This window comes from Muntiacus reevesi, chromosome 5 (genome assembly GCF_963930625.1).
Source record: "Muntiacus reevesi chromosome 5, mMunRee1.1, whole genome shotgun sequence".
Taxonomy (NCBI): Eukaryota; Metazoa; Chordata; class Mammalia; order Artiodactyla; family Cervidae; genus Muntiacus; species Muntiacus reevesi.
The window spans coordinates 95,379,749-95,505,823 of NC_089253.1; the positions used below are offsets into that span (position 1 = coordinate 95,379,749).

A 126,075-nucleotide genomic window follows, 5' to 3' on the forward strand; every position below is an offset into this window, starting at 1 on the left:
GGCACCTGCATTCACACAATGCTTTTTAAATAAGTAGAACCAGGCAGTGTGCATACTCCATGTCCAGGATAAAGCCCTGGTCTGGAGGGCCACTGCTAGCCAGTCAGGGGTGGAGCTGGCTCTGGGGCTCCATTCCCGACTGGGCTCCGAGCCACTGAGGACAGCAGACACCCTACCCCTCCCACCCCCCCTTCTGGTGCCTCCTACCCCCACCCAGTGCCCTCCTCTGAAGAGCCTGGGGACTGAACACAGGAAATGGCACTTGAACCCCCAGGACTGAGAGCCTGGCTTTAGAGTGGACCTGAGTGGTCACAGTCTGCTGCTTCCTAACTTCCCAGGGCTGGGGGTGGGGTGGGGATTATGGCAAGGGAAAGAACCCAAAGAGTGGTTAGGGCTCTGTCCGCATCAGCCCCTGGTCTGGGGGTCTTGCACTTCCCCATGACTTAGAGACAGGAGGGCTCAGATGATGACTGACTAACCCTGGGGAACCATGCAGAGTGAGGGACAGACAGGTGTCAGGCAAGTACCAGGTGATGTCTCATCTTACACAGGAGTCAGGCTTCCCAGCATCCCTGCTGCCTCATCCCCTTGCCCACGACTCCTGTGGTCCTGCTTCTGGCTCAGAAGGCTCCCTGAAGACAGGACCAGCCAATCGGCCCCATCACCCTGGGGGGTGCAGATGCTGTCTCTCCCAGCCCGCTGACTCCTTGAGCTGCCCATAGAGGCCAGGACCCCCTCCACCGGCCTCAGCACTGTGAGGACAGGAGGGCCCCTCCCACACAGAACATGGCCTCCCAGGGAGCAGGGTGGGGCCAAGGCTGCAGCTAGCTGTTTACCCATCCCTGCATGGGGGAGCAAGTGACCCACCCCTACCTACTGTGGATCCCACCTGGTTGGCCCCTTTCTTAGCCCATCTTGTTTACACAGACGTTGAGAACGAAAGTTTAAAAAAAGAAAAGGCTCACCCACATGTAAAAAAAGGGCATCATTTTATCAAATATTGACAATTCCCAGTAGTCTGAGGAACCTGTGTCCATGTCTATGCTCAGGGGGGCCACTGGAGGAAGGGCATTGTGGCCAGAGGTGTTGGCATGAGGCTGGCTGCAGGCCATCCACCCGAAGTTTCCTTGCCTCCCGGGAGGGACCAGTCTTCCCAATTCCAGTGAAACTTGCGATTTTGTTTGGGGCAGGAAATGGGAGGTGGCTGCAGTGGGCTTTACACCAGTGGTCAAGGGTGCAAGGGGCAGACCGACCCTCAAGACCAGCAGAGGGAAAAGTCTCGGGCGGAGATGTAGTCTGGAGACTGGACTGGAGAACAGACGTGTTAGGGACAAGCACCGAGCCCCCCATCCCTACCCAGAGCCAGAGACATCAAAAAATACTTTTTGGCAGTTGTCAGTAGAGCCCCCAGGAAGGAGAGGGAGGGAAGGTGAGCCCTCCAGAGGACGGACCCTGGATGCACATCCTCAGCACAACTCCGGGGGGCCTCCCCACTTCACCGGCGCAGCCCAGGGGTCCTGCCTCCCAGGCCAGTTGGTGACTGGGAGGCAGCAGCCATCCAGTGAGGCGTCCCGGGCCGCCAGGCCGGAGACTCCACCCTCTCCGCTCTCCGTGTCGGTAGGTAGCACCGGGGCAGGGGGTCCGACCTTGTCCTCCCCACTCAGTTGGCCTCGCTCTCCGTGAACTCCTCTTTGATGGACTGTTTGCGGGACTTGCAGTCCGGGAGGTCGAAGCCGAAGTCGGCCCACTCGTCGGGCCCCGCACCCCCGGCCGGGCCCCCGCGGTTGGGGATGGTGATGGTGTGGCGCACGCGGAAGTGAACGGCCTCCATGACCCGCTGGCGCTGCAGCTCCCCCGAGCCCCCGATGGCGATGGTGGCTGCGTTGCTGCTGGAGCGAATCAGCTGCTGGGTGCTGTAGTCGTGGCTTTGCTTCAGGTCCTGGAGCCCCCTCCAGATGGTCATGCGGTACTGGTCGGGGATCTTCAGGGCCCCCAGGTCCTGCAGGAGCAGCCGTCAGGCTCTGCCCTCCCCCCACCAGGAACATCACCTGCCCTGCATAGCCAATGGGGGACCAGGAGGGGGGGACGAGCCCCCACTGAGGGGGAAGGGACGAGGGCACAGAAGTAGACAGTGCCAGATAGCCCTGTGCCTGGTGGTCTGGCCACACTCAATTCTGCCCTGGACAGTACAGGAGAGACAAGAAATGACATGGGGTGGGAGTGGGGCACTGAGGTCATGTGGCCGCATAGGGCCTGAGGCCCTGACCACAGTCAGAGTAACAGATGGAGCCACCCCCACACCGGGTGCTGGAGGACCCCTGCCTCCCAACCTCAGGGCCGGTTCCCCCTCTTCAGGACAGAACAGAGCCTCAGGTTCCTGTCACCCCACCTCCACCCCACCAAGCAACGCATCAACTGATGAGGAAGGGTTAGGCCCTGAGCTATTCCAGTGGGGCCACCAGGGGCAGGTCAGAGAGGGCAGTGGACAGAGGACAAGGCTGCCCTCTGAGCCACTGGCCCTGCTTCCTCTGGCAAACCCACATCCCTTGGCCGGGGAGGAGGCCTCTGTCCCAGGGTCGACTGTGGAGCAGGTCCAACAGAGGCTCCAGGTCACTTGAGTTGGAGCCCTGGGATCCGGCCCACTTGACACCTGTGTCTCTCAGCCTCCAGCTAACAGTCATTACACTCAAGACAACTTCAGGCTGTACACTGTGCTAAATCGCTTCAGTCGTGTCTGACTCTTTGCAACCCCATGGACCGTAGCCCTCCAGGCTCCTCTGTCCATGGGATTCTCCAGGCAAGAATACTGGAGTGGGTTGCCATTCCCTCCTCCAGGGGATCTTCCTGACCCAGAGACTGAACCCGTGTCTCTTACATCTCCTGCATTGGCAGATGGATTCTTTACCACTAGAGTCACCTGGGAAGCCCTATGAGCGCTCGTTGCTGGGACTCTGGTTTAACCCAAAGACCAGCCCGAGCTGTGGGTCAGGGGTCAGGATGCCAAGGGTGGGGCGCTTCTAGCCCTGCACACCCTAGACCGGACATTCAGTTGCTGTGGGTGCACAGCAAGGGGTTTGGGCCTCAGTCCCACCCCATGTAAATGGTGCTGAGCTAAAGCAGCACCCGGTCCCTTCTGGACTTCCCCTTCTGGAATTCATCATGGCTTGGAGACAGCCCACTCTCAGATCAAAGGCCACAGGACAGAGACTCAAGTCCAGATGAGGGACTTGGGGCAAGTCCTGTCCAGCCACGTGATGCTGGGTGTAAGCAAGTAGACTTGGCTACTTGCAGGAAGAAGGGTTTTCCAAACTCCCCAGCCCCCCTCACACGGGAAGACGGGAAATGGAGGGACTGCACCGCAAGAGGAGAAAGTTCCCTGGCCTGCAGACAGGGCCCACTCTGGTTTGGGGGTGGGTTCCCCATGCCTGCCCTACTGGGCAGTTACCTCTATCGTCAGGTTTTGCAGATGGTAAATGTTCTGTAAGCCCTGGGAGGTGAAATACTCGATGCAATTTGGACACCCCAATCCTGTTAGAAAACTGCAGAGAATTGGGGAAACAGAGCAGCATTAACTTGTAAAAACCTGGCTGTATGGCCCATCTGAGCAGGAACCGGCCACCCCCAGGTCTCCCCCGCCGGCCCAATGTGGCCACAGCTTCTGGCCCACGCTCACCTGGGTGCAGCCTCCCGGGAGTCCCTGGCTTTCTGTGCCCGCCTCCCGAACACCTGCTGGAGGCTCACTCCCCCACTCCCTCTATCTGCTCTCCAGACAGCTGAGCAGGGACAGCACCAGCTGCAAGGGGCAGCAGGCAGAGACCCCCACCTCGGGCTTGGGGCGAGGCGGCCAGGAGCTACCAGGGCTGAGATTACTAGGTTCCTGGCAGCACCCAGCAGCGGCCCACGTACCTGACCAGGCTGGGGTCAGCATGGTAGGGGGGTGGTGGGGTACAGTGGGACCCCGAGACCATGGACTGGGAGCTGGGGCCACCATTCATCTCCCCGTTGGCCGGCAGGGTGTGGCCGTGGTTGTTGAGTATCCCGGGGCCTGAGCAGAAAGCAGGTGGGACAGTCAGAGGGGGGCGGGCCAGGCCAGGTGTTCCAGGCTGCGTGGGGGAGGCTCGTAAGGCTTGGCCCTCCCCAAGACCTGGAGTGGATAGAGGGGACTGTGCCTTATGCTCTTGGGCCAGAATTGCAGGAGGGCCCAACCATCAAGAGCCCCGAGCGGTCCTGAGCTGGGCAGGAGGGTCTGGAGCCAGGCTCTCCCACCCCCTACCCCAGCCACCCTGCCCGAGCCACTCACCCATGGGTCCCAGGTTGGGCCCAGCCGCTGAGCCGTGTGGGGGAGGCTGACCCACCAGCTGGTTGACTGAGGGCAGCTTGTTGACGGCCCCATGCGCTTTGCTCATGGGCGAGAGGACAGGCCCGTAGGATGCAGGCTGAAGGTGGCTCCTGCTCAGAAGGGACAGCAACTCCAAGTGAAGCCCCCTACTGCAGGGGCCTGGAGACCCCACCCACACCGGGGTCAGAGCGCCTGCCTCCAGCCCAGCCTCCCTGCCTGACAGCGGCCACACTCGCCACAGGCCTGCTCAAAGGCAGGACCTGGGCAATGGGTAGAAGCCAGAGGGGGGCCATTCTTGACCCTGGAACCAGACCTATTCTTGGTGGGTCAGTGTCACCCCAACCACCCCTTCCTGGCCCCCACTCAGCAGACTTCTAGACTGAAATGCTGCAGTTCAGGGAGGCTTCCTGGAGGAGGGGTACTGCTTGGTGCTGCTGTGTTTTCCCTGCTGGGTTATCCAGCCCCATCTTTCCCCACATCAGACAGGTGGGTAAGACCGGGAGGACTGGAGTTGGAGGCAGGGTAGAGGGGCTGCACTCACGGCCTCTGCAGGAGCTGCTGCTGCTGCTGCCGGTAGGAGTCCACCAGCTGCTGGGGCACCAGCTCCATCAGCTCCAGGCTCTCCTTGACCTTCATCAGGATCTCAAAGTTCTCCCGGCCCCGCACCTGAGCACAGACAAGCGGACCCTCTGCCTGCCCAGGACATGTAGACAACGCCTGGCCCCAGACCCCTCCCCCCACCTCCTGGTGCAGGGGAGTGCCTCTCCTTTCTCAGGGCTCCCCAGCCCCTGCAGCCAGAGGGTCCCCTGGTCCTGCTCTCCTCTCCAGAAGTAGGTCTGAGCGAAGCTGGTGGGCTGGCTCCTGTCCATGCAAACCACACCCACTCCTTACTACCTCTGCGTCTTTGCCACACTGTCTCCTCCCTCTTTTCAGAGCTCAGCAGACCTGAGGTACTGGGGTGGGGGTGGGGGCCCTGGACAAACATGGGGCTTCTAGAACAAGGAACTTATTCTTGAAGGACTCAAGACAAGTCCTTGAAGGACAAAAAACAAGCTCACATCATGGAGACCAGTCCTAGCAAAGCAGGTGGGGGTTAATCTGTGCTGGGGTGGCCGCATCACAGGGCAGCCTATACTCCCAGCTCAGTGATGTGCTGGGGCCCAGCAGGCTGTGGGATTCCTCCCACCTGCTCCCTTGGGTGGGGGACTGCATCGCCCTGTACACTGTATCACTGTATCCATGACACGCCCTCCTGCTCTGGGAGCTCCACCAGTGAACCTGTTCCCCTTGTGGCTAGTCCAGCTCCCTGGGCCCTGGTTCTCCTTTCTGGGATCCACAGAGCTTGGGGTCTCAGCTGTCAGGGCATGCTGGATGGCACCTGCCACCCCCAGGGCCCTGGGTCTCCCCCTAGCACCACCATGTCCTGGCCTGGGCTCCGCAGCCGCGGGACTCACATGCATGTAGTACACGTCATCGTCACCATGCCGCCTCTTCTTCACATTGGTGCCCAGGGCAGGAACGGTAGGGGGGCTCTGCTTGAAGGCTAGCAGGGGTCAGGGGCTTTGTGAGCAGGCGGGGAGGAGGCGGGGCACATGCAGCTGAGCCAAGCCAACCCCCTCACCCCGCCCCGCCACCCGGCCTGAGCCGACCTCCCTGAGGTGTCCCTCGTGGACAGGCCTGGAGACCAGTCACCCACTTGGATGAGCAAACTCGAGCAGCCACCCAGACTGGACAGAGTGGACTGGGGGAGCAGCCACATGGCCGGGGCTCACTCTGTCCCCTGGACACAGGCTTGCATGTTTCCCAAAAGTCTCCAGACTGGTCCAGCTCGTCCCAAGGGTGGCCTGGCTTTGACAGTCCGGAGTTGCCCTCCGCCCTTGCCCCTGCCCCGAGCCCTGCTCACCACGCTTGCTGGCGGCCCCACTCTTGGCAGCACTCTCATTGAGGGCCTGCTGCTCGCGGTAGTGGTCTTCATCTGCTTTGCGGTCTCGGCCAGGACAGGCACAGATGCGGCCCTCAAAGGACCGGCGGCCCAGCACCTGTCCACTGTCCAGGGCACAGCCAGAACCGTGAACTCTAGGGGCCCACTTTCCCCACCCGCCTCGAACCCCACGGGACTGGCCTTGATGGGCCCAGGGCTCAGGGCTGAGAGCACAGCTGCTCCAGGACAGCAGGTCTCCTGCCTCGCTCCCAGGGTGGTGCCTGCCCCTGCAGCCCCTCCCAGCACAGGGCCTGCAGGGCCCCTCCCCAAACTTGCCTCCAAGGCCAGCACCCCTCCTTGGTCATGGCTGTCTCCCCAGCAAGACCCCCAGCAGCACTGGCCCAAATCCCTGCCCACCCACCCCCCCAATCCCACCTCCAGCAGACTCACTCCCGTGTCTCCAGGGTGATGATGATGAGGATGGGCCGCCGGTTCATGCCCCCAACACAGCTGCTGTTGCACATGAAGTTGTATAGGATGGTGGTGAACTCTGTCCCCACCTGCACACAGGGAGGCAGGGAGGCTGTGGTGTCAGCAGGTGGCCTCAACCCACAGGCGTGGGGCTCATGGACTTCCAAGCACCCATCCCTCACATCTCCAGTGCGCAAGAGGCTGCTGGGCCCTCTGGTTCTCTGCCATCTATCCTACCCATTCACCATGCATCTACCTCCATCTACCCATTCTTCCACCATCCATCTATCCATCTACCTCCATCCACCCATCCTCCCATCCATCATTCATCATCCATCCATTTATCTATTCACCATCTGTCTGTCATCCATGCAAGTATCCATCCACACATCTCCCTATCCATCTCTCAGCCCCCATCCATCCACCATCCATCCATCTATCCATCTACCTTCATCCACCCATCCTTCCATCCATCCACCAACCATCCATTTATCCACCCACCATCTGTCCATCATCCATGCCCCCAGGCATGTTTCCACCACACATCCATCCATCCCCCATGCCCCATCCACGCACGCATCCACTTGTCTGTCTACAACCTATCCATTCAAGCACTACACTGACTGCCATGTGTTGTGCTGGCTGTGGGAACCAAGAGAGCCATGGTGGTTGCCCCCACCACCTCCTCACCCTGACACAGGCTGGAGGTCGCCCCAGCAGCTGGGTATGAGCGCAGGCCCCTGTGGGCACAGGTGTGTGTTTTGCAGTGTGGGCTCTTCTGGGCACTGCTCTGGCGGAGGGAGGGGCCAGAGCTGTCCGAGTGGGGTCCACATACACTGGTTCCTGGGAGTTTATGGACCCAGGACTCGTGACCCCAGGGCATCCTAGGACCACAAAATGGGCAGGTGTCGAGGTCTCCCTGGGTCTAGAGGATGGCTTAGGAAACCTGGCCTTTCACAGAACTCCTAGCACATGGCCGCCACCAGGGGGCAGGAGAGCCCTGCTTTCCTGGCCAGTCCTAGAGGCGATAGAGGGGCTGGATGCTGAGGGCTGGGGGAGGGAAGCCAGGGTGGAAACCCCTCCCAGGGCCCTGGTCCCACTGACAGAAGGGCTGTTCCTTAGGGAAGCACGGGGGCTTCTGGGGAACCAGGTACAGGAGTGAGGCCTGGAATGGGAATGCCTAGAGGACTGGGTACAGCACTGGGGGAGGTGTCTCCGATCTAGGGTGAGGGTGAAGTAGCGCTGTGTCCCCAACTGCAGGTCTGTCCTCTTCTCCTCGGGGGCCCCCCACAACCCATTCCACCCGGCTGACTCCCCCTGGCCTGAGTCCCTCCCCAGCACCCAGAACCAGGAAGGGGGACGAAGGGCTGGGATGAGGCTCAGGGGTCACCAGGCCCACCTCATGTGGTAGGACTGGGGGTGCAGATGGCCAGAGAAGGTTGGAGGGGCTGCCTCCAAGCTGGGGGTCAGGCTGGGAGGGACTGATGGACCGATGGACGTGAAGATGAGGGAGGAGCCCCACAGTTGGACTTAACTCTGGACACTACGGAAATGACTTGTGTGGCCTCTGACCCGCCCCCACCTGGCTTCCTACCTGCGGGGGCTCGTAGGGCACCATGACGCTCTGCCGGCCCGTGACCGGGTCGTCCACGTACTGCGAGAGGTTGTTGCCCTCCACGCGGATCAGGTGGCTGGCGGGAGCGGACTGTCCTGCCAAGAGGAGGAGGCTGCTTCAGAGAGGTGTCAGCCAGGGGCTGCACCCCTGTGCTGGGCACATCACAGCTGCCTCGGGGCCTCCCAAGGGGACACAGGTGGCAGGCAGCTCTCACGCCCCGGGCATCTGACCCAGCAGCCCTATCCCACCCTCGCCACCCTTCCCCGCCCCCCGCCCCCTACCCCACCCGACACCCAAGGCCCTGGGGCAGAGCTGGCAGGACACAGGACTGGTGAGGTGGATGCTGAGCCCACTTGTCAGTGCCCTCCCGTTGGACCTGCTGCCTCCAGGTAGGAGGATGGGCCAGCCCTCCCCTTCCCTCCAGGGTGCTGAGAAGCAGAGGAGGGGGCAGGGACACTCACCTTCATTGAAGTCCCGCCCGAGTTCATGGTTGGGGCAGCGCTTCACGACCTCAGTCACGTGCTCCGCCTTCTTATAGACGGGCATGGCACGGATGGCGGTGCCTGGGGGCGGCGGGGTGGACACCTTGATCTGGATGGGGCACGTCTTGGCGATTTGGCAGTAAAGCTTCTTCAGCAGCGGGGAGTACTGTAGGATTGGGGATCGGGGTGAGGCTGGTGAGCCCAGCGCCACACCCCTGCCACACGTTGTGCCCTGCCAGGAGTCCCCGCCCCAAGCCTTGGGATGACAGCCCTCACTGGACACCTCTGGGCATCCTTCCCTCCAAGCTTCTCCCTAGCCCCACTCAGCAGGTGCCCTGAGTGCCCTGTGCGGCCGGGAGGATGTGCTTTCTGTCTGGATCTCACTGGTTGGAAAAGGAGGTGCCATTAGGTCTATTTTATGGATGAGAATTGGACCATAAAGAAAACTGAGTGCTGAAGAATTGATGCTTTCAAATTGTGGTGCTGGAAAAGACTCTTGAGAGTCCCTTGGACTGCAGGATCAAACCAGTCAATCCTAAAGGAAATCAACTCTGAATGTTCACTGGAAGGACTGAGGCTGAAGCAGAAGGTCCAATAATTTGGCCACCTGATGTGAAGAGATGACTCACTGGAAAAGACCCTGATGCTGGGAAAGACTGAAGGCAAAAGGAGGAAGTGGCAGAGGATGAGAAGGTTAGATAGCATCACCGACTCAATGGACGTGAGTTTGAACAAACTGGGAGATAGTGAAGGACAGGAAAGGTTGGCATGCTGCAGTCCATGGGGTCTCAAAGAGCTGGACACGACTGAGCGACTAAACAACAACAACAATGGATGAGGACAGGAAAGTGAGAAGGAGCTGCTGGAGAGCGGGGCTGGGAGCCAGGTCTGGCGCCTCAAGCCTGTGGACCTGGAGCCTCCAGACCGTAGTGGTTTGAGGGGGGAGGTTCAGCATCCCGTGTCAGATTTAAAAGCCTGGAGTCAGGTCTTCCGGCATTCATGCAGAGGAGACAGGCCCAGGGACTCCCCGGACCATCCTCGGAGGGGCCAGCCCTGCGGGTGGGTTCTGGCCACTGCAAGTGGGGGGCTTTGACCACAGAGCCCCAGGACCCCTAACAGAAGCCCCTGACCCGGGGAGGATGGGAGGATGCTCCCGCCACCTGCAGGGACCTCCAGGGCCAGTGCCCAGGGGTCCAGGTGGTCCACCTGAAGACCCAGGCTGGCTCTCACGAGTCCAAAGTGACCTTGATGGAAGGGCCCCTTGGAAACAGGGGTGTCCACCCCTTTCTAAGTTGGCTGTCCTCCTGTGACTGGCTCCTGGGGGCCCATCGGGGGCTCCTCACGGCCCCGTCTGTTCCCAGGGACAGTGGGGAACATCGAGCTCTAAGAGTCACAGGATGCTTCCTGTTCCCATGCCACACCCCTGGGTCCCCCCACAAGCCGGGGGACTTGGAGTTGCCCCAGACACAAGGCCCTGGGAAGCCCCCAGCACACCCCACCATGGTATGTGGGGTCAGGCTGGAGACAGGGCTGCTGCAGTCCAGAGGATGAGCAGGTCTGAGCCCACCTTTGCCAAGGAAGCTGGCGCCTGACACCCTGACCCATAGATGAAGGCCACTCTGGCCACTTGTGCTGCCTCTCTGGCCACCAAGGGACACAATGGACCCTCAGGGCCTCCTAACCTCAGCCACTCCAAGTCCAGGAAGAGCAAGGAAGATGGAGCTCACCCTGAGCCCAGCCCTCGGCTCTGAGCAACACAGCTGTCCTTCCTCCGATGAACTGAAACCCAGCCAGAAACGCTGCCCTGTCCCTGCGGTGGGTCTGGGGTGCTTGGGGAACAAGAGGGAGGGTCTCCCTAGTGGTGTCCTGGGGGATAGGGTCCGTGCCCAACTCCCTTGGCGCTGGCTGCAGTTCGAGCACCCTTGTACCCCTGTCATGGAAGGGATTGGATGCCCACGGGGCTTGTCCCCTCCCAGGTGCCCTGTCCACATGTGCCTGCAACCCCGCTGCTGCAGGCAGGCACACCCCCTATGGATGCAGGTGGGCCCTCAGCTGCCAGACAGCAGGCTCAGAGGCAACACAGGGCAGGGGGCAGCTTCCATCCCAGGGAGGTGACCGCTGACCTCCTGTGCCCCCATCAGGATAAATGCTGCTCCTTTACCAGTTTGGGAGATCAGCTGAGTGCCCTGTCTCGAGATCTGTGCCCAGGCAGTGGTAGCCCAGCCCAAAGCAAACTCCAGGTGCCAGCAGAGGGCCCAGGTCTCTTGTCCGCCCACGTACGAGGCTTCAGGACCCATCCCTGACATGAGACAAGTGTGCATTTAGTCTCAGGATGAAACTGCCTGGTCACCGTCATGGAGGAGCTCCAGGGTGCTACCCAGGGGGTCTTCCTGGTGGAGGAGGGCCCCACAGGGAATGGCAGGCCTCAGTTGGGCTGCAGGGACCTGAACACAAGCAGTGATAGAGGAAGAAGCTGGGATGCCGGGAGCCATCCACTCGGCGGGCCTTTGTTGAATGCCTAGTGTTTGCCCGGCTCTTGGCTCACTAAGGGAAAGAGCCGAGAGCCCTTCCACCCCCAGAAAAATCTACTTAGCCGAGGCTCACCGCTCATGCCCAAAGGCCACGCAGCCTCATGGCCTCCTGCTGCGGCTGTTGGATCCCAGAGGAGGCTTCCTCCCCTGCAGGCGACCCGTCTGCCTTCAGAAGGCCCAGGGAATGAGGTGACCCAGAACTGGGAGGGGCATGTGGGGGACTGCAGAGAGCTGGCCTGGACTACTGGGGGTGGTCTGCAAGGGGAGACGGCCTGAGGTCTGGCCGCAGTGTCCCAGTTTCAGCACTGGGCTGGACAGCTGGGACGACTTAACCACTGGACAGACCTTTCTGTGGCGTGACTGTCGGCTATGCAGGTCCCCCTCTGGGAGTCCCATTCGCTCTCTAACTTGTGCTCCCGCCCAAGCCCTGAGATGGGTCTTCAGGTCCACCAAGACCAGGCGTTCCTGGCAGCCCCACTGAGGAGGGAATGGAGCCAACAGGGCGGAGCCAGGCTCCAGGCGCAGCCTCGGGAGGTGCAAAACTGCTGCCCCCCACCCCATCCCCCCAAGCTCCCTGATCACCCCCTGGCTTCAGAACCCCCGCCCCACCCACGCAGCCTTTCCCCCTGGGCTGCCTGCCCCAGCCCCACCAACCACCTCCGCCGGAGCTGCGGACGCCCCACCCCCTGGGAGGAGCTGCTGGGAGCTGTCCCTGGTACCGCCGGGCAGCGGCAGCCCGACCGCCCAGGTGAAAGCCAAAAGCCAGCTTGGCTGGAAGCACACCGCCACCTGGGGCGCCTCACCAGGCCAGCGATGAGGTTGGAGAGGACACTCCTCCCTCTGTGGTCCTAGCAAGGCCAGTCACTGGCTCTCCACCGCTCCCCATAGGGGTGCTCCCCACTTAGTGCTGCCCTCCCTACCGGCAGCTCTTGTGGCCTCCGGGCACACACACAGGTCAGCCCCCACTCCAGTAGGGGGTGGATCCACAGATGCCCAGCCTGGCCGGAGTCTGGTAGCATCAGGGTGTGAGACCTGAGGTCTCTGCAGCCTGGTGGCATCAGTGGTGACACCTGTGGTCGCTGGTCTGCAGGGCAGGAGGGAAGCCTGGGACGGGAGGGGGCAGGCCGAAGGGGCAGGGGGCAAACCAGTGCAGGGTGGGACTTGGAGGGAATGAAGGAGCCCCCTACCCCTCCTCCAACTCCTCCCCTTCCTCCCAGAGCTCCGGGGCCTCAGGCCATCCTGGGCACTGGGCAGGGAGAAGGAGGGCTCCTGGATCCTCCTCGGTTCTGTAGAAAAGATCACGTGGAGACAGTTCCTCTTTCCCTCCCGCCTGCCTCTCCTTCCCTAGGACCGCTAGATGGATGTGTTTCAACAGATTCCGAGCTGATAAAATCTTATTTATCTTCGGCTGTTGACACGGAGCCGTCAGGACTTGCCTGTTCGGGGATGCGTGTGTTCCTTCGTGTTTGCAGGAAATGGTTCGCCCAAACACTGGTGTGTGCCCATCCTGCCCCCACCAGCTCCTCTCCTCAGACCCACGCCTCCCCGTCCCCCGCCCAGCTCATGATGGGCCCGGCCTGGCTGGAAGCCGCGGGCCTGGCAGGGCTGGTGCGGGGGTGATGGGGGAGAGGGCGGCGGGTGGCGGGCGCGGCATGGTGGCTGTTAATTTCCTCGCGCCTGCTCCCCGGCAGCTGGGTGCCCGGCATGGGCAGGTTTGGGCAGGAGCAGAGTGGAGAGGTGATAATAACTTGTCTGTCATTTTCCAGGGACGTGTAGCGTCTTGCAAACCGCAAATACCGTTAACCAGCTTGGGTGAATCTGTTACAACAGATTCTGGGAGATGGGGCCCGCAGTGGGGGCTTTATTTTTTTTAATGATTTTTTTTATAGACCACTTTTTATCTGCTTTCTGTGTGTGTGTGCACGGATGCGCTAGTGCTCACACCCACGTTTCTCTCCGCTCTTGGGTTACAGACCCTTTGAGGACCTCCTCAAGATGGCAGATCCTCACACCCTAGAAAAGCTCCTGAGTAGATCAGCAGAGCACTTGGCAAGAAGCTTCATGGGGTCCCAGGCTGCCACCAAAGCTCATAGGAACCCCTGGTTCAGCCTCCTTTCTCCCCCAAGGGGAGGAGGGCTCCCAGGGTGACAAACCACGGGAACACTGCCCCCTACTCCTGGACACCCCCCACCCTCACTGGCACAGATCCACTCCCACACTCCTGTCTTCACTCAGCCAAGAGGGACTGAGGACACGGGGGGGTCTGATAGACGTCAGCGAGGTGACCAGCCTGGGGGCTGCGGGGGCACCTATGACCATCACCCCAGCCTGCTTCAGGGCACCAAAGCTCAGAAGGCAGCAAAGGTCCACGCACAAGGAAACCCCTGGCCAACACCCCACCTTGGATGTGGGCCTGGTGGCTGGAGGGTCCAGGGAACCTGGGATGCCCAGGGCAGGAGCTGGTGCCTGGCCGGCAGAGAAGGAAGGCTGTTGTGATTCCTCAACAGCTCGCAGCTTGGGATGGGGTGGTATGGGAGATGCTTCTGCTGACACCCCCATGAAGCTGGATGGCCCGGGCTCCCCTTGCCGGGAACCCAGGGGACCTAGAGGTGGAAACAGGCTATGCTGGTGCTGAGAGACCCTGACTACTGTCTGGGGGAGGCCCTGGGGGCTGTGGACTAGAAGCTGTCCCCGGGAGAGAGACAGGGGCCTGGGGCTTGCAGGGACACCCTCAGTGAGTGCACCCCCTTCAGCTGCACCCCCAGACCAGCCCACTCCTCATCCCACTAAAGGCTGTGGACTGGCAGGGGAAGTGGCTTCTGTCCTGGGCTAAGATCAGGGGTGAGGTGGATGCGCTGAGCTGACCCAGGAGAGAGGCTTCAGCGGGCACTGGGCCTGCTGTGCAGGGTGGCCAGCGGGGCAGGAGCTGAGGGCCCATCCAAAGCCTGGCCAGACAGGGGGACAGACCAGGCGGGTCTGGGGAGGCCATGTCTGCTGGTGTCGAGGCTGGGAGGCCTGCGAGTGGGTGCAGTCACCCTGCACTCTCAACAGGGCTCCCGAGACTAGCTGCATGGCCACTGTTTACCGACATCTTCTCTGTGCTGGGTCCACTTGCACACAACCTCCCCCTCGAGGTCACCCTCTCACCCTGTTTTAGCGACGCAGAGCTCTGCTTCCAAAAGCTGGGGTGGCGCAGCCCTGGGCCCCTGGGCTCCATCTCCAGACCCCTTGTCACCACTTGGCTTGACTTGGGGCCGTGAAGAGCACGTAGCTCAAAGAGGCAGGTGGACAAGGCCACAGGGCCAGCTATGATGCCCTTCATCCCAGTTGGGTTGAGCTCCAGCCTCTCGGGACAAGGGGACAAACAGGTGGGAGCCTGACCTGCCCCTTCTTGCTGTAGGGAGGGGGGTTTCTCCCTCAACCACAGAAGGAGCATAAGATAGCCTCCTGGTGCAGTGAGGGGTGTCCCGGTGGGGATTGTTGGGGGGCAGCTAGCCGGGTGGGGGGAGGCAGCTGGCCTGGATGCTCCAGCCCCCACTTTTCTGTTGAGATGTTGTGTGGTGAGTCTCAGTTCCGACCCTGAAGGGCCTTGTCGAGTCACTGGCTCCCCCGGGAACAGTGCTTGGGGGGTCCTGGCACACAGGGGTCCTACCATCACCTCTGTCACTCTGGTCCCTCCAAGAGGAAGGAGCTGCCCAGAGGCTGGCCATGCCCTTGGCCCCAGTGACACCCTCAGGCACAGGTGGGGACCCTGGGCTCCATCTGGTCCTTGTTCAGTGACCCAGACACAACATGTGGCCAGCCCGGACCCCGAGGAGGGGGTGAGCAGGACATGCCCCCACCCCTTACTCCCAGGGCACAAGCAGCATCACCATCCAAAATACCAAACTTTGGTTCCGCCGGGTCCAAACTCGGTTCCTCTGCCCACAAACTTGGCTCTGACTTTGCCAGCCTGCCTGTGCTGGCCTCCTTTAAAGTCCGGTGTCCCTGCCTGCACTAGGCATCCCCCCCTGGCTGGCCTCATGGAGAGTGCGCTCTGGCCAGAGCCCAGCTAGCAGGGCCATGGCCAGGCCTCGGAACTGCCCGACATGAGGCAGTGTGAGAAGGCTGCCTACCAGCCTAGCTCTGATCCAGTGCTGGGAGGGCCCCCGGGATGGCCGGGGGAGGAGGCCCCCACTATGCTCACCCTACCTCCCTTGTGCCTTTTTGAGTTGTGGCCTTGTCGGCATGGTGAAGGCAAGAGTCAGTGGCCAGCTTCCACTCACATAACAGTCCCAGAGCCTCTGCCTGTGGGCACGCCATTCTGGACACTGGGCTGTTCAGTGTGGGCAGTCCTTTCCCCAGCTTCCTGCAGCTTCCAGATGGCCTGGGGGCATCGGGGCTCGAGCTGAACCAGCTGCAGGAGGCTGAGGGGACGCAGGGAGGGGAGGTGGCCACAGCAGTGGCAGACACTCAAGGTGGCCTCCTGGAGGGCTGTCACGTTGATCCCAGCAGGAGCCCCAGGGAAGCACCCTCCTGCCTCTGACCTTCCTGCCATTGCTGCCACAGGTAAGCCCCCAGGTGGGAACCACAGTTAAAGCCATACCCTCCAGCCAGGAAGCAGTGAGAGCGTTTCTTCACTAAATAAATCCCGCTCCCGGCCAGCAGGAGAGAAGCCCCGGGACCGGCATGCCTTGGACCCGGGGGGCTGACCATTTCTCAGCTTTTAGTCCAGACGGCTGCAATCGAAGTTTTCGCTGGAACTTGTAACTACCCAGTGAAGGGTCCAAAGCAGGGAGTACTGACTTCTGAACATCTGATCCCATGCAGCGCAGCATGAGGCCACTCCCATTACATCAGCACCACCTGGGCTCATCCTCCCTGGGTACTAGAGGCACTGGCTGCTCCCCTCCCCAACACCAAGACGCCACGAGGAAGGGGGCCTCGCCCAGATATGCCTGCGATCCTGAGGACTCTGCCTCCAGGCTACTGAGTGGTTTTCCCAACAGCCTCTGATCATCTACTTCACCCAACCCTGTGTACCTTTCACGGGGGCTTTCCTGCCCTAGAAATTCTGAGGGATCCATGAACTCGAGCTTGGCTTCCAAGTTTGGGATCTGAGAAAACCCCAAAGCAGATTTCCCTGACAACCAACCAGGGGGACCCACTTGACTCACTGCTCAGCTGTGACCTTCATCCCGAGTTCCGCATGGCCAAGGTCCAGGGCACTCAGGCCCCTGCCGCTGCAGCAGTGGTTCTAGGAGAAACCGAGGTGGGGTCTCCCCTTCCATCCTCACTTTCCCACCCAGAAAGGGGGCTAAGGGTGAGCTGAGGATGGCGGGCCTGGCTGAGGTGTGGTCAGAGAGGCAGAGGGGCTGGCCCCATGCCCAGCTCCCCTGACCCCCAGGCTCTCCCGGCCTGTGGCTACTTTTACTTTTGAGCCTGGTCAGACCTGACTGTTCTAATTATAAAATGCTCTTGAGGAGTTTTCATTGGTCAGTAAGAAGCAGGCAGACTCCACCTGCCCAAGGGCAGCTGTCACTCACTCACTCGCTGACAAACAGTGATCATAGGCTTGCTGGGTGCTCCCTGCCACAGCCATCGGCAGGCCCTGGACCTGTGAGGGGTCGGTCCCCTTACCACTGGACCCCTGGGTCCTGGGGGTGTCTACAGACCCAGCCCTCGGAGCTGGGAGAAGGCTACTCCTTAGATGTGCCCCACAGAGGTGCGCAGGCTGTGCCTAGGAGCTGAGGAGTGAAAGCCAGGGGTCAGGCTGCTGGGTACCAACCCTTCTCTCCCTTTGCTGACGGGTGACCTCGAGCAGGGACCTGGCCACTCGAGCCTTATCAGTAAAGTGGGGAGACCCTGAAAGCCTACAGCATGTACCGGGGTGCTCCTGGTGGGGCCTGCCCACAGGGGGACCCTGCAGGGGCACTGTTGATCCACAAACCAGTCACTACAAAATCCACAGAGCTGTGTCCAGCTCAGAAAACAGTCCCAGGAGGTGAGAAATGACATGGATCACATAGTGCTTCATCCACAGCCCCACACTTCCAGGATGGACCCCCAAACCCGGGGGCTCCTCTACAAGAACCTTGGGGTGGGGAGTGGCAGCTGCCCTGGGAGCACCACCTCAGCAGCAGGGACTCAAGGCTCCTCTCAGGGCCCCCAAGCTGAGCTCTCTGACCTCCAGGCGCAGGGCTGCCTGGCTGCTTGAGGGGATGGAAGAAGAGGTGACCCTACATCAGGCCGCGAGCCAGGCACTGATGACCCAAGTCCAGCCACAGGAAGCCCTGCCCCCGAGCTTGACGCAGGGTGAGGTTTGCTGCAGACCCTCCCTGAGTGTGGTGCACCCGATTCCCCTAAATAACCCGCATTTCATCTCCACAATGTACATTGTTAGGACTCTTCCTTCAGTTTCAAATACGTATAATTGCTTCTGGTGCCAGTAAAAGGTATTAATTCCACTTATGCATTCCATAAACTTTTAGGATAACGCAATTGATACCGCGATCATGTTGGGACACCTCCACTATTATTTTCCTGCTTGCAAACCTCCAAGGGGCTGGAAAGTTTTCTCCCAAATCCATTAGTGTTGACTCAGCCCTGTTCTACCCAGGAATCCCATGAAGGGCCTTTGTGTTTCCTGGCCCCCCACCATGTGCTTCTAGGGGGTGGGACAGGAGGGCATCACTTGACCCTCGTGGGCCAGCTAGCTCCCAAGACAGACCGATGGACACACTCCCCACTGAATCTGAGGGCAGCTGGAGGTCACTGAGGGGTTCTGTCCGGGCAGGCAGGCTGTTCAGAGGTCCCCCAGGGGCTGGCTATGCCCTCACACTCCCGCATACCTGCACTGTCTCCCCTCACGGCAGCCTGGCCTATGGGTCATCGGCAGTGCCACCCAGTCTGCCCAAGGTTACCACAGACACCCAGCCAGGCCAGAGTTCTGGCCACAGCAAGTCACCCTTCTGCCCTTGGAACCCCCTCCCCAAACCTCCAGAACACCGAGGATAGCCCTTCCCTGGCTCCCAGGTTCAGCCTGGGAGTAGGGGGAGGCCAGGCTGGGCTGGACAGCATCCAGACAGTCTCACAGGGGCTGCTGCTGCTCTCTGCTTCCTGGGACTCTTGTCACCAACTGTCCCCACACTGACAATGCAGGGGGGGGGGGTCCCCGGAGTGGGAGTGGCCATCTGGTGGTCAAAGAGGGCGACCCGCCGTGTCCTGGGGAGGGTGTGGAACAGGGACCTGGGAACTTGGCACCTCCATCCCCAGCCTGGCTCCACCCACCCACCAGCCCAAAGAGCATTAGTATGCCAAAGGACGTCAACCTCACTCACACCTGTGAGCTCTCATGGTGCCTGTCTCTCTCCAAAGTGCAGAAGGGCCCCAAAATGGACAAGCCACAGCCAGGACGCTCACTGGCAGGGGGTTACAGAAACTCCTGTGACAGTGCCCTGACTGGCCACATGTCCACCTGGCCTTGGCCCTGCCCCTTGTTCACAGTCTCAGGAAGAGCCCAGGCCCCTCCTCTGGCTGCTTAGTTACCTGCCACCCACCTGCTCCCAGCTCCTGTAGGAGGGGAGGGGCTGTCAGAACCCTGGGCAGCAACCAGGAGGTGCCGGCACACGTGTGTGTGTGTAAGAACATATCTGCATGTCTGCACATGTGCTCCCATGTGTGGACAGTATCTGCATGTGTGAATGTGCACACATGTACTGTGGTGTGCATGTGTGTTATGTGTCTGTGCATGTGTTCACATGCCTGTGCATGTCTGCATGTGTGTGCTATGTGTGCGTGTCTGCACACGTGTTCATGTTTGTGCGTGCATGTCTAAGTGTGGCATGCACGCGTATTTGCACACATCCTACGAGCCGAGGGCTCCAGGCCCCTCTGTGCTGTCAGTGTGGGTATGAGACCTGAAGTCTGAGGGACACAGGTCAGAGCAGATGAAGCATCCAGGGCTGTGGGACTCACAGGGGGCATTGGCCAAGCAGAAGCCAAAGACCCCATTAACACCTGCAGCTGCGTGGGGGCTGGTGACGGGGTTTTTTCTGAGCAGGAAGAGGAGCGAAAGCAGCAGTCAATCTGGAATTGCACTTGAGAAAAATATGAATTATCTATCAGTTACCAGCGGGCTGGTGTAGGGGGCAGCGGGCGACACAGCAGAGGTCAGGACGGCAAGCCCGAGCGGCAAGTCTGGGCAGTGCCTGCACAGCCAGGGCCCCAGAGCTGCGAGCAGGCAGGATGCTCGGTGGTCTCTGCCCTCACCAGGAGCTGGCCACCCACCTGCCCCCTCCCTGGGCAAGGAGGAGAGCCTATGGGGACGGGGTCTGCTCCCAGAACCGAAGTGCCAAAAATCTCATTATCAATGTTTGTCCCATCTCTACCCTGGCATGGAGAAGGGCCGGAGAGGGGGATTTGTGAGTACCGTCCTCCTCCACTCAGGCCCATGAGCCATGGCGAAGGGTGTGGGGGGGAGGGTGCGGGTAGGAAGGGAGGGAGGGAGGTATCCACTGCTTGGGCACTGGGGGGTGAGAGGGGCTGGAGGTTGGAGGCAGAGCCACTGGGACAAGCAAAGCTTCCTCTGCCCCCTGGACAGACCACCCCTTGCAACCACTTAGGGCCAGCACAACTATGACCAAGTCATGAGCCCCTCCAACTCTGAGGTCACACACCTGGCAGGGGATGGTAGAGGCAACCAGGCACCAAGGAGCAGCGCCCATCCCTCCCCGAGGACCAGCTCAGACCATTCCAGGTGCTCCAAGACACCAAGATGTGACAGATTCCACCAGCATCCTCAAACAGTGAAAAGGAAGGGAGCCAGTCCCCCCACAAGCTGCCCACCAGGACTCCTAAGAACCAACAACTTGGGCCCTAATGACAGAATGTCAGTGAAGAAGGACCGGGATCCTTCTGCTTAGAAGAGAGAGAAAGGGCTTAAGAAGCAAGTGGAAACTTGGAATAAGAGCGGTAGTGAGCCTCCTGTTGCTTGAGGTGTGCAAGTGCAATGATGTCTCGAGGACCAGACCTCACAGCAGGGGTGTGGGGAGCAGGATCCCACAGGCAATAAAGAATCCCTGGCAGGTGCAGCTTTGGGTAACCAACTTTGTCCAGGAGGACCAGGCTCCATGGCACCCCCATCATCCAAGGAAATAATAAAGACATGCCAGCACTAAGCCCCATGCAGCACAGGCACCATCCCACTTAAGCCTTATCACCTTCACCAATAGAGCAAAGGAATGAAAATCTGCAGATGAAGCCATCTGGGCAATAATGGGACCAGGGGCACCCTTGGCCACTGCAAGCCCTGGAGTCAGTCTGAGCCTTGACTCAGCAATGGGTCAGCATCTGGGGTAGCCCACTGCTCAAGCAAGAACTCAGAAATAGCTGTAGGGGGCTGCCCAGGCTGCCTTTTGCTCCACCCCATCTCTGGTTCCCCAGAGTATGGGAAAACCACAGTCTGGGCGGTGGGCACTGGGGACAGCGGGAACCAGTTCTTAAAGTGGCAGAACCTTAGTGTCACCTTCTCAGCACTCCCATGAGGGCCGGAACCAGCCCCCCAGCACAGTCCAGCCTCCTCTGCTCCAGGGTCCTTTGCCAGGGGCTATGAGTGAGTATGGAGCTGCCGTTCCCGGAGAAAGTGATGTGGCCCCATGCCCTTTCCTGCCCCATGCCCTGTGTACCCAGTGCTCAGAGGTGAGCTGCTAGTGTATCCAGGGGTCTCGGAGTCTCTACAGCCTTTACTCTGCCCCAGTGGAGACATCAGGCAGCCTGTTTCTCTCCCAGCCACGGTAGGGACAGTGCAGTTCCCATGCCAGCACCACCCTGCCCCGGCATCTGCATAACTCTGAGAAGGTGGTCTAGACTATCTTGCGTGTGTGATAAGTCGCTTCAGTCGAGTTTGACTCTTTGCCACCCTGTGGACTGTAGCCCACCAGGCTTCTCTGTCCATGGGATTCTCCAGGCAAGAATACTGGAGTGGGTTGCCATGCCCTCCTCCAGGGAATCTTCTCAACCCAAGGATCGAACTTACATCTCGGGTTTCCTGCACTGACAGGTGGGTTCTTTACCACTAGCGCCACCTGGGAAGCCCAGTCCTGGACTACAAATGGGTCAGTAACAGATTCTACCTTCTGGATTGTAGGCAGTTTCAAGGGTTAACATAAACTCAAAGAGCTTCGGGCAATAGCAATTCTGGGGAGCAGCAACCGTGGGTGTGTGGGATGTTCTCAAAGTTGGCAAAATCTCGATGGTGGCGGGTGGGAGCACTCAGATGTTCCCAAGGGAACGGCAGCAGGGTCTGGGGTCTGCAGCCTTGGGGCTCCATCTCGACCTCCTATCTCATACCCACGCTTGGAGATGACAACCCAGAGACAGAGTGGGCAATGCCTAAACACACCTATGACTGAGGCTTCTCCCCAGCCCTGCACTGCCTGGAGGAGGTGGCCTCTGTGAACCCGGGGACCAAGCTCAGATGACTTCAGGTGTCCGAGGTGGGAGCTTCCTGTCCACCCAGGGCAAAATTCAAACCAGAACCCCCACCCGAGCTCAGGGATGCTGGCCAGACAGTCTTGATGAGAACGGTCTGCCTCTGTCCTCACCGGGGACGAGGGACATGTCCATCCCCTCTGGGGCGCTGTGGGCGGCTCTGTGGGAGGCTGGCCCACTCTGGCCACGCGTCCGAGGGGTGGACACGCCCAGACTGCCCGGCCCTGAGACCCGCCTCCTGCCTGATGCTCCTCCTGGCCAGGTGGGAACCCTGAACGGACACGGGTGTGTGTGGTCACCCCCTCCCCGCCCTGGGCACCACTCACCGTCCAGGTGGCTGACTTGGCTGTGCTCGACTGCTGGAAGGTCACCTCGAAGTGGTGGGGGCCAGGGTAGTCGGTGTTGGAGGGGATGACGGGCGCGGGCGACATGGTGTCGAAGGTGGAGCTGGGCTGCGCGTAGGGCGAGTGGGTGGGCACGCTGGCGGCGTGCTCCGGGGTGTAGGGGCTGGCCGAGGCCGCGCGGCTGCTCATCTGGTCCATGGTGCTGCTCAGCAAATTGAACTGGGGCTGGCGGGAAGGGGAGGAGGGAGGGGGAGACACACAGTCAGGCTGGAGAGTGGAAGCCATCCCGTCCGGGAGGTGTCCTGTTACAGGAGCCTTAAAGGGCCAGCAGCTCAGTCATCCCAAATATTTCCTCGGTGCCCCCCCACCCCTGACAGGTCACGACTTGTGTTGGGATAAACTGACATATTCACCTCGCCCTCCTCTCCATCAGCCTCCCGGGTGCCAGGGCTCCCGGGGCTCTGCTGCACGCACCTGGAGGGAGCTGCCTGTGGGGGCGGCTCCCAGGGCTGATGCCCTGGCTGCACTCTCTGTGGGCAGTACCTGGCTCAGCATCCTAGTTTCCTGCCACCCCAACCCCCCACCCCTTCAGTTCAAAATGGGGAGACCTTGCCTTAGAGAACAAGGCAGAAAGAGGGTGCCCCAGGGGGCAGGGGGCACACCCCAGGCTCCATCCAATGCAGGGGCTGCCCAAGAGGCTCTGGGCATCCAGCCCTGTGTGGTTGGGGGCTGGATGGTGGCTGAGCCAAGAGTCACTTTCGAAGGGCCCCTACAGGCGGCCTCCATCCATCGGCATCTGAATGCCCCCCCGCGGTTCCCCCTGCTAGCATCTTCCACACCCTCTGCACGGGGAAGGAACAGGAGCTCAGCCTCACTGTGTGGGCGTGTCCCCGGGGTCACCCTCTGCAGGGTCCTGACCATCAGTCCCTGCCAGGAGCTTAAGGGAGACCCGAGCAAAGGGAGAGGGTGCCAGCCCATGCTTCAGTGCCTTGAGGGCAAGGCAGGGCAGAGACCCCCAGGAGGGCTGGCACAGAAGAGCCCCCTCCTGATCAGGAGGCTTCAAGCAGGAGGAGGTTCAGAGGGTGACACAGTAGCTGACAGGGACCAGACCGGCTCTAACCTCGAATGCTAACTCGCTCCTTCTCTGCGCCAGCTGCGCTCCACGGAGCTGTTCCTCCTCACCACCTGGGGTGGACACTGCCGCCCCTACTTGTGGGTGAGGAGACTGAGGCGGGAGAGCGGGTGATAACCTGGGGACTGTGAACTGGGGGACTTGCGCCTGGCGGGCAGAGAGCCTGGAGTCCCCCTAGCGGGGTGAGGGTTAGGGGTTGGGGGAGGACGGGACAGTGGGAAGAGGGAGCAGGACCAGACAGGAGGGGAGGGGAGAGGACCAGACAGCGGGAGAGGGGCCCTCCTGCTCTGTCCTCTTCTCCATAGTGAAAAATAAAAGAGCAAGTTCCTCCCACGGCTGATCAGGAGAAACTCCGCCCTGGGGCAACCCATGCTCAGCACCCCTCTGCACATCAGGAGGCTGGGGCTCCATAACCCAGCGTCTCCTCCCGCTCAGTACTCCGCCCCAGGCACGCATTCCCTGGGGCCCCTCCCAGCCTGGGGAGGTGACACCTCCCCCAAGGTCTGCCCAGCCAGGAGGCAGCCCGGCTCGGGTGATCTTGGAGCAGGGAAGTGACCGGTGACGGACAGCAGGTGGCTGGTTCTTAGCAAAGCCACTGCTCCCCGCTCCTCGCGCCCACTGTGCCTCCCCGAGGTGGGTGCCCCGGCCCCGAGGGCCAACCGCCACCCAGTGCAGATCGTTTGGCAGCGGGGCAGAGCCCCCAGGCCCACCTGTGCCCTCCCCATCAGGGACAGCCAGACGGGGTGAGGCCATCAGGGCACCGACATGACGTCCTGGCCGGACCTGCCATTGGACAGACCTCTTGAGCGGATCCCTTTTCTATGTGAACCTCCAGGGCCATTCTCTGCCCCCTGGAAAGCTGAGGCTCCACCACCAGTGGGACAGGGAGCCCTGCAGGGCAGACCCCGCTTCACTGTCCCATTGAGCCTCCCTCCCTGGTCGGTGCTGTACCCCCACCCCTGCCACAGCCTTCCTAACCTCTGTGCCTACACCTGTAAGAGGAAGGGGGCCCGGTGCCCCCTGCCCACCTTGCAGGTGGATAAGCAAAGTCCATGTGATGGAGTCCATGTGATGGAATGTTATTCCGAGCTCCTGATGCCACAGCCCGGAGGAGAAACACACCACGCGAAGGCGCAGACACAAAAGCTCAGACATCTTCTGTCTCTGTTGACTTGACAGTCCAGGGGGGGCAGACCCGGGGGAGAGACACAGGAAGGGGGTGGCCAGGGCTCAGGTGCAGGTTCCCTTCTGAGACTATGAAAATGTGCTAAAATGGACTGTGGTGATGGGACCACGTATCTGTGCATTTTTAAACTGAAGTTAAAAGCAACATCAGTTGCTATCTGATGTGTGAATTTCTGCTGTACAATAAAGTGACTCAGTTATACACATCTATACATTCTTTTTCGTATTTTTTTCCATTCTGGTTTATCACAGGATGTTAAATATGGTTCCCTGTGCATACAGCAGGGCCTTGTTGTTTATCCACTCTCTATATAATAGCTTGCATCTGCTAACCCCAAACTCTCAATCCTTCCATCCTTTACCCTCCTCCCCCTTGGCAACTCTAAGTCTGTTCTCTCCGTCTGTGAGTCTGTTTTGTGAATATATTTAAAAAACACTGAACGGCATACTTCAAACTGCATGCTGCAAACTCTGAACTGCACACAGCTGAGCTATGGGGTAGGTAAATTGTAACTCAGTAAAGCGACTGAAAACAAAACAAGGGACCCTGTGGATCCTCACCTCTGCTGAGCCCAGGTTGTTCTGGGGATGGGGGGATTGACAGCCACCCACTCCCGAGGGCCCCCCGCCCTGGTTTATGCCTCCCCACTGGACTTCAGACCCCACAAGGACAGACCTTGTCTCACGGGCATCAATGTATCCCCACGTGGACACAGGAAATGCAGCCGGTGTGAAATGAGTTGTGCTGTGAGCATAGAGAACCAACTCCAAGAACTGAGTGCCAATGAAAAGAACAAAATAAAATATCTCATTCACAGTTTTATGTCGATGGCATGCTGAAATGAGCGTAGTTTGGGATAAGTAAAATACATTCTTGAGTTACTTCCATTGTTTCTTTTCACCATTTTTAATGTGGTTACCAGAAAATGCAACATTATATATGTGGTTTGCATGCCGTTTCTCCTGGACATTAGGCACCAGACAGGATCCTCAATCAGTAGCCGATGAGGGACTCACAGCTGGAATTATTGTTATTACTATTAATGATGAGGGACTCACAGCTGGAATTATTGTTATTACTACTATTACTATTAATTATCAGCACGCCCTTTAGGGGTGTAGTTCATTTCTCATTATGGTGTGGTTACTTAAGAGGGTTCCTCCCCCCAAGAAAGAGGGTTGCTGCACAAGAGAGTGAGCAGGTACATGGATGAAGGGATAGATGGATGGATGGATGGAAGAATGGAGGGAGGAATGATGAAGGGAGGGATGGATGGGTGGATGGATGGATAGAGAGAGGAATGGAGGGAGGGGTAGAGGGATGGATGGATGGGGGAGGGAGGGATAGAGGGATGCAGGGATGGATGGATGGATAGAGGGAGGGAGGAGTGGAGGGAGGGACAGAGGGATGGATGGATGGGTAGTTGAAGGAGTGGAGGGATGGAGGATGGATGGAGGGGTGAGGGGGCAGCAGGAGCCCCTCGCACCATACGGATGCCCAGGAATGAGCACAGGATGTGAGCCTGCTCCCCCATCACAGGAGGCTGAGAGCCCTGTGGGTTCTGGGGGGAGGAGTCCCAGCCTGCCCTCATTGTTTTTCTTGTCTAGGCGGTAAGCATGGCCCCTCTGGAGGGTCTTCCCTGTCCCTCCACTGAAGGCTGCAGGGAGCCTTCCTCATCTTGGCTGCAGAAGCGTCCTGTGTCCTGAGCAAGGATGGCCCAAGCTAGGGGTCTCAGGTCCATCCTCCCTGCTCCATCCCTGACAGGAAGATGGCCCACACCAGCAGGGCAAACAGCCCTTGCCTCCCAGTTCAGGAGAGGCGGGAGGCCGCCCCACGACAACGGTGTTCAGATTTTAACTTGTCCACATTCTTTTCAGATCTGAGGCGGGTGCCAGGGAATTAGTCATTGAACCAAAAGGAGCCGGGCCGATAGGATCTACACGCCCAGCAGCCACAAAGCAGGGAGGGGGACGACTTCCAGCAGGCTGGCCCCTGTGCCGGAGACCTTAATGAGATGTGGGACCGCCGAGTCCAGAGAGGGTCCTGCCCCCTCTGCAGGCCCTCCTCTTGCTCCAACCTGGGTTCAGGGGCTTCCTGTGGTCTGGGGTCCTGGGAAGCCCCACCCGCCTGCCCGGGAGCCTGAGGACAGTGGCCCTGTGCTGGGTCCAGCTCCCGGGGGCAGATGCTGTCCCTGGGGACGTTGGGGCTGCCCCTTCCTTCCTCGTGCTTCCCCAGGGACACCCCGCCCACACCCTGGAGCCGGCTGTCCCTGCGGCTTTTCCACGTGGCTTTGAGCACGGCTGGAACCCGCAGATTAGAAGCGAGGCACCTCCGCCCTGAAGGGCCCTTTCTTTCCTGCCCACAGGAAACTTCGCATTTCCTCCCTCCTGACAGGAGCCTTGGTGGGGACCCCTGCCCCCCAGACCCAGCTGCTAAACAGGAGTGGGTGAGGAAGGGGAGGCCAGTGTGGTGCCTGAGGTCCAGGGTGGTGCACCCACCAGAGCTTGTGGGGGAGGGGAGGTTCTCCAGAACCAGAGGCCCCCCGGAAGCTGAGACGAGACCCACTTGGCAGCAGCGAGGAACTTGGGCAAAACCAGGACTTTTTTGGTTTGTTTTGCTTTCAATAAGAACTCCCAAGAGAGTGGGCTGATCGGGACACGCCTGGCCCGCGGCGGCCCACAAGTGCCTACATGCGCGTGCAAGGCTCTGGGACCGACCCAAAGAGGGCCTTGAGCGGGAGTCGGGAGCCGGCGGGTAGCCTCTACTGCATCTGAGGAAGTGCCCGGCCTGCCTCTCCCACTGGGCGGGCGGGTGGGGTGGGAGCACTGGGAGGGGGTCGGCTTAGCCAGCTCACTCCAACCCTGGACCAAGTCTCCGGCTGAGCAGGACAATATCCCAGGGGCCTCTCCTGCCAGGACCACGCAGCCCCTCCCAGACGGTCAGGTCCATCTGCTCCACAAACACGTGTCCTGAGGTTCTCTGTCTACTTAGAGCAAGATGCTTAGCCGCGAGAGATGGGTCAGAGCTGCCCTCTGGGTGCCTGCGGTGTGCAAACCCACACGGGCAAGGCTTCTGGGTTTAGAGCGCCTAGGTTTATGTCCCAGCCCCCGCAGTGCAGCCGGGCTTGCTCCCCGGGTCAGTGTTTCTCAGGCAGGAATCTAGAGTGGCCCCATCTTTGCTCTGTGTGGGACAAGGGCATGGACGCCTTGGGGCCCTGGGCCGGGGAAGGCGTGTGCATGTACGTGCTCAGCAAACACAGGGTTGGGGCAAGGGTCCCGCAGGCGAGTCAGCTGAGGTAAAAGGTTAGCTGGGGAGGGAGGGGAGGGACCGAGGCGGCCCCACCCCCTGGATGGACACCCTGCTTGGCATCGGGAGTCCCAGGGAAAGGAGGGGGCTCCCCGAAAAGCAGTGGGGAGAGGTCCAAAGGGGGCTGCTCCTGGGTGGGATTCCGTCCCAGCTCCTGCCCCACCCCCGCCCCCACCCCTCTGTACCCAGCCCCCAGCCTCAGGGGCCTCCCATTCAGTCCCCGCTCATTGGCTGTGGGTTCCCCCCTCCCCCCCGGCAAAGATTAGCCCCAGACTGGATGCTCAGAGGCTCTGGGTTGAACTAACCGGATCCTGGAACTCACAAGTAGATCCCCCAAATCACACATGTCCACTGTACCTGGGTGCTAGGCGCACTTTGGGGCTAAAGGCAACTTCAGCCCACGGCAGCCCTTCTGGGAGACCCTGGTGGGTGCCAGAAGTGTCTCTGCCTGCCCTGGGGTTGGGCTGCCTCGCAGGGAAGGCAGGGAGGCTTCCCCCGCTGCGTCCTCCTCTGTCCCCCACCAATCACCATCCTAACCAGCCTTCTCCAGAACCTAGGCTTCACTGGGTCCATCCTTCCACTGTGAGCTGGGTTCTGTAGGTTTATAAGTATCCCATTTTACGTGTTTATCTATTTAGAATTTGTAAACCATCTCAAATGGTTTTGGGGAGTGTACCTGGAAAATAAACTGCCTTTTACAGCCTGTGTCCCCACCCTTCCTAATCTCGCGCCTTCCTGTGTCCATGACCATCTTCAGCAAGGCTCCAGGACGCTAAGATCAGACCCCAGCAGCACAGACCATGCGGTCAGGGATCCAGCACAGATTTACAATCAGGGACAACAAGCACTGATCTCTGGAGTAAAACATATTTTTAGTGAGCATGGCAACAGAAAAACTTGTCAGTAAAACTTAAAACAACTCTGGAGGCTAAGCAGAGGGAACTGGGAAACGCGGAGCTCAAACACTGATTCAGGGAGCATCTATCTCAGCTGCAAGAACACACCTGCACCTCTGGGCGGTGACAACAGCTCCTAGGGAGCCCGTTTCCAGCCTCCTCGTGACCCTACAGGTGGTACCCCAGGGCCTTTGCTTGTGCTGTCTCCCACTCCCACTCACCTCCAGCGCCAACTGTCTCCTATACCTGCACCACCTCTCAAGCCTCACCTCCTCCCCAAAGCCTCCCAGGCTCTCTTCCAGTTTCTGTTTTCCAGGGCTTCTTCTGCTGCTTCTCTGGGTAGAATAAACGACACAGTGACGGACACCTGTGTGGGTCTGCATCCATGCCCACCTTTCACCAGTGGCTTCTGAGGGTCAAGCAGTTAATACACTAAAAGGCTGAGAAGGGTGCCCAGCACCCAGCGTGCATGGAAGCGTCTGCTGTCGTTCCTACCAGTTCTCTCTCCCCCACCTGCCCCAGGTGGGCACAAAGGCCACAGTCCTGAGAGCTACCGTGTGGACAGCATCGTTCCCAGTTCCTCCTCTCCCAAGCCACAGGAAGGCCAGCTCACCCATCCTGCATTCTCCCGCATTTCTGGCAGAAACGGAAGTTTCATGCTTTTAAGTTTTCTCCTTTTCATTTAAGGTCTGGTGAGGAGAAGACCGTCACTCAGGATGCCCTCCCAAGGCCCTGAGGGTGTGTCCCAGAAAGGATCAGAAGGCACTCAGCAAGGGACAAAAGAGACAGGACAACTCAGAAAGTGCCAAGGAGCCTGTCTGGCAGGGACCAGCATGAACAGGGACCCAGGACGAGACACATCATTGCAAGATCCCACTGTCCAGGGAGAGGGTGGGGAGAGAGAGACATCCCCGCGGCACGGGAGCCCTGACCCTAGATACAGGGCTCCTCCACCACAGTGGGCCACCCATCAGACGCCCTGCTCCTGCTCTACTTCCTATTTCTACATTAAGAGCCTGCTGAGTTTCCGGCACACCTGCAGCCATAGAAGCAGCTGGCCAGCACCCAGCTTATGGCCTCCGAAGTGTGCGCTGTGGACCGAGTGCAGACCTTATCAGAGGCTTGAGTATGGCCAGTACGTGGGGTATCTGGGAGCAAAAAGTGGCAAGGAGCACTTGCTGACCTGGATGGAGTTCCTGTCCCCGCAGAAGCCAAGCCTGCTCAAGGAGGGGGTGGGGGAGGGGGAGGACCTGCCACACCTTTGGCTCTTTAAATCGGCCCCCCTTCTGGCAGAGGGCTGAACTATTTGACAAAGAGTCGTTCCCTCCCCCACAGGCAGGGCTGAATTTCTACCAGCGCCCAGGTCCTGCCTCCAGGGAGCACTGGGGGCCCCCGCTCGTCCCAGGGCTTCCAGACCCCACTGGCCCATCCCAGCCCTGCCTCTTCCAGGCGGTCTGGCTGCAGGGCTTGGCCACTGTGTTCTCAAGAGGCCACGAGCCCTGGTGACAGTGGCCGAGCAGCAGAACACCCACTGGCTATGTCCCAGGGCGCCCGTGTGGGCTCAGGTTTGCCCCCTGGGGAATGGGTTGGGGCAGAAATGCAGGATTCTAGAGAAGCTAGCAGCGTCCTAGGAAGACGCTTTTCTGGGCTGCCCTTCGTTCCTGCTTCTTCCGGGAGAGGCAGCGGCATTAAGTTCCCACCAGACTGAAAGGAACTAAGGATCAGTTTGTCTTTTTTTAACTGGGAGGTGGGGGTGTCCTTTTTCCTCTGGCTGTAAGCCTCCACACTTTTGTAGAACCCACTGCAAAGGTGTCACAGTCGCCCTGGCTAAGCGCATCTCACACCCTTGACCCTTAGTTCGTTTTAGAAGCTGAAAGCGAGTCTCCCTGGATTCATGTCGGGCCAGGCGTAGGACTGCTCTGTGTGGAGAGAGCAAGCAGGCGACAGCTGACCTGGGCGCCCTCCCCAACACCCCCCCCCCAAGCTCTTCTTGCTTTTTGACCTGAGCTAGGTTCACAGGGATCATGTGTGGGACCCTCAAGAACCAGAAGGGAGGTCTGGCTGCCGAGTTGGCCCTATCCATGTCCCCCATCCTTTCTCTGAGACTCCTGAAGACAGGCAGATAAGATGTTTCCCAAAAACCCAAGAATCCCAAACACAGGTCCCAGCACAATCCACCCGTGTCCTTCCCAGATGTGCAAGGTGGTGACCCACCAGCCCGAAGCTTCACAACTTCGTCTTCCTTCCCTCGCTCCCTCCTGACTTCCATCCTTCCCTCCCTCTCTCCTTCCTCTTCACTTCTTCACTTCCCTCCATCACTTTCCGGTCTCCTTACCTCCCTCCCCTCCTTACTTCCCTCCCTCCCTCCCTCCCCCTAAACCTTGCTGGGTCCCAGCAGACACACCCATGCTGCCTCCACCTGCCTGTCTGCTGCACCCCGACTCCCCCAAAGCCTGCAGCTCCCACCCTGCATCTAGCACTGCACCAGGGTCTTCAGACAGTCTTCACAACCCCAGGGGAACAGGCTCTAGGCTGCCCTCATCTGCGCACCGGCATTCCAACTGTGCAAGGCTTCCCTACTGGCCGGCTGCTCTCCCCCTGAGAACACTTCATCCTTTCACCCCATGGAAGCCCTGAGCCCTCCAACTTACAAGGAGGGCTCTCTCTCTCTCTTGCTCCTTCCTCACTCTCTCCAGGCCCTGCTCTAGGCCCACCTCCCCAGAAAACCTTCTCCAGCAGCCTGGCCTGGCTGGTCCCTGCAGGCAAAAGGCTGCAGCCGAGCCCTAAAGGGCATGGCCCAAAGACCCATCCTTTCCTTTCCAGGTGGGGCAAACTCCTGCTATGGGAGCCACATCATCCTACCGCACCTGTCTGTGTGGTCCGGTGGGGGACTTCTCTTCAGGAAATCGGGTAAATATAGTAAGTCCCCTACAGATGTACAAGTTCCATTCTGAGAGCTCATTCGTTGAGTTTAAATTGTTCATAAGTCTGGAAAAGTTAGCCTAAGTACTCAGCTAACACAATCAGCTATATACTACTGTACTGTAATAGGTTTATAATACTTTTCACACAAATAATGCATTAAAAAAACAAAAACATTAAAGAAAACATTTTTAATCTCACAGTACCTTGGAAAATACAGTACAACAGCCGGCACACAGGGGCTGGCATCGAGTAAACAGGCAAGAGTCACTGACTGGAGAAGGGAGAGGAGGTGGGAGGTGGTGGAGCTGAAGGGTCGTCAGCAATACAAGACAGGGGGCAAGCTGCAACATCACTCACGCCTGACGCGGACGGCATGGGTTCTGGTTCCTTGCTGGATTCAATTCTATCTGCCCTCCTGAAAAAATGACCCAGGGATGACTGCGGAGCAGCTCTTTTTCTCTCGTCTCAGATGACACGGCAGAACTGGACTGCACTCTGAACGGCTGCTGCAACCTTTGTGCACCGTTCTACATTCCAGTCTTGTGCCTCAGATGGGAACAGTGTCTCCTCAAACAAAGAAAATCCCCGGGGCTTCCCTGGTGGTCCGGCGGTTGAGACTCCCCCTGCCAGTGCAGATCCGCCTGCCTGACGATACTGAGGACACAGGCTCGATCTCTGGTCCAGGAAATGAGATCCCTTGTGTCCTGGGGCAACTAAGCCTAAGGGCCACCAACTGCTGAGCTGGCGCTCTGGCGCCTGCAAGCCACAACAAAAGAAGCCACCACAAGAAGCCCTCGCACCGCAACTAGAGAGTAGCCGCCACTCGCCACAACCAGACAAAACCCACATGCAGCAATGAAGACCCATGGCAGTCAAAAATAAATAATTTTAAAATGCATTGAAAAAGAAAATCCGCTTGCCATTTCCTGTGTTATGAGTCTTCTTAGCAGTCCCAGCTACATCACCACTGCTTTTGCACTTGCTTCTGGACCTCTTGGGCTTGAAATGAAGCCACTGCACCACCATACATGATACAGTAAAGACACGAAAGCTCACCCACTTGGAGAGGATGCACACTCATGCAGTGGACGCAAGACACGTGAATAACTTATGTGACTGCATCTTTGAAACTTCTCAACTGAAAGGTTTGCATGTAGGGACTTACAGTAGCATTATCTGTGTCTTCCTCCCGGGACCAGAGCGTGCATCCAGACCCCAGACCGGAGAAGGGCTGGATGCAAGGTGCTGGACCCCCTGCCCTGTGGCGCCTCCCTATTTCCCTCGGGCTCAGATGTCACCTCCTACAGTGCGAACCCCAGCCTGTCATTCCCATCCCAGGTACAGCATCTCCTAACCCAGGCCTCCACCCTGGTGGTCCCCTTCATCTTGGTCCCCGCACTAGGGGAGGGTTAGGGTCACTCCAGGTTTGAGGCCCAGAGGTCAGATCCCAGAGGCTCTGCCTGGGGAGGGTCAGCAGGTGCCCTCTCCTCTGGCATGCTCAATCTGCTCTGACCCCTGTCCCCTGCTCCCCGGAGAAGGATATCAAGACCAGACTTTCAAAATCTAGAGCACGAAACTTCCAACTCTGCGATCTTCCCTGGCAGGCATGTCTGGGCTTGGGCACAACCTCGCCCAGAGGAAAGTGACTGACGGGCCGTCTGGGCTTCACTTGGGGATAACCCATCCCACTCAGAGCGGGACCTCCAGCCCGCTGCTATTTCCCACAGCGTCTCCTAGAGTCTGTGATTAAACGGATGGAAATGCCAACAAGATTCGACTTGTGCTTGGGGGGAAAGGCTCCCGCTCCTCCAGAAAATATGCACACACGCTCTCCTCTCTCGGGGCCTTGCCCAATCCTCTCCAGGGCCGTGTGGAACTTTCCACACCTCGCACCAGGGGAACGTGCCCCCAGAAGCTCCGGCTGCACTACCGCTACGGGAGACGTGTGTCTGCAGGACCCGCGGCCGGAGCCTCCACCTGCAGATGGCGCTGCTGAGACAGTGAGGGCCCCGCCTGGACCTGAGCGCAGCTGTAGGGTCCCGCGCGGGTCTGGGGTCTCTGGCTGCGCCCCTGCTGGGCTCTGCGGAGCTGCCCCATGAACAGGCAGGTGACCCACTGATGCAGAGTCTTTTTTTAACCACTGGAAAAGGGGCCCAGTCCACCCCAACTGTGCCGGCTCCATGCTACACAGCGTCCACACCTCCCAGAATGCCTAGAGGAAAGAGATCCTGGAGGAAAGTGGGGAGCTTGGTGATCCCTCATAAGCACAGCCAGCGGGAGTATGGTGGGGTGTTAGCTCTCCTTCCCACCCCAGCACCACTGGGGGGGGGGGGGGCGGTCAGCCCTCTCACCCCCTGCCTGCAGCCCCAGAGTCCGACCCGTGTGTTCTTTATCCATCCCTTTATCTGTCTGTCTGTCCATCCTGCAGATGCTTAGCAGGAAGACACAGAGGAGCCATCATCAGGGTGGCCGCACTCCTCAGTGGGGAGGCTGTGACAAGAGCAGTGAAGGGGTAGGGAGGCAGTGGTGGGAGGGGAGCCGCCCGGGGCGCTGGGGAGGGACTGCCTGCATTTCCCCAGGAAGCCCCGCAGGCCGACCCCAGCCCCGCCCTCCAGCTCTGAGGCTGGGGCCAGCTTCCCAGGTGTGGGAGGCAGTTCAGGCCTTCAACCCTCATCTCCCAAGCACCCTCCCAGGCGCTAGGAGACAGCAGTGGGTGGGCACCAAGACATGGCTGGCACATACCCTGCACCCTCTGGAGCTTGGAGAGTGGAGAATAGTAGAGGAACGAGAGAACTGGAGAGTGAGGCTTCACTACAGGCTGAAGACAAAGGAAGACAAAAAACAAAAGCAGCCCAGTGGCAGCCCAGGATGCGTGGCTGGGGGCCCCGGGCCAGTGGGGTTCTGTAGGCAGGAGGTAGAAGATGCCACTGGCTACCCAGGGAACTGGGTACCAGGACGTCTAGACTCAGACATTGGGGAGGGGGGGGCCTTCAGGCCAGGGAGCTGCAGGGCCGAGGGCAGGACACTGCTCAGAGGAGCAGAGCTCTCCCTACGGGAGCCTGTGGGGGGCTGAGACGGGGAGGGACGCTGTGTAGCATGGAGCCGGCACAGTTGGGGTCGGGCTGACTGGCTCCGGATGAGAGCGGAAGCTGGTGCGGCAGAAAAGGGCCCAGGAAGAGCTCCCAGGTGTTTCGGAGCGAAGGGAGGAAGGGTGGGTTTTCCACCAGCTGAGACTGGACAGTCACCGTGGGGACGGTGGGGATTCCAAAGGCGTGAGTGCTCTGGGGACCGACGAAACCTGGCAAAGGGACAGAAGCCTGGGCTGGCGAGCCCGCCTGATAGGGTGACCCCTCTGTCCCCCAGATCAGGCTCTGACATCCCCTTCCAGAACGGTCAGCCCTCCCCGCAGTCCCAAGGCCTTGCAACCTCGCAGCACGAGCTAGGGAGCCTAGCCCAGTGCCCGCGCCCCCCCAGCTCAGCTCTGTCCGCTCCCATCCATGGGAACGCCTCCTGCCGGGTCCCCTGAGGCCCCTCCCTCTTCTGTCCTGGCCACCCCGCCCTCTCAGCAGCTTCTCCGCCCCCTCCCTTCCCAGGCTGCCCCTCCTGTCCCGCGGCAGGGTCTCTCCCTCTGCTCAGCTCCAGTTTGGGGAGATTCAGGGGAGCGGCGGGCTTCTCTCCAGCACACAGCCCCACCCGCCCGTGACTATGAACCCGGGCTCCCGGGGGCGGGGGGCATCTCTGCCCACGCCCTCCAGCAGCTGTTTCAGCCTGTGGCTCAGACTCTACACTGTCCTCCCATTCGCAAGGTTGAAGAAGCCTGAACATTTTTCTCAGAGCCTCTCCTGCCCTTATTCTGAAGGTCATCTTCAAACCCTCCCTCAGCTGACCGCCTCCCACCACCCTCGTTGCTCCATGTCCCACCACCCCGACCCTCGTTGCTCCATGTCTCAGGTCCCAGGCACCAGGCTGGCACTTCTTGGGCTCGACTGCTCGGCCCTCAGCCCCACCGGACATCCCCTCCCGCTTCCTCCCGAGGCTTCAGGAACTCTGCTCCTCTTTCTCCTCTTGTTCACCTGTGCAGTGGCCGAGACGCGTCTCACACAACACAGCCAAAGCAGAACGCTTACTTTCACCCCAAATCTCACTTCTTCAGTTTCCCAGCTGCATAAGTGCCGACTCCCTTCACCCAGTCGCTTAGGTCCAAACCTCCAGCCCATCAGCAGACCCTGTCCAGAACCCAGGGCTGTCAGCCCCTCCCCTGCTCCCTCCGGGTTCAAGGCGCCTGCCTCGCTCCCCATCCCCGTCTCCCGCGGCTCCCAGCCTCACCCTGCCATCCTGTGGTCTGCTCTCAGCACTGCAGGTCGGGCTGCTTCTAGAACTCAGGAGGGATCCTGTCCTCCTCTGGTGTGCCCCGCGTGCCCAGAGAGGCAGTAGACTCTCAGCAACTATTTCTTAATGCCCCGATTGGCCTTTCCCTCCTGGACCCTCCTGTCCAAGGCTGCCCTTCCTGTAGGAGCTGTCCTGTCTCTGGGGGTGGGGGGCGGGGACAACCCTGCTCCCAGGAGATCCCGGCACTGTGCCCTCCCATGCTGTCCAGCCCACAGCACACACCTACAGCACCCATCCTAGGCCTGGCCCCCAGGACGGTGACCCAGTCACCCATGAGCCGGCCTTCCATAACCTTGCAGACCGGGTGGACCTCGGTCCATCAACAGAGGCAGGCATGGGGCGGCCAGCGGCGTCCAACATGCCCGTCTCATGCCGTGAGGGTCTAAATTGATACACAGTGAAACGGGGGCCTGGGAGGCAGCTGGGTGGGGCCCCTGGACACCCACCCGAAGGACTATGGGACCATCCGGGTGGTAATGGAGCTCATCCCATCTGAGACGGGCCCCACGGGCCCTCGGCTCCTTCCTGCTCTGTGAGCTACTGGTCCCTGCCAGAGGGAGAGGCTGCTCCGACCAGCACCAACCCCACTCCGGCACCGGCTGAAGGACCCTAGTAAATGGGCCATGGCAGGGGGCTGTCCAGCCCTTACCCATGGGCGGTGGGAGGGAGCAGGGAGTCAGACATGTGCCTTCCTGGGTCAACTACTGGCACAGGGCTGCAGGCAGCTGCATCGGAAATGGGGCTCAGAAAGGCGGGTACCCCAGGAGACCAAGTGGGGGCCCCGACAACTCCATGCTTCCTTCCTGGCCCAGTGGGCTCCTGATAACCACAGGGGCGACCACATGACCTCCAGTTCAACCCTGCGTGTTAGTACCACTTCCCCTCTGCATACAGTGGGCTGATCGGAGGTAACCTCCCCCGGATCAGAAGCGGAGGCACTTTTACAAATCAGAACCACCCAGCCCAGCCCCCTGGCCCCAGAGGCCCCCACCTGCCACTAGAGCTGCTCTGGGCACCTGCTGACCTAATGAATGAACAGATGGGCCACGGCTACCCTTGGTCTGCAAGAAAGCCAGGCGATGACAGGGTTGGCGTTGCTGGTCCCCAGGGCAGGGCGGCAGCAGGAGGGAGGACGCCAGGGGGTTCCTCCCCACCACCTACAGCCCCTGCAGGGAGGCGGCGCTCCATGGCCCAGAACTGGGGTCTGTGACCCCCATCACCGTGCCTCTGCCTCCCCAAAAGGCAGTGAGCTGCAGCCTCGGCTGACTTACACGGCGACACCCACTTCACGCAAGAGGACAGGTTGTACCAGAGTCCTCTGTGTCTGAGGGGCTCCCCAGCCGGCGGGATGGGGACACTGGCTTCCAGGGCCTGGGCCTCCAGGCTCTACCTTAAGTTCTGTGTGTGACAACAGACCCCGGGTGGCAGGAGACAGCCCCTCCCGGCTCACTCACCATCTGCATGAACAGTCTGGGCTTCGGGGCTGCTCCCCAGGAACTCACCGTCTGAGCCCAGTGACTGGGGCTGGTGGGTGAAGCGAGCAGAGATGGGCCTCCAACTGTGGCCACATGGGGCTGTGCCTTTTCCCAGGGCCAGGTTTCAGATAGAAAGTTCCCACCAAAGGTGTGGAGACACCATGGAGCTTGCAGATGTGGGAGCAAGGTGTCAGCACCCGGCCAGGCTGTATAGAGAGGCCACACACCCTTCACCCCTCCTGGGCCACACCCACGAGATCATTCTTGCCATGGTCTCCTGGGAACACCTACCTGCAGGCATAAATACACATACCTGTCCCAATACACAATGTGAACAACAGCACATACACCCACTGTCACCCACAGGCCCAGACACACACACACAAACACTTGCACACACACATACAACTGAGAACCTGCAGGTCTTTGTGGCTCTGCACACGGCGCTTGTCCTCCACTCACAGAGCTTGGGGACACCTGGACTCTGTCCAGCTGTTCACCCCACCCCTCTGCCCACTGCTGGGTCTCCCACAGGGCACACAGTACCCATGGACCCCACTGCATCCGCCTCCCCAGCAGGAGAAAGGCCTGAGGGAGCCGCTGCGCCCCACCTCCACCTGCTCAATTAGCAGCCTGGTGCCTGCTGGCCCCGGGGACTCGGCACGTCTGGAAATGAGCCCCAGTCCCCGGGGCTCAGGACACAGGGGCCAGGGACAAGCTGCAGACCCGTCCTTCTCTCTGCTGGCCAACTGCCCTCGTGAAGGGCAACAGGATGGCCTCGAGGCCAGCTTGCGGCCAGCCCTTGACCTGCAAACTCAGCTGGCAGGAAACACTCCTGCCACTGCGGTCATTAGAACAGCATCCCAGGTGAGGATGCTCTTGACTTGGGAGCAGGTGGTTGCAGTCTAACAGCCAGAGTCCCGGGAGCAAAGACGACCTCCAGGGTACGCTGAGCTGCGGCCAGAGGCAGGGCTGGGTGGGCCGGGCGGCTGACCCTGAGTCAGACAGCCCAAAGCTGGGGAGATGACAAACCCCACATCTCGTGGCTGGGCCACTGGCTGACCAGACACCCACCCACTCTCCTCTTCCTGGCTACTGGTTTTGTCCCACTAGTGGGCACTGGTCCCCAAGGCATCTCCAGAATGGGCCGGCACCTACCTCCAGCCCCTCGGCATCTTTCTCCTGCCGCTGCTCCCCCTGGATGGCGGCACCCCATCTGGCAGCAAGCGCCCAACCAGGGGGACCAAGGGGACAGACAAGAGAATGCCCAATGACCCTTCCACCAGGCGAAAGCTCCACCAAGGCCCCCCCAAGAAGGACAGACACAGGCACCCCAGCTGACCCAAAGGACCCAGGAGGTGCACCTACCGAGACGAAGTGCTGCATGGGGTCACTGACGAAGAGCATGGTGGGCGCGCGGGGCTCTGCACACGCCGGGGATCTGGCGTGCCGCGGGACGAGGCATGGGTGTGGGTGGCCAGGGGGCCGGGGGCAGGGGTGCAGCCACCTGGCAGGGTGGACCGGGCAGAGAAGCTCGGCGGCTAGGGGACCAGAAGCGAGGGATGCTCTGGAGCATGTGGGCTGGCCGGGGGCACTTTGGCCCTCTCCATCTCCCCAGTGCTGTCAACTAGCTGCATCTAACAACAAAACGGGTGGCCCACCCCTTTATTCCTCATGACTATTCATCAGAGTCCAGGGCAGGCCTCAGCTTGCCCACTGCTGGGTCGGACCGCACCAAGGAGGCTGCGCAGGGAGGGGGCGGCACGCAGGGCCGCAGGCCGGCTCCGCAACGAGGCTGCACGCAGCTCCTTCTGAGATGCTGCCTGTGGGAGGCTGTGGGGGGCACAGGCCTCCAACCCAGAGCCCTGGAGGAGGCCAGCTTGGGCCCCTGAGACCTCAAGAGGCCAAGCCAGGCCACCCCGAAATGAAGAGATGGTGCCTCGGCCCCAGCACCCGGGGCGCAGTGAGTCTTATTCTGGCTCAGGGAACGCGGTGGTCCTCTGGGGCCACCCCAAAGGGCTGAGCGGAGATGAGAGGTACGTGGGGTGACTGCGCTCCCCTGGGACCCCACAGGGAGCCTGGCAACAGAAAGAGCAGCGGGGTGTGACCCAACGCAGCCAAGCCTGTGCTACAGACTCTGCCCAGGTTGCCACTGGCCATGCCCCTGCTGCTGCCAAGGCTCCAGAATCAGAGGGACATGGTCCATAAGGAGGACCGCTGGAGCCCTGCCCACCACAGGGCTGGATGGCACTGCCCTCGGCACTGCTGGGAGTTTGGAGATGGGGACTCGCCTACCCGGGGGCTCTGTGGAGGTCACCACCTCTCCCTTCTGAAGGAACCGTGCACTCTAACGTAACCATCTTTGGCACAAAACTGCCCCTGGCATAGGGGCCAGGATCCTCCCTGGAAGGTCAATTGAGCCCAAACTATGTGAAAGGAGATGTGAAGCTTCCAAGTCCCCCAAACCCAGCTGCTTCCCCTCCAAGGAGAGCTTAAAACCCCTCTCCTGGCCTGTTCTAGCTACATGCTGGGGAACTGGGAGTGGCAGGGGCTACACAGAGGGAGGCTCGGCCCAAGGAGCCCATCAGCATGTCCAGTCCCCCAGGTCCTCTGCAGGAGGGAAAGGGGGAGCACAGGCAGAGGACATGTAGCCAGTGCCACCCCCGAGGGGCTGGGCTGGGAGCCCCCGGCTCAGGCTCTGTGGACCTTGGTGGCTGCAGCCAGAAACACGACTCAACATGCTTGGCCTGAACCCCAGGACTCTGGGTGGCTGCGGCTGTTATTCCCAACACACAGGTATCCATCAGTCATAATGAGACAATCGAGGAAAATCGAGGTTTTGAAGTGTAGACATGTTTAGGAAGCGGGGCTCAGGCTGCAAGTTCCGGCCAGGATGCCTGCAGGCAGGAAGGCCGGGGGCTGGGGGCAGCTATTAGTCAGTGAGGTTCCTGTGGGTGCACTCAGGCTTGCCCCCAAGAGGAACGGGGGCTTGGCAGGTGGCTGGATGGAGGGACACAGAGACATGTAGCAGAGGAGGGGGCTGGGGTCGAGTCCCCACCCCTACAGGGCATTGTGAGACACTGGGAAAAATTTGATCAAAAGTGGCGCTCTCCAGGTGGGCCTGACCTAATTAGGGAGTGGCTGTCCTGATGGCCTCAGGAGCCAAGGCTGGGGGGAGAGGGTGTGTGTGGGGGGAGAGGGGGTGGCAGGCAGTCTCTGGGAGCTGAAAACAGCAGCCCTGGGTCAACAGCTGACAAGAACTTAAACCTGAATTCTGCCAACAACCAGAGCCTGGAGGAGGTCCCAGCCCCAGGCGCAATGGTAGCCCTGGCTGATGCTTGGAGTGCAGCTGGCGGGGCCCTGAGCAGGGGGCCCAGTGGGGGGACATGCAGGACTCCCAACCCACAGAACCTGTGGGACAATAGACATATGTCACTTTAAGCCCCTCTGTGGGGGGGATTGGCTACACAGCACAGCTGGCTAATACACCAGGGGAATGAGCAGGTGACCAAAGACTCGGGGGGAGAGGAAGGCCAGGGCTCTGAAGAACCCTGGGCCACTAGGACGGCTGAAGGGCAGCCTCAGTCTCACTCAGGCGCCTTCAGGACACAAGGTGGGCCCTAGGAGGAGCTGGCCACCACGTGCCCTGGACCAGAGGCTGCCCAGAGCAAGGCACGGTCGGGTCTGAAGGTCTCCTCTCTTGAGCCCTGGTGGCAGCCCTGAAGGCAGAGGGGCCACACCCTACCCACACTGCGGGGGCACCTGGGGCCTGAGAACCAGCACTGTCCCCGTGGCCTGAGCCCGGGCAGGACTGGGAGTCTCAGGGTGAATGAGAGCGTCTTCAGCTCTCAAAGTGCCGGGCTCCTCACCTGCCCCAAAGCATCACCCGCTTCCTGTGCGTGTATCCACAGTCCTGGCCATCCGGGGACATGACTGAGGGGCGGGGCCTCTGCCCCCAGGGACTCCTTCTAGCTCTGTCCTCAGCTGCCAGCCCTGGCCTCCCAGGTCACCCCCAGGGCCCTCGGCACCTGCTCTTCTGAATTTAACTCATTGGGGGCTCCGCCCCACCAACCACTTCCTCACACTTACAGCAGCAGGATGAGGGGTATTTTCTTGCTTGGCGCACCTGTGCAGGAAGGGGTGAGTCACCAGAAGGGCACGGGCAATGTGCCTGCTCAGGGTCCCACTCCTCTCAGTCCCTCCAGACCACCCACAGGCAGGTGGCTCTGTCCCGCACGCCCTCCCACCCCAGGAGGTAGTGACCTGGCAGCTGGCTGTGCACTCAGAGGGTCTTCCTACCGATGTCTAAGGAAGGGCTGGTGGGGGCTCCTTGTCCCCGAGCTCCTGGCCCTTCCTCGGGACATCAGGCCCTCCCTCCACCCACCCATCCCTTTCTGGGGGCTGGCTCAGTTCCCGCTCCTGACAGTTTCCGCTCCAGGGACTGTACACACCAGGCTGTTCCCTCCTCATCCCGGGCCCCCTCCCCAGGCCAGGAAGGCCTGTCCCGGGTGAGTGCTGGGGTCTCAAGCCCTCAAGGGTGTGCAGGTTTTAACCCTGGCATCTGTCCCTTGCATAGCTTTCTGGGTACCTGAGGAGAAGCTCCGGGGTGGATCAGCCCCCAAATGTCACCCCCTCCACGGTCCACGACAGCTGTAACCAGTGAAAGGCACCAGGAGAGGGGGAAGGGATGCAGGCAGAGGGCAGGCATGGGCAGTGGGCCCAGGAGGTGCCCAGATTCTGGGAGGATGGGCGGGGGAGATGGGGGAGGGGTGGTCAGGGCCAGCTTCAGCATCAGCTGAGCTCCCCTTCTATGCATCTTCACAGCTGGTCAGAGCCCTGTCCCTATTTTGTCCTGAGGGACACTGAGAATCAGAAGGCCAAGACCATCCAAAGCCCAGACCCACACTGGCCCAGGGTGCATACGGCCGCTGCCTGCTCTGGGCCCTACGAGCATGCAATATGGGGGGCTTCATCCTGTCCGTGCTCCTCGCAGACTGGGGGTGGGCCTCCAGGACCAGGGGAGACCCTACAAGCTTCCCCTTGTCGCAGCACCTGCCCAGGGCCCAGGGGTCACCTCGCTCCTCATGTCCTCTCTGTCACCCTCCTTTCAAGCTTACAGGAGGCCAGGTGCTCCCCTCTCTCCTCTTGCAGGAGGTGGGGCCCTATGTCATGGGTGAGTCGCCCAGGTTCTGCAAGGACTAGAACTGGAGGCCACTGCCCAGGGCAAGAGCCCACCAAATGGCCCCCAAGGTGGGCCTGGAGCACCGGTCCTTCCTGGGCACTGCAGACTCTGGGGCTGGGGGCAGCTGCTACCGGGCCCTCCCTGGCTCCACTGTTGCAGGTTCCAGATGGAATGACTTTGTCAAACTCGGGCTTCATCCCTGGTGTTGCCATCACATCTAACGTTTGTCACACCCTCTTACAGGCTGGGCACCAGCAGTCATCCTCAAAACCCTGATGGCTTAGATCCTCATTGACCCATTTTACAGACAAGTAAACTGAGACCCAAAGGGTCAAATAACTCCAAGCGAAGAAGATGTGGGGGTGGGATGTGACCTCTGAGACCCCACACCCTCTGCACACCTCGGCCCCATGGTGCTTGGACCCTTCCTGCAGCAACCTCGGGGTCCCCACCAGGAATCTGTGCTCTGGGGCGCTTCCAAGGCTAGGGGCCCACTGCTCCCACCAGGGCACTTCCCCTTTAACTGCCTGACTCAGCTTCTTCAGCTGCCCAGTGTGACAGGAGGGTGGTCAGGGGCCCCACAGGGCTGGAGGAGCCTCTGCCAGGGCCCCAGGCAGCCTGTCACTCCAGCTCCACAAGTGAGGGCACCAAGGTTCAGGGACATGGGGGAGTCGATCCTGGGACAGACTGGCTCCTCAGGTGAGGCCCTGCCCACCCTGCCTGTCAACACCGGCCACTGACACCGTGGGTGGGGCACCCGTGGGTCCCTGTGGTCCGTCTTCTGATGGAGCTGGGGTGCAGCTCAGGAACCTCTAGTCCAGCAGGAAGGAGTCAGCCTGTTTACCAGGGCAGCCAATGGGGGTGGAGAGCCAGGGCCCCCGACCACAGTAGGTATGACCCCAGGGACCCAGGGCTGGGCCCCCAACACCAGGAATGCCTAAGCCTCGTCTTTTGATGGATGAGCCCCATGACACCCAGCAAAGACGGTGGCCCCAGAGCCTGGGGATGGGGTGCTGGTGCCCACTGTCACAGAGGCCAGAGGCCAGACAGAGCGCGTGGGGGCCCGTGTGTGTGTGTGTGTGTGTGTGTGTGTGCACATGTGCATGTGCTCAAGTGCACAAGCCTTTACATGGAGCCTGAGTCACAACTGCAAGGTTGGCGGAGATGAGAGCTTTCGACTGTGCATTCGCTGCTCTCTTGTGACCTGAGTCCTGGCCCAGGGAGCACCTGATCTGCACCAACCTAGAGGTGGGGGCTAGCCTCACTGCCCCAGCCCCAGACTTCCCTGATGAGGGTGTGGACCTGCTGGTGGGTGGGGATGGAGCCATGGGGGTGGGGGTGAGGCACTCAGGACACCGCCCACCCCGGCATCAGCAGGTCCCCACCCTCAGCAGCACTGTCCTAGGGGCTGCGTTCTGGCCAGAGGGATTGGTTTCCAGGTTGGACTTTAAAATAACAGTGCCCAGTTCAGCTCTGCGGGGCTCCCTGCCAGCTCCCTGGGCTCCGTGGGCCCCTCCAGGCCCCCAGAAAACTCGGGCATTGGACCTTCCACAATGCAGCCTGGCAATGGGCTCTGCAGTCAGCTGTCCAGCTGCATCTCTGAGGACCATCTTTGCCTCTGAGTGACATCAGGCTGCATGAGGGTGAGGGCTGGGCTGCATGCCAGCCCCTATACCAGTCCCTGCTCTCAGGATGGCTGGCGGGGGTCAGGATGAGGCACCCACAGGGGGCCTGGCTTCTCTCACCCAGCCTTGCCCCCAGCCAGGGCCAGCATGGTTCCGGGTATCCCCAGATGCCCTCTGGGAACCCACAGGATTTTTACTAAGAGGCCTGTTACTACCTGCCAGATTCAGTCCTCTTGCTGACAGAGATGGGGGGGTCCCATCCTCATTACCCCATGGCTGTGAGGGAAGTCCTCCCCAGCCAGCCCAGACCTGCCAGCATCAGACATCCTCCCTGGAGAGAGGTGTCCCACCCCACAGGACCCTAGAACTGGCCTCTCCTGATGCTGGGTCATCAGGGTCTCCCAGGCCCGCTGACCCTCAAGGGCATGAGCTGGGCGGCTAGGAGGAGGGGCTCATGGAATTCTGGAGATAGACCCCTTAGGAGACTGTGTTCAGGGGCCCTTCTGCCCTGGAGCCTGGTGGCAGCTCCTGTTGCTCCACAAAGTGTGTATAGGGCAGGTGTCTGCTTTTTGATTGTGATGTAAGCCCGTTAACGCGGCTTTGGGTGGCTGAGGCACCCACTTCAAAGACATGAATCTCCAACAAACACCTCGCCAGCTACACAACTGAGTCAACAGCCCGGCTGCCCCACCCATGATGGCCCCCTCTCAGAAAGCCCTGGGTGACCAGACAATGGACCTTGGAGTGACCCCACATCTCCCTGCCGCGCTTTAATTCCATTGTTGGGCTTTAAATTCACCAGTAAAGGGACTTCCCTGGTGGTCTAGTGGTTAAGTATCCGGCTTGCAATGCAGGGGACGTATGTTCAATCCCTGGTCAAGGAACTAGAATTCCACATGCCGTGGGGCAACTAAGCCCGTGCATTGCATCTACAGAGCCCACGCGCCACAGCTACTGAGCCTTCAGGCCACAACTACTGAGCCCACGGGTCACAAGTACTGAGTCCATGGGCCACAGCTACTGAGACCACAGGCCGCAACTACTGAGACCACAGGCCACAACTACTGAGCCCATGGGCCACAACTACTGACCCTGCACACCACAACTATTGAGCCCATGGGCCACAACTACTGAGACTGCACACCACAACTACTGAGCCCATGGGCCACAACTACTGAGCCCTTGGGCCACAACTACTGAGCCCTCGGGTCACAACTACTGAGCTTGCACACTACAACTACTGAGCCCACAGGCCACAACTACTGAGCCCATGGGCCACAACTACTGAGACTGCACACCACAACTACTGAGCCCATGGGCCACAACTACTGAGACTGCACACCACAACTACTGAGCCCATGGGCCACAACTACTGAGCCCTCGGGCCACAACTACTGAGCCCTCAGGCCACAACTACTGAGCCCACAGGCCACAGCTACTGAGCCCTCAGGCCACAACTACTGAGCCCACAGGCCACAACTACTGAGCCCACGGGCCACAGCTACTGAGCCCTCAGGCCACAACTACTGAGCCCACAGGCCACAGCTACTGAGCCCATGGGCCACAGCTACTGAGCCCTCAGGTCACAACTACTGAGACTACACACCACAACTACTGAGCGCATGAGCCACAACCACTGAGCCCATGGGCCACAACTACTGAGACTGTACACCACAACTACTGAGTCCACGGGCCACAACTACTGAGTCCACGGGCCACAACTACTGAGCCCATGGGCCACAGCTACTGAGACTGCACACCACAACTACTGAGCCCATGGGCCACAGCTACTGAGACTGCATACCACAACTACTGAGCCCATGGGCCACAACTGCTGAGCCCACGGGCCACAACTACTGAGCCCACGGGCCACAACTACTGAGACTGCACACCACAACTACTGAGCCCACGGGCCACAACTACTGAGACTGCACACCACAACTACTGAACCCATGGGCCACAACTACTGAGTCCACGTGCCACAACTAGGGAGTCCATACACCTTCACAGAGATCCTGTGTGCCACAAGTAAGACTTGATGCAGCCAAATAAAATAAAAGATCATTACAATAAAATAATAATAAATTCACCAGTAAAGAGTGGAGGCCCAATCCCTAGGCACACCATCCTAGGCCCCAGTACAGGCAGAGCCTGTCTTTTCTTTTTCCACTTTCCCCCTGTCCCCTGCAGGGCAGGTAGTAGGGTTTGGGTGAGCACCCCAGGCATTCTAACCCAGAGCATCACTACTGACAGGCTAAGACCCACCCATTTGTGGAGGATGCAAATGTCCAGGAGAGGGGGACTTGGAAGTGAGAGGTCAGGACCCTTGGCCCCTGGGGAGGTGTTGGCTGACTTGGAAGGGTCTGAACGGACAAGATGGCACTACCTGGCCCAGCAGAGGCCTACCCTTTCCCAGTATCTGCCTTGGTTTCCTCACCTGTAAAATGGGAATACAACAGCTGTGTCTGCCCCGACAGTCTCCTGGGTAGAGACAGGAGGCTGGGCTGGGCAGGCAGTTTCCTCCAGTCTAGCCCAAGGGGCTCCTCAGAGGCAAGGATGTCACAGGGGTCTACCCTGTGACTACTCCCTGAACCCCCAACCTATCCCGGCTGCAGGTACCTTCCTCTGTTCCACTCGGGCCAGTGGGCCCTGGGCCAGACAACAACGAAGAACACAGAGACCTTTCCTCCTCCCCTACCCTTTCACCCTGGCTCATTCCCATGACTGGAGCCGCCCTCCCCACTATTCTCAGAGGGGTGTGTGCTGGGATAAGAGCTCCAACTCCTGGAGGGGTCTCTCCAACTCCAGAGGGGCCCCCCCTGGAGGGGAGGGGGCAGGCTCTGAGCTCTTCCTGCCTCCAGAGTTCCTGGCTCCACCTCTCTCATGCACCCTGGCCCTTAGCCTGCTGCCGGTTACCCAAGGCCCTCATGCTGCTCTGTGTGAGGCCAGCGGCTGTCCACGGAGCCCCCAGCGAGCAGAGCTGAGGACAGAGGCTGAGCAACCGGGCTTCGTCCCCAGCAGACAGATAGCAGGAGAGAGCAGAGCTGAGTCCTGCCCAGATAAGACATAGAAGACAACATAGTCCTCTTTCTCGAGGTCAAGGAGATGTTCCCAACTACACATGCTCAGAAAGGCTCCCTGGAGATCACAAAAGGAAGGGTGTCACCCCACAGTGAGTGATGTCAACCCCCCCACAGGCCTCTCCGCTAGAATCCATCTTGGCCAAGAGATGTGCACACACAGGGGAGGAAGTGAAAGTCAAAGTCTCTCAGTCCCGTTCGCCTCTTTGCGACCCCATGGACTGTAACCCGCCAGGCTCCTTTGCCCGTGGGATTCTGCAGGCAAGAATACTGAAGTGGGTTGCCATTCCCTCCTCCAGGGGATCTTCCTGACCCAGGGATCGAACTTGGGTCTCCCACATAGCGGGCAGATTCCTGACCTTCTGAGCCCCCAGACATGTAGGGGACCCTGAAATAAACCAACTTTGGACTCAGGACCAGGTAAAGCATGATGACTGGCCACAGGAAACCTGCAAGAAACGCCCCATAAAAGTGGTTCAAACCCCCATGAGGGCGCAACACTCTCCCTTGGAGTCCACCCATGTGTCTATTCACATGTACCCTTTTCCTCCTAATAAGCGCTTTTCTGCTTTCACTACTTTCTGTCTTCATGGGAATTCATTTCGACACAGCTGACGGGCCAGGGCCTCATCACTGGCCATTGGTCCCTGGTGGTTTAGTGGTTAGGATTCAGCATGCTCACTGCAGCAGCCCAACCTCAGTCTCTGGCCAGCAACTAAAACCCTGCTTCAATCCGCTGCAGTCCGAGGCCACCTGAGATCAGAGCCAGGTGCTTCCCTCATGCTCTTAGCAAAGGTCCTGAGACAGGTGCCCACCTGAGGGAACCCTGGGCAGGGAGCCCACAGACAGAACTCAGCAGCCCCAGATCCAGCAGACACCATGCTGAGGAGGTGACTGTGGGGGGTTCTGGGGCATTGCTGGGCTTCCCCAGGGCTGGGGGTCCTTACACACTCTTCTTGTGTCCTGCCCCCCACCTCCTGGCACCCCAATGCCTGGCAGGAGTATGGCCAGCTACCTCCTCCTGCAAGAGGGCCACCCAGCGTGGCAGGGCCTGAAACGTAGCAAGACAGGCAGGTGTCGGGGCCTTGGATGCTCCTGCAACGCCCCCTCCCGCCTGCCTCCTCTGGAAACAGCAGCTCCATCCCCTTCGGGGGCCTCTTCCCATAAGTTAGTGCCTGTGGTGGGGGAGCCCACAATACTCCACTCCATCCTGACCCTGCTTCAGGGCACCCAGGTCATCAATGACACAGGGATGGCTCAGGAATAGACACATGACATATTTAGAGATGGGAGTGCTGAACTCTGGGCAAAGAGGGGTCCTTCCCCACAGGGAGGGTGCTGCTCTTGGAGCCTCTACCACAAGAGGAGACGCTGCCTAAGAACAAATCTACCATGGGGGAGGCAGAGCAAGAGAATGAGAGGCAGCTGTCGGAGCACCTGGATCCAGCCATGCCTGAATTCATTTGTACATCTAGGCCCAGCCATGCCTGAAGTTCTCTCTACACCTGGATCCAGCCATGCCTGAATTCATTTGAACACCTAGATCCAGCCATACCTGAAGGTCTCACTACATCTGGACCCAGCCAGTCCTGAAAAGCTTCTTATCCCTGGACTGACAGTTACATGAGCTGATACAGTTTCTACTCTGTGATCTGAAACGTGCTAATAAGCATACAGAGGACACCACATCTGCGAGCCTGCCTCCTGGTTCTGCAGGCTCCCGAGACAGGACAGTTCACATTCACCGTCCCCACCGAGTCCCCCGCAGAGGGAAGCCCCACTCACCATGACAGACGTGCTCATGCCCTGCAGGTGGAAGACATCCATGCCGGCCTCCGCACCGCCTGCCACTTCCTCATTCCCCTGGCCCGACTGCGGAAGGTCGAAGTAGGTGCTGTCTGGCTCCCTAAACAGAGAGACAGAGCGGGTAGCAGAGCGGTAAGCCTAGACCGCCCAGGCCCAGGGCGTGAGGCCAGCCCACATCTCCCCTTGTCCCTCTGCTCCTTCCCCCAACCTCAGCTCTCAGAAGCCCCAGCTTCCTTGTCCCACCAGCCTCTCCAGGGCTGGTGTGGGTGCCAGGGAGGTGGCCACCCACAGGCTCTGTCCCCTGGACCTCTCCCTGCCCCGAGTCTACTGGAGGGCTGGTCAGAAGAAGAAGCCCAGACTGTGGAGCCTGCGACTCCAGGAGGAAACCCAGGATAGTAGCTCCCACCCAGCCCTCTGCCCACTGTCCAGAGCCCGACACTCACAGAGAACTCCACAGGTGCTGGAACGTGGCCCCTTCATCAGCGGCGGCGGGCTGGGTGGACTGGGACATCTTCCAGCATGAGCAGAGGGCAGCTCACTCTGCGAGAGGAGAGAACAAGAGGGTGGGTTGGGAGGCTGCCTCCGAGCCCTTTGGCCAGCGTCCTCAAGCACAAGTGGCAGGAGGAGCCAAGGATGACCACTCGGGGACATCCTCAGGTCCTGGCTGGGCGCAGGCCCCCACCCAGCCCTCCTTTCATCCTGCCCTTTCTGGGGGTGGAAATCGAGACCCAGGGGTGGGGGCAGCCTGGCCTCAGACCTTCTCAGAGCCATCAACTGTGAAGTGGGGCTGACAACAGCACCCCCTCTTGGGGCTGCTGCAGGGCCCCTTAGGAGCACTAATTTCAGCTCTCTGCTGGATGATCATACTAAGTGAAGTGAGTCAGAAAGAGAAAGACAAATATCAGAGGGTATCAGCTACATGTAAAGTTATAAACTTATCTACAAAACAGACTCATGGGGGACTTCCTCGGTGGTTAAGACTCTGAGCTCTCAGTGCAGGAGGCCGGGTTCTGTCCCTGGTCAGGGAACAAAAGTCCCACAGCTACAACTAAGGCCACGCAGTGCCACTACATAGCCCGCACGCTGAAAAGCTAGAGAAGCCCCCTGGCGCAACAAAGACCCAGCTCAGCCAAATAAAATACATTAATAAAGAATGAAAGAGGAGAAAAGAAACGGACTCACACACATAGAGAGCAGACACGTGATTACCAAGGTGGGGAGGGACAGGGAGCTTAGGGTTAGTAGATGTAAACCATTGTGTCTAGAATAGATGGACAACAAGGTCCTACTGTATGGCACAGAGAACTATACTAATATTCTGTGGTAAACTGTAGCAGAAAAGAATGTAGAAAAGAATGTATATATGTGTATAACTGAGTCACTCTGCTGTAAAGCAGAAATTAACTTAATTTTGTAGATCAACTATGTGCCGTGAGCTTAATCACTCAGTCGTGTCCAACTCTTTGCAGCCCACCAAGCTCCTCTGTCCATGGGGATTCTCCAGGCAAGAAAACAGGAGTGGGTTGCCATGCCCTCCTCAAGGGGATCTTCACAACCCAGGGATTGAACCCAGGTCGCCAGCACTGCAGGTGGATTCTTTACCCTCTGAGCTACCAGGAAGTATAGATCAACTATACTTCAATAAAAACTAAATTAAAAAATAAAAACAAGACAAGAAGATAAAAGTCTCCGCTGTGTCTGGGTCATAATTACACTGGAACACGAGTGGTCGTTATTATTATGAACTGTGTTTCTAGGTTTAGCCTGGGGGGGAGACTCAAGCCAGGTTTCAGGGCTCCTGATGCCCCAGCAGCCAGTGACAGCTCAGATTCTGTGTCCCACCCCACTCCAGGAAGGGCAGTTGCAGGGCCCAGCCAAGGCTGGAACCGAGGCCCGGGTAGGAGCCTGGCTGTGCCCAACTGCTGCGGGGCTGGGCGGTCTTTCACCTCTGCAGTGGGATCCTTGCTGGCAGCCTGTCATGCAACAGCAATGCCAACCTGGCGAGGCAGCCACCAAGGCCGAGGCGGAGAATCTGCTCTGTCACTGGAGGGGGGTCACGGCATGAATGGCCCCCCTTCACCAGAGACACCAAGGGCTTAGGGCCCCGGCCCTGTGTCTGCTGGCCTTTGTCCCCACCACCACCCCTCCAGAGAGTTCCCATGCCCCAGTCACAGCCAAAGCAGCCCCAACACCATGGCAGTGGCCACGCCAGGCACATCTGGAATCCCTGTCCTTCAGGGAGGGAGGGGTGGGCAGAGCCCACTCTGCCCACTGCCCCCTCCCAAGCCCAGGCGATGTCTCCCCTGGGCTGGTCTCCAGGTCCTTGGCAAGGGGCCACAGGAGTCAGCTTGGCCATTGCCTGGCAGTGCCCGAGCAGGCAGGCCTGGACCTGCCCACAGCCGTCGGGGGAGGAAGGGTGCGGCCCGCAATCTGCTGCTTTGTCTGTCCCCAGGCAGCGGGCCCTGATTGAGACCTGTGGTGCATTCCTGGGGCTGCCACGTGCCAGGCCACCATCCCTGGGGCAGTGGCACGAGCTAGGAGGGGCTGGGCGGGGGAGGTTAAGGTGGGCCCAAGTGAAGGTGGCTGGGACAAGTGGCTTGGAAAGTGCCAGCCACAAATCAACTCCCCAGCAGGCTCGGGGACGGTTCTACCCCCTCTCAGGAGACAGAGCTCAGAGAGGTTATGTGAGCAGCCAAGGTCACACAGCACAACTGAAAGTGCGGGGATGACCAAGTGGTCTTCTCAGAGTTGGAAATTAACTTAGTCATGCCTCCTCCCCGCTCCACCTCAAACCTTTAGCACACGATCCACAGAGTTTTTACCAGGGGCTGGCCAGCACTCACTGGCATGCTTCTTGTGCTGGGGAGGTCACGCCCATCCTGGGCTAAGCTGTCCAAAACCCAGTGGAGTTGAGTAAGGCCTGGAGCTGGCCATGAGGTAACTGGGTAGACTTGGTGGGAAGCAGAATGCGTTGGCTGGAGCAGGCGTGGAACAGGCCGCCAAGCTGAAACTGGGTGGAAACCCACCCTCACCCACTCACCATGGGTGGTCCTTTCTGGGTGAGCAGAGATCAGTCAGGGTGGCCTCTTGGTGTGGGCAGCCTGTGCCAACTCGAGACTCAACTGGCCCAGGACTTTGGTCCCACCCCCTCTATTTTGCCAATGGCCCATCTAAGCCCAGAGATGACAATGCCTAGACTAACGTCACACAGCAAGTGGACAGCAAGATCCTGTCTCTGGTCACAGCATCCATAACAGCAGAAATGTGGAAATAGCCCCCAGAAGCATCAGCAGATGAATGAATAAACAAATCCTGGTAGGTCCACTTGTGTGTGTGCTAAGTCGCTTCAGTTATGTCCAACTCTGCGTGACCCCATGGACCATAGCCCGCCAGGCTCCTCTGTCCGTGGGATTCATCAGGCAAGAAAACTGGAGTGGGTTGCCATTTCCTTCTTCAGGGGTCTTCCTGACCCAGGGACTGAACCTGTGTCTCTTACATCTCCTGCATTGGCGGGTGGGTTCTTTACCACTAGCATGACCTGGGAAGCCCCGGTAGGTTCACACGCTGCAGTATCACTCTATGTAAAGGGTGATCACTCTATGAAAAGGGTGTAGTGATGACCAGCTACATCACTATGCACCTCAAAACCTCACAGTGAGTGAAAGAGGTCATGTGTCTTATGACACATCCAGGAAGGTGAATCCCCAGAGGTGGAAGGCAGCTTGGTGGTTGCAGGGGCTGAGGGTGGGGTTGGAGTGGCATGGGGTGGGGGATGGGCTGACTGCTGGAAATAGACCGAGTGTTGGTTGCTCAGCTTTGTGAATGAGCCAAACGCCACTGGATGGCTCGCTGCAAAGCAGTTAGCTTTATATTATGTGAGTTTCACCTCAATAAAGAAACGTTGAACTTCAGAGAAGGTGCCTGGGGTAGTATGTTGGGGGGAAATCAGCACCACCAAGAACATCACTCTGCCAGTTACGTGGAAGTTAAGACAGTTTCTCTCCTGAAGCCTGGTCCCAGTTCTCAGCAACTCCTGCTGCCCAGTATCTGGGGCAGTGCATCAGCATTGGGAATCTCCCTGAGTCTCCCTCCGCTACTTACACACCTCCCTCCCCCCCAGGAACAGCCAGGAGCTGGGACAGAGAGTCCCCACCCTGGGCGACACAACCAGCGTCTTCCCTAACCACACCCCCTGCTTCACCCCAAGCTGCTGGGGTCAGAGGCGCCTGCACCACCACGCAGGCCAGCCCTGGCTCAGGACAGGCCTGCAGGTGCCCAGGCCTCTGTGGAAGCAGGAGGCAGCAGGGGTCCCACCCCAGTGCCACCCCCCCACCCCCACCTCAGCCCTCATCACCAGGACTGCAGATGAGACAGCTCAGCCTTACTGAAGGAAGAGGAGGTTCAGGCTCACCGAACTCCACTGTCTTCAGCAGATCCTGCTGCATCTGCCCCCAATACACCTTAAACCCAGGGCCCCATGTCCACTTTTAGCCAGCACCCCAGGACTCCCAGAGATTCTGGGATAGACCCCTTCGCTGAAAGGGAAAGCATCACACAGGCCCACCTGGCCCACTGGGGGGACCCCTTTGGTTGTCAACCCGAGGATGGCACCAGTCTCCGACGGTGACGACCACGCCAATTCTCCATCCACAAAATGGGTCCAGAAACCTGTCCTGCCCGACTCAGAGGATCCTGGGGGACTCGACCCAGGAAGTCACGCAGCACCCAGACCTCCAACATCCCCGGAAAACTCGGAAGAGCTGGCCAAACTGGGCTACGTGTGACGGAGTTGCCGACTCAGTGCCTACAGGTGCTGGGGACCACCCGCCACCCAGGCAGGAGCTGAGGCGTGAGGAAGAGGCAACACTGATGCCTGGCCTCAGGCCATCTGCCCACCCCACCAGAACCCCCTGGCTCAGTGGGCACAGCACCCTCTCCCCTGGGCAGAGATGATCACTTCCCTTTACCCACTAGCAGCATTTCGGCCAAGGTGGCCAAGGTTTGAAAGGGCGAGAGAAAGAAAGCAATTCTAAAACCACTTCCTGCAAATTAAATCCAGTTTCCCCGACACACTCTGCAAATCTGGAAATGTGCTCACAATGGAAACTGCTTTTGCAAATGATGCAAATTATGTTAAAAATCGCCTTGTAGCAGGGAGAGATCGACTTCCGATGACATCCCCCAGGTGGGTAGCAAAGACGCCACAGGGTGCAAACACATGGTGGACAGCCCTGCTTTGCCACCAAGATGAAGTTGCTCTGGAAAGGAAGGGCATCCTGTCACAACGAGAGGAGTCCAGTCCTGCTCAAGGCTGGAGATGTGGGCACCAGAGGGTGGGGAGCGGCGTGGGTGGGGGCTGGACTCGAGGAACCCCTGAGCACCCGGCGGGGGGAAGCTGCAGTCACAGCGGCCTGAGAAGGGCAGGGTGCGGCCCATTCTCACGGCAGCTGGCCTGACGCTCAGACACCCCTGACTGTGGGCTGTGGCCCCCAGAACCACTTCACCTCAAGGAATTTCCAGCGAATATTTGTGATTCTAAGGGGCGGTGACTGCTGGCCCAGAGACCTCAACCCAGGCTTGAGTGGAGACACAGCTCCACACCCTACAACTTCTCCGCTCGGGGACTCCCCGAGGTCTCTGAGAGCCACCTGGGGCAGGGGACGCGGCCCCACATCCTGCAGGGCCCCCCCCCAGCAGAGAAGGTTCCAGCCCAGAGACCCGGTGCTACAGAGGAGAAGCCGGCCAGCTGCTGCCAGGCCCACCAGGCTCCCACACCGCCCTGTCAGGCAATGACCACCACCCCTGGGCAGGTCTCAGAGACCCAAGAAACGTGCCCCAAGCTACCAAGGGTCCCGCTGCAGCCCAGGTGGGAAAGACCCAAAGAACCCCACCCTGTTCCCCACCCGAAAACAGCCGAGGGCTTTGTCCCAAGGACACAGCCCCTCTGCCCCAGGCTGGTGGGAGCTGGAGGCCCTGGGGGGCTGACTCTTCCTTCAGGAGCTCTGCTCAACCCTCTAACCTCATCCTCCAAGATCCCAGCAAGAGCCACAGCCTGCCCTGGGCTCCCAGCCCTTTCCCCATGTACCCCAGCCGGGGCTGCCTCCAAATTCAGCCCTGGTCCACTGTCCACTCCCTACCCCACCCTGGCCCTGCCAGGTCAGGCCTCGCCTCCTCCAGGAAGCCACTGACCTCCCTGACTCCAGATCAGAACACGCCTTATCCTGCCCCCATCACCTGGCCGGTGACAGAGCACAGATAGCTCTGTGCAGCCCCGACAGCAGCCTCGAAAAGCAGGACTTCAAGGCCTCAGGCTTCTCCTCTCCTCTCCCTCCACCCGCCCCTGCCCAGAGCTCCAGAAACTAGGCCCATAAACTGGGGCCTCTGTTACCCTTTGGAAGGGACACCCCATCCGTAGCGGGGCCCCCACCTGCCTGTGGCGGGCGTGGACACTTGGCCTGGGCACAGGGAGGGACAGCTGGAGCACTTGCCCACCCCCACAGTGTTCAGGGAAAAGGTGCGGCCCAGTCACTTTAGTGGGGAAAGGCCCGAAGACCCCTACGCTGTCCCCTCCCCAAAACGATCCATCCTGGTTGTCTTGTCACACACCGGGTATTCTTGTGGCTCCATCCCCGGTTATTTCCAAAAACGTAGACGGACTGAAATCTAAGGGACAGATAAAGCTACACCATCACAGGAGGGACCCCAGGGCCCTTCCCCAGCCCCTTCCAAATCCCTGTGGCTTGTCTTGAGGGGACTCCAGAATGTCCCAGCGGCCACAAGTCCCCCTACTTGGGCGGAGGGGTCAGGCGGCCATCACGCAGCAGGCCCTGCGGTGACATGGCGCTGTCCCTGGGCGGCGGCCCAGCAGAATTCCTGCAAGACACCCAGCGCCCAGGCTCCTGGGCGCTCGGAGCTGAGGGGCCCCTGTAGACCCAGCCACCCACCCCGGAATGGGCTGCCCTTGGCCAGTGGGGCCAGGACAGGGGTCCCACCTGGAATGGTGGCCGGGAGCGTGTCGCCCTCAGGGAGCGTGAGCAGCGGCCATCTTCGCCTGCCCCTCCCGCCGCGCTGGGCCACGTGGCCACAGGAGGCTGGGCAGCCTCTGTCCCGGCTGGCCCAGCAGGGGGTGGGGTGCAGTCAGGACAGGACAGGACCCTCGGCCGGGGCCAGCCAGGGTGGCACCCGGGCCTCCTGTGGAGAGAGACGGGGCCTGCAGGGCCAGGGAGGAGGGCATGGCTGCGGCTCCATCACCCTGGGGTGGCTCGCTGCTCCCCCTCGGCCCCGCTCGGGGGGGAGCCCAGTGCTGCTGATGAGACAAATTTAGCCTCCCCACCCTGGGGCAGGGTGCGCTTGTGAAATATGAAAACAGCTGGAGGTGCCTGATTAAGCCGCCCTCTCTCCCTCCTGGGCTGGGGCCCCGGGCAGGCGGGGGAGGCCGAGCCTGGGAGCGGCCCGGGAATCCCCCAGCCCCAGTGCCTCTCATCCCGCGGGCCTCTTACTTTTGCTGCCAGCCTCCGTCCCTTGGCCGGACCAGGGGCAGGATGGCCTCTCTCTGCACCTGGGCCAGCCTGGAGCACCCTGAGGTTGCCCGGCAGTTTCTGTTTGAATCTAACGGTTGGCTTAGTACCCACGTGAGGCCGGGAGCTGGGCGGCAGCCCTCTGACCACGTGAGCCTCACACACTTCTGGAAGGAAATGGCTGACCAGATCCTCCAGGGCTGCCCGACTCTGGGGTCACCCAGACCTCTGCTGGGAGAGGTGCTCGGCCAAGCTAAGTGTCAGGGACCCAGGGGCACATGCCTCCCACCCCGACTCCACCGGAGAGACTGCCATGACCAGCTTCCTGGTGGACAAACTCTTGCAGCCAAACAAAGAAATGCCAGAGCATGGCTGAGCCCCACCATGTCCCAGCAGGCCCATGCACTGACGTGGAAACGTGCACAGAGAGGTTAGGTCACTCACCCAAGGGCACACAGCTGGTCACAGCTCCAACCCAGCCAGCTGGTTCTTGACCTTGCCCTCAGCCTGGCCTTTCTAGGAGGGGAGCACGGAGGCCCAACTCCTTCCCCAGCCTGCATTCCCACCCACACAGCCCCACCCACACGCTGCTGGGAAGTCCCTCGCCCACCCCTCTTTCTTCACCCCCATGATGAGGCCCTACCCACATCCGGGCCTCCCCCCGCACCCCCCGATGACCTGCTCATGGTTTTCCTCCCATTCCAGCATGTGCAGGTCAGACCAGGCACATGGTCCCTGTCCCCTGGCTTTCTGCTCTGTAGCTCAGCAGTGCCTACCACACTCCCGTCGCCCGGCCCCCTCTGTCCACTTAGCCCCGCTCTGCCGCTCTGCTTGGCAGCTGTGTGACCCTGGAGAGCTGTCTTGCCCATTCCGAGTCTGCATAGGAAGAGCCTGAGCACTCATCAGGGCTCTGATACAGGCACGGATGAGGAGCTGGAGATCCCGGAGCAAGCTGCAATGGACCAGCATGTCCTGAGGGTCAGGGTAGCAGCAGAGGGGGAGGAAAAAACCTGCCCTGGCTCCAGGCAGAGGCCAGGTCTGGCCACTGCCCTGTCCCTGGTTCACTTGCAGGGCCCTCCCTTCTCTGGTCTATCTAAAAATAAGGCACTTGCAGAGCAATGGGTGGGCGGCAGCACCCCAGGGCAGCAGAAAGCTGATGTGCCATCCCAGGGTAACCGACAACCCACCCGCTGGAGGCAAGCGATGGGTTCCTGCTCGTGCTTCAAAGGCCAGACCCCAGGGGCAGAGGACCAAACGGGGACGTCTTGGTTCCTGCCCAGCCTGGAGAACGGGGGCAGGCAAGTTTGTAGGTGGGGGGTGGGGGTGTCAGAGGCACAGGCACTGATGGGGAGAAGTTTTCTCTAAGAAGGCACAGTGCAGGGAGCAGAAGGAATGACATCACACTGGTGAGGGATCCTGTGTCTAAGAAGGGGCGGGTCAAGGGTGACTGGAATGGTGCCCCAAGCCAAACCGCACCACTGTCAGGGGGGCTTCCATGGCAGCATCCAGCCACCTGTCGGGGGGCCTGGCGGGGAGAGTGGGAGCAGAAGTGAGGGTATTCGTGAGGAAGGTTCAGACAGCAGAGAGGGCAGGTAGGGGACCCAGGAGGCGGGGCAGCTGAAGGGCAGGGAGCCTCACGAGGCTGGAGAGGATAGATGACATGCTTCAAGCAGGGCAGGTGTCTGAGCTCTCAGTCGTGGCGTGGCCCACATGAGAGCCGAGGTGACCGGGAGTGGATGGGAGCTGGGTGCATTCTGGGCCCTCCATCTCACTGCCCACGTCCAGCCATGCCTTCACATGGATCTGGAATCCAGCGCTCCCCCTGATGGGGCCACCCCAGCTCAGATCCCCTCACCACTGCCCGGAAAGTGCAGCAGCCTTTTAGCCAGGCTCCCTGCTCCTGCCTCATCTGATGGCCCCCCAGTGGCCGGATGTAGGCTCATGCACCCCACCCCTGTACCCCCACCAGGTGGAAGAAGTCAACGACACGAAGACTAGACTGTAGCGATGACATAAGCTGCCACTTTTCTGAGAACCGGCCTCGGGGAATTCCCCAGCGGTCCAGTGGTTAGGACTCTGCACTTTTATTGCAGGGGGCGCGGGCTGGATCCCTAGGGGGAAACTAAGATGTATGCCAAAACAAAAAAACAGAACTGCCCTCAAGAAATGGAAACAAACTGACCCTGGAACTGAAGACTAACTGTACTTAATCAAAACAACACTGATGAGACCACCGTGTGATCAATTTCAAGATGACTATCAACAGCTGACTGTGCGGTTTCCGCATGTAGCCCCCTCCCTCCACCTATAATAGCTCTTGCCCCCTGATACTCAGTGGGAGGGAGTCAGCCTCTGGACGGGAATCTGCCCACCACACCCTCAACTCTGCTGCCAGCCTACGAAAGAAAGCAAACTTTCCTTTGCACCAGGCTTGCCTCCTTTAGGCTTCTGAGCGACGAGCAGCCAGACCCCACTTTTGGCAACACTCACACCTTCCAGTCTGCCAGGTACTCCTGCCGTTTCTGTCTTTCTCCTCCAAGCCACCCCTCCTGGGGTCCCACCTCTACACGCCAGCGTGCCAGGTTCTGTCCTCCAGAATCTTCTCTTCCCTGGGCGAGAATTCATGCTCTTCAATCCTGCCCCACACGGTCATTCCCAAACCACCTGACCACCCTCCTCTGGACACCTCCACTCTCCTTGAAGGGAAGCCCCTCGACTGTGTTCCCACCCTGGACAGACTCCTTGACTCTCACCCTGGGCTCCTCGCTATGGGCTCAGGTTGTACTAATTTCTACCATCCCCACTAATTTCTACCTCTACCCATTCCCATTCAGCTCTCCACCCACCCACCCCCAGCCATCGAGGCCCTGATCTAGTTCGAGAGCTCCAATTGACTCATGAATTTTGCTCCTTTCCGTCTCTGAAGTTAGCTGACATCTGACATGACCTCATCCAAGGTGCCACGATACTGGTCCCTCCAGGCCTCACTCACTCTAGGAACACCCATCATCAGCCCTTCTGTCCCACCTGCCTCCCTGGCCCCGGGGGTCTCCATCTGATAATGATGCCCAGCATCTCTATCTGATAACAACGTGCCCTCACTCAGTGCCAGCCCCAGCCTGGAAGCCTCTGCATTTCTTGATCTCAGTCTTCATGAGATCAAGGCACTGCTCCCTTGGCACTGCACTGTGAGGAAGGCACTGCTGCACCCCACCTTCCAGATGTTCCTACAAAAGCACAGAGAGCAGACCGTGTGCCCAGGGCCACTCACTCAGAAGCTGGGTTTGAGCCCAACTCTGGTTAGGATTCACCCAATCCCTTCCCGCCAGGCAGCCCCACCCTCCAGGGCACTCCTCTCTTGAGGGGCAGACAAGAGAACCAGCCTTCCTCCCACAGTGTGAAGGGCACGCTGAAGGGGCGTGGACAGGCCTGGGGTCAGCCCAAGGGGAGATGAAGGTCCATATGAGTTGTCAATTTTTGGTCTCACCAGCTGACTGAGGCTGGAGGAGGGGCACCAGTCGGCCAAGGACAGGTCCTAATGGCCCATCAGGTCAGGGGAGGCAGGAGCTGCCAGGCGGACTGGAGAGGGGACAGGGGGCCCAGAGGCCTTGGTCACAGGAAGGGTCATCGACCTGCACCTGTAGGGACTCAGGGAACAAGGAGGGGCTCTGGCTCTCAGAGGGATGAAGGGGGATTCTGGTGGGGAAGGTCACCTGGGGGCACATCGTGGGTTTGGTGAACCTCGAGGCTGGTGGTCAGAGAGTCAGGGATTGGCTGGTCCAGCGAGGTGGGGAATATGGACCACGGGAATGCAGGAAGGTGCAGAAGGGGTGAGAGGACACGTATCCTGTCCTGGGACCCCCTTCCATAATGATCCACATCGGGCTAATGCACTTCTGAGTTCAGCCCCTCAACCAGCTACACTCAGGCACCTTCAACCGCCTACAAGTTTTGTGTGTGTTTGGGGCCTCTGCCTTTTCATCTGTAGAATGGGGACATCACACCCACCAAGCAGGGCTGACCTACGCAGGGGCACCTAGCAGGATTCCTGGGGCACTTGGGGCACACACGCAGTACTCCTGTCTGACCACTGAACTGTTTGTGAATCTGCTATTGGCCGTCTTACAGTTAAGCCCTCACTCCTAGTTCTGCTCAGCCTTCAGAGTCTGCTTCCTGATGGCGGCGCGTGGGGTGGGGAGCCAACCACCGGGACCTACACACCCCATCAGCACCATCAACACACACGTCTGTGTTAGGTGTGTTTAGTCGCTCAGTTGTGTCTGACTCTTTGCGACCCCATGGACTGTAGCCCGCCAGGCTCCTCTATTTGTAGAATTGTCCAGGCAAGAATACCGGAGTGGATTGTCATTTCCCCCTCCAAGGAATCTTTCCGACCCAGAGATTGAACCTGCGTTTCCTGCATTGCAGGCAGATTCTTTACCACTGAGCCACCGCCAGCAATGCACATGCACACATGTATACACACCTGCACACACACATGCTCTGCTTTCATCGTGGTGAATCCCCCACCCCAGGCCCTCCGCTCAAGAGTGCAACCTCAGAGGCATCCCTGGAGCGCAGGTGGGACCACAGTGCCCAGCAGGCAGCACAGGGAGCTGAGTCCTGCTGCCTGGGTCTCAGTGATGCCTGGGAGGCAGCCGGGGTGGGTTAGGGAGATTGGGGAAAGCCGGCTCTGGGCTGGTCCTATGGGGCTGAGGAAAGGTCCATGCGGCTGGGGCCGGGACTGGGCAGCCACTCCAGGCTTCTGCGGCAGAACATGGAGAGAGCTCCTGGTGGGCCCAAGGGCTGGAGGCAGCGGCACTAGAGTGACTTCTGTCCCTCCCCCAACTGCCCGTGCCATGCAAATTGCCCCACCACCCCCCTGGGGGCAGACAGCAGTGCCACACAACAGTGGCTGAGTCCCATCAGGGGAACCACAGGCGTGGCCTCCTCGCACTGGCCCATCTGCCACCCCTGCCCCCAGGGTACCCAGTTCCCAAGCACCAGGTGGGGAGCTAGTGAGGAGGGGCTTCTGCACCCTGGGGTGGCCCTGAAGAGCCCCAACCTGCACCTGAACAAGGAGAGCCAGCCCGAGCCAAGCCTACCTTGGCGGAGCCTGGGCCCTGGAGGGTCTGTGCAGAGGGGAGGCAGCCAGGAGGCCCACGGCTCGTGGCTGGGCAGGCCGGCGGTGGCGGCAGCGTCCCGGTCACCTAGGCGATGACATTGGAGCCGAGGAAGCAGCGTGGCCGCCTGGAGCCTCGGGGCAGATGGGGCGGAGCGTGGCCTGGAGCCCAGGGGCCCGTGGCCAGCATGTGCCCCCTGCTCTGGTGGACGGAGTGCTGTCTGCACGGGACCCGGCAACAGCCCCACCCGGCGGGAAGCAGAGTTGGGGGCGGGGGAGCAGGATCGGAGCTGCTGACTCCGCTTGTGTTTGTGGGTTTTTCTTCTACTCCTCTTGGTCGAAATTTCCAAACACTCTCAGAAGTAGAGAGAACAGCACAGTGAACCCATGGATCTGTCCCCCGGTCTCAACATCGGTCCGCCCTCGGCCAAACCCTATTCTACCTATTGTCTGAGCTGTCAGTCACTCAGTCACGTCCTACTCTTCGCGACCCCATGGACTGCAGCCCGCCAGGCTCCTCCTTCTGTTAGGGGAAGCACACTGACTGAAACCGCCCGCCCTGGCCAGGCTCTCTAGTAACCATTCGCATGAGTTGTTTTATGACAGGAAATCCTGGTAAGGAATACGGAACTAATAAGCCACCACCAAGAGGAAGAGTTCAGGAAAGGTCAGAAGGAGACACCGCGTGTCCGTCCACTTTCCCTCTCGCTAGCATCCATCTTGGCTCAGCGACGCGTGCGCCACCAGGAAAGACTCTGAATTAGAATGACTGGCCAAAGACCACCCAGAAACTAATCCCATCACCATAAAACCCGAGGCTTCGAGCCACACGGCAGAGCAGTTCTCCTGGTTCCCTTACCCTCCCGCTCTCCACCCGGGCGCCACTTCCCAGTAAAATCTCTTGCTTTGTCAGCACGTGTCTCCTTGGACAATTCTTTTCTGAGTGTTAGACAAGAGCCCGCTCTTGGGGCCCTGTAGGGGGCCCACCCCACTTCCTACAACACTTCCATGGGGTTTTCCAGGCATGAATACTGCAGTGGGCTGCCATTTCCTTCTCCAGGGGATCTTCCTGACCCAGGGATTGAACCTGGGTCTCCTGCATTGGAGGCAGACTCTTTATCATCTGAGCTACTAGGGAAGCCCTTAATACATCAGTAGGTGCTTCTAACAGATAAGGATCCACCTATTTCAACACCTATTTCAAAACTGCTGATATTCAGCTCTTTCTGTCCTACCAACACACATGTGCCCGTGCAGGCAGACGCGTGTGCGTACACACACACACACACACACACAGAATAAATTCAGATAATTCAATGTAATATGCAGCCACAGTACCACATTCTGAATTTACAGGTCCAATTTTTAACTGCTGGTCAGAAGGACTTTGAGGAGGACACAATTTGGGACATTAATCTCTGTCCACATACTGTCCCTTCCCTCCCCCACCATGGGCAACAGCACAGAAAGCCCAGCCCAGCTCCTGGTGGACATGGCCAGAGGGACACTGCACGTGGGATTAAGGACCTGGAGGTGGCAGCCCTAGGTTATCTGGGTGGACCCAGTGTAACAACAAGGGTCCTCACAGGGAAGTGGGAGGTCGGGGTGGAGGGAAGGTGCCAGGATGTGGCTTTGCAGAGGGAGGATGGGGCTGCGCACCAAGGAGCGCAGGTGCCTCTAGAAGCCCGTAAAGGCAAGAAACAGGTTCTCCCCTGGAGCTGCCAGAAGAAATCAGCCCTGCCAGTGCCTGGACTTTAGGCCAGTAAGACTGACCTCAGCCATCTAGCCTCCAGAACTTATAGGGAAACAGATGCATGTTGTTTTAAGCAGCTGAATTTGTAGCAATTTGTTACAGCAGCCTAGGAGACTGATACAGTTTCACACAACACAAGCTTGGGAAACATCATTGCAGAGATCTCCCCATTTGCCAGGACCCCAGGGACAGACATTAGCATGGCCCTTAAGTCTGAGGAGGACTCCCTGGGGTGAGAGATGCTTTACAGAATAGCAGCCTCCAGCTGGACAGAAAGGTGACTGAAGACAACACCGTCCTGGGAGCCAAAGTCCTCACCCTTCGGGGACAACACACACAGACACATGCACACAGATGCACACATAGAGATACACATGCACACATGGACACACACACACTTGTGCACACGTGCACACAGAGACACATTCACCAACACACATGCACGCACGGACACATGTGTACACATGGACACATATGCACACATGTTCACACAGACACACATGCACACAGACACACATGTTCACACAGACACATGCACACATACCACAAAACAACAGTGAGGGGAGGTGGGAGGCAGGTGTTTCCTAGTCCTGGCAAAAGAGGCAGAGAAGCCAGAGGGATGCTGAGGGCTTCCCCTGCCCTGATCCTGGGCTCTGCCAGGCCACTCTCAGTTGGCTGATGGCTGCAGTAGGTATGTCCTCAGGGAAGCCATGCAGTTCTGAGAAGGGCCCCTGCTGCCCATTCTTAAGAGAGAGGGATGATCTCATCACCCTGGGCTCCTGTGGGGTGACCTCCTGACTTCCTCCTCTCCTCCCCTATGGAGACAGGAGAGTCCTGAGCTCCAGGAGGCTGGAGCCCCACTCTTAGGACTTGGACGGTGGATCCACAGCCCCAGGCTCTTGGGTGACAAACCCTGCTCTTCCTCAGCAGGAACAAGGAAACCAGAGACAAAGGATGGAAGGATGGGTGGCTGACTCTTGAGTAGGGGTCACAGCTGGACCTCTAGCTAAAGAGCAGCTGACACAAAGGGACAGCAACCAGCAGCTCTGGGTGGGGCACTCAACGAGCATTCTGGGCCCCTTCTGCCCTTCAGAGACACGATCAGAAAAGTCCTCCTTGCTGAGGCCAGAGCCCAGGTCAGCCTAGGAGGCCCAGGTGTGAAGTCGGGCAAGGCCTTTGGTCATCTCCATGGAGAGGGGAGCGGACGGCGGGGACCTTGCAGCCAGAACTGATGACCACAGGCACTCTGTTATTCCCTCACAGTCCTGGACATCAGGAAGAGTCTTTGTGAACCTGAAATCAAGGTGTTTCTTCTGGAGGCTCCAGGTGTTTCTTCTGTTCCTTTCTTCAGCTTCTAGAAGCTGCCTACATCCCTTGGCTCCTGGTCCCTCTCCTCTTCCATCCTGAAATGCCTCCCTCCACCCTCTGCCTCCATCTTGCTTTGACCCGCCCACCTCCCCCTTAGAGGGACCTTTGTGATGACGCTGATATCCCAGATACCCCAGGGGTAGATACTGCCCACCTCTAGTCCTTGATTTAATCATGTCCCTTTTCCTGTGAAATAAGTCACAGGTTCTAGGGACCAGGACATGGATGCTTTGGGGGGACATTCTCCTGCCTTCTGTAAATGCCCTTTATTCCAAGACACATCTTGGGGGCCCTGTATGAGGGGTCAGCTAAAACAGCCCTGCGTGTTTAGACAGAAACCTCTGGACTTCCCTGGGGGTCCAGTGGCAAAGATTCTGAGCTCCCAGGATGGGCGTTGTTGTTCAGTCACTCAGCAGACTGCAACACGCCAGGCTTCCCTGTCCTTCACCATCTCCCTCCACCTTCAGCAACTCCTATGAGTTTGCTCAAATTCATATCCACTGAGTCGGTGAAGCTGTCCAACCATCTCATCCTCTGTCATCCCCATCTTCTCCTGCCTTCAATCTTTCCCAGCATCAGAGTCTTTTCCAATGTATGGGTCCTGGGTTCAATCTCTGGTCAGGGAACGAGATCCCACATGCTGAAACTAAGACCTAGTGCAGAGAGAGAGAGAGAAAGAAACAGAGAAAGAGAGAAAGAAAGAAAGAAAGAAAGAAAGAGAAACCCCTGCTTCCTGCTGGGGCAGTGACTGTGTGGTTGCAGAGCGGGCAGCAGAGGTGTGTTCAAAGCCACCCCCCACCATCCCACCTCCCACTGTTAGAGGATCCTTCCTCCAGCTCTCAGCATTTCCCAGGAGCCCCTGCTCGTTCAGGGTGTGTTCCCAAAAGTGTGTCAGAAAGTCGACAGACAGCAGCCAGATACCCGTGAACCCTCAGTGCCACACCCGACATGTGACTCCCTGGGCACCGGGCACCGGAAAAGGCACTTTACAAACAGGATCATTTAGTCCTCATGTCAGCCCTGGAGAACAACTACTGTCTCCATTCTGCAGGTGAGGATACGGAGGCACAGCGAGACTAAGGAATGTCACACAGCAGAGCCAGGCCTAAAAACCAACAGGAGATGAACCTCTGACTAAACCACCCGTTTCAGATGCATCCTGAGCAAAGCACGTGCCATGTTTCCTGGGATGCGCTTATTCTTTGGGACTGAACCACCACCATCAGATTCAGGAGACTCCAGGAGTTGAACCAAACTCCTGACTCACCTGCTGTGTGTCCTGAAACCTTCTCCCAACTCCTCCCCCCACCCCACCCCAGCACCGTGTTAGTTTCCAAATGCCGGTGAGACAGCTTGGAGGAGCAGGTGCCCCAAAGCTGCCCAGAGGGCCCGCTGTCTCAGTTCTGGGCACAGCCCATCCTGACCCTGGTGGTCAAGACCTCTCCCCACCCATGTCTTTAAACAAAGGAAGGTCTGGGTCACCGCTTGCACCCGGGACCCTCAGCAGGGGAAGCTTGGGCTCCGGCAAGCCCCTGCATATTTACACAGTTAGCACTCTGCTTCCCCTCCTGGAGCCTGGTCTCTGAGGAGTGGTCATCTTGGTTTTAGGTTGACATCACTGGGAGGCAAGGCTGTGGGCTCTTAGCCCTCAAAACGGAGCCTGGTAAACTGTGGGTGCTCAGGAATGAATGACAAGTGAAGGGTGGATGGATAGATAAAGAGTTAGACACCCTGTGGAATACTGATTTAAGCCCCTGCACATCCCTTTTCTGAACTTTGAGAAAACTGAAAGCCTTTCCTTACATCTGGGGCTGACACTGCTGGGCAGACAGACATGAGACTCTCCGTAGTCTTTGTTGATGTTTAGGGTAAACATCCATGTGTGTCATTGCAGAAACACGCGTGCTCCTATCAGACCTCTTGGTGGGATCATAAAACAGATGATTCAGACACTATGCTACTTTCCTAAAACGAAAAAGTGAAAGTGAAAGTTGCTCAGTCACATCCAACTCTTTTCGTCCCCGTGGACTATACAGTCCATGGAATTCTCCAGGCCAGAATACTGGAGTGGGTAGCCTTTCGCTTCTCCAGGGGATCTTCCCAACCAGAAATTGAACCCAGGTCTCTTGCATTGCTGGTGGATTCTTTACCAACTGAGTTATCAGGGAAGGCAAAATGAAAAAAAGTAATCTGAATTCTGAAACATCAGGGCTCAGGATTAGTTTGGACCATAAAGTTAGGGCAGTCACAGCGACTCTTGATTAGCCCCAAGGCCCGGCTATACCCAGAGGTGCCCGGATAAGGGGTCGGGAAAGGTCCCTCCCTGGGACCACACGGGCTGAACTGGCCACATCCTCACGTTTTCTCCTTGTGTTAGTCACTCAATCATGTCTGACTCTTTGTGACCCCATGGACTGCAGCCTGCCCGGCTCCTCTGTCCATGGGATTCTCCAGGCAAGAATACTGGAGTGAGTTGCCATTTCCTCCCCCAGGGGATCTTCTCGACCCAGTAGAGATTGAACCTGCATCTATTACCTCTAACCTATCCTGGCAGGCAGGTTCTTTACCACTTTTTACCTCCGTGGAGTTTTTTGTTTGTTTGTTTGTTTTGTCAGTGAAACACTACTGAATAGCACAAATTTCAAAAGGTTCAAAAGGGTTCAGGCAGGGCCAAGCCTGTCTCTCCCAACCCCATTCGTCCCAGACCCAGCTCCCGTCCCAGACCACGGCAGCTGACACATCTAGTAGATTTATCAGGAGGAGAGAAACAGAACGGACCAAGGCTTAGTGACAGCAGAGGAAAGAAAAGAGAAAGTCAGCAACTTGAGGTTCTGTTGGCCACTTTACATGGCCCTGTCTGGCCAGAGACTCCCCCAGACTCTGAAAAGACAGCCTGGGCTGGCTCGCGGCTCCCCCATGCTCTGCTCACACAGGGCTCTTTCTTCTCCTTTCCTTCATCTGCACACTCCACTACAAGAGCAGACGCTTCATAGTATCCTAATTCTTTCAAACGTCACACGGACCAGATGATGACCAGGCAGTGTTCCTGGTATCACAGTGACCTCAATCTTCCAACTGTCTATTTGGACTACTTTTTTTTTTAATCAGAATTCATTACTTTCACATTAATCCAATTAGCATCCTGTTTACCAATACCTCATTTTTAATTTGCAGCTTCCTTCTAAAAGCTGGGGGGACTTTGACAACCTGCGTCCTCCTCGCTCATTACTGCCAAGTAATTAGGCAAGGAGCACCCCTGATCAAAAGCTAAGAAGCCGGGAGCAAGTTGCAGCTTGTCTGGTTCGGCGAAAAAAAAAAAAAAAGAGCGTCTCCTAATTACCAGGGTTTTGTTGGTTTAGTGGTGGGGTGGAGGGGCGCGCAGGGATGGGGAAACAGAAGTGAGTAAAAGCAGAGGGGCCTCTAATCACTGGGTTTTGCAGATCACAGAAAGCACCGAGGGGATCCCCTTTCGATCTGCATACTAATGACGTCCTGCCCTCCCACTGTCTTTTGGGGAATTGTGCTAAATTTGCATTGCACATAATGCAAATGATTGAGGACCCTAAATGCAGGACCACCTAGTGTTGAGAGGGTGATTTGATCTGTTTATTTGTGTCCTGCCCGGCAGAGACGAGGGTTTGATCCCTGGGTCGGGGAGATCCCCTGGAGACAGAAATGGCAACCCACTCCAGTATTCTTGTGTGGAGAATTCCCTGGACAGAGGAGCCTGGTGGGCTACAGTCCACAGGGTCAAAAATTGTGGGATACGACTGAGAAACTCAGCGTGTGCACTCGCGCGTGTACGCGCACAGACATTGAAGCACAGGGAAGCAGAGCCTCCCCTGCTGTAGCCCCAACGGCTCCGCAGAGCCTTCTCAAGCCGCCCCCCTCCCAAAAGCCGCCCTCCATCACTGTGCAGGACGGCAGAACCCACACTGGGCCCCGGGCTGCTCTCCTGGTCCCCACCCTGGCCCATCCCCCAGAGTCCGGTGGTATGCTGGATGAACACAGAAGTGGCCTCTGTCCGGCAGGTGGGCACCACGCAAGCAAGCTCGGAGGCCCAAGGCTGCCAAGAGAGGCCCTTGGGTCTGTCTCACATCTCAGCCCCGAAAGCGAAAAGAGCTCAGGAAGTCAGGGGGGAAGGGAGAGGCATCTTTGCTGCCTGCTCTGAAGGACCCAGTCCATCCAGGCCCCAGGAGAAGCTGCCTGCACAATTAGCCAGTCTTCCCCAGATGCCCGCCTCCTGGGCCTGGCACCTCGGATCGGCAGGCGAGCAATTAGAGCCCCTGCCCCTCCTCACAGGCACCCGGGCCTCAGGGAATACTTTGCCGGCTGGCACCGGGCGGGGACACACCAGGGACTGGTCCCTTCTACATGCAGCCACCCTGAGCAGGACCACAAAGGAGGGACCCCTGGGCATCCAGCCCAGCCCTGATGCCCAGGCCCCCAAACCCTGGCTGGTGGGAGGCAGACTTGTCTGGTGGGGCAGGGAGGGGGCTGGCCCAGTCTTCCCTGGGCACCTTGAGCCTGCCCTCTGGTGCATTCCCGTGGGCCACTCGGGAACCCTGGCTCCGGCTCCAACAACGAGGAGGCAGGTGGGTGTCCCCCACTGATGGATAAGAGCCTGGGGACTAGTCCAAGGTCCTGGAAGAACCAGGCCTGCTCTGGACTACTGTCTGGATTACCAGCCCAGGGCCCTGCCCGTTGTACCCTCTGCCCCCGGTATGCCAGGCATGGGTGACCAGACAACACCTGCATCTGATTTAATCACTTGGTCTGAGGTTTCTGGCTTCGGTGCCCACCTCCAAGTGTGGTAAACGCCCAGAGGCACGTACATGGGGGGAGGCACTATGAATGTCAACCGTCATGGTTATATCTCACCCTTGCCCCAAAACACGGATGGGAGAACAGAAGCACTGGGCGGGGCTGGAGCGTGGTCCTCACTCCGGTGCCCCCTCCCCTCTGGCTCCCAGGTCCCTCTGGGGCTCACTCTTTGTGGGATCGGATTCTAAATCCAAGGTCCAGAGTGTCGTTGCCACTGACCCTCTAGAGCTGCCCGAAATGTCCACTCCGTGGCCCTAGACCTGCCCTCGTGGAGGCCCCCCTCTCCTCTCTCTAAGCCCCGCAGAGTCCTCCCTGCTGCCTGGCCTCTCTCCTGGTCCAGTTTCCTCGGCGGCGCCTCCTCTCCTGCCCTGACTCCCCCAGGTTGATACCCGCCCACCTCTAAGCAGCTCTTTGGCATCGGTGGCCCAAAGGCGCGCTGTGTGTCTGTTCTCTCTCCCACCTCTGGGGGCTGTGATGGCCCACGAGGCCTTGGGTGGGGTGGGCGAGATGGTGGTGGGAAGAACCCCCCATAGCCTGGAGGAGTGGCTCCCTGCACCTTTGGCTGCCCTGGAACAGCCCGGGGGGAGGGGTGTCTGATTCCTCTTTCACACAGAGGGGTGTGGGTGAGAAGTTTCTTCACCTTTTACATCCTGGCCCCTGGGCGGCCGAAAGGCTGAGGAACACTTCTTAGAAACATATTTCAGGGAGTTCGCTGCTGGCCCGGTGGCTAGAACTCAGTGCTTCCACTGCCGTGGCCCAGGTTGGACCCCTGGGCCCTGGGGGTTCCAGAAGTCGTGCGCGCAGTATGGGCAAACAAAAAATTACAAACGAAACTAGCTACATTAAATTACGATTATTCTAGTGGGTTGAATGGCACCCCCTTCCCCTTTGTAGATGCGTAAGATAAAAGATCTCAGGATGGGATCTCCTGGATTGCTGTGGTTCTAAATTCAATGACAAGAGTCCTTATGAGAGACAGAAAAGGGGAGACCCGGAGGAGAGGCCATGTGAACCTGGAGGCAGGGATAAGGGTGATGCATGTAGAAGTCCAGGAAGATTCGTGGCGAGGGGTAAGACACAGACGGACTCTCCCTCAGAGCCTCCAGAGGAAGCCAGCTCTGCTCACACCTGCAGACTCCAGCCCAGGAAAGAATAAGTCCTTTTTGTTTGTTTGTTTTCAGCCCCCTCGTTCTTGTTCGTCTGCTAGCGACCCAGACACTAACACAGTTAGGACGATATTTAAAAGCAAAATTAGGGGCATTCCCTGGCTGTCCAGTGGTTAAGAACACGCACTGACAAGGGCACGGATTCAATCCCTGGTTAGGGAAATCAAAATTTCACAAGCTGCATGGCTTGACCAAAATAAAATAAAAACCAATTTGAGATATGGTGATTATGGGGCTTCAGGTAGCAGGTCTGACGACTATTTCAACTCAATAACAAGAACAAACGAAATTTTTTTTTCTCTCCGAACAAACGAAATTTTGAGATTTCCACAGCAACTGCCACACACAATGAAAATATCAGTGATTCCTTTAGGAATTTTTGCTCTCTTTGAGTTTCTGATATGAGGGAGGGTCTCTAGGAAAAGAAAATACTTTTGCGGAGCGAATGTCTGGTCTGCAATGGAACACCAGCCTGAGAGCAGACACGAATCAGGGACGCGGATGAAAAGTCAATGCCCGCCCACTCGTGCAGACTCTCAGAGCCGGCTGCAGTGAAAGTGTCTTTAACTCGAACCCCGATGAGTAGAGGAAGCTTTTCTTGTATAGAAAAACTCAATTTTCCTCTGCATAACACACTCAGAAAGGGTTTTCCAGGAGTCCTATGTAACCTACTTAAGAAGGCAAACTTAAAAAAAAAAAAGGACATTGTATAGTTTCAGTTTAGTTCAGTCGCTTAGAGTCGTGTCCGACTCTTTGCGACCCCATGAATTGCAGCACGACAGGCCTCCCTGTCCATCACCAACTCCCAGAGTTTACTGAAACTCATGTCCATTAAGTCGGTGATGCCATCTATCCATCTCATCCTCAGTTATCCCCTTCTCCTGTCTTCAATCTTTCCCAGCATCAGGGTCTTTTCAAATGAGTCAGTTCTTTGCATCAGGTGGCTTCTTTATTTTGGCTACACACAAATGGATGCTGCTAGTTCCTGACACGGAGAAGACAATGCCAACCCACTCCAGTACTCTTGCCTGGAAAATCCCATGGATAGAGGAGCCTGGTGGGCTACAGTCCATGGGGTGGCGAAGAGTGGGACACGACTGAGCGACATCACTTTCACTTTTGACTTTCATGCATTGGAGAAGGAAATGGCAGCCCACTCCAGTGTTCTTGCCTGGAGAATCCCAGGGACGTAGGAGCCTGGTGGGCTGCCGTCTATGGGGTCGCACAGAGTCGGACACGACTGAAGCGACTTAGCAGCTGCAGCAGCAGTTCCAGACGACTGGGTAGGGCACAGAAACACAGGGGTAAACTGTCACACAGTGTTCTGAGGGTACAATTCTCATAATAGTAAAGCTTTCATCATCCAGACAGAAGCATGGTCAGGGGCCAAGGGAACTAGGACTTGCTCAAACACTCCTCTCAATTTCTTTTTTCCTTTTTGCTGTATAAATCTAAATCATCAGAAAATGAGTAGTTTTAAACATTGACTCAGCACTCCCACGGAAATGCCCAAATTGGAAAATAAAGGCATGCCCTTCCCTTTTATGGGGGCTGGGCAGAAGAAGCGCACAGTTGAAGAAAGTTTCCGGTTTTGTTTTTTTTTTTTCTTTTGCAAACCCAAAGTTCATTGTGTGTATCCTCGATGTCTTTTATACAAGCCTCTAGAGGACAAACTCCCCTTGAATCTGTTGCCCAGAAGCAATCTCCCAGTTGGATGAAGATGCAGCTTCCTTTTAACCAACGATGATTTCCCTTTAAATTGTCAGAATCTCCGGGTGAATGCCATCCTTGGCCACAGGCAGGACCTCCCCCAGGTCCGGTTCCCAAGTTCTCTACAAATAACTACTCAGGGAGGCATCCTTGCTCCAGTACCCCCGACAGCAACTGGCAGCCTCCATCCAAACCACAGGCAGATTCCTGCTCCACTGACAGCCATTCCGTTCCCCACTCCCAAGGGAAGACCTGCTGGCTACCAGAGAACTGTGCCCCCTACCCTACCAAGGGCCTCTGGAGCAGCATCAACAACCAGCACTTTGGGGCCCACTGTGGGTAGCAGGCGTCATTCTAAGCACTTAGACATGGCATCTTGGTTACTGTTCCTCCAACCCTCTGGGACAGAGGCCATTATTGCCTTTCTTTATAGATGGGTAAACTGAGGCTCCAAGTGGTTAGGGAACTCACTGGAGGTCCATGACAAGTAAGTGGCAGAGAGGGGATTTGAACCCTAATGTTCTAACCTCCACACCTACATGATTAACCTTTGCACCAGCCTGGCCCTTCTGTGGGGCTGTCCTTGGAGGTTGAATTTGTAGACAGCTACCCTGTTCTCCTGTTTCCCCAGCAAATTCTGGCAGATAGTAAAGGACAGGGAAACCTGGAGTGCTGCAGTGCATGGGGTCACAAAGAGTCGGACACAACTTAGAGACTAAACAACAACACCCTGTTCCCCAGAACCTCAGTAGGACTTTGAAATGGGGCTAAGCTTTCTGTGGCCATTCTCCTGGTGGCACCCCAGTGACACCCTGGCAGCTTCTGGTACCAGTCTAACTTTTAACCTTATTTTTAAAAATCACATTCGTGATCCATACATTCATATGTGGCAAAATGTTAAATACTTTGACTTTTTGTTTTCGATACAATTTTTCTTTTAACTCATTGAGTAAGTCAAAAGATGAGTGCTAGACTTCCGGTAAACAGTACATTTTTGCCCAAAAGCTAATTATTAATGTGAAACAAACAGTAACAATGACAGCAAAGAAAACAAACAGAAGAAAACAATTGTGCTAAGGCTCCCAAATGTACAGTATTCAATAAACAGGCCACAGTATACTTGAACCAAATGATCTCTGGTCAGAAGCGAACGGTGTACTGTTTCCCCAACCCCTTGCTGGTTGAGAGTGGTCTACCCATCACCCATTTATTTATGCAGACACATGCATACTTGTGCAAAGCTGCTTAGGGACCAAAGGAAAATACAAGCTGGGGTCTCAGAGTCTGAGTGACTGAACAACTACAAGAAGGTGATAATAGCCACCCAGCCCCTCACCGCAGTCTAAGGCCTAAAAGGATGGTGACTGCAAAGCAAGGAGGACTAGGAGAGAAGGGATCCTGGAAATAGGTGTGATCTCTGGCCAGCCCAGGGCCTGATTCTGACCCCTCTTTTCTGGGTTTGGAACAGATTCGGAAAACAGGTGGGTACCCCAGCCAACTCAGGGCCACCCAGAGATGCCATTCTGGAACCTGGCCCCTTGGTAAACCATAGCTTAGGGGCTATGCCAAGTTCTCCTGGTTCAGGGAAGACCTGGGTCTCATTCCGCCTTAAGGGGTAGGGTGGCTAACACCTCCAGATTGCTAACAGCCCTCTAGAGTGCAGAGGGAGTGGGGCCCGGCGGGGAGGGTATAGTCAGCTACCGGCACCTGCCCCCCCCCCCCCACCAGCCAGCCTCTTTGGGGGTCGCACTCGCCACCTCCCCTTGAAACCCCTTGGGGGTGGAGAGGGGTTAACCCGAGGCAGGCCCTCTGGGAATCCCAGCCAGGCTGATCCGTGCCCCAAAGGCCGCCACGCTGGGGGCAGGACCCCACATCTTCTCCTGGACTGGACTCTGGCTCCCTGCCGCCCCACCGCGCCCCGCGTCAGTAGTTGGTGGTACTCGAGGGAGACCCCAGGTCAGCCTCTCTCGAGTTCGTGCACAAGGTCTTTTCTCACTGACTCCCAGCTTCGGAGCCGCGAGCTCATGCGCCCACCGCTATGGGCTCTTGCCCCGTAGGCGGAGCCCGAACACTCCCAGGCCCCTTGCGCCAGGTCCGTGCTGCCTACCTGGTGCCGTCGGAGCCCCGGGAATCGATGCCCGAGCCGCCTGGCGCTAGCCTGGGCTTCGCCGCGTAACCCCTTCGTGGGCGCAGGAAGGGCGCGGGACGAGAGGCGGGTGCGGCCTGGCAGGCGCGGGAGCGGACGCAGGGCGGGCTCCGGCCGCCGAGGCGGGTTATATGGGCGCGGGGAGGGGAGGCGCCGCAGGGAGGGGTGGCCGCCAGCGTTAGCGCCTTCCGCAGCCGGCCGGCGGGAAGGCAGCGCGGGCCGCTCAGCTGTTGGCAGGAGGAGCACGGGGCGACAGGGCCAGGCTGGGGCCAAGGTTGCCATCCGGCGCTCCGCCCCCCCAGCTGGCCGCGTGAGAGTCGGGGTCCCGGGGCGCGCTCCGCCCCGCCTCCTTCCCGCCGCCTTTTGGCGCGCGTCGCCCCTCCCGGCCCCAGTGGGGCAGCCTACCTCGGGTTGGACGCGGTCCGGGCGCCGGGGCCCTGATGCTGCGGAAACGGGACAGTGGCTCTCGGCCGGCTTAGCAGCGCGCGCGTGGGGAGCAGAGGTGCGGACCCCAGCGGCCCGACGCCTTCCTGTTCCCGGGACGCCGCATCTTCCGGGTCCCCGTCCTCCGCCCCCACGGGCGCGGGACCCCTCCGCGCCGGGAGCGGAGGATCCACGGGGCAGGGGAAGGGCTGGGCATCTTAGGAGCGCGGCCACCCATGTCTGCGGAGTGAGCGCACCGGCTGTGGACGGCGGCGGGGTCGGGGGATGGGGAGATGAAAGTCGCAACCTCAGGACCCGGGATTAAGTGAAGTCGCTCGCTTCCGGGTGGTACTAGCCGGGCTCCTCCGTCCTGGAGGGCTCTCCACCTACATCGCTCACCCAGGCGAGGTCACAGACCCGCTCCCTCCCCTGTCCGCATCGTGGATCTGCGGGAATACCCTCTGGACGGGACTCTTTCGGCCCAGCGGAAGATGTGGCCGCAGAACCCGGGGAGTAATTCCGAACACAAACACTCCCGTTTCGAAGCCGGCACCTTACTCCCTCCCACGGCCACCGCCTCGGGCGCCAGAGGCTGGGTTTCGTTCCGCGCTGCGCAGGTATGCGCGGGTGTCCACGGCGACACGTGGGTAGTGCACTGGGAGTTGATTTCTACGCGCAGAGACTCGCTTCAGGCCAAGACTTTCCTAGGGCTCCCACACCTGCGGCTCCATAGACCGGTCGCCCCCGCAGGACAGACGGGATCTTTAGGGCTTCCACCTAGTCCTAGGGCCCTGGCTGAAGAAACCGACAGGCTGGCGAGTTTTGAACTGTTCAAGGCAGCGGGTACCTGCTGTGTGCTGCCTTCCGGTGCTCAACATTACCTGCCTCAAGGCCACGGGAACCCGCGCGGCAGAGTTGCCCTGGAACTGCGCGCAGCCAGGGCTGGTGCACGGGTCCGCACCTCACCTGGCCCATCTGGCTGACTGCCATACACCTTTACTGATCACCTACTGCTTGCAAGGTGCGGGGTATGGGGGTTGGGGTAGCCAAAGACGAATCACACACAGGGTTTGATCTGGCCGGGGACAAAAACGGCTGGCAACGCCGAGCAGGACGCCTGCACGCATCCCCTACCGGTTTGTTCTGGGAAGCTAGAGGGGGCTTCCCCAGGGCACAGGCCCAGGCCGGATTCGTGCGGGTGCGATTAGGACCCGGGCCGGGTCTCAGTTCTCAGGACGCAAGGTGTCTAGAGGCGCCCGCAGGGCCGGGCGGGGTCGCGAGGGCGAAGAGGACCAGGAGTCCCTAGTGGGCAAAAGGACAGGCGCGCACAGGGCAGCGAGCGAGGCCAGCAGAGCCAGCGCCAACGCAGGAGCTCGCTCCAGTCCGTGCCGTGAGGGCTCTGGTCCCGGCCCGGGTGTTGTTTTCCTCCTCGCGGGTCCGAGGGCAGGTGCACGCGTGTGATGGACAAGCGGGCGCGCGAGATCCAGGAGCTCTCTGCGCGGTGCAAGCGCCAAATTCGTTCTCTTTTAAATCAGAGAAGTTCCTAATCGCCAAGTGAGGGCCTCGCTGGAAGCATGTTGCCGGACTTAGCCAAAAGACAAATGAAGAAAAACGAATATTTATTCATACTCTATGTATAGAATATAATATACGTACAATGCACCATATTTCATATTTGTGTGTGTATGCAAATACATGAATACAAATACACTGATACATAGGACGTCACGTTTTAACTTCAGACAAGCGGATAGTTTTTAAGCATATGTGTCACGTAGTGTTGGGGAACATATTTATCCTGGAAAATTATTCGTTGTTTATCTAGATTCAGCTGTAGTGCACTTTCTGCATTTTATGTGGCAACCCTAGTTGGAGGGGACTTCTCACACGCGAGCACCGGCGGAAATCCCTCGTGGGACGAAACACCATATCTCCTTTAAAGCGCGGCTGCGCGCGTTGGGCGGGGTAGCGAACTACAAGCCCCACAATGCCGCGCGTCACCCGGGGTCCTGACTGGCTGCGGCGCGCTTCCCGCCCTTCCGTCACTTCCGGTCGCGGAGGGGCGGTTGCGGCTGGCCTGGCCGGCGGGGCTTGGCGGGCCCCCGGGTGCAGCGGCCGCCATGAACTTCTCCGAGGTGTTCAAGCTCTCTAGCCTGCTCTGCAAGTTCTCCCCGGACGGCAAGTACCTGGTGAGCGGCCGCCGGGCCTGGGCCGAGGGCGCGCCTTCCGCGAGGAGGCGCGTGTCTGTACGGGGCGGCGAGGAACCAAGGGGGTGGGGCGTACCTGGGGCCCGGATGGAGGTACCAGGTGTGGGTCCCGGGCAGGTGAGCTGGGCAGTGGTTCCGAGCAGGGTACCTGGACACTTGTTGCGTTCTGGAAACCCGGGAAGCTGCCTGCACCTCGGTTTCCATCTGTTAAAAGCAGGTAGAAGCAACACTGTCTTCACAGACTTGAAGACCCAGTAAATGTGGACTCGTTGTTCAGTCTCTCAGTAGTGTCCGACTCTTTGTGACCCCGTGGGCTGCCCCACGCCAGGCTTCCCTATTCTTCACTATATCCTGGACTTTGCTCAAACTAATGTCCCTTGAGTCAGTGATGCCATCGAACCATCTTATCCTCAGTCATCCGCTTCTCCTCCTGCTCTCAGTCTTTCCCAGCTTCAGGGTCTTTTCTAATGAGTTGGCTCTTCGAATCGAGTGGCCAAAGTATTGGAGTTTAAGCTTCAACATCAGTCTTTCCAATGAGTTTTTAGGGTTGATTTCCTTTAGGATTGACTGCCCTGATTTCCTTGCTGTCCAAGGAACTCTCAAGAGTCATTTCCAACACCACAGTTTAAAAGCAGCAATTCTTTGGTGCCCAGCCTTCTTTTTGGTCCAACTCTCACATCCCTACACGACTACTGGAAAAACCATAGCTTTGACTGTAAGTTGTTGTGTCGAGGGTCTCTACCACATGCCAGATGAATGACTTGGGTAACTAGCATTCTGTGCTCAGATAAAGAGAGTGGTCCACACTTCTGGGATTTGAGTTGCTCACTCCATGGGTGGCAGAGTGGTTCTCACATCACTGAGCTCTCATACATGAAATGTAAGTTTTAAAATAAACCAGTATGATCAGTGTACATTCTCAAAATCTTGGGGGAAATGTGGTGGGTGGGTGATAATTGGCATTGGAAAGACATTAAGGAAAAAAATGCTTTTTAAAAACTGTACTTAGTTTCATTAACTATTAACTGATGCATCCTGCTTTGTCTTTTTAGTTTGAGCGTTGTTAACATTCCATTTATCCTTGAGGATGGATGTATTAATACCTCAAATTACATGTTTACCTTCTTTATGGAGGTTTTATTCTAAATCACATAGTATGGTATTCAGCTACAAAATATAAAATATCTTTAGCTTAAATGGCACCCCAAAAACCTTGGTATACTTTTCAGAATACTCCCCATTAAATTTGTTTTTTGGTTATTTATGAAACTTCCCTGGTGGCTCAGCTGGTGAAGAATCCGCCTGCAATGCAGGAAACCTGGGTTCGATCCCTGAGTTGGGAAGATGCCCTGGAGAAGGGAAAGGCTACCCACTTCAGTATTCTGGCCTGGAGAATTCCCTGGGCTGTATAGCCATGGGATTGCAAAGAGTCTGTACACAACTGAGTGACTTTCACCCACTGACATGAAACTTCCAGTGAATTATGGAGACAAAGATTACATTTCCATTTAGTTTTGGTATAGTTTTTACATTCTGATTAGAATTGTGAGCCTTGGTAGTAATGTTACTGGAACCATGGTTTTCAGAGCTCTATCCTAAGTGCCGAGAAAAGTAGGTCCATGTTGCCGTTTTTTAACATCTTGCAACAGATTTGATACAGTTTTTCTAAGTGTTGGTACAGACATTTCATTTCACCAGGAGTTTGTGGTAACTGATCACAGCTTTTAAAGCTACAAAGTGAAAAAATAAGCAGGGACACATATTTGTTCTAATTAGCAGTCCATCTCCCCCTCTTTTTTTCTTCCAGGTGGAACTCATTGGCTTTTTAAAAATGAAAGTTCATAAAACAAAAACCTAACAATCCAGTTTGACTTTGATAAGTACCAACAAGAGGCAGTTAACATTCAGAAGTCAGTTCTTGATTTTTGAATGGTGATGTGCACTCTGTGGTTAACAGATAAGTATGATGAGTCATAGAAGTCATTTGCTTGGATTTGGATATTGTTAACAAATATGGACATAAAGTAACTCTATCTTTAAGAACACTGTATTAAGAGTTAAATGTTTCCAGACTCAGGGTTAATGGTTAATGGGTATATAAAAAACCAGCCCTCCCTCCCTCAGTCCCTTTTCCTCTCAAAGGCTGCCGTACTCAACGCTTCTGAAATGTCTGGTCACCTACTGTGTGGGGTTTTCCCCACACCAAGCAGTTCTCCCCAACACCAGCTGGGTGTCCTACAGTTTGACTCCGTTTTGACACTGTCCACCTGGAGAGAGCCCAGAGCCCACAGGTGAAGGGCTCAGCCCCACAAGACTGCCCCCCACCTTTCAGGCTGCAATTGAAAGTCCAGGTTGTCACCTTTGCTCCTGATCAACTTGATGTAGGCTCCATGACCACCTCTTTGGGTTCCATTAATTTGCTGGAGTGACTCATAGCGCTCAAAAAAACAGATTTACCATATTATTAAGGGGTGTGATAAAGGAACAGGTGAGTAGGCACATGAAGAGATAAAGAGGGTGAGATATGGGGGTCTCGAGTGCAGGAGTTCTGTCCCCGTGGAGCTGGGGATCCAGACAGGCATCATTTCTGCTCCTGTCTTCACTGCGTGACCAGAATCTGCCTGCAATGTGGGAGATCTGAGTTCGATCCCTGGGTTAGTAAGATCCCCTGGATAAGGGAAAGGCTACCCACTCCAGTATTCTGACCTGGAGAATTCCATGGGCTGTATAGTCCATGGGGTCGCAAAGAGTCGGACACAACTGAGTGACTTTCACTCACTCACCCTCCCAGGATGTGGGTTTCCTTGCCCACCTGGAAGCTCTGGACCCTGCATCTTTGGGATTTTTTGGAGGCTTCACCACATAGACCTGGGGTGATCGTTCACTCCATTTTGAGCCCTTTTTGCTGAAGAGAAGAGGAGAGCAGGGCTGAGAATTCCAAGCCTCTAATCTTGGCTTGGTCTCTCCAGTGACAGTCCCCCCAGGAGCCCACCCAGAGTTGCCTCAGTAAAATAAGAGATGCTCCCGCCGCCCCCCCGCCCCCAGGACTTTCCAAGGGTTTCATCAGGAGCCTGTGTCAGGACCTGTGGGCAGACACCAGTGTGTATTAGCTGTTCTCTTATCACAGGTAGATGGAAATTTATGACGTGTCCTTACATTTGCAGAATTTCAGACCTGTATATTGACTTGCTGTTGGTTTGGGTCCAAGTTAGACACTGAACCAAAGGGAGCTGTGTTCCTGGGTCGATCTCACTGGCAGCCCGGAGCCCACTCCTCGCACCTCACACACAGCTTGTTTGCAGGTGGTAGAACCAGAGGGGAGCTGGTTGTTCTCAGAGGGCCTTTTCCCAGTGCCGTGTCCTGCTTTAGCACTTGTCACGCAGTGCAGACAGGAGCAGAAATGACGCGGTAGAGTTCTGCAGTAATACTTCCTCCTGGGGCTTAACAGCTGGGCACCTGGTTTTACATTTACGCTTCATCTTTCTGCTAACTCATCTTTGTTCAGGATAGGCTTTCCACATGGTAAACACAAGACCATCTAGACAGAAAGCGTGTGTGCAGGGGGAGGAGGCAACTGTCCTGACTGGAGGGCACGCTGCTGTCCCAGGAGTGCCCTCCTTTGGAGCCCACTCCCATGGCCTCTCCTCTCCCCCTCCAGGCTTCCTGCGTCCAGTACCGATTGGTGGTCAGGGATGCGAGCACCCTGCAGATCCTCCAGCTATACACGTGCCTGGACCAGATCCAGCACCTCGAGTGGTCGGCCGACTCGCTCTTCATTCTGTGTGCCCTGTACAAGCGGGGACTTGTGCAGGTACCTCCAGGTGGATTGCCCCCCTCCCCCCAAGCACAGCCCCCACCCAGGGCCTTGTTCTGTGCCCTTCTGGTATGGAGGAAGGGGCTGCACAGGTCAAAGCCCGTTTTCTTATAATAGTGCTCTAACAGTTTAAGTACTTTTAAAAACAAGAAAGCATGTAAATGTCCTTGATCTGTAACCTAGCTCATTCTGTAACAGGAAGTGTTCAGCAAGTGGCCCAACTGGTTCCTGTGTTTAGGGAGTGCTGAGATGTGTCTTGTTATAGACCTCAGACTTAACTAAGTGAGGTCTCAGATGGCAGAGGGAATAAACCCTTCAAACCACAACAGAGTGACATCACTGAGAAGTGTGGTGCAATCCTTCACCCTGAAGGGTTCTGAGAGTTTGCCCATCTTTGCCTCCACTCAGCTCATGGCCAGTTGTTCTTAAGCCTGAGTAGCAAATGGATTCATCTCTTTTGTGAGCCCAGGTGTGGTCCTTGGAGCAGCCAGAGTGGCACTGCAAGATAGACGAGGGCTCGGCGGGGCTGGTGGCCTCCTGCTGGAGCCCCGACGGGCGCCACATCCTCAACACGACGGAATTCCACGTGAGTGGGCACCCCAAATACCTGCCTCAGCCACAGGACAGTCACCCCTCACCCCTTGTCCTGATCACTTGGGAGGATTGGAGTGAATGGTCAAGCGGGCAGGATGTATGTCATAAATGGTTAGAGCATTATAAGCCCATGAGTGTTGTTATGTAATCTTTTTGCCCAGTTTTAATGAAAAAAAGGTTTTTAAAAAGAACATCTCAAATTGTATCTTTACGGATTTAGACAGGTCCTTTGATTCAACAATAGAAAAGAACTTCAGTGATGCAAAGAGCCGACTCGTTGGAAAAGACCCTGATGCTGGGAAAGATTGAGGGCAAGAGGAGAAGGGAGTGACAGAGGATGAGATGATTGGATGGCATCGCTGAGTCAATGGACATGAGTTTGCACAAACTCGGGGAGATAGTGAGCGACAGGGAAGCCTGGTGTGCTGCAGACTGTGGGGTCACAGAGTCGGACACGAATTTACCTCTTTCCCTGGAGACATCTGATCTTTGTGTCTCTAACCTCCTCATTGATTTGCTCTTCAAGCCTTGGGCTCCTTTGAGATGCAGGACCCTGGGCAGGAGCTCTGAGTGAGAAGAAGAATCTTTGAAGTCCAACCGTAAATCAGAGACAGCTTGGGTGGTGTGCATATGCCTCCCTAACACATCACGTCAGGGGACTACAGGGGGCTCGGGTGCACTGGTCCTTCATTGTCACAGCTTCTTCCAGCCCCTGCGTGTGATGTGCCTGCAGTGGGTCCCCCAGAAATCCTCTGCAGAGCCTCCACTTGGACAGTCGGGCCACTCCCTGTCCCTGCTGTCCCCAGGCCCAGCCACCTGGCGAGGCAGAGCCACTCACCCCCTTCACTGCTTCAAGAGACTGGGGGGCATCTTGTGTGGCTTTCTCTCCTAGATGTGTTTCTCTGAGAAACATTTTTAGGTTCGCTACTATATGAAAACTTCGACTGTAGCACCCCCCAGCCTGTTATCCCAGGGCATGCCTTCTTGGACCCCTGGAGGATGAATCCCCCAGAAATACTGGACCTTCCGTGGGCTGCTGTGCCTGCAATAAAGCTTAATTTATCAGACAGAAAGGGGTGCTGACTGTACTTGGAACCAAAATGCACTTATATTTAACTTTGTGTCACTCAGTATTGTCACAAAATGAAAACTAAACACCAAGACCATTAAATTTAACAATTGTGGGAATTCTCTGGTGGTCCAGTGGTTAGGACTCGGCACTTTCACCTCCGTGTCCTGGGTTTGAACCCTGGTTGGGGAACAAAGATCCTGTAAGCCACGTAGCACCACCAAAAAAAAAAAAAAATTAGCAATTGTAGATGTGAGTTTGACACACTTCTTCAGACAGAAAACACCCAGGACTCCTGATACTTTTACTTCAGTAAATCTCTTGTTTAGGTGCAGGCAATCTGGCTTATGACTCACAACAGTCTTTCCGAGAATGCTAAGTTATGCTGTTTCCTTTCTCTTCCTCCCCCTTCCTCGGCAGCTGCGGATAACTGTCTGGTCCTTGTGCACAAAGTCTGTGTCCTACATCAAATACCCTAAGGCTTGTCAGCAGGGTGAGTTGTCAGAGCTACTCAGAGGCCATTTCTCTGTAGTTGTTTGGGGGTTTGGAGACCTTTTTATCCTGGAAAATTTCAAACACAGACAAAAGTAGCCTTAACTGTATTTCAGCTCATAGCCAATCTTTTTTCTCTATACCCACCCCTCCCCCTGATTATTTTAAAGTACATCCCAGATCTCCTAGTACTTCTCTGTAAGCCTTCCCCCACCTGTGTCTCCAGAAGCCCAGGGCTTCCCTGTTCTGTGATCACAATGGCTAAAGAGAATGTCATTTAACAGATGTCAAAAAAGAGTTTACATGCAAATCCTGTATGTCTGTCACACAGCTGGGTGTCAGATCCTTTCTTGTTCGCGTCAGTCCTGGGACCACACCCCACACAGCGGATTTTGAACTGAATCCTCTGTTGACTTAACTCTGAGCTCTGTAGAGGGGAACAGTGACCTATCCCATCCATACATCTCAGAGGAGGGGCAAAGGGCATGTATCCACTGTGCCCTCAGGGAACCCCCCACATGCGTTAAACTGAACCCGAGAGCTCGTTGACGGCCCCCTCCCGAATCATGAAATTACTTGAATGTCTTCTAGTTAATAAACAGAAGGAAGCATCACATGATTTGAGAGGTTTTTCTGTTCTTTCTCTTGCCATCAGCGGCTTGAAGCTCACATGTGAATGAAATGCAATTATTCATTTATTTTTTGTTTTCATAGTTTGCATGTTAGTGTCTCTCCAGATGACACGCATGCTTCTTGGTGAAACAGCAGCTCTGTCACTTAGGTGTTCTCTGGAGGTGTGACATGTGACAGAGGACTCCATTCACCGATGTGGACCTGGAATGGACAGTCTGACGTTTCAGCCGGCTTCTCACCTTAAATTGACTTCTTCCAAATTTAAATTGAAAAGTAAAAATAGGAGCTGTGGTGACGAGCCTGCGTTGACCCAGCTGAGCTGCTTGCAGTTGATTTCCTAAGAGTATAGCATCCTGGAGGGTTCCACACTTCCCCAGGAACATTCAGGGGCTCATCGGGGCTCAGGGCGCACTGTGTGTCTCGCAGGTTCTCTGTATGTCAGAAGCCTGATTGAGGGTGTGGGGACCCTGCCTCGTGTGCCCACACTCTGCCGCCGACTCGGGGTCTGTGTGCTGCATCCTGTCTTCAGACCTCTGCCTTCTCTCTCTCCTTCTAAGGTGAAAACCACTGCCTCTCGATCCCAGGACCTTTCCCTCTCCTTGGCAGGAATAACCTTCACCAGGGACGGCCGCTACCTGGCGCTGGCAGAGAGGCGGGACTGCAGGGACTACGTGAGCATCTTCGTCTGCAGTGACTGGCAGCTGCTGCGGGTGAGGCGCACACCCGGGAGCGTGACCCTGGGGCGGGGTGGGGGCAGAGGTACGTTCTCGAAGGTCCCAGAGGCTCTCCCAGGCAGTGTGAGAAAGACAGCTCCATGTTTTCAAAGGTGGGTGCTGCCTGTTACCCCGTGGCACGCACACGGGCAGGTGTTCACAGGCTCCAGTGAGACCGCGTGGGCTCTCAGGGTGTTAGCAGTTAACAGTCCCGCAGATAGGAGCTGCCAGGCTTCTTGTTGGCTCAGTGGTGTTAGCGTCCGTGTGCCCACGTCAGGAGGAGGAGTGAGCTGCAGGTTACTGACCGCGTGCCTGGATGGGCAGGAGGCTGCCAGGCCAGACACCGGGGCTGGGCTGGGTCCCGGATGCTGTCGGATGGCGGCCTCCTTGACTAGGGCAACGATGTCCTGGGAGGGTCTCCCCTGAGCTGATCGTAAGGTGTGGGACTCAGCCGCACAGAGGCCTGAGCCACATCGCGGCTGCATGTTGCCTGGCCTGTCACGGCAGGAGGACACAGTTATAGGTGCTTCTGCCCATGGCGAGACGAGGAGAGTAAATGCTGTGTTAATGCATCAGGTATGAGGTAGATGTTTGTGTACTTGTTGAAGAAAATGTTCTCAATGTCTTCTGTTCCCCCCACCCGCCTGGGAAGCACTTTGACACGGACACTCAGGACCTGGCGGGGATCGAGTGGGCCCCCAACGGCTGCGTGCTGGCCGTCTGGGACTCCTGCCTGGAGGTAGGGAACCCGCTCAGGACACACTCTCTGCTTGTAGCACTGTTGTCTGTGTTTCTCATGCTCTCCAAATGCCTCATGCGTGAACTCTGCCTTTTTCAGATGTTGAGCTGAGGAGCTTTTATTACAAGTCTTTAGATTTAAGATGCAGCTTCCCCTTTTCCACAGCACTCTCTCTGCTTCTCCAGTACCGTCCCCGTCTCCACTTCCCACCGCTGTGGAGGAGGGCAGGGTCCCCGCCCAAGTCTCACTCCCCTGGGGTGGCCGCCTCGCACGCCACAGGTTCAGTGATGCCTTCACTGTCTCTTCAGTACAAGGTCCTGCTCTACTCCCTGGATGGCCGGCTGCTGTCCGCCTTCTGTGCTTACGAGTGGTCCCTGGGCATCAAGTCCGTGGCCTGGAGCCCCAGCAGTCAGTTCCTGGCGATCGGGAGCTACGATGGAAAGGTGGGAGGGGGCCTGTGGGGCAAAGCCCACACACAGCCAGCGCCCCGGAGGCTCTGACCACATGGTTCTCTCCAGGTGCGGATTCTTAACCACGTGACTTGGAAAATGATCACGGAGTTTGGGCATCCTGCAACTGTTAATAATCCCAAAATAGTAAGTCTGGAAGTGTGTTTGAGGAAGGGATAGAAAGCTGCTCTTTCACTTTACACTATCAGTGTAAGTGATACAGGGGCTCACATCCCCATGATCTTCTGATGCTGAAACGTTACAAGTGCAGACGTTCCCCTGGTCCTTGTTTTTCCTGCCATGTTCCCAAAGGGTCCCAAGTGGTGTCCTTCCCCGCCTCCTCCACCCCCATGACTCTGGGACCAGCTCCTGCTCTGCGCCGTGACCGGGGTCCCCTGCCTGCAGGCACCACGCACCTGCTGGGCCAGGCGCTGTGCTCTGGGCCAGTCAGAGATGAGCAGGCGACTTCTTCCCTGTGGAGCCTTCCCGGGGAGGGGAGGAAGGCTGCCTGCCAAGGGGCCCTGAGGCGGACCTTGGGAGGAAGTGGTACAGGGTCTGGGGAAGAGTAATTCAGGCAGTGTGAACAGAACAGCAGTGCAGAGGCCCTGAGGAGGGATCAAGCTCTGTTTATTCAGCAGGCCCCTGACAGGGTGCGGGAGACCGTAGGGACCCAGACAGACAGCCTTTCTCGGGGCGGGGACAGTGGGAATGAGGGCAGACACCCCGGACTCAGGGCGGGGATGGCAGGGACGGGGGCAGACACTCTGGTGAGTTGCCCGCAGCTGAGCTACTCTAGTAAGACAGGTGTGGGGTGAGGAGGAAGCAGTGGGTGGGCCGCTATATAGCCCTGGGGTCTGAGTGGGTTTCTGGGGAGCTTGTGAGTGGGCGGACGTCCCGGCAAGGGCGGTAACTGGAGGACCCACTGGAGATGCAGGAGTGGGACTTACCTGAGGCCTCGCAGGGTTCGCCTCGGGTCCATCACCCCACGGCCGTTTGCCCTTCCCATCCAGCCTCTGGTGACACGTGCCCCCACCCTGGCCCATCTGTCACCTGTCTCCATTGAAATGCCGGCTGCAGGCGGGACCTCGTGGAGACGATCCAGGAGGACACATTGAGGGACCACAGCCACACGTGCTGCCTAGGCCGTCTCTCTTCCAGGTGGTGTACAAGGAGGCTGAGAAGAGCCTGCCACTGGGCCACCTGGCCTTCCCTCCGCCCCGAGCAGTGGCTGGGCCCCTGACATCCTCGGAGAGCAAATGTGAGCAGCTCGGCCGGTGATGCCGCCCTCGTCTTCCTCCCTTTCCTTTCCTTTCATTATGAGAAAAAGCCCTCTCGGTCCAGAACTCCAGATACTCCCTTTTTTCCTTTCAATCCTTTCCCTCTCTGGCGATACCTGGTGGACAGCGTCCTCAGCCAAGAGCCAGCAGGCTGCCTGGGTTCTGGCTCCGTGGATTGAATACACACCCTGGGACTCCTGATTGTCGGCTGGTCTTGAGAGCAACTTTTTTTTTAATGAATGCTGACCTTTTCCTTGGGTGAGCAGGAGACCATCAGAGGACTCGGGGAGGAGCTGCAGCTGCCTCTAGGGTGCAGAGGTCACTCGTGGTTCGGTTTCATCATCCATAAAATGGGAGTAATTGGGCCGACCACCAGGCCCTGCGGTGTTGCCTGGCCTGTCACAGCTCTGGAACCATGGCCTGGCAGGGGAGGGCGGGCCAGGTGCCCGCACAGCCCTGCCTTCTGTCAGATCCTGCCTGCCCCTGCTATCATGTGTCCTCTTCACCCCGCGGGTAGTCACAGTCATTTCCTTTCCCATTGTGGGCCGCACTGCAGACCCAGGCTGCTTGCCCACGGGGAGGCTCAGGGTGCTCTCTTTTCCTGCCTAGACGAGATTGCCTCGATGCCGGTCTCCTTACAGACCCTAAAGCCAGCCGCTGACAGAGCCAACCCCAGGATCGGCGTCGGGGCGCTGGCCTTCAGTCCTGACAACTACTTCCTGGCCACGAGGAACGGTCAGTGGCCCGTCCCGTGTGTGTGCTGTCCCCGTCAGCCCCCTCCGGGGCCCGGGCCGCCCGTGCTCACTTCTTCCCATTCTGCCGCTGCTGGCAGGGTGAATGTCCTGCAGCGGTAGTGTCTGGGGCCCATTGCCCGGTCAGAGCAGCAGCCACTCAAGCCCAGGCCTCTGTGCCCTCTGCTCCTTGTTTGGGAAAGAGCAGGGCTCCAGGCCCACAGGACATGCCTCCCTTCCCCGCCCCACGCCGTGACCCTGGGGAAGGTGGGCATCCTCACTGGTGAAGGGCTGTGGACTGGAGCAGAGCAGCGAGGGGTGAACGTGAGCCTGCGTGCCCCTTCTTCCTCAAAGACAGCGTCCCCAATGCCGTGTGGATCTGGGACATCCGGAAGCTGAGACCGCTGGCAGTGCTGGAGCAGCTGTGCGCTGTGCGCGCCTTCCAGTGGGGCCCGCAGCAGCCCCGGCTGGCCATCTGCACGGGGGGCAGCAAGGTGTACCTGTGGTCGCCGGCAGGCTGCGTGTCGGTGCAGGTGCCCGGGGAAGGTGAGCATGGGCGGGGACACAAGCAGATGCTCTGGGGAGGTGCCTCGGGGCCGGGGCCCCACCTGCTGAACTCTGGGACTCCAGCTGGGTCACCCTGGGACCCGGGTCTCCCCTAACCCTTGGCCACCTGTCTTCTCCAGGTGACTTCCAGGTGCTTTCCCTGTGCTGGCATCCGAGTGGGGACTCTCTAGCCCTCCTTAGCAAGGACCACTTCTGCCTGTGCTTTCTGGAGACGGAGGAGGGGATGCGTACGGCCTTTGGGCAGCAGGGTGACTGCACGTAGGACCTAGGCATGGTCAGGCCCAGGTGGCACACACTGGCCACGGGACAGGAGCAGAGCGTCTTGGGCGAGTTTTCCTTCCAGGGCCCAGAGAAAAGGATTTGCTTTCATTTTGCTATAGCAAGGTGTTTTTGTAAATATGTATGGAATAAACTATAATTTTTGTTATTTAAAATAAATACTTGTTCATTTATAAAATGGCTAATGCTTACTTTCTTAAAAGGTTTAAGTCAAAAAAAAAAAAAGGTTTAAGTCACAGGAAAGTCTTCCAGATCAGTTTTAAGTTTGGGGTTCACTTGTCTTAGGGGAAGTAACTGCACCCCAAGTGGTCACTCCCCCATCCCACCCCACCCCACCCCCGACACAGGACCCGTTCTGCACGGAGCCTCTGTTCTGTCCCTGAACACTCTGAAGCAGGGCCTGTGTGTCACGTGGGCCTGTGCTAGAGCAGAATTGGAGGCTGGGGCTGTGGGTCTCAGGGCAGCTCGGTTAAGGTCAGGTCTCTGCAGGGAGTGTCCACCTGGAATGATCCAGGTGCTTCAGGTGGTCAGCCAGGGCTGAAGACACGAGGAATAAGGGTTCTTCACCCTGGGCAGAGGCTGGACGGTGGGCACCACCCCTGTGGCTGGGAAGGGAGTAGGCTGTGCAAATCCCCACGGTGCACATGGCTGGGGTCAAATCCAGTGCAGAGAACATCTCGGCTCTAAAATGGTCTCACCAAATTAAGACCCTTTCTTGGTTGTTGCGCCTACTTTAAAAAAGGAACGACACTCAACTGAATCCTAAGCGTCTTTACTAGAAGACCAAAAGCAAAAGCTCAAGACCCAGGCAGAGCTGTAAGGAAGCCTTTCAATGTGGACAGGCCCCTGCATTAGGATCATCACATCATGCCGACTACAGCTCTGCCAGCCTGGGCAGTGAGGAGGAAGGAACCTGGGAGCCAGCAGGCAGACCGCTGTGGATGGGCAGGGGCGGTGAGCGATGACTGCACATTGGCTGGGGTCTGCACAGAGCAGTAGGAACTGAGGTGGGGCGGGCTGCTTCAGGAGACTCTAATGTGGTTCCTTTCTGAAAGCGCTTCCTTAAAGGCAAATTAAGCAATTCCTTTTTAAAATATGCTATGACAGGACAAACCTAACAGAGATGTCAACATCGTGTGCAAAGAACTTACCAATGTGACTTTCTCAAACGAATGACTTGTCTTAAAATGATTTTCTGGGAAGCTTTTTGAGTAGGCCTGAGAAGACATCAGTATTATTCACACACTATAGATAAATTTTAGGAGAAGTGTGACTTTAGGTCAAACACACATTTCCACAAAAGCAACAGTCCATTTAGGAGCTGACAAGGCATGCCAACTTTCGCTGAGCTGGTGGTCTGCTGGCTTCTTCCATATTAACTTTAAGAAGATGGATTAAAGCTCAAAATGCAAAATTGGACACCAACTGTACCCAAACTTGAAACCACGGGCGCTGGGTCCCAGGCACATCCCCGGATGGAGCGAACTACGCGGCTAATTGTTAACATGCTCCAGGGCGTGTGGGGAGGGACCACAGGGAGGTGAATGGAGACACAGGAGACTCGGAGACTGAGATCCTGGCCAGGATGCTGACAGGTTCCCTCTGCTCTGTCTGGAGCTCACGTGATCATCTATTCAGTATCCAGCTACAGTATTCGGTCCACCTGACTGCACTCATGGTGCCCAGGTCCCTGAAGGTAGGGGGCATGGACCCTGCCAGCAGAAGTGGAGCTGGACCAAGGTCTGTCACTCCCAGAGTCTTGCTGGCGCCTCTCCTGGCAAGAGCCCCACGTGCAGCATCTAGAAGCCGATCTTGCCTCTAGTCATGGAGTAGCCCAGCTTGGCCTCATTGTTGATGAAGGACATGAGCCCCACGTAGGTCTCAATGAGGAGTGGACACTCCAGGACCAGCACGCCGCCCTCCTGGCCTGGCAAAGGACTCTCCTTCTGGGCTTTCTTGACAGACTGGATTAACAGAGCCTTGAAACCATCCAACTGCAGAGAGAGAAAACACAGAGTCTGAGCAGATGATCTGCACGAGGTCCCCCACCCCTGGACAAGAGGCCTTCCCAGCCACACCCAGCAGCCCATGGGCTCACCTCCTGGGTGTGGCTCTCACCTCCGCCCTCACCCATGACGGATGACAGCTAATCCTCACAGACCTCCCTCTTCCGCTCAAAGGAGTTTTGCCACGGGGACCCAGCGGATGCTCCCCACCACCCACCAGGCAGGCAGCAAGCTAAAGCACGTGGCTGGAAGTGGGGGGCCTGTCCCCAGTCCCGGCCCCCGTGCCCATCCCCCCAGGTCTCCTCTCCTGCGGAGCGTGCAGCCTGCCCAGCTCTAGCAGGGGTGGGGGTCGGCTGCCACAACCCAAAGCTCTTCTGGGCCCTTCTCCAAACTGACCACAGCCACCAGGGCCACATCACAGCACCACACTGACCAATACCCACTTACCACACAGGGCTATCTAAACATAATTAAAGTTTTTAAAAATTTAAAAGTTTATTTTCTCAGTTTAGCTGCCACTCAAGTGCTCAGCAGCCCCACGTGGCCACCGTAATGAGCAGTGCAGGCCTGGAAGGTGCTTGTCCCCGCTGGGCAGCGCTGCAGCTGCTGTCCATGTCCTTACTTGGCACAGAGAGGCTGTCTTCTCATCCACACCAGCCATCGGGTGTTCTATGAATGTGGTGTACGGCACGCTAGTGGACCACGGGTTCCATCTGCTGATGAAGGATGGGCGGCTTTGCTTGTCCCACTGGATGCGAATCCCAAAGCCTTCTCGCCTGCAGGGTCAGAAGACAGGGACCAGACTTCACAGGCAGGCCTGCACCCCAGAGCACCTGCCTGGTGCCAGGTGTGGAATCAAAAAGCAGTCTCACTGGTGAAGGCGAGACTGATGATGGCCATTTCACAACAGTCAAGGACAAGAACAGCATGTCTAATAACGACAGCTTTCAGCACTTTAAAACAGGACAAACTGAGTACACTTAGTTAAGCTAATCTTTACATGATTAATAAGTTTAACATATAGTGCTCTAACTAAACAAATAATGCTTTCCAACTCCAAATCCTTTTTTCCAGAATATTTTATTGTTGTTTAGAATTTTGAACTTCCTGAATTTCCTACCCAAATCTCTATATTAAAACCCTAAAATTTACCATTTAATTCAACTGAGTATACTCATGTCTAGGTTTCTCATATTTCAGAAAGCTCCCTAACAGATGAAGATCAGCTCTTGAAAGTTGGCCATTAAACCTTTCCAAATTTAATCTTCAATAATATCTGTAAATCAAAGCAATGTACTACCTTTTTCTTTTAAAAATTAACCACAACAGGGCTCCACATGACAGTTGCCAATCCTTTCTTGGCAGGGATAAAGTGTTGAGTTCACTCTTCTCTGAAGAATACCTGTGTCAGGCCTATGAAAATGTACCCTGAATTCATTTACTACAAGCCTAATAGCTGTCTCTTGGGCCAGAATCCCTTTTAATGCACCCTGCTGGGCAGAAGTCACCCGTGTCTATTCTAAACTCTACTGATATTAAAGCAAGACGTCCACTGGGGGCTGGTTTCGGAAGGGGTGCTGAGGAGGCCCTGGAGCGGGGCTCTCTGTTGAACAGACTTACTTGTTGAGCGATTTCGGGGGAAACTGGAATTCTCCGTAGGAGATGGTGTCCACCGCGTTTAAGGCCACCCTGACCACCTGCTGGCACTGCAGGCTGATGAAGTCGTATTTGCAGATGAGGAGCGCCTGGTCGGTGATGAGTACCAGTCGCTCCTTTTCGTTGTTCCAGTGATCAACCCTACGGGCGGCAGCGGTCACCTCAGCGCTGCGGAGCCCACAGGTGCCCGGGCCCCTCCCCTGGGCGCGCCCCCTTACTCGGTCAGCAGCCACACCCCCTGGATGTCTCCGTCCTCCACCGGCCGGACCACTACGCGGATCTCCTCCACCGCCTGCTCGATGGTGCCGGGCTGCGCGGAGCGGGGGCGGAGGTCGTCACAGGTCCCGCCCGCTCGCCCGCCCCGCCCCGCCCCGCCCCCGGCACCACAGGCCCACGCCCTCTCCCGCCCCCGCCCCCACCCCCAGCCTCACCCGGAACACGAAATACTCCTTGACGCGGGCGCGGCGCGTGGGGTCGTGGACGCTGAGCGGCCACAGCGTCTGCCGCAGCGGCGTGCCCGCCCCCGGACGCCCCCCGCCACCGCCGCCGCCGCCACTACCCGGCCCGACCTCCTCGCCGGCCGCCAGCAGCGCTGTGGGGCTCGTGCCCGCCGAGTCCACCGAGTCCCGCAGCTGCAGCATGACCGCGCCCGCAGCCGAGCGACCCCGGACCGGACCCGACTAGGCCGCAGTAGCAGCCGCCACCGCCGCCTCCACCTCCGCCGGACCCTCGGCCCCGCCCCAGGGCCCGCCCAGCACCGGCGGCCCGCCGCGATTGGCTCCGTCTCGCCAGTCCCGCCTCAGTCTCTAGTCCCCTCCCGCCCGCTCCGGCCCTGACGATTGGCTCGTCCCTCAGGTGTCTTCGACGATTGGTCCTGCCCGCCGCCGTTCACAATCGCTCCCGCCCCTCACTGCGCCGGAAGCGCACGCCGTGCGCACGCCCACTTCCTGTTTACGCGTCCAGGGAAGGGCGGGACCTAGGCCGGTTGCCAAGGCGACGCGGAGGGCCGGTGAGGAGAGGGTAGTCAGGTGCCTACTGCACCCCGTCAACGCATCTCTATTCATGTTCGGCTGAAGTGCAGCGGACCTCCGGGGAGGGACTCCGGTCCCTGCCCAGTGACCGCCCCCTGGACGCGCCCCCCGCTAGAGCTGACAACTCTGGACGCGCCTCACGCCCTGGACTACCGCCCCCTGGATGCGAACCCCTGATGGGGGAGACCACTTCCCTGGTCACACCTCCTGCCCTGGACGACCGCCGCCTGGACGCGACTCCGCCTTGAGTGACCATCCCCTGGATTAGCTCTGCCCCTCCCAGGGGTCCGCACTGCACAGCAGGGGGAGCGCGGGCTTCCGGGACTGGAGGAGAGGAGGCCGGCGGAGCAGAGTCCCTTCCTGAGCGCCTCCGCCTTTCTGACCGCGGGTTCAGGGGTGGAGCAGCGCGGACATGGCCCCCAGCGCTGTGTTAAATGCAGACGTGCTCCCCGCGGCCTGGGAAGCAGAGCTCCGACCCTGCACCACGGAAGGGGACACAGTGGAGGAACCGGGCGTTTTCACTCCATTGAGGGCCGAACCAGGGTTCTTTGCTGCCGCTCTGCGCTTGTTAGAAGTGTTCTTGCCTTAAGTGATCTTGCCTGCGGCTAGCGGTACCCTGGGCATCCGCAGTCCCTGCCGGGGACCTCAGCTCCCTGGTCTTGGCGCCTACAGGCCCCAAGGCAACCTCATCTCCGTCCACCTTGCCCCGTTGTCTGGGAAACCTAAGGGCTGCAGCCACGACAGTTTACAGCTGCTCCCAAATGTCAGCACCTGTGATACTGACCTGGTTGGTTACTTTGTCCTTCCACTGCCTGTAGTCACGCCTCCAGCTACTCCCCCCACCCCAAAAGGCTTCTTGCCTCAATCCTGCTGTGTCCATCCTCTGATATTGGGGTTTAGCACCCCCTCCCCTGGAGACACTGTCATTAACTATACTCACTGCCAGTTCTTTGCTGCGTCATACAGTCACCTACTGTGTGTCCTGTGTATAATTCACTTGTGTTTGTTAGGTAATCCTTTGTGTGTGTGTATGTGTGTGTGTACTCAAGTGCACATGCGCATACCCTATTAGGAAATTTCAAGAAACCAGCCTTGGGCATATGACTGCGCTTTGGGGTTTATAACCCCCAAATTCACAATCCTTTGAATTTCATAAGAGCCCAGGGAGATAACCCCTCTGTTGTACACGTGCTGCAGTTGGAGAAACAGGCCTGGAGAATGCCGCTCAGGTGCCTGGGGCTGCATAGTTGGCATAGCCCGGCTGGTCAGCCATGGCCCTCCTGGCTCTGCAGACTCAGATGCGCTCCTGGGCTGTGAAGGATTCCAGGGTGGCTGGCCTTCCTTCCCAGGGCATCTCTCGAGGTTAGGGGGGGTCACCGAGCCGTGCACATGGCAGCTCCTTGGCAGCCCCTCATCACTCCACCTGGACATCGTCATCCACAGAAACAGGAGGGTTGAAAATGCCACAGATGGGGGAGGGGGGTAAAAAAAAAAAAAGAAAAAAAGAAAATGCCACAGATGCTGAAATATTCACAGCTTTGGTACTTCACTTCCTGGGAAGATCGAAGGCTCAGAGAGGGCTGAGTGTACAGAGACAGCAAAGGGCTTCTAGCTCCGCCAGCCTGCTGAGATGGTGTAGTGACAGAAACTGCTGCCCCTGGGGGACCAGGGGCCGTGTGACACCCAGTGGGAAGTAGCTGCTTTCTCTGGCAGCCAGAGCCTCTAGCTGAGTCTGCTCTGCTGGTCCCTGCAGGGTGGGCCTGAATCCGGCCCCAGAGGGTCAGCCTGAGCGGTTGAGCTTAGGAGACCTGCTGGCCCCTTTCCTGAGTCCCCTCAGGACAGGGACTCAGCAGTGGCAGCTGGGTGAGTGGCCTCATAGGGGCTTGAATCCCGGCTCCCCTGCGTCTGTCCACTGAACTGGGATCCTCAAGCCCCATCTGCCTCAGTCTCCTTTTTTTACTGAGCGGAGATGATGACAGTTCCTGCTTCCTATGGCTGTTGGGAGAATTCTGTGAGTGAGGACTTGGGACTCACAGCTCCCCGCCAGACCCAGAGCCAGCTCAGTGTTAAGCATGTTCATGCTGTTCTCTGAGCCTCTGCTCAGGGCCCTTTGTGCTGCAGATATTGTCTTTGCTCCACCAACATATGCGTGTCCCATTCAACCGAGGAGAAAACAGTCCCAGAGGCTGTCACTTTGCGGAGGTCACACAGAGCCCTGGAGTGCAGGGCCTGTGTCCCGGCCCCACCCCTGCCCCTCGCCGGTGGCCCATGAGAACAGGCAGAGGAAACCCGTCCTCCACGGGATTCACCAGGAGTCTATGTGCTCACACACTCTCAAACACGACGACCAGGGAGACACGATCGAGCGCTGGTGGCATGACTTCACAACGACCTTGATCAGGGTCGACTCAGCCGAGGAAGGAGGGATGAGAAGGGGCCATGGTTTAAGGGATGAGGCTGAAGGTGGGGGGGGGGGGGCGTATAAAAGGGGATAGCAGTGATGCTGGCAGGCGGCATCAGTGTGGGGATGGAAGAGACCTGGTCAAATTTTCGAGGGATAGCCAGCCTCGCAGGGCCCAGCCTACTCATTCACACATAGCTGTGCTGACCTTGAACTCGGTACTTAACCTTTCTGCCTCCCTTTCCTTGTCTGGAGAGCAGAGATGGTGAAACCTGGCTCCCAGATTATCATGAGGCTCAAAACAAGCTCACAGGTGCCGAGAGATCCACCTGGACATCCCTGGCTCACATGCTTCATGGGCATTGGTGGAGTCAAGGACAGGAAGAGGGGCTGAAGAAAGGGGACAAAGGCCGGTGAATGGACCCAGTTCTCAAGGAGGCCGATGGGCGGAACCTAGAGCCCAGGGATTTGGGTCCACTTAGAGTAGGAGGGCTCCGCCTGCTCAGGGATAGAGGGAGAGAGCGGAGTGTGGACAGGTGGTGGGGTGCGGATGCAGTGGGGGGATGGCAATGGAGCGATTCTGGGACATCTGCTTTCTTCAATGGCAAGCAAGGAGCTGCTTCAGGTGGGCATGGGGACCACCAGGCTGCCTTCTGGGAGTCCTCAGGTAGGTTCTCAGTGGAACCTTCCACACGGCAGCTGGCGGGAGTGGGAGAAGCCAGTAGCTGGACTGGAGTTTGCCGGGCAGCTGTGGCCAAAGATGAGGGGAGAAGGGAGGACAAGCTCGTATGAGTGAGTATTCACCAAGGCCTGTGAGGGGTCAGGGATGGCACCCCAATTAGGAGCTGACAGGCTAAGCCACCAAGATTTCAGGGATGGTGTGGAAGACAGGTGACTCTGGGGTCAGAGACGATGGACTGTTATCCTCAGGGAAACCAGGTCCAGAGCGTCAGCATGGTGCATGCGCCCCGAGTCCCAGCTCCCACGGGATGCTGCCATGGGGCCGCGTCACTGCAGAGAAACGGGCCTGGGAGCAAGCCTCGTCCTTGCCCTCAGGTTTACTCTGTGACCAGGGGCCCCAGCAGGGCCGTCAGGGCCTGGCGCTTGCTTCTGGCGCCCCCTGCAGGACATGTAGGAGAGTTTCCCAGCAAGGTCAATGGAGGGGACCTTGAGTCTAGGTTCTGGTCTGACCAAGGCATCACCAGATCTAATAGGAACTGGTGACCGGGAAGAGGTCATTGAGAGAATGGGACCACTGTCGACCCTCAAGCTGGACCCAGGCAATCGGATTGTTGATGAAAATAATCATTGAGCTATCTAATATAGGAACAGAAAAGAGCCAAACTGTAGCCCGGAAGACTGCCTGTCAGATCACTCAGAGGAACAGCTCCGGAGAAGCAGGGTTTTCAGCACAGTTTTCTGCCTTGTCAGAACAAAGAACATCAAATGAGTCAGGGAGACATTCCTTCAAGGTTTCAAAAAGCAGACCGGCACGTACATGGCGCTTTGGTGTGGCCTTGGCACCTGGGAAGCTAGTCGTATTGTGGAGGGAGTAACCAGCATTGGTATCCCACGAGGGGAGGTGTTTAATCTTCATTTTTAACATGGGTAGTCTTTACTTCTGGTCAGTGTTCCCTTTAATAATTAAAGCAGACAGGAATTCCCTGGTGGCTCAGTGATAAAGAACCCGCCTGCTGATGCAGGGGACTCGGGTTTGATCTCTGGTCCGGAAGATCCCACGTGCTACAGAGCAACTAAGCCCGTGCACCATGACTATTGAGCCTGTGCTCTGGAGCCTGGGAACCACAACTACTGAAGTCCGCACTCTCTAGAGCCTGTGCTCTGCAACAAGAGAAGCCACTGCAATGAGAAACCTGCGCACCGCAACTAGAGAGTAGCCCCCGCTCGCCGCCGCAACTGGATAAAAGCCGAGGTAGCAGTGAAGACCTGCACAGTCAAAAATAAGTGAAGTTATAAAAAATAATTAAAGCAGACATATGACCTGCCACAGACAGGCTGTTCTAGTTGCCATCAGATTTAAGTTATCTGATGTATCAGCCAGAACAACTTCCCCAGACCTTGGTATGTGAGCATTTCCTTCATCAGGAAGCCCCTTGAACATCTGTCTGGCCCACCGATCCTGAAGTGGGAGCCAGTCCACAGAAGCAGCCTTAAGAGATCGAGGTGCTGGTGAGACCACAGTCACGTGACTGAGCCCCGTGAAGGCCTCTGCGTGAACTTTTACGATCTGGCAGGTAGGTGCAGAGACCCACTGGACCTGCACTGCCCAAGACAAGCCTCAGGAGCAAGTTCCCTGTTTGTCAACCTGCCCCCGGCCCATCTGGAGCATCTGCCTCTTCCTTTGGTCTCTTGCTGCCCTGGCGTGTGGCTGGTTTTGAAACCAACAGTGTGGAGGGATGGAGAGCAGGGCCTGATGTCTGGACACCAGAGCCTGGAGATAGCTTGAGTCTGATGCCAACTAGAACAGCCTGTCTGTGGCCGGTCATATGTCTGCTTTAATTATTTTTTAGAATTTTATTTATTTTTGACTGTGCTGGTCTTCGCTGCTACCTTGGCTTTTTTCCAGTTGCGGTGGCGAGCGGGGGCTACTCTCTAGTTGCGGTGCGCAGGCTTCTCATTGCAGTGGGTGCTGGAGTCGGAGGTGTCACAGAGACAGCGCTCTGCAGGGGAACAAGGACTGAGTCTTCGTCTTGGGACTGGGTGCCCAGTGATGGGTGAGCAGGGGCCAGGACCGGACAGAGGGTGGGCCCTGAGATCCCCGGATGCTGGCAGTCGTGGGCCTGGCAGTGAGGATGCTGACCGGGTGTCTCAGCCTTTAGTCGACGTGGAAGGGGTACGGCAGGTAACTTGAACGTCCACAAACTTGAGAGATGTCTGGGTTGGTCACAGCATCCGTTGGACACCTGGCACCAGTTGTGCTGGCCCCTGGGGGCCGCCATCCCAAACTACCTGCAGACTGGGGGGTTTCAACAACAGTCTAGTCTGAGGCCAGAAGTCCAAGGTCAGGTGTCTGCAGGGCCACGCTCCTTACTGAAACCCGTAGGGGAAACTCTCCACTGCCCTTTCCAGCCCCTGGCGGCTCCCAGAGGTCCTGAGTTGGTGGCCAGGTCACCCCGATGCCCCCTCCTTCTTCTCCTGGTAGTTCTCTCTCCTCTTCCATGTTGGACTCAGGCCTGCCCAGGTGACATCATCTTAACCTGATGACACCTGCAAAGACCCCCAGACGCAGCCCCGGATACCGAATGGCAGCGGTTAGGACTCAAGGGTGACTGGGGAGAGGACACAATTCTTCCCCTGAGAGGGGTGGACGGGTGCAAACAGCGAGGAGGCTCGGATGGTGCTCAGCGCTGTCCATACACGCACAGTGGTCATGGGTGGGCGGAGGGGACTCCTGCTGGGTCTGGCTGTGGCTGCCCCTCCCCAGCTGCGTCCCCCTGGGTTGGCGCTGTGCCCTTTGAAAGGCTGTTCCCGCTCCCACCAGCAGGTGGCAGGATCTCCCACACAGGGCCTTTAGAGCAGCGTCCTGTGCTGGGGTGGCTGTCAGCAAACAGATAATGGTCATCTTCTCTTCCCCAGGCGAACGGGAGGCCGTGAAGTCTCAGCTGAAAGTGTGGATTCTTGTTTTAACTCCAGATGTTGTGACTTAGTGTTTTTGTTTGTTTGTTTGTTTTTACCAAATCCAAAGATCTCACCTTTGAACTCTGCCTCTGATGGAAAGGGAGGTCAGGCACATGCCTGTGGGAACTGCAGGGGCAGGCCCTCAGAGCTGCCAGGGTTCCAGAAGTTTTGGGGGCTCTGGGGGTTCTGGGAGCTCTGGGTCAGAGGTTAAGGCAGAGCCCAGGGACTCCTCTGTGGGACACTCTCACCTTACAGAGACAGCTGCCATCTGGGCGAGGCCTCTCCCTCCTGGGGAACCAGGCTGTGGACTCAGGGCTGGTTAGAGGCCGGACAGTGCATGCTGGCTGCCCTGGCCCTGGAGACCCACCTGAGAGCTGCCGTGTGGTGCACTGGAGAGACTGCTCTTGATCTTCGGTAGATTTCTTTCAACAGAGAAACACCCCTCCCAGCAGACAGGGTTGGGGGAAGCCCTGGCCTTGGGCAAGGAGGGGGCGGGCTTCCAAACCTCCTGACTTTAAGGCAGAAGCAGGATGTGGGGAGACAGGAAGGACACGGACCCGGCACTCCTGCAGTGTCTAAAGGCTGAGTCGTCTCCATGGTAACTTTCATCACATCCTGCACTCTGACGGGGAGGGCGGGCTTCCTCTGCCCCCACCCTGCTGCCCACCTCACCACGCTCAGAGTCCCTCGTGCCCTGTGCCCGTCTGGCAGGACTGAGGTGTGAGGATGGAACCTGGGGAAGGTCTGGCCACACTGGTGTGCTGCCCTCGGGCGAGTGGGTTCAGGAGGGTCACTGGGTGACACCAGGATAGGGTTGGGGGCCAGGAGGTCTTGGAAAGTCCATTGCCTGGGACTGGGGCGTCTGCCCCGGTTCTGGTCAGCGTGGCAGTCGAGGGGTGACAGGAAGGGGAACACATATTGACTGTTCCTGAGAAATGCAAAGTCTGGGCGTCAAAATGAGAGCAAGCTGCTCTCTCACAGTCTGGAGGCTGGAGCCTGAGAAGGAGGAGTGGCCAGGCTGGCCCCTCTGGAGGCTGCAGGGAGCGTCTTCTCTGTGCTCCTCTCCCAGCTTCTGGTGGCGGCTGCAGTCTCCTGTGTCCCTGGGCTTGTGGGTGAGCCCCTCCCACCCTGCCTGCATGTGGCCACGACGCCTCCCCTGGGTCTCCCTGGGTCTCAGGTCTCCTCCTTCTTTCTCTCTACGTATCTTCTTTCTGGAAGCTTCCTTAAGGAACCTCAGATTGGACTTCTATTTATTTGTTATTTATTTATTTCTGGCTGTGCGGTGTGTGGAATCTTGGTTCCCTGACCTGGGGTCGAACCTGTGCCCCCTGCCTTGGAAGTGCAGAGTTTTTCCACTGGACCACCAGGGAAGTTCCCTCTTTCTCTTACAAGGACAGTTGTCGTTGGGCTGAGGGTAAGTCCAGGGCAATTTCTTCCTGACATCCTTAACTTATACCTACAGAGACCCTTTTCTCATGTCTGGTCACATTTGCAGGTCCTGGGGGCCAGGGCCTAGAAAGATGACTGTTCAGGGGATACATCTCAGTCTGGCATTGGTGGGTAAGTGGGTGGTTTTCTGCTCTCAAGGTTGGCAGGGGTCTGTAACCCCCTTCTTGATGCCCCTTCCCTCACCCCAGGTAAAGGGAGGGAAGGGTGAAGTAGACGGGCCAAGCCTGTCTGTCCATTGAGCAGTAGTCAACTTGCTAGCCAGCCAATAGGCCATCAGATCAGCGGCCGAGCAGGAACCGGATTCCAGGCCAATACTCTACCGTTTCTGGCCCACCACGTGGATGGAGGCACAGAGAGGCATTGGGCCTCACCCAGGGCTGCACAGTAGAGGGGCCCTGACCCTGGCGTCTGCTCCAGAATCCTGGTCCACCCACCCCTCTCCGGCCCCATCGCACAGCCTGACTGTGTTTGCTTGGGTGGCCTCTTTGGTGTCAGTCTCTCTTTGGGGTGAAAGAGGAGGTTTAGAACTGGATTCTAGAAGCAGAGCCTGAGAGCGTCCATCTGGCTGGAGCGGCATTTGGTGTAGCGTTTTGGATGCTCTGCTTAACTCGTCATCTGGTCCAGCGAGGGGTGATAATGGATTTGAGGTCCCCTCCCAGTAGGAAATGGTGGGCTTCCCCCTACACATACACACACATGTGTCACAGGCGCCCAACCCCCTGTGGACACTGCCTATTGCCTATACCAGGCCCTCTCTTCTGGAACCTGAAAACGCCTTTGGCACTAAGTAATTTGCTTGCTCTCTTGTCAAAGAGAAGTGCCTGTAAAAATTCAGACAGAATACTGGATTCTTCTCTTGGATTGCAAACAAGTCCAGCTCAGGGAGCCGCAGAAGCTGTGCCAGGCCATCTCTGCAGGACCCTGTCTGCCAATTCCCTGCATCTGGGCACAACCGAGGAGGGGCTGCAGCTTCGGGCATGGGGGAGGGAGCTGGTGACTGTGTGAGGGGCCAGCCAGCCTGGAAACACGCCTCTTCCTCCTCCCCACCTTATTTTCCTTGGGCCAAAGGCTATTTTTATCATTTCCATTAGAGAATGAGACAAAAACATCAACAAGCAGTGTCTTTTAAAAGTGCTCTTCATAAAAAGCTCATGTTCGGGGCCTTCTTCTGGGCCTGTGTCCCCGCAAACACTCAGGATCCTGACTACCAGCTGCCCATCTGCACCTTGTAAACTGAGCTAGCGATCCCAGGCTGGAGTTGGGAGGTTTGCCTATAGTTGGTCTAATGGCCTCAGGGATGGGAAATTGGGCTGAGCAGAATTCCATCCCCCACACCCCAGCTCCAGCTCAAAGAGTGTATGAAGCCTTAGCCTATGGGGGCCACACGCGAGAGGCCACGTGGGTGAGGCGTGGGGACTGGAGGGCTTCAGTGGACTAGTGGGCCATGCACGTCGCCTCCACCGTCAGAGTGAATCTCCCCCTGAGCTTCTTGACTTTCTTGGAGTTGGATCACTGTGAAGGTGCCAGATCTTCTGGAATTAATGAGTACATTTAACAAAATTCTAATGTAAAGTCCAAAGCAATTTTGAAGGTGCTGGATAAGGGACTCCAAAGTTTATTCAGAAGAAAGATGGGTGAAAATTTGCAGTTAAATAAGGCTGATGCGGGTCCCTTCATGGATCACACCCTTGTCATGGCAAAGCAGCTTGTGTGCCTTAGTGAGTCTCTGAGCCATGCTGTGCAGGGCCACCTGTAGGACGTGTTCACTGCAGGAGGGTATGGCAAGCTGCTCCAGTATTCTTGTCTGGGGAATCCCATGGACAGTGGAGCCTGGCAGGCTATAGTCCATGAGGCACAAGAGTCTGACATGACTTAGCAACTAAACAATAACAACGAACACATACGTACTATTTGATTCAGTTCAGTTCTGTTGCTCAGTTGTGTCCAACTCTTTGTGACCCCATGGACTGCAGCGTGCCAGGCTTTCCTGTCCATCACCGACTCCAAGAGCTTGCTCAAACTCATGTCCATCGAGTCAGTGATGCCATTCAACCATCTTATCCGCTGTTGTCCCCTTCCCTTCCTGCCTGGCAACTGAACTTGGTGCCAGCGACAGTGGGGTGAGTAGACGTGGATTATAATGATCCCCAAACATTTATGCTTCAGGGGCCCTTCCAAGTTAAGAGCAGGAAGGGGGCTGGGATGTGAGCATAGGTCATGTATTTTCATCAAATTAGCAAAATAATTTATTTTCACATAACTTTTCTTCTTTTATCATTATTTTTTATTTTATTCATTTGACTCTTGGGCTGCACTGGGTCTTCGTTGCTGCGTGGATTTTTTTCTCTAGTTGCAACGAGTGAAGTCTACTCTCTAGTTGCAGTGCCTGGGCTTCTCATTGCAGTGGCTTCTCTTGTTGCAGAGCTCGGGTTCTAGGCACACAGGCTTCAGTAGTTGCAGTGCGTGGGCTCAAGAGCACAGGCTCAACAGTTGTGGCACATGGGCTTGGTTGCTCCATAGTATGTGAGATCTTCTCAGACCAGGGATCGAACCTGTGTCTCCTGCATTGACAGGTGGATTCTTTACCACTGAGCCATCAGGGAAGTCCCAAAACTTTTCTTAAAGAAGGACCCATCTTATTTTAGGGTCCATCACACTTGGAGACCCCCCCCCCCGTCAGCAGCCTCCATTTTAACCCACAGATTAACCCACCCAGATTCTTTCCTCCCTCCTCTGAGTAGTCGGAGAATGTTCTGAAAGGATGCAGCCCCCTCAGTGCGTGTTGAGGGGGCTGGGATGGGGTCCCTGGAGGAGCTGGTGAACACGTGAAGCTGCTCACTCACTCAGCACACACTTATCCAGCTGTTTTGTGCCAAGTGCAGCTCTGGAGGGGAGGGGGGCCAGGCCTTTGAAGGTGGACAGCAGGTTGACCACCAGAAACTCTCTGGTGGGGAGGGCCTCAGGCAGGGCCTCACATTCACTCAGGAACTTGAGGGCTGTCTTAGGGCAGGCTCTCAAGATACCAGGTGTCAGGGAGCCCAGAAGGAGCACGGGCCCTGGGGTGGACCAGTCCTGCCACTGGGATGCCAGTGGGGGTGGGGGTGAGGTTGAGCAGAGGGCACATGGGACCATGTCTGAGGCATCACTAAGTAGGGGCACTGACTTGTGTTTGGGGTCTCAGAAGATGGTGAAATCACCCTGCTGTGGACTGAACTGTTTTTTTGTTCAGTCGCTCAGTTGTGTCCAACTCTTTCTGACCCCATGGACTGTAGCATGCCAGGCTTCTCTGTCCTTCACTATCTCCTGGAGCTTGCTCAAACTAATGTCCATCGAGTTGGTGATGCCATCCAACCACCTCATCCTTTGTCATCCCTTTCTCCTGCCCTCAATCTTTCCCTGAATCAGGGTCTTTGCCAGTGAGTCAGCTCTTCCCATCAGGGGGCCAAAGTATTTGTGTTTCAGCCTCAGCATCAGTCCTTCCAATGAATATTCAAGGTTGATTTTCTTTATGATTGATTGACTGGTTTGATCTCCTTGCAGTCCAAAGGACTCTCAAGAGTCTTCTCTAACACCACATTTCAAAAGCATCAATTCTTCAGCGCTCTTCCCTCTTTATGGTCCAGCTTTCACATCGATACATGACTACTGGAAAAACCATAGCTTTGACTACATGGACCTCTCTAGGCAAAGTAATGTCTCTGCTTATCCATATGTTGAAGCCCTACTCCTCAATGTGACTGTATATGGAGACCGGCCTTTAAGGAGGTGAAAGTGAAAGTCCCTCAGTTGTGTCTGACTTTGAGACCCCATTGACTCTACAGTCCATGGTACTCTCCAGGCCAGAATACTAGAGTGGGTAGCCTTTCCCTTCTCCAGGTGATCTTCCCAACCCAGGGATGGAACCCAGGTCTCCCCCATTGCAGGAGGATTCTTTATCAGCTGAGTCACCAGGAAAGCCCAAGGAGGGTGACTAAAGTTAAATGAGGTTATGGGGTGGGGCCCTGGCCCCAAGTGTCTGGCTTCTTCTAAGAAGCAGACACCAAAGCTGCTGTCTCTCTCACCCCTTTGCCCCCCAGGCACACTCACACCAGGAAGCAGTCTCTGCAGGCCAGGAAGAAGGCCTCCCCAGGAACCCAGAGAGTCAGCATCTTGACCTTGGGCGTCCAGTGTCCAGAAGGAGATAAACCACCGTCTGGACGTGTTGACCCAGACACCCTGAGGGGCCACTGGACTGGCCGGACTTCTCTCTACTCTCCATGATCCGGTGGTTTTATTAGATGCACAGGTATAGTGAAGGTCCCAGAGACAGCTCGCCCTGTCCAGTTCCAGGATCTGCAGTTTATTAGGGGCGACTTGAGGGGTGCTGCTAGCGCTCTGACCTTAGTTCCCCCATTTGTGCAGCAGGGTGGCAGTGGGACTGGCCCGACAGAGACACACCCCCCGCCTCGAGGATAACAGGGGCTGGGGTCCGGCGTCCTGGAGGACTGCCTTTCCAGGGGGTGAGGGGCGAGATCTCTGGTGCTCCGGCCCTTGGTCTCCCGAATCGCACGGAACCTGGGACTTTCAGCCGGAGAGGAGTGAGAAGCTCAAGTGGGCAGCCAGGGCTGGGGGCGAGGACCTAGGCGGGTTGTGGGCGGGGCTGCGGGCCGGGGGGCGGAGCGTCTGAGCGGGGACGGGCTGTGGGCCGGGGTCCGGGCCCGGGGGCGTGCCGGGGGCGGGGCGAGGCCGGGGTAGGAGGGATCGGGTCTGTCCCGGCGGTGGGCGGAGTCGGGGCTGGGGTCGGAGCAGGGGGCGTGGCGGAGGTGGGCCTCTCCCTTGCCCGGCTCGGCACGCACTGGGCTCCCCGCGCCGGGGTGGGTGTCTGGCTGGACTCATTCGGGCGCATAGGACTCCGCGTTGCTCTCCGGCGCGGGCTCGAAACCGGGGCCCTGCCCACCTGCGTCGATCTCGCGCTCGGCGGGACCGGGCGCGGCACCTGTGGCTGCGCCCGCCGAGTTCCCCGGGTCCTGCTGCACGTGGAGGAGGCGGCTCCGAGCGCCCGCCTGGGCCGTCTGTGAGCGCGGGACCGTAGGAGGGACCCGGCGCGGCGCCGCGGGCACGATGCCTTTCCTTCCGGAGGCGGGGGCGGCGGGGCGCGCGGTGGCCCTGGCCCTGGTGCTGCTGCTCCCCGCAGTGTCCACGGGCGCCGGCGTCCCGCTCCGCCTGCAACCGGGCATGTGAGTAGCCTGAGCGGGCGCGGGAGGCTGGCGGGATGTCCAGAGACCCTGAGTCTTGGGCGGCTTTTCCCCGGGGCCCTTAAAAACCATGGGCTCTTTGCCTTAACTGGGGAGGGGGAGGTTAAGAGACAAGGGTCGGGGTTGGGTCTGGGGGAGCCTCGGTGGTAGGGCCACCCGGCCTCTCCCCTTCCCCTTCCTCGTCTGCCCGAACTCTGACCGCGAGTTTGCACGTTGGGAGGAATCGGCGCCCCGCGAGGTGAGGGAGTCTGGGCAGGTCCGGCCGGGCAGCTTGGAGAAGGCTGAGAGGAAGCAGCCCGTGCCCACTTCCTTCCAGAGCCTGTCTCCTGGGGCCGGGGTCCTGTGCCCAGACAGGGGGCCGCTTGGGCTTAGTTTCTGTGTTAAATACGCGGGCTTTGGGGCTGGGAGAGAGGAGAAGGAATTCAGTTACAGAATGGGCAGGAAGAGAGGGTCAGGGAGCCAGCCGAGATGAATTTAATTTTGAAAGATGATTCCCCAGCGGGCCGTTTAGCGGTCTCTTTTAAACAGCAAATCGATCCTTGTGTTGGCCTCAGAGGAAAACTGGTGCGAAGTGAGCCGATCTGGAGGAGGAGGGTAGGGGGAGGGCCTGCTGGCGCCCCTGCGCTCTTTGCAGGGTATTGGGCCTGGGGCCCTCGGAGCTTGGAAAGGCTGCTGAGGGGCTGCAGGGGGATGGCGAGGGGCCTGGGCAGGGGCTTCCTGTGCGGGGCTCCACCTGCCCTGAGGGCTGGGTGCACCTGGCTTCCAGGCAGAGCTGGGGAGGGGGCAAGTCTATGCCCCCAGCTCCCAGGGGTCTTGCTTTACTCCAAGAAAGACGATTTCTCTGTGGCCTTTTAAAGGAGCAGGTCTGGGGCCTGAGCCCGGACTCTACACGTGACTTCTTCCCCGACATTGCTCTTTGCTGTGACCCCAGGGAGTTTAGTTTGTCCAGGGGAAGTGGTGGCCTCAGAAGGGGTTAACACGGGACCATTGGGCCGCTCAGCCTGCCTGCTCTTCAACGTGGTTGGCCCAGGCTCCCCAGAACCCCTGGGTGCTGGTCAGGGTGGATGCTGAACACAGAGGACTCTGCTCTTAAGAGGGGCTTCTGCCCCAGTGGGCTGGTGGGGACCACAGGTCACCCTTCCCTGGCCCCGGGGAGTGAGCCTGTCCTTTGAGGTTGCCCATTCAGCCAGGGCTCACCCAGGCTGGGGAGGGCTTTCTCCCAGCGGGCGGGGGACTGCTGGGGAGTTCAGACTTCCTCCGCCCACTTTTCCCAAAGCCTCCTCCCCGCCCCTCACCTCCGCCCCTCACCTCCCCTCACCTCCGCTCTGCAGACCCTTCAAGGCCCCACCCACCAGTCCTCCTCCTGGGGAGCCTCCCACCAGTGTGTGGGGGGGTGGCTGTCCTCGGGGGCCTATGCCCGTGTTTCTTGTCCTGGGGCGCAACCACACCACTCTCATGCCCCCTGTCATACTGAGTTCCTTGCTGCCTGGGAGCAGACCTTCCCAGTCATGTCTGTAAGCACCTGCCACCTTCCCAGACCCTCGTGGGGCCACAGTGGGCGTGCTGGCTGGCTGAATGATTGGGGTGCTCTTTTGCTAGACTTCTGAGAAACCTTGTGAATGGGCCCATCCTGCAACTGATTCTGCCCAGAAAGGAGGCAAGAGCCAGTGGGCTCTTGGAGGCCCCAGAATTGCCTCCTTGCTGCCTGCACCCCGAAAGGGGGGCCTGGAGAGCAGTGAGGGCTCCAGAAGGTCCTGGCACCTGTGTCACTTCCCTTCACGGGCAGCTCCACCCTCCCTGGCTGGCTCAACACCCCCCCTGGTGGGCCTGTGGGAAGGTGAGGCAGGAGGATACTCTAAGGGGGGTTCCCACTGACTGGTGTCTCCAGGACCCTGGGGACCTGCAGGGGTGATGTGGCTGATCCTTTGGCTCTTGCTGGCCGACGGGTCCAGATTCCAAACCAGCCAACGCTTATTTATTTACTTACATCTCCTAAGTGAACCTCTTCTGCTGCGGAAAGATGCTGGTCTTTCTCCCCAGGGCCTGGGCTGGTCAAGACAGGGCTGTGGGAGCAGTGTCTGGGCACGGGGAGCTCTGACCTACCTCAGCCCGCGGCTGTAAAGCTCAGAGGAGGCATCTTCTCACAGCCCTGCTTTCCCGGGGCTGGAGTCCTCTGGACAGCTGTGCTAGGAAAATGTCCAGTATTCCAGAATCAGCTCATTAGACTGACCCCTCCCACCTGGAGAGGGACAGGCCCTCCAAGCTCAAGTCCCCGCTTACAAGTGATTCCTGAACCCACTGGCCCTGAGCACTGCATGGCCCCCATTCGCTGAGGCTTCCTCCAGACATTCAAAGGCCCCTGCTCACTGGTCAGGGAGCTTGAAAGCTGAACTGTACTTTCAGTGGCCTGTGAGCAGCTCCCAGTCACTGGGCCCGGCCTGTCCGCCTTTCCTGGGGGCAGAGGCTGTGCTGGGTGGAGGGAAAGGGCAGGAAAGGGGCACTAGCTGCCCCATGCCAGGCCAGGCTGTGTGTTTGGTGTTGGGCGTGAGCTTTTGTCCATTTTTCCAGTAGGAGGACCTGGGTGTCTGAGGGTGGTCTGCCCGGGTCACAGCATCCATGGGACGCTGGATCTGGGCTCGTCCAACCTCAGAGCGCCGAGCGTGCCCTCGTGCATACTGCACCCAAGCCAGGAGGCCACTAAAGATGGAGCCTGTTAAAATAGACAGGACAGAGAGACATCTCAGCAACCCAGCCCCCTCCTAGACCCGGGGGTGTGTGCAGTCAGGATTCCCCAGCTGCGTGTGCACGGTTGGCTCCCTGGCCTCATGTCCCGGTTTCATCCTCACCTCTTCAGGCTGGCGCCTTGGGGTCCAGGAACTGCCCACCCCAGGGGGATGTATCTCACGCCCACCCTCACCTGCAGCTCCAGGAGCCCCGCTCTGTCCTAGGGAGCAGATGGCCCACGCTGGGATGAGCACCGCCCCCTACCAAGCTCTGCTCACTTTGCTGTTGAGGAAGCACCTCCCTTCCCCCAGATGGGCAGTGGGTTCAGGAGCAGAGGGGCCCGAGCATAGATTCCTGCCCGCCCTGCTCCCCAACGTCAGGAGTCTTTTCTATGCCTCCTCCCACCTGCTTCTTTGTTTCCCCCTCCGCCCTCCCTCCCCCACCCCACTTCCTCCCTCTTTCCAAATGGAAAAGCCAGCTCCGCTTGTGCTTCTGAGGTGCCGGAAACTTCCCAGAGGAGAAAGTCGTTCCAGGCTCGCCCCTCCTCCCTTGAATGGTTTTCAGCATGCAGTAGCCAGGCGGCCTGCTTGCCGGCAGGGGCCTCGGAGGGCAGGGACAGGGGGCAGTGGACGGGAGAGTGACCAGAGTAGATGTGCCTGAAGGACTGCCGTGCCGCCTCGTTGTGGTCATCCCGCTGGTCAGCAGCAGCCCATGTGGCTGAGGTTTGAGGGGGAGGCTCAGAGGCAGCCCTGTGCATCCTTTTTCTCCTGAATATTCCATGCCGTCGAGTCTGGGCCTGTGCAGGCCTGGGGTGGGCACTGGGCTGGGTGCTCTCACCTGGGGCCTGGCCTCAGGTCTGGACAGCTGGACCCCCGAGAGCGAGCTTGCAGGGGGGTTGGAGTTGGTGATGGGGGTGCTGACCGTCTGTCTCTGTCCCAGGCCCCACGTGTGTGCGGAGCAGGAGCTGACCCTGGTGGGCCGCCGCCAGCCCTGCGTGCGGGCCTTCAGCCGCACAGTGCCCGTGTGGAGGCCGGGTTGCGGGCGGCAGGTCTGGTGTGTCAGCCACGAGCGCAGGTACGTGCAGGGGTCCCGAGGCCCCATGTGGGGGTCAGGGTTTGGCTCACCCCCAGAGCAGCATGGAGTGCAGGGAGGGGGCAGTGTGGCCGGGGCGGGATTGTCCTGGTCCTGAGGCACAGGCCCCACCCCACCCCACCAGTGCCCTACATCTGAGGTCAAGGCCCCTGACACTGCCCTTGGTGTGTGGCCACCATGGAGGCTATTCCCAGACTGTACACCCCTGCTTAGCGGCCACCTGGGGCCTGGTGGGTGTGGGCAGACCCCGTGGTGAGCGGGCCTGTGAGGAGGAGGAGGGACCCTGCAGGGAGAGGTGCTGGCCATCCATGCAGAAGGATGAAAGCGGGGCGCTCAGCCTGTCGAGGTCCCGCCTGCAAGCGGCTGCTGCCTGCCCCCGAGCCCGTGTGAAACCTCTATTACTCAAGATTTTATTTCCAAATCAAGCAGAGGGAGTGCCTTTGCCTACCTCTCCTCTTTGGCAGGTTCTGGAATCTGCCTGATTGCAGAGCTGGGTGGGGCAGGGTGAGGAGGGCCTTCTGTCCCTCCCTCCTCTGAGGGGGTGTGTCATCCAGCCTCTTGGCTAGGTCTTGGGCTAGGTCTTCAGGCCGTGCACCTGCTGGGTCTGCCCCGGGAAGCAGGGGCGTGACCTTTGTTTTAAATGTTTGCTGTCCTATCACACCTGTGCAGTTCTCACTGTGGTTCTCAGCTGGGGGCGGTTCATATCCCTCCCGGGGCCCTCATGGCGTCTGGAGAGTGTGAGTTGTGGAAGCTGAGCTGGGAGGACGGGGCAGGTGGAGGCAAGGACAGCCCCTCTATCATGACGGTCCCGCCCCGGGGTCAGGAGGGCCGAGGCTGGGCCCTGCCGGCCAAGGGGAAGTTAGCCTGTTGTTTCCCCAGAGATGTGCATCTCTTAGGCTGTCCTGGCCCCACGTGTGTGTGGATGTAGGTGTGTTTGTAAAACAGGAATGAGGTCACATCAGCTGCACCCCCCCACCCCACCCCCCACAGCTTGCAGGGAAAGAGCGCTATTTTGGAAGCAGCCAGAAGCCCTGTGGTCCCTGGGCTGGAGGGTGGGTGGGTGGCCATGCTGGGGAGGCTCCTGTGACTGGACATTTCTCCACGTTGGCCTGGGCAGGGCGGGTGCAGCGTTTTCAAGGTGACTGGTGCCTCAGCTTCCTGGAGGGGTGCCTGGGCACTGCTGGGGAACATCCATCTGCTGGGGGGCCGAGCTGCCTGGCCGTGTGCAGCCCATGTTGGGGGTCCATGTTCTGGGTCCCGGTTTCCTGGGAAGGCTCAGGAGGGGCTCTGGATCCTTTCCTGGCACTGCCCAGCCCAGTGTCTGGGACCGTACCCCCCGAAACCCAGCAGGGCCACCTCTGGGTTCTGAGGGAGCAGTGTGGGCCCCTGGCTCTGTGGCAGCTGCTGTCCCGTCTGCCTGGCTCTGGGCTGAAGCCAGGGCGCAGCTTCTTCTGTTGGACTGTCTCATTCCAGGTTAGCGTGGTCACCTCCCCACCTCAGTGCCCACGGCGGCCGGTGGCTTGCAGCGTTTCCTGGGGTCGGTGCCAAGGGTACATGGGGGTCCCAGCCTCATTTTGACTCTGGAGGGCTCCCGGCCTTGTTAATGTGTCTTGTTCCCTCCCACGATGCTCGTGGCCAAGGCCTCCAGGCCAACTGTGGAAGGTTTCCCAAATGCATCGTCCAGCTGGCCCTCCCGTGGCTGTGGAGGCTGTGGCCAGTGTTGAGGAGGCTTTTGTGGCTGGCCCACACCTGTAAGATCCCACAGAACCGCCGGCTTTACCGTGTTGAACTCCCAGCCCTCCCTCCCCTTCACTGGACCAGTGTCCAGCCTTCCTTGCTCCACTCTTACGTGACCAGCCACGGGCCAGGCCACACATGTTACAGCTCTGTGGTGGCCGCCGTTTCTCCTGCAGCCACAGTGACGGCTGTGTCTGATTCCTGGGCTGGTGGGTGCATGGCCTTGGCGGGGTTGGGTGGGGTGGCACGGGTCTGCGTCCTGGCCCAGAGCAGGCAAGGCTCTGATGACACCTGAGAGGCTGGACGAGGGGTCTTGCTCGTGTCCCCCCAGTGAGCATTTCCGCAACAAACCCAACACAGGCTGCCCCAGGGTGTGGGAGCTTGGGCTGTGCGCCCCCCCCCCCCCAGGGGCACGAAGGAACAGGTGAGGAGGGAGAGGATGCTTGAGCATGGAGCTCACACGTGGGTCCCCACCGGGCCCCTCCCCTACCCAGCTGCACTGGAGCCTGGGCTTCTCGGGGACCACACAAGGTGAGGAGTGGATATCAGCCTGGTAGCCATGTCGCTCATCCACCCTGGCCTTGCAAAAACTGGCTCCTAGCCGTGGCTGGGGCCCATGCGACTGTCCCATGCGAGGTGTCCCATGTGAGCTGCAGCAGGGACTGCAGTCTGACCCGCTGTCTCCAAGGGTCACTAGCCTTAGGGGCCATTGGGGAGGGTGGCTGACCAGCCCGGTCACTGGGAGGAGCAGCACGTAGCCCAGGGAGCTGGTAAATATTTACGGCGGAAGGGTCTGTCTGCTCTGCCAGACATTGTCCGCGCCGTGGTAGGCCTCTCTCCAGGCAAGTGGTTTCATGTCCTGCCAAAGTGGCGCTTTGCAGACTCCCCTGAGATGTGTGTACACAGTCATGTGCACGTGCTCATGCTTCCGGGAAGCGGTCCTGGTTGGTTTGAGGGGTCCAGATCCTCTTGGCGACCAGGAGCTTCCCACCGCTGCCGAGGGCCGGGAAGAGCAAGCCAGGCAGTGCAGGGGGTGTTGTTTCCCTGACCTGGAGCTGGCAGCCCAAGCCCCCACGCCTCCAGATGCCCCAAGGGCCCTTGACCCACCCGGGCCAGGCCCCGGGCAGCAGTCCTGCAGATGGCAGCGGGGTGGGGTGCTGTGCCTGGAGGTCGCTCACGCAGGGTGGGCTTGGGGTTGTCCTTTGCTCTCCTGCTACTCCACTCTGTCATCTGGGCTGGGGGCTGAAGCGGGGAGTTGGCGTGGCTCCCCGGGAAGGTGGGTGAGGTGCGGCAGATCCTTGCTTGGATTGTTAAAGCCCACTCTCGAGCAGCAAACACAGAAGTCTCCAGATGGGATGCAGGAGTTGGGGTGCAGCTGGAAGGAGGAGCGCTGGGGATGGGGGACAGTCTGATGGGCTGAGTAGGACCAGGGCACCCCCCACCCCGCCCTCCAGCTTCTGCTCCAGGCTCATGGTTTCAGGGGAGTCCTAGCCTGGGGGAGGCGGACCCTCTTGGACTACTCCCCAAGCCTGGCTGCTGTGGGGGCTGACGATACAGGGCAGAGGTTGGGCTGGACTGGCAGAGGGTGGCCCTGAGTGGCTGGGCTTCCAGGGACTTGGAGGCGCAGGTGGTGGGGGCAGCCTCTGGATGTGGGGTAGGGACAGACAGGAGGCCCTTACCCCTTGGGTGAGGCTGACCTCTCTCTGACGTGGGCACCACCTTCCTGTGGCCACTCGCTATGCCAGGCCCCAGGCTGGCTGGATCGGCTGCCTGCTTCCAACTCCTGGAAGGAGGAATCTGCCCCTCTCTGCTCAGCCTTTGTGAGGCCCTAGCAGTCCCGTTGGAGCAGGAACCAGCCTTGGACCCAGGGAACGCCGGCCTCTAGAGCACCCTCCTCCAGGAAGCCCTCCCACCTGTCCCTTCTGACTTCAGTGCTGTGTGCTGAGCTCACTCGGGTCCTGCTGCTGCCCACAGATGCTTGACCCTCATCGGCCTGCCTCCCCAGCTCAGCCCTTAGTGGGGAAGGGGCCCGTCCCCGGGGACACCCCAGGACTAGCCCGCTGCCCAGCTCCTTGGTGCACTGGTCGGCTGGGAGCCTGGGGCACAGCTTGCCAGCACTGGGCACCTTGGCCCACTTAGTCATCCCAGGGGCCACTCTTGCTCCTAGGCTGGGCACTGAGTCTGACCTTCAGACCCTCGCAGACTGGCCTGGTGATGAGAGCCACGTGAGGGGCACAATGCCCGTCCCAAGGTCATTCAGAGCTGGGACCACCATGGGGGTGAGGGGGAAGGGGTGGTATGTCGCTGGTTCCAGGATGGTTGTGCCCACCCAGTGCCCCTCATTTATGTGGCACGGCCTCGGGAATGCAGACCTTCTGCCCACCTCAGTGCCCTTACCTGCTTGGCTGTGAACTGGGGACAGTGGGGGAGTTGGGGAGATGAGGTGTGGCGGGAGCCAGAAGCGCTGGGGAGAAATGCCTGGAGCCTGGTCCCTCGGCAGCAACGCTCCCCTCTCCCTTCTCTTCTAGAACCATCTACTACACGGGCTACAGGCAGGTGTACTCCACTGAGGCCCAGACGGTGTTCCGGTGCTGCCCGGGGTGGAGCCAGCAGCCAGGGAGCCAGGGCTGCCTCTCCCGTGAGTGCCCCCCACCCCCACTCCCCCCGTGGAGGCTACGTCCTCAGTCAGTCTCCCGCGAGTTGGTCCCGCTGCCACACACGATGGAGCATCTCACGGCTGCGGGGGAGACTTCAGAGCCACTGGCTCAGCCACTCTGCTCCCCAGAGACTGCTCACATGAACTGACAGAAGGGAAGGACCAGTGATGCTTCTTCAGCCCGATGCTGCAGGAGCTGCAGAGGGAGAGAGTTGGGGCTCGTGGAGGTGCAGAGCTGGAGGGCAGGGAGCCGTCTTCGCGGCACCAGGGAGGGGGCCAAGGGTGGCCCCAGGGCCACGTCTGGGTGTCAGTGGGCTCAGACGCCCCTGAGCTTGGCTTGGGGTTGGTGTTATAGAGTGTGAACCCCTTGCCCACCTGCCCGTGTGCCCACACCCACGCCCTGCTCTCCGGGTCCCCCTGCTGCTCTGCCCAGGGCCTGGGCGAGGAGCTCTGTGCTGTCCCCCTGCCACCTCGTGGGCACCCTGAGCCTCAGTCTCCTCTCTGCTGGATAGAATGTCAATCCTGCCTCCATCAGAGAGAAGGGTCCTGATGGATGCGGGGGGAGGGGCAGCCCCTGGGTGTCTTCACAGGACCACAGGCAGCCTACAACCCCCCAGAGGACCCCACTGAGGGTCCCAGAGGTGGGGCAGGAATCGGGTTCTGATCCTAGCAGGCGGCTGTGAACCTCTGCTTTGTGAATGGAACAGGTGGGGCTGGAGTCCAGCTGCCGGGGGTGTTGGGGGAGGGTTCCTGGTCTGTGGGTGTGGGCATAGGTGAGCCCGCCGGTGAAGCTGGCAGGGTGGGGGGAGGCAGCCGTCCTCCTGAGAGCTTGGCCCACAGGTTGGGCAGCCCCTGAAACAGCTCCGGGGCATCCAGACAGGGTGAGGTTGGGCTGCACCGTGGAGGGTGGCAGGTTCGTGGCTCCCTGCGGCATGGGGTTTAACCTCAGGTGGGCTGCTCTGTGACTGGGGTGGAAACCAGACTTCCGGGGTCGTGTCCCCACCTGTCCTCTGGCCCCTGGGGGAGGGTATCCATAAACAGGGGCCAGAGACGTGCTCTGTGGACTCCAGCAGGAAAGGGGGAAAGTAGAGGATGTGGTGATGTTTGTCCAGGAGAGGAAATGAGTAATTCTCTCCAGGAAGGGGCAGGGTTGGGGGGAAGGACCAGACGCGCCTTGGGGGGATGGTGCGGGGGCAGGTGGTGCTGGCTAGCGGTCCTTGGAGTGTGGGGAGCGTCCAGCTCTGACACCCCTCCTCTTGTGGCTGTCTGATCACAGTGGTGACCTGTGTGGAAGAGGAAGGCGGGTCTCGGTCTGCGTCCCCTGGGTTCATGGGGAGGGACGTGGGTGCATCCCCGAGTGGCTGGCCTGGGGTGGAGACTTCCGCTGTGCACCCCTTATCTGGAGCCCAGTGACCCTCAGTGTCACCTGTGTCTTGGAGTGACCATCCCAGGATTGGGTGAGGGGAGTAGGAGGGCCCAAGGGCCGTCCAGACCCCTGGAGGCTCACTGCAGAGACGGTCCAGTGCTGGCCATTCAGGAACAGGGGGCCAGCATTGGGTTGGGTCCACAGTACCAGGAGCTGCTAGTCTCAGCTCCAGTCTGGGGGGCCTGGCCTGTGGTTCTGCCTGTGCCTGCAGCCAGGATGCTCGAGGTGTCCCTTTCCTAGCTGACTGGCTGGCAAGAGGAGGATGCAGTCACACCACTTGGGGATCAGGGGTTGCTGAACCAGCCCAGGACTAAGGGGCCCACCTTTGGGACTTCTCAGTGCAGGGAGGGGTTTCAGCGGGGACCCTCCCAGGGCAGCCTGGTTGGGGGTAGGGCTGGGGTGGTGGGGTGGTGGGATGCATCTTGGTAACTGGATCAGGCCTGGGAGGTCCAGGTTGTCATGTCAGCCGGAAGACACAGGACAGGGTCCCCATGTGTATCTTGAACTTGAGGCTCTCGCTTTCCTGGTTGGTTTTTAGAAATTCAGTTTTAGGGTGGGATTTATTTATTTATATACCTGGCTCGTATCTGTTTGCTTTAGTTATCCGGAAAGAGCACTGTGATCTGACCTTTTGGGACAATCACTTGTCCCCCCAGCGTCTGGGTGGCCAGCACGTGAAGGAGCAGGGATGGAGCTGGGATCCTGCCCCCAGCACCAGCTCATTGGTACACTCATTCATTTTTTTCATCCATTCATTCATTTGGTTTATGCTCAACTGATCTGGAGCACTGAAAGTTCAGGGGGACTGGGTTAGGGTTATGGACAATACATGCCCATGGGGATCTCAGGTCTGTGGGGGTCTCAGGCCCGTGGGGGACTCAGGTCTGTGGGGAGGCCAGCTGCTGCTGGCAGATGCTGAAGTGACGCTGATGTATGAGGATGGGCAGACCAGGCCAGCCAGATGGGCACGGTGTTGTGTGGAGTGACTGGAGCCAGAGCAGGAGGAAGTTGGAGGGGGAGGAGGAAGCAGGGGAGAGGTGGGTGGCCAGGGCCTTTCTCAGCTGCCCCACGCTGTAGCTGAGCCCCTGGGGTCCCTCTGCCTGTAGCTGCTCAGGGCTGGTTTCCCAGCTTCATGGGGCCAGAGCTTTCCCCGTGTCCTTTGTGCATTTCACACCTGGGGCTCTCATGTGGGGCCCTGGGGCAGGTGCAGAATTGAACCATGCACCCATCTCGGGGTTGGGGGACCCAGGGTCCCTACAGGTGCCGGAGTCCCCAGCCCCGGGGAAACCCTGACTCGGGGGTCAGGTGAGAGTGGGTGGCTGCCTTTGGTCCCCTCTTGGACACACGTCAGCAGGCGTCAGGCAGGCAGATGGGGTCAGTGTCGCCTCCGATTTCCTGAGAGTGGAGGGGCCAGTGATGAGGCAAAGGGCCCTCCCTGCCTGCAGAGGGGCCCCTGGGGTCCACTTCTCCGGCTTTCCCCCACCCTCCCCTTTTCTCCCTGTCTATCTGTCATTCTTTCCCGACCATCTCCCCAGGCTAGCCTCCTCAGCACTTTACCTTATATCCAGTCTAGGCTCTCTGCAGTTGGGGGACCCTGAGAAGCGAGCAGGTTGGGGCAGGGCCCTGTGATGCTGACTCCCGCCAGCCCCGCCCCCTCCATCAGCCATGGATATGACCTGGGAACTCGGCCACCTGTGTGACGAGCTCAGGTCCTCATGGTGTTCATGCCGGAGGACAGCAGGAAGCTTCTAGTGTTTGGTGGGATTTCTCCAAGACCCACATGGCAGCAGGTGTGACCTGGAGGTGACTGAAAAGTGCCAGCAGGGGCTGCCTGATGGCCAGGGGCTTCCCCAGGGTCTGTGGGCCCCAAGCATGTGTGCCCGGGGGGGCAGATGGGCTCTGCTATTGGGGTGCCCGTCCTCTTGTTCAGTGGCCTCTGAACTGCACCTCCATCCCAATCAGATGACAGATTTTGCTGGACCCTCCCCATGTTTCCACCACGGTCACCCTGGGTCCTGGCCACCCTTATTGAGTGCCCAGAGGAGGTGCCTGACCTGGATCAGTTCAACCCCTCAGACCCCTGCGTGCGGGCCCTGAGATGGAATGGGTGCCGAGAAGACCATGCTAGGAAGACCACCCATGGCTCCGTCTAGAGCTCTCTCCATGTGGGCTGGGCTCAATCCATCAGAGGCTGCAGGATGGAGAAGCAGGGCCCGAGGAGGGGCCAGAGACCGCATCAGCTCTGTGGATGCCAGGAGCTCTGGGAAAGGGATGCTGTGGTCCAGGAAGCTCTGTGTCAAGTACAGTTAAGTGGGTTCTGTTTTTGCAGGACTTGTCATAGCCTTTAATACGGTAGTGTACATTGCAGTTTGCGGACACGTGCTGTGTAGTGTTTTCCGAATGAATTCTTTCTTTAAAAAAAGAAGAAAAAAAGAAGCCAAAAGTCAAAGTAATACAACAGTGTTCCTAAAGCACGTACTGGGAAGTATGTTAGTGATCCATTCCCAACAAGCATCTGTAGAGGCTGACAGGGTGCCTGGCACTGCTCCAGGGTGTGGGAGGGGCCACGAGCAGAGGCGGCTTCTGGCCCTGTTCTCCTGGAACTTGCATCCTGTGTGGAGGGAGAGGAAGGAAGAAAGGAAGTTTCCATGCCGGCGAGTGGGGATGCTCCAGAGAAAAATGAGGCGGGAAAGGGCCCACGGATGGGAGGTGCTAACTTAGTGGGCGTCCAGGAGGCCTCTGTGTCCAGGGCAGTGGTGGCCTGTGTGATGTGAGTGCTGGGCCTTACTGGCGCCCAGGGAAGAGCCCCACTGCAGAGGGAAGGGCAGGTTCAAGGCCGTGGGAACTGGGCAGGGCTGAGCCGTTGTCCCCACCTCGGGAGCCCAGCCCTGGGTCTGGATCTGTGCCTACGGCCTCAGCCCCTACAGCCGGGGCCACAGGGCAAGGCCTGGCTTGGCACCCCTGTGTCCAGCTCTTGAACTGCCAGGCAGGCCTCTCTTCCCTCCCGCCTCCTCTGTGGTCCCTGGCTGGTTGGGGCTGGAGGGAAGGAGCTGCAGCATGGCAGCCCTGCACCCACCCTGCACCCAGTGGGGGAACTTACAGAGCTGGTGCCCTGGGTCTCCTGTCCCTGGTATGGACTGAGGTACTAGGGGCAGGGTGTGTTGTCCTCCTGTGTCCCCAGCACCCCAGGTCTCTCCAAACCATGCATCACACTCGGACTGGCCTGGCCCTGTGCCCAGCACACGTTTACACACACACTCACATTTGGGCCTGCAGCCCACCCAGAGGAGCTCACCATATAGCCTCACATACACACATGTGTACACACGTGGCTGGGTTTACTCACACGTGCAACCAACTCACATGGGCAGTCACATCTGTTCACTCAGGTGTGCACCCATGCTCATGATCACACATGTGTGTGCACACTCACATGCATGAACTCACACTCCCACGGGAGCCCAGACGCCTACATGTGTGCTCTCACGGGGACATGATATGATGGGGAGCACGGGCGATGAGACACGGAGGTGCCCCTGTCACCAGGGGCCCAGAGTGCTCCGTGTGCCCAGGGCAGCTGGGACCAAGTTCAGCTTCTGGAAGGTTCTGGGTGCACAGCCCCTCCCTGCCGACTGCCTTCGGGAAGGTGGGCGTGGTGGGGGCAAGGAAGGAGGCTGCCCCACCCAGGTGTGCTCTCGGGGCTCCTGCCGCCCAGGATGGGTCTGGAGGGGGCAGTGGGCTTCTGCTGTCATCAGGGCACCTCAGCCTCTCACTTCTGTTGACCACACACAATGTCCCAAAGTCAGTGTGACTTGTGCCAGGCCTGCTGTCACGTGGGAGCTCTGGGAGCTGGGCCTGACCCTGGGCTTTGGAACCCGACCCCTCCCCTGGTGTGGTGAGCGCTGGTCTAGGCACAGGACACTTGGAAGCCGGCCTGGAGGGCATGCTACTTCCTCGGGCACTTGGAGCCTGAGTGCCCAGCATGGAGCTGAGGTGACTCCCTCCCTTCAACAAGGGTCCTGGCGGGAGAGGTCGGGTGGGGCATGTGATCTGGGCCCTGAGCCCTCGGCCAGCGTCAGGTGGAAGGTTGGCAGGAGCAGGGTCAGAGGGACAAGGCAGGAGGGCTCAGACTGGCCCTGTCCCCCAGGCTCCCAGGGAAGTAGCCTCCCTTCCTGAACCACTGCCAACTTGAGGTGGGCGTTGGTTCCCACGCCTTGCCTGCCTGCACACGGGCAGCTCTTAATCAGCAGCTGGGGTGAAGCTGAGGAAATGCTACCCTGCAGCCTGGGCGATAAGACGAGAGCCACCCTGCCTGCCCGTGACCTTGAGCTGAGCCAGCACTCCCTGCAGGGTCTCTGGGATGCAGGCGAGCCCTTGCTTGCAGGGCTGGCTTCCAGAACTGCCTTCGGTGACCTCAGCATGTGGGCAGGTGGCTTGGCAGGCCGGACAAAGGTGTCAGCCTGGGTCACCCTGTCCTGCCTGTGGTCACTCCGGTTTCCACTAGCCCCTCTGGGGGCAGAGGGAAGGAGGCTCAGGCTCAGCCAAGCCTAGGTCCAGGGTGGTGGTCCGGGGGCTGAACTTGCAGAAATCAAGCCCTCAGAGAACAGCCAAGTCCCATTTCCAGGGTCAGCTCATCCTAGGACAGTGAGACTGGGGCCGCCATGGCCAGTGGAGTTGAAGTCTGGCCGGGCCCGGGTGTCCCCGCCTGTTTTGATGAGAGGAAGGGGCTGGCATCAGGATGCCACAGATGATGCCTGAACGTGGTGCCCGTCCCCGGGGACTGCACTCCCCAAATCTGTCCTCCCGTTCCCGGGCCTGGCCAGGATTCCCCTCGGAACTGGACTCCCTAAGGATCCCCCCAGCCTTTGGTGTTAGGAATGTGGGCAGATCCACCCAACTTCACCCCAAGGCAAAGGTCTGGTCAATGTCTCTGAGCCTCAGCTCCCCATCTGTAAGCTGGTGGGGTGGTTCCTCCTCTCTGTTCAGATGGTGACCCTGGACCTGAGCTGCTGCGGGCCATGTGCATCTTCAGCTCCAGGTGACTGTGTGGGGGCAGCACTCTGACAGTGTGAAGGGTCCATGAAGATATTGCATTTGACACATGGCAGGGAGCTTAGCCCTCATTTCCAATGACAGATTGAGTATCAGGGCTGCGACTTCAATGTAGGTCTTCAGAACCTGAGCTGCCTTGCCTTGTGAAGGCATCTGAGCGGGGTGGGGTGAGGCAGCGGGGGTCCAAGGAGGGAGGATAGCATCCTCCAGCCTTGGAACACATGGCTGCCTGGCAGTAGCAAACCCTGTGGCCATGATGATCCCCTACCCGCGGCTCACCTCCACCTGCTCTTGAGTTTCTCATCCTTGTGGGTTCTGACAGTTCCTCCTGGGGTCCCTGAGGGTCCTGTGGGTTCAACCATGCCGACAGTGATGAGGGTGGGTTCCCAAGCTGACCTTCTGCTGTCACCCTGGCATTCAGTAGGTGCTGCTAAAATTCATTAAAAACTATGGGCTTTCCAGGTGCCAGGCGCAACGGTGAAGAATCCACCTGCCAAGCAGGAGACGTGGATTTGATCCCTGGGTCGGGAAGATCCCCTGGAGGAGGGCATGGCAACCCACTCCAGCATTCTTGCTTGGAGAATCCCATGGACAGAGGAGCCCAATGGGCTATAGTCCACAGGGTTGCAGAGTTGGACATGACTGGAGCGATTTAACACACACACACACACACACACACACACACACACATACACACACACACACACACGCACCCTGCCTACTAGCGTTTGAGCTCTATGAGAGCAAGGGTCATCAAATTGTTCATTAACGTATTCCATGTGTCTGTAATATTAATAGTTTCCTGTGGGTAGCAGGTGCTCAGCAAACACTAGTCAAATAGATGAATCTATCTGAGCCACTGATGGGCTTCCCAGGCAATGAATCCGTCTGTCGATGCAGGAGACCTGGTTTGATCCCGGAGTTGGGAAGATCCCCTGGAGAAGGAAGTGGCAACCCACTCCAGTATTCTTGCCTGGAGAATCCCCTGGACAGAGGAGCCTGGTGGGCTACAGTCCATGGGGTCGCAAGGAGTCAGACATGACTGAGCACGTGTGAACCACCGCATGGAGCTTTTACATTTTTCTTTTCCACGTGTCCCACGGGTCTGTTTTCCTATATGCCTGCTCTTCCTACACATGGTTCCTCTTTCTTGTAGAGGAAAGCAAGCGTCCTGATATGAAGCCTCCGTCTGTGGCTCCCGAGCTCCATTTCCACAGCTGTGCTGTGACTGTCACCTGTGATCTTCCTCACCTGTGGGGGAGTTCTCTTGGGGGGGTTGAGTGACAGCAGGAGGAGTGGGGGGGCTCCTGGAGGTATCCCTGACCACCACCCACCCAGGAGAGGGATGGGGACCCACGGGTGCTCCACCACGCTGCCCCGTCCCTCTGCTCTGGGTGCCCATCCTGTCACAGGGATATGCCCAACGCTACCCATGCCACCCAGAACCCCCAGTCCCAGGCTTCTCTGTGGTAACCCTGTCTTTCCAGCATCCTATGAGCCTGGGGGCCACTAGGAGCACCCTTCTCAGTTTGGGTGCTCTGAGCACCTTTGTTTTTAGCTTTGAGCACCTTTGTTGTGAAGCCTTTTCTTTTTTCTGTCTGAGGATGCACTGCCCTAGACATCCCTTCTGGATCCTGAGCACCTGCCTTCCCCTGAGGGCCTCCCCACAAATAACTCTCACGTCTCACTTGGCCTGACATTTATTTGTCTCTTTCCTCTTCATTCAACAAAGTTTATGGAGCGCCTTCTAAGTGAGGGTGTGTCGGTGGCACCAAGGGAGGCGGTGGTGCTGGAGGCGGGCTTGTGCCTTGCTCCCAGGGAGCCCAGGCCTGGGTGGGAGCTTAGTTGACACCCATCTGAAGGGCTGGTACACTGGGAGGTGCAGCGTTGGAAACTGTGGGGCGCTGTGGGCTCTCATTTGCCTGGTGACTTGGGAAAACTTGGGGCTTACTTGGCTCAGATATTAAAGCATCTGCCTGCAATACGGGAGACCCGGGTTCAATCCCTGGATCAGGAAGATCCCCTGGAGAAGGAAATGGCAACCTGCTCCAGTATTCTTGCCTGGAAAATTCCAGGGACAGAGGAGCCTGGCGGGCTACCGTACATGGGGCCGCAAAGAGTCAGACACGACTGAGCGAATTCACTTTCTTTTCTTTCTTTCTTTGGGGAGGCTCCCTGCGGAAGGGACCTGTTGTCCAGGCACACAGCTCTCGGGGTCTGACAGGTGGCTGAGGGGCTCTGTGCCAGGTCGATGGGAGAGCCACAGAAGGGTTTTCAGCCAGGGGCCCATGATCTGATTCTTGCTGTGAAGGAACACGATGGCTGCACCGTTGGGAAAGGACGGGGCTGAGAGGACTCCAAGGGGATACTAGAGGCGGCTTCGTCCAGCCTGGCGACGGAGAGAAGTGTGGACTCCAGGTGCATGGGAGGTGGAGCCGATGGGCTGGCTTTGGACTGGACCTGGGGCGAGAGTGAGGCTGGCTCCCCGTTTCTGGCCTGAGCCGTTGGAGGCTGTGATGCTGTGTACCAGGTCAGGGGAGGGGGTGTGGGAGCAGGGAGTGGGGTGCTGTCTCCCCCTGAGCTCCGGAACTGACCATGGAGGTGGGCACAGGCAGGGTGCTGTCCGTGGGGGCCCCCAGGCTGGGCATGGACCTGGCAGAACCTGCAGAGGCTCCTGGGGGTGGGCAGAGTCCTGGGATGAGCTCCACCCTGGATACTTGGTTCCCCCACGACTGGAGGGGTGGCCCATCGTGGTGGTTTGGGGCTGAAGGTCTTCAGGATGGTGAAAACTTTAAGATGTGAAAAGTAAACATAGCTGGCTTCCCTTCCTCCACAAAGTCACCCAGGTCCACAGGTTTGGGGCCCTCAGCATTCTGAACTGGTGCCACGTGGCCCGGGTTGGCCCCATTCCTGGACTTACCTGTGCGGGTTCCAGGGTCACCACTTGCTTCCTCCTGCTCCCCTGTGGCACTGTCTTGCCCCCCAGCACCCCCTCCCACCGCCTTTCAGAAATCTCAGAGAGTTTGCTAGGTGTGAGGAGACCCAGCTGGGACCCCGGCAGGGTGGCCCAAGAGGAGGGATCCCTGCAGGGCTGGGACAGCAGCCTGGTTATGGGACAGAGGAGGAAGAAGACACTCCCTGAAAAGACCTGTGTCTCCCTCGGCCAGTCCTCCTGACTCTTAAGTCAGAAAGTTGTGGGCTCATCTGTCCTGGGCTGGTCCCTCGTGGACTGATCCCTCCTCAGTGACTCTGTGACCTGGGACCATGTGCTGCATGTCTCTGAGCCCAGTCTCCTCATCAAGGGCAGCGCCTGGTCCAGGGGGATGCTCAGACCCATGTGTCTGGCCAGCGTCCCTCCCCTCGGGGTCTCCCACCCTCCGGCTTCTCTTCCTGCTGGACCCGTGGATCACGGTGGGACTCTGGGGTACCTGGGGAGTGTCCAGGCCACTGTTCAGTGTCCACTCACCCAGCGAGCACCCCAACGTCTTTGGGGTCCTGGCTGTTGGGGTTGTGGGGATGGGGGCAGAGCCCACCTGCCCTGGCCTTGCCCTCCCCTGTGTGGATGTGGGCCGGGGATGGCTGCAGAGCCAAGAAAACTCATGCTGAAACTCCTGGAGGCAGTCGGTCCCGCCTGGGGTGGGGTCCTTTCTGTAATGGGGCTGGGACTGGACCTGCCCTTCCATCCAGGGCCCCTGCCTCTTGGGCCTGCCGCTGCCTCCTCCATGCAGTGGCCTGGTGCTGGAGGGGGCGGCTCAGTAACCCTAGGCTACCCCCAGGCAGTGGGTTTAGGTGTAAACACAGCTGCCCCCAGGGTGACCGGTTGGGTCCAGGGGAGAGGGTCTGGGAGCAGGGAGTCTCCTCTGGAGAAGGCAGGGGAGGCCGGCTGCTCGCAGCCCTGACCTTCTGCCTGGACCCTCGCTTCTTGCTCTCCCAAGGCCTGGGCCAGCATTGCCCTTCCTCGGGGGTGGGACCAGCCTGGGCATTTCCACTGATGCGATTTTGCAGGGAGGGGTCCTCAGCCAAGCTCTCAGCCTCCTTCAACTGTGGGCTGCTCCCCCTGCACCCCTCACTACCCCCCTCCTCCCACGACCCCCTGCCCCTCGGCCTCCCCCAGAAAGTGCCCTGGAACTCCCTCATGTGCCACTGAAGTGAGTGGGGTTTTTTGTTTCACCCAGAAGGCCTTCACCGAACCCAGACCTGGCGGTGTGTGACCCGGGACGGCAGAGCAGGGCCAGTGACCCGCCGGGCTGTGGGACCCTCCCCCGGGCCCCCCACATGGTTCCACGGCTGCAGTGGGAGTGTGGGGAGCTGTCCTGCCTGTTGAGAGTCTGGGTCCTGTTCAGGCCTGAGGCCTCGCCTTGTGGGAAGACTTAGGGACCTTATATCCTGGCAGTGGACCTGGGGTGCCCCCAGGCCCCTGCCCCTCCTCACACGCCTTCTCCCTCCCTCCACAGCCGTGTGCAGCTCCGGCCTCTGCTTTAATGGCGGCCACTGTGTGTCCGGCTCAGCCCAGCCATGCCGCTGTCCCCCTGGCTTCCAGGGGCCTCGCTGTCAGCATGGTGAGTGGCGCCCCCTGCAGGTACTCCATGCGGGGGTCTCTGATGGTTGGGGTGGGGGGTCTCCGGTGCCCTGACCCTGCTCCCTGCAGCTCCCCGAGGGTGTTGGAAGGAGGGGCAACGCTGCGACCCCCTTTCTCATGGATGCCTCTGCACCATCATCAGAGTCCTCCCTGTCCAAGAGCGCCCTCTGTGGGTGGGGACAGTGGGCATGGAGACAAACAGGCATGAACCTGGGTCCTTGGGTCAGCTGGGAAGCAGTGCGTCCCAGGGGTCCCTGAGCCATACCCCCACCTTCCAGGGGCTCTTGTGTCCTTCGTGTTCACAGCTGGGGGACATGGGGTCCTACCCTCACGCCTGCAGACTGGAGCCTGACCCACTGACAATCCAGCCCTCGATAATGCCCTGTGGGGATGCTGTGGGTGTGGATGGGCTTAAAGCAGGTAGTGTGGTGGGGGCAAGGGAGATAGAAATTTTATAAAGAAGTACAGAAGAGTGCATGAAAAGTTGTCCAAAGAACCTGCAGACATCCTCCTAATTTCTTGGTGTGAGTCTCCTTGGTGGTCCTCTACTTTGTTTGAGTTCTTACCCAACCGTGTAGCTCGCGGGTCCTGCTGGAACAGGAACAGGGCATGGAGCTGCGGCCGC

General features: G+C 58.3%; 3 protein-coding genes across 5 annotated transcripts; 1 reads left to right on the plus strand and 2 right to left on the minus strand.

Annotated features, from left to right (window-relative positions):
- Nucleotides 1-991: 991 nt before the first annotated feature.
- On the minus strand, nt 992-74,875 carry TP73 (tumor protein p73). The gene is made up of 14 exons (XM_065936862.1): nt 74,743-74,875; nt 49,619-49,715; nt 49,155-49,275; nt 22,156-22,398; nt 8,808-8,994; nt 8,326-8,441; nt 6,711-6,820; nt 6,243-6,385; nt 5,794-5,882; nt 4,881-5,005; nt 4,301-4,449; nt 3,907-4,045; nt 3,446-3,539; nt 992-1,999 (listed from the first exon to the last, which is right to left on the minus strand). The coding sequence occupies exons 2-14, from the start codon at nt 49,684-49,686 to the stop codon at nt 1,661-1,663; spliced, it is 1,923 nt and encodes a 640-aa protein (XP_065792934.1). The 5' UTR covers nt 49,687-49,715; nt 74,743-74,875; the 3' UTR covers nt 992-1,660.
- Nucleotides 74,876-77,265: 2,390 nt separating this feature from the next.
- Nucleotides 77,266-88,946, plus strand: WRAP73 (WD repeat containing, antisense to TP73). 3 transcript variants are annotated; one of them, XM_065935897.1, is made up of 12 exons: nt 77,266-77,393; nt 81,070-81,222; nt 81,695-81,811; nt 83,309-83,381; nt 84,620-84,723; nt 85,379-85,465; nt 85,774-85,908; nt 85,984-86,061; nt 87,073-87,172; nt 87,801-87,926; nt 88,277-88,468; nt 88,609-88,946. In XM_065935897.1, exons 1-12 carry the CDS (start codon nt 77,325-77,327, stop codon nt 88,749-88,751), a joined length of 1,377 nt encoding a protein of 458 aa, XP_065791969.1. In that variant the 5' UTR covers nt 77,266-77,324; the 3' UTR covers nt 88,752-88,946. The 3 variants fall into 3 exon arrangements, with proteins under 3 accessions (XP_065791969.1, XP_065791970.1, XP_065791971.1); XM_065935898.1 differs by lacking the exon at nt 85,774-85,908; XM_065935899.1 differs by lacking the exons at nt 85,774-85,908; nt 85,984-86,061.
- A 578-nt stretch (nt 88,947-89,524) lies between these two features.
- Nucleotides 89,525-93,178, minus strand: TPRG1L (tumor protein p63 regulated 1 like). Its single transcript, XM_065935901.1, has 5 exons — nt 92,862-93,178; nt 92,649-92,740; nt 92,395-92,571; nt 91,397-91,550; nt 89,525-90,762 (listed from the first exon to the last, which is right to left on the minus strand). The coding sequence occupies exons 1-5, from the start codon at nt 93,069-93,071 to the stop codon at nt 90,568-90,570; spliced, it is 828 nt and encodes a 275-aa protein (XP_065791973.1). The 5' UTR covers nt 93,072-93,178; the 3' UTR covers nt 89,525-90,567.
- Between the last annotated feature and the right edge of the window lie 32,897 nt (nt 93,179-126,075).

Coding starts and splice junctions, on each gene's coding strand:
- TP73 (XM_065936862.1), bottom strand. CDS start 49,686: ATGTCCCAGTCCACCCAGCCCGCCGCCGCTGATGAAGGGGCCACGTTC. Junction 49,276..49,618: donor CAGCACCTGTGGAGTTCTCT/GTGAGTGTCGGG, acceptor CTCTCTGTTTAG/GGAGCCAGACAGCACCTACT. Junction 6,821..8,325: donor TGCCCTACGAGCCCCCGCAG/GTAGGAAGCCAG, acceptor CCCTGTGTGCAG/GTGGGGACAGAGTTCACCAC.
- WRAP73 (XM_065935897.1), top strand. CDS start 77,325: ATGAACTTCTCCGAGGTGTTCAAGCTCTCTAGCCTGCTCTGCAAGTTC. Junction 85,909..85,983: donor TCGGGAGCTACGATGGAAAG/GTGGGAGGGGGC, acceptor GGTTCTCTCCAG/GTGCGGATTCTTAACCACGT. Junction 86,062..87,072: donor CTGTTAATAATCCCAAAATA/GTAAGTCTGGAA, acceptor TCTCTCTTCCAG/GTGGTGTACAAGGAGGCTGA.
- TPRG1L (XM_065935901.1), bottom strand. CDS start 93,071: ATGCTGCAGCTGCGGGACTCGGTGGACTCGGCGGGCACGAGCCCCACA. Junction 91,551..92,394: donor CCCCCGAAATCGCTCAACAA/GTAAGTCTGTTC, acceptor CTGACCCTGCAG/GCGAGAAGGCTTTGGGATTC. Junction 90,763..91,396: donor AGACAGCCTCTCTGTGCCAA/GTAAGGACATGG, acceptor CTCTCTCTGCAG/TTGGATGGTTTCAAGGCTCT.